The 142,155-nt window shown below is 46.7% G+C and overlaps 2 protein-coding genes and 1 long non-coding RNA gene across 12 annotated transcripts; all 3 read left to right on the forward strand.

Annotated features, from left to right (window-relative positions):
• Positions 1 to 10,616: 10,616 nt before the first annotated feature.
• Positions 10,617 to 24,413, forward strand: RBM17 (RNA binding motif protein 17). Of its 4 annotated transcripts, none has more exons than XM_054845438.1 (12): positions 10,617 to 10,687; positions 12,371 to 12,511; positions 13,978 to 14,094; positions 15,015 to 15,181; positions 17,148 to 17,245; positions 18,211 to 18,267; positions 20,179 to 20,320; positions 22,254 to 22,405; positions 23,061 to 23,137; positions 23,492 to 23,590; positions 23,913 to 23,985; positions 24,133 to 24,413. In XM_054845438.1, the coding sequence occupies exons 2-12, from the start codon at positions 12,389 to 12,391 to the stop codon at positions 24,234 to 24,236; spliced, it is 1,209 nt and encodes a 402-aa protein (XP_054701413.1). In that variant the 5' UTR covers positions 10,617 to 10,687; positions 12,371 to 12,388; the 3' UTR covers positions 24,237 to 24,413. The 4 variants fall into 4 exon arrangements, with proteins under 4 accessions (XP_054701413.1, XP_054701428.1, XP_054701404.1 ...); XM_054845453.1 differs by having other exon boundaries at positions 23,064 to 23,137; XM_054845429.1 differs by lacking the exon at positions 10,617 to 10,687 and adding an exon at positions 10,734 to 11,151.
• Positions 24,414 to 37,043: 12,630 nt separating this feature from the next.
• Positions 37,044 to 78,987, forward strand: PFKFB3 (6-phosphofructo-2-kinase/fructose-2,6-biphosphatase 3). Of its 6 annotated transcripts, none has more exons than XM_054822910.1 (16): positions 57,826 to 58,486; positions 63,581 to 63,706; positions 64,035 to 64,131; positions 64,625 to 64,691; positions 64,843 to 64,917; positions 65,225 to 65,281; positions 66,789 to 66,913; positions 67,685 to 67,892; positions 68,732 to 68,878; positions 69,252 to 69,356; positions 69,805 to 69,934; positions 70,141 to 70,203; positions 70,373 to 70,437; positions 71,978 to 72,148; positions 73,285 to 73,307; positions 76,062 to 78,987. In XM_054822910.1, exons 1-16 carry the CDS (start codon positions 58,408 to 58,410, stop codon positions 76,066 to 76,068), a joined length of 1,545 nt encoding a protein of 514 aa, XP_054678885.1. In that variant the 5' UTR covers positions 57,826 to 58,407; the 3' UTR covers positions 76,069 to 78,987. The 6 variants fall into 6 exon arrangements, with proteins under 6 accessions (XP_054678900.1, XP_054678885.1, XP_054678891.1 ...); XM_054822952.1 differs by lacking the exon at positions 76,062 to 78,987 and adding an exon at positions 74,987 to 76,041 and having other exon boundaries at positions 58,219 to 58,486; XM_054822925.1 differs by lacking the exons at positions 57,826 to 58,486; positions 73,285 to 73,307 and adding an exon at positions 37,044 to 37,183.
• An 11,530-nt stretch (positions 78,988 to 90,517) lies between these two features.
• On the forward strand, positions 90,518 to 106,928 carry LOC129205430 (uncharacterized). Of its 2 annotated transcripts, none has more exons than XR_008576729.1 (3): positions 90,518 to 90,679; positions 92,502 to 92,662; positions 106,710 to 106,928. It is a non-coding gene; the product is annotated as an uncharacterized LOC129205430 (long non-coding RNA). The 2 variants fall into 2 exon arrangements; XR_008576730.1 differs by lacking the exon at positions 106,710 to 106,928 and adding an exon at positions 98,369 to 98,545.
• The last annotated feature ends 35,227 nt before the right edge of the window (positions 106,929 to 142,155 follow it).

The following is a 142,155-nucleotide window of genomic DNA, read 5'->3' on the forward strand; positions in this document are numbered from 1 at the left end:
ATTAAGAAGATTAAGAAATTAAAGATTTGCATGAAGACATTAAAATGAATGGTTTCTCTCCCAGCTCTTGGCCCAGACATTGTTATGTATAGCTTGCTCCTTTTTTTCACTTCAGTTTTGCAGTGTGACAGAGTCTTGGATTATTTCTGCTGTGTCTTCAATACTCACTGCCCTAGAGCTTTGGTAAATCAGCCATACAGGGAGGGGAGAGAAGAAAACATGGTGAAACCAGACAAGTACCAAGGATACAGCTTGCTTCAGCTCGGCACAAAACCAGCACTCTCTTCTCACTGTGACTTAGTGCGGCCAGCAGTGTCACTCAGCGTTAACATATGGTATATTTTTTTGCAGGAGAAACTCAGAAGAAAAAATTCTCCTTTGGCTTTCAGGAGGGAGGAGGTAACTGCACCTGCTCTAATGCAATTGGGTTTGCATCCTGGTTCCTCTGGCATCCCAAACGGCCGTGCATAGCCAAACCTCAGCGTCTCACGCTCCCCGAAAAGTGACATTGTCAGAGCAGAGCTGCTGGTACTGACTCATCACCACGAGCATTGCCACGAGCTCCACATGATGGGACATCCTGGTTTGGCCCTTGGAAGGCTCCATCCAAGCAATGTCCAGCTCCAACATGGGGCTTAAAAATGAGAAATCGTAAACAACAAATGTAACTGAGAAACCGGATGAGCTAGGAGAGGCAGAGCTTCATGATAAGGACCTGCTGCTATAGGCAACGAGCATCAGAAGGATAAGCCCAGAGGAGACAGCTAAAAGCACCTCATCCTAGTTTTGGCTCCTCCACTAACTCCAAATGTGGCCTGGGGAAGTCAGTTCACTGCCCTCCCCCCTACCAATTGTTGTTGATAACAATAAATTGTTGATAACAATCTTAATTGTAACTACAGAGATGTCTCTATATTCTCCTGCTTAATGTCATGCAGTCTTTGAGCAAAGACAGTACTTTAAAAGTCTTAATTCGGAGCATCGCCTCCTAATTATGATTAGCTAGGACACAACTGAGCAGAAGCTTAGTCGAAAAGTTTTCTACCTTATATTTAAAAAGAAAGAGAGAAAAGCTTCATTTGTTTTTGCTTCAGGAAGCTCTCTGCACCAACGGAGAAGAAAGTCCCTTTCTAAAATAACAAGAAATTCATTAGCACTTCTTGTACTTTTTTAAGGTCACCATTATAGATATTTTTGATAACACATCCTTTTACGCGCATGTGGTCTGCTCTGACAGGGGAGATAATGCTGTTTACAAGGCTGTTACCTGAAGAGCGGGTAATTTTTTTTCTGATGTCTGCCTTGTTTTTCAGGAACAGAAGGATGGACGATGTTCATACCTGGCCATTGCTCACTTATGGTTAAGGTGTTGGTTTTACGTAAAGTGAAAGAGTGTAAAAAGAAAAACAAGAGACATGGTGAACATGTTCATATTTAAAAAAGATGAAAGCTTAGTATTCAATTTCATTCATTTGCCCTCCATGATGCCAGGGGACCAGATCATCAAGGACTTCATGGTACTCTATCTCTGGCTACAGCGCTTTTTCTTAAGAAACATAGGAATTGCTAGGCTGGGCCAGATTCCCCATCAATGTAGTTCAGTGTCAGGCCATTTTCCAATAATCAGGATAATATCTCCAAAGGAAGAGGCAAGAAATCCCCCCCTAGAAAAATGCAGAATAATCTGCTCTTGTCCTTAATCTTGTCTTAATTTCCAGTCATTGGATTGTTTTATAACATGCAAGATAAAAGTTTTTCTCTCTTGTATTAGATGCCATACTTTGAATAAACACACAGCTGTTTGTTTCTTACTTCAGCAGTATGTTGTGAATTGCAGAGTTACCAAAAGCCCCAAGGCACACAAAGTTCTCTATAAAATGAAAACTATGAGCAAAAATAACCCCTGGCACATAAGGTGGAATATGGAAACTGTCCCAGTAAATTAAGAAAGTGCTGTTCCATGGACTGTCTTCTAGAGATGATTCACCACCTGGCCATAGCCTATGCTTGAAAACTTATTGAGCATCTCAGTTTTAGATAGCTAAAATTGGATGAGATGAATTATAGTATAATTGTATAAGACATCTTATATATCCGTATATCCAACATACACATTCCTACTCTGGGATGGGAAGTATCATTGCTAAACAGCTGGGAAATGCTGCCTGGGGCTTGCTGAAGGTCTGAATCCTAAAGCAGAGTCATGCCGTTTAGACCAGACTGGTCCGTTCCCAATGTCAAGGATGAGGATGTTCCAATATACCTGTCCCTGTTTGCATTTAGCACCTCTGTGGCAGAGATGATCTTGAAGGGTTGATGTGTAAGTCCTCCAGGACTCTCCAAGTCCTCTAGGACTACTCCAAACCAGCAGTCCTTCATTCAACAGATTCTGTACATCACAGCTTCATCTTAGCTTCAAAAATTCACCTCAATGCTATTTACTTGGACATACTTCTGGGCCAATGATACCGCACATTCCCCACACAGGATGAAAGCCATAGAAAAAACAGGCAAGAACGTGTCCCAGCACAAAAGGCTATATACATGAAAAAGAAGCTGAACTTCTGTTTAAAAGTTGTCCATCCCTTGCACAGCCTAGGTGAGATTTTGTGATACTCTTCAGAAAAGCAACCTTTAAATTATGTGAAATCACCAGCTTGGGTAATACATCCCATAACTGGAGACCAGCACTTCCATAAGGAGGCCTGAATCCATCCTAAAGACCATAGACATACTGGGGAGAGTCCAGCGAAGCACCATGAAGATGATGAAGGGACTGGACCATCTCATGTATAAGGAAAGGTTGAGAGAGCTGGGGATGTTCAGCCTGGAGAAGAGAAGGCTTGGGGGGGTGTTATCAATATTTATAAATACCTGAAGGGATGGTCCAAAGAGGACGGAGCCAGGCTCTGTTCAATGGTGCCCAGTGCCAGGACCAAAGGCCATGGGTACAAACTGACACACAGGAGGTTCCCTCTGAACATCAGGAAACACTTTTTTTACTGTGAGGGTGATTGAGCACCGGCACAGGTTGCCCAGGGTGGTTGTGGAGTCTCCCTCCTTGGAGATATTCAAAAGCTGTCCAGACACAGTCCTGGGCAACTGGATCTAGGTGGCCCTGCTTGAGCAGCTGGTTGGACAAGATGACCTCCAACTTTGATCATTCTGTGATTCTGTGAAATCGTAACAGTTGGGCTTGCACTAGGGTGTTGGACTGTGTAGGATCAGTATCACTATGTGGGAGGTAGGCTGAGGATCGGAAACGGGAGGACTGTTTAAGTGGCTTACCCCTTTTAGATGCCTGGGTAATATTATCTTACAGGATATTTTAGGATAGCCGTCTTAAGTGTTTGACCTCTCCATGCAGTCACTAGCAAGAATACAGAGTGTTCCTAGAGCAATTCAGAGAGTTCAAAGGAAATATCCAGCTCTCTCCATTGACCTAAGAAGTCTTATCTGGACATCTGACATGGTGCTCCTCTATGGAGAACAAGGTGTCACCTGGAACCAGGCAATAGGAAACTCACTGGGATGAGGTGAGCAGGAGGCTGATTCAAGGAACACAGCAGGTGCCTTCATCTACTTGCATTTTATACTACGCATGCCATTTCTGAGCTAAACAAGCAATGGAGGAGGAGAAGAACTCCTTTTCAACAACTTCCCAGTGGTCAGAGCACTTGGTCAGTAATCCAGAGCAAGCCTGGAGCTAAGTCTTCTCTTTTGTCTCACCTCTCTGTAGAATTATACCAAGTAACAGAGCCACAGAAATAATCACAGACTCCTAGAATAATTCAGATTGGAAAGGACTGGTCCAACCTGCTAGTGAACCTAAGGTTGGTTATCAGATCCCACCTGGCTTTATTCAGCTGGGGCTTGAAAACCTCCAAGGATGGAGACTGCACAAACCTTTTACTATCCATGAGTGTCTTAGTGCCCATCAATGTGCAACTAACACAAAATAATCCTGGTTATGCTGAGAGTGTCATGATGACCATCGACAGGAGCTCAGGGATTCTCTTTGAACCTTAAATTCTTGGATTCAGCTGTTTTGGACTGAAAACGGTTGTTCACAAGAATTTGATATAAATCTGCAGCAAGCGGAAGGGTAACCTTACCTATCTGTAAATCATCAGTACCGGTGCATTTCCAGAGTGATGTCATATCACTCAGTAACAACCCACAGTTCTTAGAATTTAATCTCAAATCCAGAATTGTATTTCAGTTCAAAAAATGTACCTGTAAATTTGGAGGGAGCTTTCATTCACATGTTTCAACTGATGTTGAAAATTGCTGCCTGAGACCCCTTCTGTTTTTGAGTACTCAACTTGAGATATTTTAATTTGCAGAGAATAGATGCCCAGAATCCTTCAAGCAGTCTCAAGTCAGGCTCTCAAACCCATAGGAAATGCATTAGCGTCACTATTAAACCTGCAGTAGATGGAAGCAATATTTTCAGGATGGAAAATCAAAGGGGCTAAATGATTCTAAAGGGGAATCAGCATTTTTGCGTGGTAAAAGGTTCAGTGAATTTAACCAATCACCTTTCCTGGCATAAAATCTTCAAACCTGGAGGCAAGTCTAACAGCAAAGGTTCTCCACTGCAGTACTTAACATCACCTGATCTTTAAAAAGGAGTGGAAGCTATTGAATTTTTTGAAAAAAATAATGGTTCAGCCAAGGTTTGGCTCTGATAGAAGACAAAACCAAAAGACAGACGGTAGCGCTAGAGAGAAAGCTTTCACCGCAGGCACGCACAGTCATGGCTGGGAAGGCAGGCAAGCCAGCTTGTAAAGCTGATTTTCTCCTTCTCTTCCAAATCCTCCCTCGCTGTTTGCCTTGGCATCCAAAATCTTTCTCAAAGCTATTTAGTTTTAAACCTGATGACCAACGCAATGGACGTTTAACTCTTCTTTTTTTTTTTTTCCCCCCTCTCTTCATTTTCCTAAAATTACAGAATCACAGAATGTCTCAAGTCAGAAGGGACTCATAAGGATCATCGAGTCCAACTCCCAGCAAACACGAAACTCCTGAAATCCCTTTGATTTTATTAATGTCCCTGTCAGTGGGATTTTAAGCATGTAAGAAACCTACATCTTTAGCCCAAAGACCCTCTTTATGGCTAATGCAGGCGGATCTGAAAAAACTTCCTACCCAAACCCTTGCTCTAGCAGAGCAGCACAACCATTTTTTTTTCTCTGAGTGACAGCAGACGTCCCATCTGTACCGAGTCTAGTCATGTGTAATATTTTCACTGTTACATTTTCAACATGTTTTCTCAGTTCTTCAAACAAGCTTGAGACAGTGACGGTAGGACAAAATGGTCATTTCCTCATTTATAGCATTTTTTTTCCCCATCGCTGGCCAAACAAAACCACTTCGCTGTGCCGTGTCAGTAGCAACGGAGCTTTCTTTAGTTGTGATCAAAAATATTGAAATATGTGTGCCGGAAACTTCATCTGTGATGAAGTATTTCTGTTCTGAGACACTTCTTAGTCATTTTCATTATGGAACTCAGCCAAAATATGAAACTAGGTAAAAATGTGGAGTAAAAACTAGGTGAAAAAAAGCCACAATTTTCTGGGGGTTTGGGTCATTCTCTACATGGCAAAAATACACTGTTTTCTTCATTGTTTTCATAGTGACATTTTCAGCTGTTCCCTTAGTAGAAGAAATAATATTTCAAATGCCTTTCTAACTATTTTCAATTCTTTCAGGTTGTTACGCCTTCAAGTTGTTTTTTTGGTTTTTTTTAAGCCAGCAAACCTAAGCCAATCTTTCCAAGCCAGCACAAATTTTCTTCTGGCACTGTCCTCTTCATATTTCATTTTGCCACACAGACGATGCTGAAGGTCATTGGGAAGACGCCAGTGATAATCAAGTAGGTATTTTTGGAAAAAAAAAAAAGGGGGGGGGGGGAAAAAGAAAAAAAGAAGTCCAAAAAGGTTTGAAGGTGCTGCCAGGGTCACCACAAAAAATGTGGTGTGCAGTGGGGTTGATTCTCTACATGAGACCTCCACCGTTGGCTGGAAACCACAACCATCTGATAGGATCTAACCACCTTTTCAACCCAATCAACACTTCTCTGAGCAGCCCTGATGTTTTGCTTTTGTGCCACGTTGTGGTGCCCACCATTTCCCACCTGCGTGGGGTGGGAACTGCCTCTCGTCTCCTGATCCCCAGCGGTTTTGGGGGAGTTGCCTGCAACAGGATTGTCACCCCAAAGATCTCCGCTTAGGTTGCGACGCACTGCCCTCTAATGCCTTTTCGGCATATTAACAACCCTCATCCTCAGCGGAAATCTGTAATACGTAGTACAAATGATCTAAATCCAGCAAAAACCGCTATCAAAGCTTAAGGGAAATTATATGAAATGAAGCATTTAAAGGTTGCTTTTTTTCTCCAGCATTGCTTCGTTTTGCACCTTCATAGAGATCACCAGGGAGAAAAATGAGAATTCCCTGTTTACCTTTTTATACCATTTTGGATGCTAGACGCTTTCAGGGTCCCCTTCAGCTGTCTCTTTTCTGTCAACACATCTGATTTCTTTAAGTTTTTGCATTGCACTGCTGCTTCTTGGAGGGGATGAGATGCCCAGGAATGCAGATTGCCACTGAAAGGTGCATGTAAATGTTGGATTTATATTTTCTGTTGGGTTTTTTTGGTTTTTTGGTTGGTTTTTTTTTTTAATTTTAATGTTTCCTAGCAGCCTGTTTGCTTTTTTGCTTCCTTCAGAGCACTGAGTAGGCATTTCTAGAAAATGATCCACAATGAATGCAGCATCTCTTTCCTTAATGGAAGCAGCTGATTTAGAGCCTGCCGCTGTGTGTGTTTTCTTAGTGCTATTTTCTCTTGTGTGCATTGCTTTGCATTCATTAACACTGGGTCCCATCTGCCATCCCATCACCCAGCCAGCGTTATGCCATCCTTCTGCAACTTCTTTGCTTTCAGCTTCTGTCTGATTACTCTGAATAATTTGGGATCGGCAGCAAATTTTATCACCTTGGCTGTTCACCGTTTCCACGTTGCTCGTCGGTGTGATGAGGGGTCCCAACCAAGGCTGGTAGCTCTTCTGACAGTGTGAAAAATCAAGAGTTTATTCACAGCCTTTCGGTCCTGCCCGTAATCCCATCTCCATAATCCCCCTCCTCTTCTCTCCCAGGAGTTCAGGAGACCCAGCTGCATCAAAACTCATCTCAAACTGCTGAGGAATTCGCTAAGTTGGGAGAAAGAGCTGCAAGAAAAGGTACAGAGCAGAGCCAGGTGAGATAAGAAAGGCAGGTACAGAGGTAGGACTGCTGAGATGGCGATCATTAGTGGGATTCAAGAGGAAAAACACCAACACGGAAAGGTTTAAAATCCTAAAAGAAAAAAAAATATAGTTGGAAGATCAGACTTCAGCATCATCGAGGGTCTGTTGGAAGGTGCAGAGCTGGCCAGTGCTTCCCCACCTTTGCAGATATGGCTGAAAGAGATTTCAGCCACAGTTGCTACCTCCCTCCAAGATGTGTAGTGCTGGGGATGACCCTGCAAATGTCTCCTCCGTTTCCATTCTGTCTGGGAATTCTAGACTTGGCTGGGTGAGATTTCTCTACCTGCCTGCAGCTGTCCTGAATTTAATAAGATGGATTTTGTTGGCTTCTTTGCTCCTATATGGGTGTGTACAAGTATATTGTGGTTTTTATTACAGTGATGGATAAATTTTGATCCACGCCTAATGCACTTTCCAGACTTAACCAAGAGCTGCTTCTCTTCTTGCGAATTATCCGATTCCTTGCTTTAATAGGTAGTTATTTATGGGTCTAATAATTTAGCCTTTGCCCTCCTTGCTGTGACTTGTTCCTAGAAGGAAATGAAATCTCCCATTATTATTGTGTTTTCCACCTTTGCAGACTCTAATCTCTTTTTGGTTTTTCCCAATGACTGTCATGCTGTGATATTGCTCTGAGACATTTCAACTCACAGTGATTTCTCTCAGTACCTTTTGATGCAATTAACTATTTTATTCCTTCCTTTAACATAGGATACCAGTTCTTTTCTCAATGGGATTCTGTCACTATAAAATTAGTATTCAAGTGTCCTGCTGATTTTCTTTCTTCCACAAAGTTACAGATATGTGAATTGTATCAAGCCTTCCTTTAAAAATGCAGGCATTGCTAGGGCAAAAAAAACCCCAAAGGAAGATACTTGGGACATCCTCCATAAATAAAGACAAGAAAATGTCTTCTTACATTTAAGAAGCTTTCGCTGTTATTACGAGAATCTGTAAATGCACTGCCTAGAAAGATTGCTTTAGTAGAAATCAGCCTAACAAGGAGCAGGAGAGTCTAGTATGGTCCAAAACTTGAAATCAGATCTTTTTTAAGTAGTAGCTTTACTTGCTAGCAACATTTTTTCAGCTAACCACGGGGAAATAAACTGCATAGTAGCACGGTCGAAAGCAATGCTGGAGATAAAGACTTTCTGATTAATATTGAGATAGTGCGTGTAGTATTTTGAGGTTGAAGTGTCAATGCTATCTGCTTTGGGGTTGGAGGTTGTGCTTTGCTTTGAAGTGTTGCATGTTTATTTGCAGCGGTTTATCATGTGGTGTGAGTGGCCATAACTCTTAGAAATCTCAGCTCACCCAATTTGACATGCTTGGTACGAGCTGGAGATACACCTGACCATTATAAGCAAAAAAAGAAAATCCATTCTTGGTGCTGTCAAAAAGAAGACTCCAAATAATTAGTGCAAGACTTTGGGGTGAGCTACCTGGAAAAGATGGGAAATTGGTGTGGTTGGGTAAAATCCAGGCTCGGACAGACACAGAATTTTAGGGAATGTTTTGGAAAACAAAAATTATTTCTGCAGCTAGATGATCACAGAAATCAAACAATCCAGCCCACTTTAGGCCCAAATGACATAATGCGATAAATACTCCTAATAGCCAAATACTTTGCAATAACACAATTACCTGGTGACCTCAGTATTAGTGGAAGTGATGGCACAGTGAAATGGTAACAAACATGCCTGAATAATAGATGGGGATGTTTGAAATACACTATAAATTTTCTTTCTTCCTAACTTTTTCACTGCAACTGTTGTCAAACTCAGAAGAGTCTCATATTATGATCTCCTTTTTTTTTTTTTTCCCCAAAATCAAGGTGTATTTGGTAAGTAATTGGAAATGCTGAATGCCCAAGGATTCAACAAGCTACCACAGATTTCTTAAGGAGTTAGAAATAGAGTCTAGAGAATTGTGGTATAACATACAGGGAGAATACAGTTTGGCATAAACACAGTCCTGCCCTCTGCCGATTGAATTCCTAAATCTGCTTCAAACTCCAGCATAACTCCAACTAAATAAGGGTCAGCGGCAGCCCATCATGGGAGGCATCTCTACACTCGACTCCATTTCCCAAAAACCTCACAATTCTGCTATAATGATCATTTCTTCTCAGCAGCAACACGGACTCCTAAACCTGAAAAACCCCGACAGCTCTTAACGATCATTCAAATTCTGAGTGCGGAACTAACGTGGGGTTTGGTATTGCCGTGCCACTGGGATTTGAAGTGGATTTCTTTGTGTGAGTTATATGGCGCATCCGATAGCATTTGCTCTTTGGTGCCAAAATAAAGTTTACTTTGTGTTTATTGTTGTTTGTCTTTACTTCCATGGTTTCGTGCACCTTCTTTAAAAGGGTTATTGCAGGGACCATCACAGAGACCCGCTGAACATCACACGCAGACCGTGAGATGAATGACTCCCATCTCATCTGGAAATTCCCCAGAGCGGGTCTGTGATCTCCCACCACCGCACAGGACTCAAAACTCCGGGGTTATCCCGATTGTGAGGGGACCCAAGACCCCGCCAGCATCGCGGTCTCGCCCCGTCGCAGGACCCCCAAGGCATGTCAGGGATCGGATTCCTGACTTGAGGGGGGAAACAAAGCTCAGAGCTTCGACGACGCTAGATGCGCACTGTGAAAACCAAAAGGAATTCGGGTTTCTCTGGGACCAAGGAAGCTGGGAGCCCAAACTTCACACCCGTGATGAAAAATCGCGTGCGCATTTAGCTGTCGTCTTTCTGCTCTTGCAGAATTCATCCCCAAATCCCACTTTGCTGCGTCCTGCCCAGTTCTGCCAGCCAAAACAACAAGCTACGAAGTCCGAGGTGTAGAAGTCCGAGGTGTAGGAAGAAGTCCGAGGTGTAGGAAGTCCGAGGTGTAGGAAGTCCGAGGTGCAGGCAGGCAGGGCTCGGCCCCGCTGCACCCGGCAGGTAAAAGGGGGCTCAGCCGTGACTCTGGCATCTTAATTAGGGCTGCAAGTGCAGCGGGAGGTCAGGAATCCGAATGGTTCCTTCATTCCCTCCTTTTCGGGATCAGAGCACCTTCCCCCAGGTCGCAGCTCCCGGCGATGGGCAGGGGGTAGGATGCGGGGCTCCCTCCCCAGTGCCATACTGGTGCGCGCTGGGCGGAGCGGGAATGGCGGGGGGGGGGAGAGGGGGTGCGGTGCTGCGCTCTCCGCCCGCCGCCAGGGGGCAGTACAATGGCGGCACTGCCGCAGCGTTCTCGGCGCCCATTGGCCGAGCGGGGCGTGCGCGGCTGCCGCGGGGAGGATGGGCGGTAGTGCGCAGGCGCGGCCGCCGTGCGAGTCGGATCTTCCCGGCTGCCTCAGCGGCCGGCTCATGGCGGCGGCGCGGTGACGGGTGAGCGGCGGGCGGTGGGCCCCGGCCGGCCGCGCCTTCCCGGAGGGGCTGCCCCGGGCTACAAGGGGGTGTGGGGAGGCAGGGCGGAGCGGGAGACGGGCGGCTGTCCCCCCTCAGCGGCCTCGGTCGTGCGGCTGCTCCCCTCGGAGGGGTCTAGGCCCCTCAGCCCCCTCCCTGCGCGGCCCATCTGCGTCCCAGGCCTCAGTCCCCTCAGCCCGCATGGGAGACGGAAATAACAGCCCGCTCTTTCTGTTGGCGTGGTAACGGCCCCTCTGCTTTAGTCCCTTGTGCCTCCCCGACTGTGGTTCCCCCTTCCCCTCCAGGCCCTGAGGCAGGAAGTCCCTTTCCCGCGATGGCAGCACCCTCCCTCTAGCCATACGCGTAGCGTAGCGTACCCCAAGTGCATCGTATCTGCCCCAGCATAGCTGTGCTCCTACTGAGCAAACTTTACTCCTCTGTGGCAGGTGGGAATTCTTGTAGTGCCTTGTCCTTGCTTGTTCCCGTATGCGTTATGGTGTTCCCCTGTATGTTCCAGCCCCTGTGCCCGTGTGTGTGATAACCCCTGATGAATGCAACCTACTCCATTTTCTTGCAGTGGACTCTGTTCTGCTGAGCCCTGGTTGTTCATATTCCACTGCAGGATTAATTGTAGGGTGTTTTTAAATTTTTGCTGAGCTTCCCACCTTTTAGAGTTGTAATACAGTTGCTGTCTGCTGCATCTGAGACTTTTTCCACAGGTTTAAATGCATATAAGTTACATCTATAGCAACAGTCATCATCTATATGTTAGGCAGATTCCTTCAAATATAAGTATCTGTCAGATCTCTGGGATCAAGATCTTGCTGATGAGTCTGTAAGCTTTCACTGCATACTGTTAATCAGTCAGGTTTGATCCTGCAGTAAATTAAGAAGTTAAAGTTTTTGGGTGGAGATAGGCCTGGATTATACTATCAGAGGCTAAATAATGAGTTTACAGGTTGCTCCACAGGTGATAGACCTCTCGTTACATTCAGATTTTCTTCTGTTTGTGTCATATGCAGTATCAAAGTGATACATTTCATGTCATGTTACTGATCTTGTTACCCAGCTAATTTTATATATATAGATGTGTGTGTGTGTTGTGTGTGTATGCATATATAAGCTCTATATATTAGAGAGGCTTTAAAATTTTGTGGAAATAGTTACTTAATAATACTCTAGCAAGTGTATTTAGTATAAGAAAGATATTCCTTTACAGTGACACAAAAAATAATGAAATTTAAGATGGTTTTAAGGTCAGAAGAGACAATTCCTTTGTGTTTGATTTGGAAGTCTTGATGTTTGTGTGGTATATAATGTTGAATTTCTTTGTGAACCTCAGAATACCAGTGTTGACTACAGTGTAACTTCTTCAAAGCCTGAAATGATTGCTATCTGATGCTACAAATGTAATTTTGGGAAGTTTCTAACACCTCTTAATGCTTGAACGGTCTTCATTACCTTTCAAACAGTTACTTTTATCCAGCCTTACTGTAGTCATGTGTATCTGCTACTGGCCGGAAAAATGTTATTACTTTGAATTTTCTCTGGCTTTGGAAAAAAGATATATAAAAATATGGTGTACAGACATATGCAAACTAGTAACAAATAAGCCCTGGGCACAGGTTTGTTATGTCATCTGGATTTTTTTCTTTTGTCTTTTAGTTTTAAATTGAAGAGAAAATGTCACTTTACGATGACTTGGGAGTTGAGACCAGCGATTCTAAAACAGAAGGCTGGTCTAAAAATTTCAAACTACTGCAGTCTCAATTGCAGGTGAAGAAAGCGGCTCTCACACAAGCAAAGGTATAGTCCCTTTGTATTTTTGCTTTCTATTATTCAAACTTTGTTTATGTTCAGAGCACTGAGGAAAGTTTGTGACCTTAGAATACCGATTTGGGGTAATTTTGCTAGGATTTGTCTATGAGTTTGTAGTGAGGAGCCTAGCAAAACTGAGGCGGGGGGAAAGGTGAGATGTATGGTAGAGGGAGTCTTGCAAAATTAAAATTGAATGAAGAACTGATGTATGTGCTGTAAACCTCAGATCTTTTAACTGGCAGAGCCAAAAGCTGATCTTCAAATCTAACTTTAAAGATAATGAGATTAAGCTTTTTTCCTTTTTTTTTTCTTAAGGGTGATACCGTGATTGATAGTTGGCAGTACTGACTGTTGGTCATTCTTAGTGTTTTACATCAGTTGTTATTTACATGTTTGCATCATTTTATGCTTGCTTTTTAAAAGGCTTTCGATGCTAAAGTGCAAATTGTTGTGCATTAGAAATTTTTGCAGAAAGTATTTCCAGTGTACATGGAAAGGAGGAGGAGCGCAGGCTAATTCCTTGAGCTTAAACTGTGACAGAGCCACTTTCTGTTCACATGTGTGTTCTTTGTGGTGTATAGGTTCTAGAGTAAGATTACTTAATTAAAAAGTAGTAGCAACATAGATACCGAAAAGTAGGCACAGCATTTTTTTTCACTGGAATCGCTCCTGATTTATGCTGCTAAAATTGAGGGCAGGATTTAGTTGATAATTGGAACAACCTGCATGAATGAAATCTAAATGGCTACTATATTAGATATATTCTATGTCTACGTAACTGATATGCCGTGTATGCATAGACTAATAGAAGAATAGAATTAGAAAATTCAAGAGTTCAGAATAGATTAATACATTTTATCAGATGATAAAATATGAAGAACAGTACATCTTTGGAAGAAGTCTGAGCCCCTTCTTAAAATGAAACATTTGCTTCAAACTCATCTGAAGAGATCATGTGAATTTTTAATGTGTTTTGTAAACCTAGGACCCGTAATGTGTGAATATAAACCTAGGACCATTCAGCTATCACTGTATGTTCTAGTGCGTGCACAAGCAAAGTCTGATCTCACTTGCTTAAAAAGCAGGAAGGTATGCACTGGTTTCACTGAAGCGTTCTTTGAAATATTGCATCAGATCTGTATATGTGTAGCAGCTCTTTAGCCATAGTTGGCAAGCATCTGTCTCAGAACTAAGCAGCCTTTGCCACCACTAAATCATGACATAAACTTCGTTATCCCTGTCAAGGTTCATTAGAAATGTTGAGAATTACTGTGTGTTGATAAACTGAAGAGAAATTATATACTGAGCTTTGCACAGTGAAGAATTTGAGACAGTGGTTTTCATTCTTTAAAAAAAAAATGGAGATACCAGCTGCAAGTATATAAAAGAAGCAGCTTTTTAGAAAACTATTTTGTTATCTTTTTTAGACATTCTGTGTTTTGGTGATTTTTCAGAGTCAGAGAACAAAACAAACAACAGTCCTTGCCCCAGTGATTGACCTGAAACGAGGTAGCTCTTCTGATGAGAGACAGATTGTGGACACACCACCTCATGTAGCAGCTGGGTTAAAGGTAAGACCAAGACAGCTAAAAACTCCAGCTGTTAACAGATGTTTTGGAATTGGAATTCTTTGACTGCAGTCTGGTTTTGGTTTTTTTCATTGTCTTTCCTAGTGGTCAAAGAAGTGATCATTTTCTGAAATTGATTTCCTTTGCTCAGAGGTTCTTTAATTAATGAACATTTCAACTTTATACAGACATCCATGTGATACAACATGGAATTACCAAGGTTAATGTGTAGTTAAAATAAAACAGTGTTTCTAGTGTATTTCTCCTGGACAGCTTCAAAGTACTTTGCAAGACAGCAATTTGGTCAGGTAAGTAATGAATGTAATTGTAATTGCACCAGTGTTGGAACGGGACCTGTGTAACAATCAACTTAAAAATAAAAGAAAAGCTACCTAACCTTTTAAAATAGATTTCTCATGGTAAGGAATCAAAAGAAACTTTCTCCCTAAAACTTTTTCAAAGGTGATGGTTCCGAAATAGTTCTTTCAGATGTGAGAACAGTATGTACACCTCTGTCGGTATTACATTAATAGCAGATGATGAAAAAGACTGATGAGATTGTGTGGGAGGACCCCTTGCCGATGGTTGCAACAGCAAGATACCTTAATACTTCTAGTAATGAATTAATGGGTTTTGAAAAATCCTTGTCCATGTTGATTTGCTGCTGCTTTGTTTTTTGGCAGGGGGAGTGCATGGGGGTGATTCTTTCTTCACGGAAAAAATTGAGATGAGTGAAACGTTAGTTTTTAAGTAAAGCAGAGATCTCTTCTAGTACCAGTGGGATTAGGGTATTGCCTGCCACTATAGAAGTTAGGAATAGAGTTTTGTGTTGTTGGGAGAGAGAAGGAAGCGTTAAATTCTTTGTATCCAACTGGATGTTGTCTTCAGATCTCAGCTGAAAAAATTCCTTTTTCTTTTTCAAGGATCCTGTACCTAGTGGTTTTTCTGCGGGAGATGTGTTGATTCCTTTGGCGGATGAGTATGATCCCATGTTCCCAAATGACTATGAAAAAGTGGTAAAACGTCAAAGAGAGGAACGACAGAGGCAACGTGAGCTGGAGAGGCAAAAAGAGATTGAAGAAAGAGAAAAGTAAGGCTTTTATTTAAACTCGTGACATATTGACAATTATGTAAAGAATAGACACATCAATTTGTTTGGGTTTATCCCTCTAAACAGTTTCAGGGAATTTCTTAAAGGTTTTGTGAAGAATACTGTTTGCTTGTAGAAACAAACACAATGTTTTAATTATTATGTTTTAATACTCTTGCTAAAATTGCCTGACAGTGCAGAAATTATAAGATTTATCATGTTTACAGCCTCTTTGGCTGAAAGACGTGTTAAGTTTTTCTACATTTACTTTATTTCAATAGTAGCAGCACTATTTGGGTACTTCATGCATTATCAGACTTCGACCTTGCAGGTATTTTAGATTATTTTTTGTCAGTGTAACCTGACTACAGAAGTACCTTTCAACACTCAATGATAAACCAGCCTTTCTGCTTTTAAATGCTGCAAACTGATACATGAATGCGTTCAGTTTTAAAGATGTAGCTAGCACAGCCTTTGAGAGGCATAGTAACATTTTCTTTTATAATATTCTGTATTCAATGTAAGTTAATTGTGTATTTATTACTCCTTTGTCTTTGGACAAAAGAAAGTACTACTTATTTTTAATTACCTTAATTCCTTTCCCTGGAATAAGAAATCTCTGTAATCATATTAAAGAAGTTTAATGCAGATTCAGTGTCCTATTGAAATAGGTGGTAAAACATCTGCCAGCCAGGCTATGAGATTACATTACCTTGTTTTAAGTGAAATTAATAAGACAGCTTCATCATGGTATGAATCTTCTAAAGTCTATGGAATTACCAGAGCGATATTCTGTTGCCCTGTTTAGATTGTGGAAATTAATATTTCTAGTCATTTGGAGTTCTCCATCCTTTCCTCGGTTATATCTTTATTGTTCTGGTGGAGGAGGAATGCCTGAGGCTCTGTCATATCAGGCAAGATCGCAGAAATCTGGGCTGTCATTTCAACAGCTTCAGCATTGATTGCTATTTAGTCACGCTCGTAGTTGTTGTATATGTGCCAAGAGGGTAGTCTTTATATATAAACATTAGAGAGAGGAAGTGAAAAATACATAATACATTCTGATTTAAAATTGGGGAAACTGTCTCAGCCAAACCTGCATCAGATGTATGCTTTGTGATAACCTGAGTGTTTGAACAGAGTGTACATTTGTTTTAAATTCACAGTGTAGATATTTAGAAATTTTGTCTGGTTCCATAGTAGTGCTGTTTTTAGCATTTTGTAGCACAGTTTTGATGGCTGTGCTGGGAATGAGATCTGATTTATGCTTCAAGCTGTGCTTTTAACTTTTTGGGAAAAATACTTTTTCTAAAGTATTAAAATGATTAATTTCGTGATCACAATAAATAACAGTTGAAGGGCAAACAATTCTTGAAGCATTTCTCAGTTAAATGTTAAAAGTTTTAATAGACTTACCTGAATCTTATTTTAGTTGCCAAGCTAGCTTCTCAATAATCTGATTATTTAAGCATGATGATTTTTTTTTTTTAATGGATTCAGTAAATGATACTACTCTGTGTAGCCTGTGATGGTGAATTTAAAATGGATTCTGTTCAAAGCAGAGCGATTGATTAATGTCTCTGTTACCTTCCTATCAATTCCATCCAACACCTCTTCCATTGTAGCCATTCGGTTGCTGTAGTCAGTTTGGAGGAGATTTATTCCGTTGCTTCCTCATTTCCATACATTCTCATTGGCTGACTTGCAAGTGGGAAATGATCTTGCTTCGGATCATCTTATATTTTACAAAAAATAGTCCATGAGGATAAAAGCAAAGAAACGAGAAGTGAAGGTATTTACTTACACCTTCATGGAAAACATCATAAAATGCCAATTAGAGTGTAACAGTATAATTCACACTGCAAAGGTGGTATCACAAAATACAGCAAAGAATTAACTCTGATGGTTTCTTATCCTAACTTACTTCTATACCTAACTTCTTATCCTAACTTACTGTGTCTCCTAGAAGACGTAAAGACAGGCATGAAGCCAGTGGGTTTTCAAGACGACCAGATCCAGATTCTGATGAAGATGAAGATTATGAAAGGGAGAGACGAAAAAGAAGTAAGGGTTCATGGTTTTGATGGGGAAAGAAGAGAAAAAGGGGGGGGAGTGTTTCACAATCCTGTTCCTGTTTCATGGATTCTATATTTCTCTGCTCTCAGCTGAGAGGTATACTGTTATTTCTGAGCCTTTAGAATAAAGCCAGCATTTTTTTACACAATAATTGTTGTAATGCAGAAAACTGTACTTTCTGTGGAGGCAGGTAGCAACTAAATTAGTTGTGGAAAGACCTCTTTTTACATTAGTTTGTAGATATCTCTGTTTTAAGTTTCTGCATGGCATAGATTCCTGGAAAGAGGTGAGGCGTGAGATAAAATCAAGCTATGAGAATCACTGTTGTCACTATTAAAGGTTACCATTCCTGCATTTGTTATTTGAATGTCCTTAGAACTAGTTAGAAGATATGGGTATGGGTGATGAGGTATGTCTTTGTATAAACAAAATTAAATGTTACTCTCTTTCAGCAACAAAGTTACAGTAAATAATTCAGGTCTGTTGTTATTTTAAAAAAGAAAATTTCTGACAAGGGACATTTAAAATACTTGCTGTGCCTTGGAAGTTTGGGACTGCATTAGACTATTGCTCATGAAAATATGGAAGGCGCTTTGTCTTTACTGTTTTGAAAGTGTAGTTAATATTGAGCAGAGTATCTTTTTCGTTTAGTTTGAGCAGTTTTAGAACTGAAGGTTTGTTTCACTGTAGTCTTTAAATTTTAAATCCTGTGAAATATGTTTATGATAGACACAATATGTAGTACGTCATTGCAGTCTGCTGTTGTCTCCCTCGATGTGCTTTTCATCGACTTCTAGTTCACCGCTGTTGAAACTTCTCAGACTGCTCTCTTGCTACTTTTCTATTGATAGAGATGTATGTTAAGAATTGGCTGGTAAGGAGCCAGCAGCTGTGTTAAGATTCAATGAAGCTATTCTGAGCAGCAGACCCTAATCATATGATTTTGCCCATAGGTATGGGAGGAGCTGCCATTGCACCACCCACTTCTCTTGTTGAGAAGGACAAAGAACGTAAGTACAGAAATCTTGTTCTCTAAAACCTAGCAGTGTTTTTTATTTCTCACTCAACCTTCTAATTGGTTAACTCCTCCTGCCACTCTTCCCATATGGCGGTAGAAGAACCTATACTAGTTCTTTGTTGATGGAGGGAAGCTGTGGGGAACCTGCGATATTACTGTGTTTCACATCTCTGTTCTAAAGGATTCTTTTTGTATTGCTAGAGAAGTGGTTTAGCAAGCTGGTCTATTATAACCATGTTCAGTTACTCATTTCTGATGTGAAAGAAGAAATGTTGCAGACAGGTTTCTCTGGGTAGACTAGAAACCTCCACAGCATGGAGAGGGAATTTTTCCATTACCCTTTGCTTTATGAGGTACTTCACAAATATGTTTTCTGAAGGGGTTGTGCACTACAGGCAGAATTTTACAAGTTTTTGAGGGATATGGTATCCGCTAAAGAGAGAGGTGTGCACTAGGGTTTCCTTCAGTGAAGATAGCTTGAAGGTTGCAGTTGTCCACTAGATGGCATAATCTTGCTATAAGTACAAAAATTCCTTTTTTTTTTTTGCATGTCTAATTGCCTTAAATTTTTAAAATAGTGAACAATATGTTGTGTACATTAAAAATATTAAGGAAGAAAAGAATCTTATGCACACAAACTTTTCTTGGGAGTCCTGGCTTTATTTTTGAGAAAATTCAAATTTAAAAAAAAAAAAAAAGAAGCTTGGAGGAGTAAGTCAATGATATAATAGTGAAAGCATTTGAAGTGTGTAAACATTAAAACCAGAAAGAGATTGTTTTGAGTAAATAATTAAGAGCAATTGAGCAGTGTCAAGGAAAAGTAAATATAGGCTGGAAATGTTAGAAATATCCTGAGGAGGAGAGCTTTCAAAATGCAACACGATCTCACAAGGAAACCTTTGTAGAGCTTGTTATTTGATGCTCAAAGCTAGGCTGGAAAAACCTGAGAAAATATTGCTGTAGCAGAAGTCCCCATGTCCAGTCCCTTTGCTGCTTAAATAGGGATTCTTTTTTTCCCTCGTACGACAAAAAAAAAAGAAAAAACTTCTCCCCAAACTTCACATATGACATTTTATTTGGTAAGATACGAGCACTGGTTCACAAGAAAATAATCTAAAAAGTCCTTAAGGACATTCAAAAGTGTGTTCTGCCTATTTCCTTTAGTGTTCAGCAGGCTTTTTTTTTTTAAATGTTGCCATTTGAGGTGTCAGTGGAAGGTAGTTTAATAATCTAATCAGTATGATTGAGATACGTATGTCTATATATAGATAGAGATTTCTCAATATCTCCATCCCCCAGGAAAAGTTTCAGTTCAGAAATTATCAGTGAGATCTCTTAAAAATGTGTAAATACTTTGCTTTGAGTTGCATTCTTCCTTTTTAGTGGACTGATTTCTCTTTTGTGTAAACGTACAGTGTAATTTTTTTTACAGTCCTCAGGCCCTAAGCTGTGTGCATTGATCCATTTTTGTCATAATTCTGGCCCTGATGAATGGGGCTGTTAAGTTTGCTTGCCCTCTGTCTGGATAAACTCATTGTAGTGCTGGTGACCTCTTAACGTTTCTTTTCTCCATTTGATAAGAGGTTAATAAATGCATTATAGACCTGTGGATACAAATCCATTGTATATCCAGTGAGGAAAATCCAGAATAATTCAGATCTTGTTTCTGAGAGGGGGTGAGGTTAAAGCAGCATGTGCTAAGGAAACATTCTTCTGCTTTGGATTTATGTGGAATGCTTTTTTTTTGTAATTTGTTAGTATTAAAGCAGAAAAAAATACAATTAGCAGATGAGGAGCTGTCTGTAAATGAGTTAGATTGAAGACATAATACTCAAGTGTTCATAACAAGTAGGTAGTTCATGCAAAGTATTTTAGTGAAGAAACAAATGTCTCTCTTCTTCAGCTGTAGCATCATTTCCATTTGAAGAGGACTCAAGACCTCGGGCACCGTCTTCCAAAGCAGCTATTCCTCCTCCAGTGTATGATGAGCCAGAAAGACCTCGTTCCCCCACGGGACCTAGCAACTCTTTCCTTGCTAACATGGGGTAAATGATTGACTTATGCATGTTTTGTGGAAAAAAAGGTGGAATCCAAAAGTTAAAATAGTTTGTCAGTAGAGAAGAACACAACCCATTGCATGTATGTGGTTAGTCTGGGTGCATGTAGTTGTAACTGGCAGGATACAGAAAAAGCAGTGGATTTATTCGATCAAGAGAAATGCGTTTGAGGTGGTTGCATTCAAGGCAGAGCTTTTAAACGAGTTCTGAAGCCACATTCCGGTATAAAGTGTTTATGGCTTCTACAAGCCAAGCTAATGTAGTATGCAGGAAAACACAGATGGCATGTTAGTTCCTCTAGGTTTCTTTTCCAGTTTTGTCTTAAATTTGCTACGTACCAGTGAGCAAGTAATTTCAGCTCTGCTTTGTTTTTTCAAAATTGAAAGCATATTTGCATGAATGTGGCAGCTGTGGCTGCAAATCTGTTCATTTACTTTCCTGCCTTGGATTAGCATTGTGTGTAATGCTTGTGTCATTACTGTGGTAACAAAGTGAAGTTGAATTTATAGTTAAAAATGGCTTAGAGACCTCATTTGAAAGGTGTAGTGGTTTCTATGGCCCTCTTATCAATCACATTGGGTGTTGTGGAAATGAAGCCTCAGTGTAGTCAAAACTGGTATCCAGGAGGAGCACAGACTGAAAATGTAGTGTATTACATTATTACACTGCATTTCCACTTTGGAGACAATTTTTCATGCTTTTTTTCATAGTAATGTGGGGTTTTTTAAAAAACATTGTCAGAAAAAGGATAACCACCTCTAGTTAGCAATACGCCAGGACCTTCACTTCACTATAGAAAGTGCTAAAAATATGACCTGTGACGCACAATTGGCTACTGTTTATTCTGTGACTTAGTGTTTTAACCTTTCAGAATTACATAGCCAGACTTTTTGGCCTTTTTTAATGTATCTCTTTATATATACTAAAATTCTACTATATATTCTAAACATACTATACTTTCATATAGTATGTTTAGAAAATAGTCTTGTAGTCACTGGTCCTGCATTTTCTGTGTAGTCTTACATGCCTGTTGGTAAAATAGGGGTGACTGAGCATAGAGTATTTGCTGTGTAAACTACTATACCATGGCATGTCTTTGGTGTCTTGGTCTATCTAGCTATGGTCTCCAAAGAAATGTCAACATGTGTAGGTATATTTTGGTTCTAAATATTCATTCAGTGGGAATTTCAAAACCTGTCAGTGGAGATGTTTTTTGTAAGGTATTTATCAAAAAAAAAAGGTGCCTTTAAATAGCTTGGGAACTTTAATACCTCAATGCGTTCTTGAAAATTCAGAAAGATGAGAAATGTTTAAATTAATACTGAGGATATCCAGATTTATTATAGGAAGAGCTAGCAAAGCCATGTACTCTGGAGCTTATGCCAACTTTGACCTAATAGTGGAATGTGATCTAATGTGGAAAGTAGAGTATTCCACATCTGCCTTTTCTCTTAAGCTTTTGATATGAGCCACTGAGAAAGATAAGAATCTGGACTAAATAGACCTTGGTCTAATCTGTTTTATGATTTATCGGCAGCCTGATCTAGTGAAAGATGTCTCTGCCCATTGCAGAGGAGCTGGTCTAGCTGATCTTTAAAAGGTCTTTTCCAACCCAAAACATTCTATAGAGTGTACGATGCTGACTTGCACTGCTAATGGAAGTTGAGTGGTATTTGGAAAAGTACGAACAATTTGCAGTCAACTTCTCCAACAGCTTTTATATCTGTAATTCAGGGGTAGCACACTTCATCTTCTCTGGGTGCTGGGAAATTGCTAGGTTGTAAAGTTGTGTAGAGGCTCTTATGTTTTCAGTCTCTGTAATGACATTTTTGGAGGTAAAGTATTTGAGCACTCAAGAGAAATGCAATGTTAATCTTTTTTGTAAGAAGCCTTTACTAACTGATGCTTTTTCTCTTTGCAGAGGGACCGTAGCTCATAAAATCATGCAGAAGTATGGTTTCAGAGAGGGCCAGGGACTGGGAAAGCATGAGCAGGGGCTTAGCACAGCACTGTCAGTAGAGAAAACAAGCAAGAGGGGTGGCAAGATCATTGTTGGCGAGTCTACAGAGAAAGGTAATATCATCCTACACCAATAAGTTTGTGAAATGTGGTCAGGGAAAAATAATAGTTCAGGCTCAGTGGAAGCTCCTAGATCTTTTGTTTACCATCTGTCCTTGCAGAAAATACTAGTTAGAGTTGGAAGAATGACTTGTGTTCCTTCTTGTGGAAATTGATCTTTTTTATCTTTTTTTTGAAGTGGTCCTCTATTAATTATTTTCGCTCCTCCTTTCCCCTCATCAGTTGTCCTCCTCTCATTTCCCTGCTGTTTTCTGATCTAAGGGCAACATCTAGGCTTACCGGAACTGTACCTCTCCCTGAGCACAAGTGTTGGAAGTCAGGAAATCTGATTTTTAGTTCTTAGGGGATCTGATACAGTTATGAACTTAGGAATGATTTCCCTCAAAGAAGTAGCATGTTGTCAGTGCTCTAGCTTAATTCACGTTCTGTAGCAGTGATTTTTCTGCTGTTTGTTCTTCCAAATAGCTACAAGTTCTGATAACTATTCCTCACCAATATGATGTTATGTATATGATGTATATGTAGTTGCATTTTGTGGCTTTTATTCCATTGTTTGACAACAGTAAGATTCTGATAAAAGCCCTCATATAAAGTTTGAATGAGCTTTTATCTTAAATTATTCCATGATTCACTGTGCTATTCTTCATAGCAGAAACGGGCAAGAAAGCGGATTCTAACCCCTTGACCGAGATACTGAAATGCCCAACTAAAGTGGTCTTACTAAGGGTAAGTTGGGAATAAGGGAACATGTCTTGATATTTGCAGCATATGTGATTGTGTTCCTGTTACAATGACTCCGTACAGTTCAAACAGTTCTGGCCTGCAACTCCCTGGTGCTTTGTGTTGTGCAGGAAATATTTGTCTTCCTGAGATACAAGTTGTGACTGTGAATCAACAGTGCTTTTAGATTTTACAGTTACTTTGTCCTAGTACTAAGGAGCTGTCTCCTCCTGTGGCTCTTGACTGGTGAACAGAAGCTTAAAGTATTCATGGTCGCAGTTGCGTGCATCTGCGATTTGCCTACATAATTGTCTGTACAGACTACATCCAATGAGTTAGGTTTATTCTTTTAAATTTCAGAACATGGTAGGTGCTGGGGAAGTGGATGAAGATCTAGAAGTTGAAACTAAGGAAGAATGCGAAAAATATGGCAAGGTTGGGAAATGTGTCATCTTTGAGGTAAGAGATAATCTCTCTTCAGCTGCTCTGAAAGTAAACTGGGCACTTGTCCCTCACAACTGGCTTGTTACTGCCTTAGAGAAGGGACATAGACTAGAATATTTTGCAGGGTCCCTTGCTGTGTTGTGATTCTCTGTTTTCCGTATCTGTGAGATGCAAACTTTTAATGTCAGACACTGGGCAAAAATCTCTGGGTATTGTGCTTCTGGAACCTTTCTATTGTGTTCTCTTCACTGCTTTTGTGAAGAACAGCAATTTATAACAGTATTTTTGCTACTTGTCTATTTACTTCTGAGTTTGGGAATTTTTTGTTTTGTTTCAGATTCCTGGTGCCCCTGATGATGAAGCTGTAAGAATATTTTTAGAGTTTGAACGGGTTGAATCTGCCATCAAAGGTAGGATACTAAATTGTGTCCTGTGAACTTCAGAGTTAACTTCTGTAGAGAGAGATTAAACAGTTTCACTTACTGGACTGTTCAGCTAAAGAAGTGTTTATTTTATTGAATTGCTGCTTGCTGACCTGTTCTTGGTTTTGATTCCAGCTGTTGTGGATCTCAATGGAAGATACTTTGGAGGCAGAGTCGTGAAGGCTTGTTTCTACAACCTGGACAAGTTCAGAGTACTGGATCTGGCAGAGCAAGTTTGATTTTAAAAATCTAGCTCAAGGTGTCACTGTTTTGGCAATCATGTTTTCAGCGGTAGGCTGGGAATAAAGAAGAGAAAAGTAGCTTTCCTAGCAAACTGGAAACAAGCCTCATTGAATGGATTTTTCGCATTCGTTGTGACTTAACATTTTTTGTAATATAAAGCCCTTTGAAAGTAAGATTCACGTCTGTGTGTTTTTGAATTGCACAATTCTGCTTATTGCTCTGGGGATCCTGGTTTTTTGAGCTTTCAGATGACTTTGTTCTTTTGAAAACCCACTGCTGAGGAGATGCTTTGTTTGTATTCCTGCTTTCCTTGTTCTGATGCTTCATCATGGAGACCCTGTGCTGCATTCACAATAAGTGGGAAGCTTTGGAAAAGAACTATGTGCTATCATGCTTCTCTTCCCTAATGGTATCTCTCAGAGTTACGGCCTTGCTCTCATAAGTCCTCCGTCTGCACACCAGAGTGATTTGGGGTCGTTGGACAGTTGGCAGCTAGTTTGTTCTCCCCTGACTCCAGGACAATACTTTCCATGCCAGAATGGAGACTAAAGTAACAAGGAATGAGTCTGTCTTTCTTCCCAAATCCAAAGAAAATACACGTTTAACCCAGGGAAGTGGAAGGAGGAAAGAATTTAAAATGCTTAGCCATTTGAATGAGAATGAGTGAACTGTTAGCAGGAGCTCTGTGCTGCCAGGAAGCCTTTGCTAGAAATATCCAGGGTTAACTGATCACAGATCGTTACTGAAATGCTGTAAGTAGACCTGAGGGAAACTCATTCTTATATCTGGCCAGCTATCAGATTCTCACTTCCTTTAATGTCACATGTTGGTAATTGACTTTTTAATTGGTCCGTACCTGGCATTTGCGCGTGCTCTCTGTGTTTCTGTATTTGAAGTCAAATAACATCAGGATTGGGCTTTTTTGACAAGGTGTGCCAGTGGAAGTTTTCAAAGTAGGAGGTGATGGAATAAAATTCTTACATGAAATTCTGAAGAGTTAACAAACTAAACTACTAAACACTACAATTCTTTTTTTTTTTTTTTTTTTCCTAATCTGATGTAAAATAATACATAGCACTCTGCTCCTGATTTTATGTTTGCTTTTTGTTTGGAAACAGTATGTGACAAAAAGTTGGCAAGAGGTGGCTATGCAATGATGGCAGTTGTCTCTCTGCTCCATTGCACCTAGAATTGTACGGATATTAAAATGGAAGTGAGCTCTGAGGGTATTTTAGCTGTTTGAAAGCTGATGCTGGATGTCTTTTTCCTGTTACACACATGTATTGGGGGGAGGGGGTATAGACCTGTAGTTGATCGACGCTGTGAATATCTCCAGTTATTGCCCTTCTATTAAGTTTTGGCTGCGGATCTACATGACAAACCCTTGGTCTTGTGTTTTGCTTATTTTGTCCGCTTGTGTTCCACCAACTTCTGTACAAACGTTTGCTTGTAAAACAGAAAACAATTTTTAAAAAAAAAAACAACTTGTATTTTACCTACTGTGTGTTGGCTTCCTTACTGTCCTTTTCTGTTGCACAAGGCCTTCTCACAGAGTCAGTCACTTCTACGCCACGTGTGCTGCTGTTGGCAATCGGTGTAATCCACCATTAGAAAACCTCACTGCAGCAACGATGAAGAACCAGAGTGACTAATACTAAAACCACAGGACTTGGGGCAATAACAATCTAGATTCTGTTACTGGCTCTGCTGTTAGTTTTCTGTTTGACCTTGAGCAACACTTTAAGGACTTTGCCACTATGTAGTAAAACAAAGAAATTAGCCTAATATGAATTAGCATAGATTTGCTTGTAAGAGTCAAATAATTTGAGTGGAATGCTGTAGAATGTTAAGCACTGATAACAGATTTAGTGTGATCTGAACTTAGCTGGAAATATGACTTGGCTTTAAGCAGCGTCATTTATTTATGGCTCTTATTTAGCAAATACTGCTGTTCTGAGTCACTAGCTGTAAGCATTTCCTAAGGTATATAGATTGTTTTCTGTGTCTTCTAACTAGCTGTTCTGCTGCTTTCTCTGTAATACCAGCTTCTGAGCTTCCAGTTTGATAAATTGGAGGTCTTCATTTTCTGAGAATTGCTTTATTGGCAAGTTTTGAACCATTTAGTTCTAAAAATCCTCATTGTGGTTGAAGACTTCTGGGTAAAATTTACCCCTCGAAATGTAGGGGAGATGACTTGTTCATTTAGTGTTTTGTGTAGGAGATAAATGCTATAAATAAAGTATTTTTCTGTACCATGGGGTCACCAAGACAGCATACCTCCTTCTGAAGCGTTAGCAGACCTACGTTGCCTTAGTTTCATCTCTTTGTTGGGTGCTGTACAAATACATGGTGTTGGAGCCTGGTTTGTAAGCAGTTGTCCTTTAGGTGCTGCCACAACAAATGCAAATAAATACACAGATGTGGAAACCTGAAAAGGATCAGACATACGGACTGAGGTTCTCAGTTAGACCTTACTTAACATGGATGATGTAGTTAATAGGAAGTTGTTTTTTTTTTTTTTCCCAAATCCACATTCTTCCATTTAGCCCATGTTGATGTGTTGGCTCAGACTTTATTAGGTATGGCTGTATCTTGCATGCCTTGAAAAATTTGATTCGGAACTTACTTCTCTACTTCCTACCTCCTCTGGAAACTTTTTTTTTATTATTTCTAGTAGTTTCTCAAGTTACTCTTTATTTAACACTTCAGCTCTTCCTGCTTACACATCGATCCTTCTGTGATTCATCAGTGCCGTCTCAAAAGGCTCAGCAGCACCTAATTTGGAGTTCTTTGTTGCAGCTACAAAGTTTTATTTGTTTGTCTTTGCATACTTGAAATTGTGCACCCACCTTTTTCTGTAAGGTACATACTTGTAACTGTGGTCTGAAGCAATAATATTACTGTTTCTCTTTTTGTGTGGTGCCTTAAAAGGTTATGATTTTACAGAAAATGAAGAGGATGGTGGCCTGTTAAGATCCATTTGCCTTATTGGCTTCACCCCTGTGCCAGAGGAAAGAATTCTGGATCTGTCAGTCAGGATATTTGGCTTTGTGCTGTGCTGAGCTGCAGAAGAGGTGGGTTTTTCATAGATGGGTTTCAGAGCAGTGCCTGGACTGGGGAATCTTTTTGGTGTGTCCTATGGGCAAGACTTCTAATAAAGGACTTCCCTCTTGCCCTGTGACGCTGAAGATTTTATTCTAGCTGCATAGCAGTTAAAGAGCAATCCCAGAGCCTTTATCATCTGGTCAGTATGGGTTACGTGAAACTTTGTTTATTTTTCTCATGTCCTCAGGGCCTGCCCTCTCCTTTGAAACCCCCCCATGGGCTTTCAGAAACGTGAAGGCTTTGAGGTTAGCACTACACTAAAGCCATTGACAGCGAGGCACTGATGGGCAGCAGGTGACTGACGCTTTACAGCATTTTCCTCCAGAGTATGATGGAAACTACAAAACAGCAGAAATACAGACTAGTCCTTGTATCTGCTCTGTGAATAAAGGCTTCTGCTGTCCAAGACTCCAGCACTGGTTTCTCCTAAACTCTGTACACCAGATCCAGACCGTTTTGGGAGAGCTTATCTTAAAATGTGTTGATTCATGTTGTGGGACCAGTCATGGGCAAGCCTGGTGCTGTGTGACCACGGAAGAACAAAGCAATTCCTGCAGAACGTTGCTCTTGTTATCAGCTGGAAAAGGGACTTGTGTGAAGTCCAGCTGGAGATGGTCAGGCAGCTCCTGGCAGGATTAATAATACTTGCCAGAGTGTTTAATATGTGAACTCCCATCTCTCAAAACTGCATTTCAGGCAGGTATTTTTCATCCGTGATGTAGTTTAGTGGATAAATATGCCTACTTTTCCTTTTTCTGAATGTTGGCTTGCTGCGGTGTTCTGGAGAAACAACTGTTTGAGCTGAGGAGGTAGGAGTGCTCGTGCTCAGAGTAATGCATGAGAGATGTTTGTGGGTTTTTTGAGGTGTTGGTTGATTGAATAACTGGTCTGTGTGTGAGAGGAGACAAATCTTACGGGAAGTTTCTCATCTGTGGCTGTTACGCATTTGCAGAGTGAGCTTGAAAATGAACCTTTTCCTCAAAGGACTCTAGTGACATTTTATGCAGCATAGAGGATGATAGGATTTTTCAAGGATGCAGAAACTAGCAATTATATGAGTTGCTTATAATGTCAGCCAGCTCCAGAGCCTACGGGCCTTAACCCCTGGGCAGCTCTAGACGTAATCATAGATATTTGTCTTGTGTCAGGACTAACAAATGAGTAGCTGCTCCTTTCTCCTCCTCACTGAAGGATCTGTGAACTCTGAAACTTTCTTTACATGAGCGTTTAGGATGGTAATACCACCTTTCTGCATGCCAACGGCTTAGATGTGCTGTTTGCTTTGAACGTTCAGGGTGATTTTACTTCCTATTTACTGCAAAAAATCTTTTCTGTCACTCAATGCAACTCTGCAAGTTAGTGGTGAGGAGGAGAAAATGGAGTAAAGTCTGCAGGGCTTCTAGCTGCTGAAAAAAAGGTGGACAAACCTAAAGTCTTCCACTTCTATGTTCCTCAAGAGAGAAATGGATGACAAAGTCCCTGTCTGTATGCCCATGCTTGATAGCTTACCCTGAATTATGCAGTAGCTGTCAGTAAATACAAATGTGAGTTTGTAGTGAGCTGTGCTCCTTTAGTGATCAGGTTGGGCTGGGCGTTGCTCGTGGCTTTCTGTACACAGCAGCAACCGCACAGCTTTCGGTATCAGTAAGCAAAGTCCTGCTTGAATGGGGAGGGGAAATAGACATTTGGGTAGAAAAGCTGCAGTGGAAAACCGGAGAGGTGAAAGCCAAAGAAAACATTGCAATTAATTGGAGAAGGCATAGCGTGCATACTTATGCAGATTTTTCCTCTTATATCGGCTTTCTCTGATTTCTCATCCCTGCTGAGCGCATGATTGTGGCTTCACGGCATTTCCTTTCTTTTCCTTATCTTTTTTACCATCAGGAAATAGGGAAATCCCAAAGCACAGGGATTCATGCTGCATTTAGAATCACAGAATAGAATCATAGCATGGTTTGGGTTGGAAGGGACCTTAAAGCCCATCTAGTTCCAACCCCCTGCCATGGGCAGGGACACCCTCCACTAGACCAGGTTGCCCAAAGCCCCATCCAACCTGGCCTTGAACACTTCCAGGGATGGGGCATCCACAGCTTCTCTGGGCAACCTCTTCCAGTGCCTCACCACTGTCACAAGGAAGAATTTCTTCCTAAGATCTAATCTAAATCTCCCCTCCTTCAGCTTAAAGTCATTCCCCCTTGTCCTGTCACTCCATGCCCGTGTAAACAGTCCCTCTCCAGCTTTCCTGTAGCCCCTTTAGGGACTGGAAGGTGCTCTAAGGTCTCCCCAGAGCGTTCTCTTCTCCAGGCTGAACAACCCCAGCTCTCTCAGCCTGTCTCCATAGCAGAGGTGCTCCAGCCCTCTGATCATCTTTGTGGCCCCTGGATTCATTCCAACAGCTCCATGTCTTTCTTGTACTGGGAACCCCAGAGCTGGATGCAGTACTCCAGGGGTATCTCATGAGAGTGGAGTAGAGAGGCAGAATCCCCTCCCTCGCCCTGCTGGTCACACTGGTTTTGATGCAGCCCAGGACACCGTTGGCTTTCTGGGCTGCAAGTGCACATTGCTGGGTCATGTTAAGGTTTTCATCAACCAACACGCCCAAGTTGTCCTCCTCAGGGCTGCTCTCAATCCATTCATTTTTGTTAGCATAGAAATAAAGAGCACAGTCTTATGTCTTATATCCAAACAGCGTTAACACACCCTAAGCTTTCAGCCCCGTAAACGTGTGCAGCAGGGGATGGGGGCCCGAAGCTCTGTTCCTACCTGACCATGCCTCCTGTGTGGGACACCCTGCTGCCCTGCTTTGGCAGGCCTGAAGGCTGGTGCTTGAGTGCTCACCTCCCAGCGTTGTAGTGCGCTCTCTCCAGCACTGCATTTGGTTTACAAGATAAACCAGCTAACGTTGGGGATGGCTAAAGCAGGCGCCTGAGATTTTGCCAGGATGCTTTAAGCGGCATATGCTTAAAGTCCAAGACAACCTCAGCTATATGGAAGATGGGACCTTTCCCAGGAAGGTGACTAACCCTTTCCTTTCTTCTCTCCTGCTGCTTATTCCTCCTATAGAAAGAATGTGTTTTTTTCCAGAGCACTTTTTAAGCATCTTGCCACTTCATACCCCTTGAGTTGTTTTTCGTCTCCCAATCTCTAAGGTGTGATCGCTAGCCTCCACTTGAGAGCTTGCAGCAAGTCAACAGCTCAGGAATCCATGTGGTCCTGCCAAGACAAAGGTCTTCAACTCATCACGGATTTCTCCACCTTTTGCTGCAGGCAGAAGGCTGGATAACTTTTTTGGACTTTGCTGCTTTGAACCTGTAAAACTTGTATAGCAACTGTGAACCAAAACTGAAGTGATACTCTAGCAAAACACACAAAGCTCCTCCTGTGAGGAGGGGAAGACAAAACTGGTGGGGTTTTGTGTCATTTGAGACACTTCAGGAAAATGCTGGGACTCTGCAATTGCAGTGATGCAGAGTTGTCACTGCGAGAGGATATGGACCGGAGCAATTCCCGATGACTTGTCTTCCTTCTTCATAGGAGAGGGTGATGCAGTCACCCAGCAAAATTTAAAGACCTTTCTGGGGAAGTAATCATATAGAAATGAAGTATATTTAAACCAGGACTCAGGTATTTGCTTCAAGCACAAATTTCAGAGGAAGACCCAGGAGCCTGCAGCCCATCTCCCTGTACCGCACCAGTTAAAGCTCTGCACATCATCCCATATAACACAACACGATTGCTTCTGCAGATGCTGTCCCAGAAGTACCATGTTGACCTGCAAGGGCTCAGCTCTTCCAAGGAAGTTGGGAATTTAGGGTTAATAAAGAAATCAAGTCAGTCCTGAAAATATCTCCAGCCATCACAGTGCTATTCATGTATTTCCTCCCCCTACCTTCACGTTGCTTTCTACCTGATTATTTCAAAGTGTTTTGCTTAGTTTTATTTCTATCCAGCTGGTTGCTTTATTCTTGGGCAATGGTCTTTGTTTCTCCTGCAGCATTTTTGCAGGCAAAACTTGGGGAACATAAAAGCCTGGAAACTTGTGGCTACTATCAGGTTTTGTATTAAAAAATCATGAAGTTGGCATAATAAAATCAATACATACGGGGCGATTTTACTGTGTGGCAAGGATTTGCCTTGCAGGCTCACCAAGCCTGGAGTGTGTGAAATAGAATTGATGATTTGTTGCTCTGGATGCATCAGAAGAAGGATGGAGATGTTTCTCCAAATGTGATGTTTTCTCTTCAGTGCCAGGTGGGTGTGTGGTAGCAGTTCAAAGCCATGGAAGTCAGTGGAGAGGGGAGACTTGAGTTTCCTGCATAGGAAGAACACAATCGCATTTAGAAACCTACTCGAGCTGGCAGCTGCAGAAAAGCCACCACGGTATGTATCTGACAGCAAGTGGTGCTGCTGCAGTAATTACTGCATGCAGATCACTCCTGGGAAATGCTGTCTGGTTCCTTGCTGGGACCTTTCTCTCCAAAACCCAAAAGCTGCTGACTCTGCAAAACCGGAGACCAGGACCCAGAGCTGTGCAAGGGACAAGAGTACCTAGTCCTAAATCTTTCACCTGCATCTCTCTAATCCAATCTTATCTCGACACTTTTATAGAGCACCTAATCTTTGTGATATGAAGATGCCAGCTCTAATACCAGAGGTTAGCAAAAAGTAATCTGTCTGGGTCAGGCTGCAAGGTGCGTGGGGGTTGTCTGGAAAGTTTCCAAAAGCTCATTGTTCCCAGTCCCTGCTGCATCTTAATCCCTGATGACCTGGTTGTGCTGTCTGCTCTCCCAGCAGAAACAGCATTGCCATTGCTAGGGAGAGGGCACAAGCCTCTTTGCAACTTTCCCTTCTGCTAAATTTGCGAGGCTGAAGGGTCAGGCTGGCGATCAACACGTGGGCAGAGCTTGCCGTGCGAAAAGGAGCTGGGTACCAGGTGTCTTTGGCTGCTGGAGCATGGGAGGATTAGCAAAGGCCTTGAAAACATGGGCACGGGCTGAAAACAGAAGTCTCGGGGCTATAAACAACTTGCTGATGGTCAGCAACTGGTCACTGAAGTGCAACCTTGAGAGCTGGGAGAGATTGGCTTAGGTGTAACAGCAGCAGCTCAGCAAGCAAACAGCTGAGCACTGGGATAAGGGGCCTGATGTTGCCTGCAAAAGCAGCACCTTCAAGAAACGTGTTACCCAGGGCCTGAGGCCAGAGAGTAAGAGCCTCCTGGAGCACTCAGACATCTTATAAAAGGACAAAATGGGATTATGCAAGCCTGATCGATTGTGTAAGCGTGTCCCATGACGTACCCAGCACCAGCAATTACGAGCAGCCTCGTCTGTCTTGGGTTCGTGCCACGCAAACCATTCAAAATGTTATAAATATTTTAAACAAGCTGTTTGCATTATTATTTGCTTGTAGAGCACAACCCTCATAGTGAAGGAGATCCCTGTGACTGATTCTCAGGCTGAAACAACTGTGTGGCTCCAACCCAAGAAAAGCACCAACATCCCTTTCTCACAGAGAGCAACCACCCATTTATCTTACCGTACCACTAACTGGAAAGGGAGGTCGGTTCAATACTGATTTCCTGGCTGGGCAGTCACTGATATGAAGATCCATTCCTCCCTGTGTAGGTAAAGATGTCTCTGCTTCCCTTAGGTATGTGCAGAAACGCTGAGCAGCTTAGCCTGGTAGAGCATCCCATCTCCCGTGCCCCTTGATACAAAGCCTGGTTCAGTCCAAGACGGGAAAGGCAAGTTAAATCTCTGTCTCAGCCAAAGAGGGTTTTTCTGGGGTTAAGGATGAAGCTGAGAGCTGCAGTCACAGTATCTCAACCAAACATTGGTTTTAAACCTGGGAGAAAGGTAAAAGGACTCTTTGCTAGATTAGTTCTAACTAAAAAATCCCACTAAAATATTAATGGTCATTAAATCATGCTTTAGCTTCCTTTGGAGACAGCTTCCTACAGGACATAGCTGGGAAAGGTGCCCACGAACGTCCCTGCTGCCGGTGCCTCTCCCATGGAAACCAGCGCTTGGGAAGATCTCGAGAAGCCATCTGGACCATCCCTCAGCCCCGGGGCAGGATCAGCACTGGCGAAGACCGTTCCCAGAGCGTTTGCCCAACCTGTTTCTAAACCCTCGAGTGATGCTGAGCCACCCGCCACCCTCTCTGCCCATGCAGCCCAGCATTTGTGCTCCACCAAGAGGAGAGCCATCCTCATTTCACCATCCTGGCCCTTGTTTTGTTTAGCTTCATCTAAACCTGTTCTTGGGACCAGCTTGCTTCTCAGTGAGTTTGGTGGGGTTTTTTAATTCTTTTCACTTTTATGGTCTTTTTAGATCCCAGACAGAAATGTTGATTGAACAGTAGGGTGAAAATCCTAGTGCACCAGAAATCCCCAAAGTACATTTGAAGGCTTTCCTGATTATTTAAACTGCCTGGTACCACTTAGATGCCTGAGGTGCTTTTTGTGGGTAAAAAGCAATAGTATCTAATACAGAGAATGAGGTAACGATGCTCCAGCTCCTACGATAGCCTTGGCTGGAGCTTGGAAGCTGCTTTCTAGACATTGCCCATGAGGAAAACAGAGAGTAGACATGTGGAAACCAAGGATGGTCCCATCTGAGATCTTTCTTGTCCAATGCACAGAGCGACTGGAGCAAATCCCAGTTATCTATCAGACACTTTATTCACTAGAAGATGATTTCCTAGGGACCAGGTTCAATGGAGGATGTAACTTGTAAGCCTCTCTCCTTGAAGAGCAGCTGGGTCCCAGATGACTGACCGTGGTTGTGCTCAAGGGATACAGGGAAGAAGTAGGTGCTTCACTGCTGAACGGCCACCTCTTAAATCCCAAAATTCTCCTGGAGAGGCAGGAGCAGCCCTTCATCCACTCGCCTGCCCTGAGGCTGGATGCTTGCCCAGTTGTTATTTCAAGCTTTGCACCGTTTCAGCCAAGGGGGTGGTAAAGCCTCTCTGCCTCCCTGACCAGGTGATGGAAGCACCTTAATGGGGACCTTAACTACCAGCCTCTAATGCAGCACCTGATCGCACCTACCATGCTCCGAGAAGCTCCTACCAGGAAGTTTTTGGAGCTGAACTGACAGTGTCCAGGAAAGATCAATGTTGCAGGAAAAACAAAAAAAACAAAACAAAACAAAAAACAAACAAAAAACCAAACCAAACCAATCAACCAAACAAAAAAAAACCAAAACAACTGAGGAGTTAGATACCTTCCAAGCTCTGCAGGCACTGAGCAGGATGCTATGGACAACAAATTTGGACATGAGTGTCCAAATGTGGATTTTGATGGACATGACACCCAAGTCCATTATTGGGTCTAACCCTGAGTATATCACATTATGTTTCTTTTGCCAAGCCCTGGAATCATGTGCTGGAAATATCCTTCCAGAGGTGAACTGCTGATCTGTATTTATCCCAGGTAATAAAACTGTAAAAATATCTTTTTGTGTTTTATAGAGATTTGGAGGCTCATCACTTCAAGGAACAGCACTTGTTTGCCAGAGTACAGCACCGGGTTAGAGTCAGGCTCCCGTTCCAGCTGGGGGTGGATCAGCAGAGCCCCGGGCTGTAGACAGAGGGAACGAGGCCAACAACTGTGGGGAAGAAACAACGTTTTATTAGCAAGATGACAGCATGTCCTCCACCATGCCCTGAGGATCCAGGGTGCTTGGAGACGCAGCGTTAGGTCAAGCTGCCAACCCTCACAGGAGGTGCCAGCCCTGTGCCTGCTCCTGCCCGCCCGGGGCCAGATCCTGCACAGGGACCATCATGGGTAGATGCTGGCACTTGCACGCAGCTCTGCTCCCTTGGGCTCCCCGAGCAAGCTGGGGCAGCACCAGGCTCTCCTCCCTCTCCCTTTAGTTGCTCCCTGTTGCTCAGCCATGAGCTGGGATGGGATGGCTGCAAAGAGCAGCCAGGGCCATGCGGTACAAGAGTCTATGCATGGAACGGGGCTCAGCAGCCTCCAGCAAGGGGTGGAAGGAACCTGAAGGACATGAGAGGGGCTTGCTGAACCGCCTCCAGAAAGCACTGGCGGCTGCTGCTGGAAAACGCAATGAAAAGCAGGTTGCTGCCGTGCCACCCTGGCCTCAGGCATGGCTGGGGTGTCCTTCTCCTGCACGTGGGTCTTGGGCCACGTGGAGCGAAGGAGTACTCTACCTGCTACATCTGGCAGCGTCACGTGGATGTCTAGCCCAGCTGCCTTGGATCTTCCCATCCTGCAGCCTTTTAGGGTTGCTAAATGTCCTGGAAAATTGTATTTTTAGATTATTTTTCTCCAAGAAAATGGTTGCCCACTCAATTTGCCTGGGCAAAGACCCGGCCCCAGCATGTCCTGCCATGTTTGCTAGGGACAAGGTAGAAACCAGCTGCTGTAACTGGTTCCAGTTGTTGGAAGGAAGCCCAGCAGCCCATGCCACCAAATCTTCTATGCTTTTGTCTTTCACATGGTGGTGAGGCTCAGAGACATAGAAGCAGCCATCACTCCCAGAGCAGGGCAGAGGCAGCTATGCCATGCAAAATAGTGATGTTGCTACCGTCCTTGCTGGAGTTACAGCGCCCATAACAGAGCTGTGAGGGCATTTTTGGGAGCACTCCTCACCCACTGGCTTAAACAGGTTTCTCCAGGGGGAGTTTAAGCCAAATCTGGCAGACTCTGTGCTGGAGCGGATGAAAAGCGCTCACCTTGAGCGTCATGGTGGTCTGGATGGGGCTGGAGCCTGCAGTAGATGGGCAGAGAGGCTTTATACCACCACGGCCACTGGCGCAGGGATGGTTTGAGACAAAGGTCTTGGTGACTCCAGGAGGGAGGAGTGGTTCTGCAGGGAGCAAAGACACAGCAGAGAGCTCATGGTATTGCTGTTCACCACCACGGTGGAAGAATGGGGTCCAGTCCTGCATAGCTTAAGGAGTTTCTCTTGAACTAGCTCCAAGCCAATGCCTCTTTCTACCTCCAGGGAGGGCAGTAAAAGAACCACAGTAAAAAATAAACAACTCTCCCAGGTGGTAATGCTCCACCTTCACCTCCTGCTGCAGCCTGACCTGCAGGTTGAGTGGTAGAGTTCAAGCCATACAGACCTGGTTGTGCTCCAGAACTCTGGGCTCAGCTCAGGGCTCATCCCAGCCCCACACCGGCCGTCCCTGCTGTCATGCCACGAGAGGGGGATTTGCACATCGTCAGCATGGGGGTTAGCACAGCAGAATCTGAACCTCCAGTTGCCTTGACCTTGGATGGTCCAGCCTGTGCAAGGGCAGCCAGGAGATGCTAAGCAGGGGGATCTGAGCTTCTGGATCCCTGGTGTTGGGAGTAGTTGTGTTTTCCCAGCTTGGCCCAGCGCTACCACACAGAAGATGGGATCAGTGCTCTGCTGAGCTCAGAAGACTGGCAGAGGTGATGCGGGAGGCCAAAACCCCATTATCCCACCCACATTACACTCAGTTCTGTACTGGTCCTACCAGGGAAAAAAAACCACCACAAACCAAACAGAAAACCAGTTCCCAGTGCCTTCCATCCCTTCCTAAGGCCAACAGCTCCTTGCCCTGTCCCTGTTACCTCTCTCCTAGCCCTGCTGTCTCCGGGAAGAGAAGGGTTAAAAGCTCCGAAATGGCAAGAACTTCCTCCTTTCTGCAGTGCCTGCCTCCATATGACGCTGTTCTCTGCCAGGCTTTGCCCAAATATGTCCGTTTCCTTCTGAAAGAAGAAGGAGGAGGAAGGAAGAAAATACAAATAAAGAAGGAATATATATATATATAAAAGCAAGGCAACCGCGACCGTGGAACCCAGGCGTCCGAGTGCAGCCCTGCCTCATGCCGTTCCGCAAAGGTAGGGGCTGGATTGGGGGTGGGGGGCAGCACCCCGGGATGCTCCCCCTGCTGGGGACGACAACCGGGGGGACCAGGGATGGGGCTGGGGTCCGTGCCCCATGTGGTGCTTGCTTGCAGGGGTGTGAGATGGGAGCACCGGGCTCTCTCTGGCTTTGCTGCGCTGCTGGCTTTCGGGGGAGCATGGGGGACACCCCCCGATGCAGCCTGCAAAGGGCAACGTGTCCCCTCCACCTTCGCTTGGCCGGGGGGGGGGGGGTTGGTGGTGGTTCGTCTCTCGCTGCTCTGGGGGAATAAACCGCTCTGGGTAGTGCAAGGGCTGAGGAGGAGAAGGAAGCAAGATGTTTCTGGTCAGGGGCGTGCTGCTGGGGATTGGTTTGGGTGATGCAGGCTGAGAACTGGTAACCTGTATGCATTTGTAGTGGTCCCTGGGAGATGCTCAGCTGGAGGAGGCAGGGAGGAGAGACCGGGCAGGTAAATGGCTTTTGAGGGGGGTACCCCACCTGGGCAGCTCTCTTTCACACTGTGATGCCCTCCAATCTGCACCCCAAAACATCTCTTCTCCCCAAAACTCCATCCCAGCAGCTGGCAGAAATCCCCCCTTGCCATCCCCTGGCTTGGCAGCGTGGGGCAGGAAGGACCCAGCTATGAGACCTAAAGCCCTGATGGCTGCTCCTGTGCTGCCCCATGGGGGGCATGGATGAGTTTTCCATCCTCTCCGGGCTGCTGTGAAGCACAGGCCCTTAATGTTACCTTCCCCTCATCCCAGAGGGGTGTCATAGTGCGGGCATGGCGGGGCACAGAGCGGGATGCTCGTGGTGGCCCCTTGTCCTAGCAGCTCTACTGGAAGGAGAAAGGGAGGGGGAAAAGTCTTCTCCAGGGGACACAAAAGCCAGGGGAGGCAGAGTTAAGTCGGGATGTGCAAGGACATGGGGAGAAGATGCTGCTCAGCATCTAACTCGGGTGCTTTGCCGAAGTGGATCTGTGTCTCTGGACTGGTGGGCAGCTGGTGCCGTACCGCAGGCTGGCAGTGCTGGGGCGCAGACAGAGGGTACCGCTGCGGAGGAGTTACACACTGAGGCTGACATGGCATGAAAGGGCAGCAGGGAGGGAATGAAAATTTGGGACAGAGGGCTGGATTTGTTTTTCTCACCTTTCCCTGCTCTGGGGAGGATGTTTTGGGTGTGCGGCAGTTTGCCCGCAGTGATGTTCACAGAGCCCAGCGATCTCAGGCACGAAGATTTATGTTGCCTTTTAAGGCTCAGTGAAGCGTGATGTGGTTTACACCCTCGCATCCTGACGGCATAGCAGACTTCAGGTCTTGATTTAATTTTAGGTGATAAACGGATTCATTTAGAGCAGAAGGAGAGATGCTGGGGGGGTGGGCGGTTGGAGGAAAGCAGAGTGTGTCAGGCTTTAAAAACGCTGAGCCCTTGGGGGTGAGCACAGAGAGCCGGGGGGGAGCTTCCCGTGCTGGAGGGCAGCTCGTGTGGCCTCGCTGCAGTCTCAGCAGGGATCCCCATGACAGAAATGACAGGCAGGTCTCCAGCACTTGGGGACACATGGTGGGTTTGCAGTAATGAGGATGCATTTCCATGTGATCCTGCCCAGCACACGTGAATTGGGGAGGACCCATTTGTTGGGGGACCATGCCGTGCTTGCCGTCGCCACTAGACACCTGGGGCACAGCTAACCTGCAAGTCCTTGGGACCTTGAATTCAGTTCTGCAACCATTGCGTCACCTTCGAAGCCATATCTCACCTACCAGCTTCCTCTACAGGTTAACTTTGAAATGCCAGAGCAGCGACGAGCAGCTCCCTGCAGCAGCTTGCAGCTCCACCTTGGGAAGGTCCAACATGACACAAAGGCCAGCGTGGATGGGTTTTGTCCATCGCTTGTGCACATGCATGCTCAGCTCATGCTGGAGCCCCCCCCCCCCCCGCCAAGGACCCCTTCTTCTTGCACATTGAGACTGTAAGACTCACTTAGACTAGAACAGACTTGGCCATGACGATGCTTGTAGAGGTTCTCTGTAAGGCCTGGCTGCAGTCTGTGTAGACGCGACCCCAACTGAGAGCATCCCATTGGGTTGGTGGGACTCCATGTCACCAGCCGTGCCTAGAGCACTTGCTCGGTGGCTGCAGCTGGGCTGCGTGGGCTTCCCATGGGCATATCTATAAGCCACCAGGCAGGAGGGTTGTGGAGAGCATGGTCTTCTGGCTGCTCTTCAAAGCTGCGCAGAGCGAGCTGTGCATATCCTTAGTTTGCAGGAGTGTTGGGCATGAAGATATTTTCACTGTAGTTCAACTTGGTGCATTAAAAAATCCTTTCTGAAGGTGGTGGCCTCAGCCTGATTGGAGTCAGGATGCCTGCCTGATCCTCCCAGAGGGAAACTGGGACTCCAGCCAGCTCAGCAAGGAGGCTGAGCCTTTCCTTCGGAAGCCTTCTGGGAGCAGTGTCTCCTCCCAGGGCTTGCTCACCACCACCCAGATCTGGGGTGCAAAGAGGAGGCTCTGCCTAAAGGCTGCTGCTCTGCAAACCCCAGGTACCTTGAGGCACAGGGAGACTTTGAGATGTGCGTTTTGGAGGCCCTGAGCTGTCTTTGCACACCCCTGTGTGTGGAAACGGAGTATCCTGTGGAGTAAAATGCAAACTCCACCCCTAGCTCTGCCAGTTTCTCACCGCTTGCAGCTTTGGCATCGCTTTCCCAGGTCTCCACGACAAGCCTGTGCTAAATCCTCATTGCCTTGGCTCTGTTCTGCCTCCTTTCTCTCTGGGCATCGAAAAGCCAGTGGCATTGCCCCGGGATCTGCGCTCCATGTCGTATTACACAACAGTTGCCATTGAGCCGACATCAAGGCATTTGGCAGTTTTGGGTATTACAGAAAGGTCTTTCTAGCAGGGGTGCCCAAGGATAGGTAGAAGGAACGGACTTAGGGCAGGAATTAATTTCTTACAGCATCGCTGCATCAGCTGGGAGTGCTGGAGAAAGTCCTGATGCCCAAGCGGTGACGTTACCTTGGGAAAGCTGCCCCCCATGGCTACAGCTCTGCCGGCAGGAGGTGTTGGGAGCTTTCACCTAAAATGCCCTTCGCCCCGCCTGAAAAATATGATTTAATTACTGCGGCTGACGCGAGGAAGCCTGGGAGCGTGGAGGTGATAAGCAGCCAGGATATTGCCAGAGAGCGAGACGTTTGTCATTTGTCAAAGGACAAATGAAATCCCGGTGGTGTTGCTGGCAGGGAAGGAGCTGGAGATAAGGCTGAAAGCCAGCGAGCAGAGATCGAACACATGATGCTGGGAGTGACTGGCTCCCCAGGGTATGGGTACAGCCGTTAGCAAGTTGGCAAGGGCATGATGCATGCATGGTGCAACGTGCTTCCCAGCTGAAAAAAAATGCGTGACACCATGAATATATTATTTATGGGTATATATAAAGGTATAGGTTGGCTTCGAGCTTTTGGACGAGGGACCCACTGGGTGCTGTTTGGATCATGGGTCATCAGGACGTGTTACTGCTGGGCTGGTGTGAGCACAGGATCCTGCGTGGTGATGCATGGCTTGAGTCAGACAAGAAAGAGGTCTTGGGGCCCTGCTTGATGAGGGGGCAGATTCTGGAGTGGTTGGTGTTGATTTTGTCTGTTGATTATCTTCTCTGAGACCGCCAAGGAGGATCATGCTGGTGGCAGAGGTGGGCCTGGATGGATGTAGGCTGTGGTTTGCAGAGGCGATGGTGGACGTCACGTCCCTGCAAAGGGGCTCTGCTGACAGGGACATTGGCCACAATTGTGCAACACAAGTGCAAGCCCAGGCAGAGGCAGAGCTTGGACAACTGCAGCCAACTGTGCTGAACGTGCTGTCTCTGCAGGAATAGATGAGAAGAGCTCATAGATTAGAAGAGCCATGGGCATGATGGACCAGCATTGGGTCCTGTGCAGCATGTGGAAGAGCAGCTGCAGGTTGCAGAGGCAAGAGGAGGGACACTGGAAAAAGCACAAGCAGGGGCATCAGGGAGGTCCTGAGGGGTCTGCGGCTGGAACCTGGGGTCTGCAGCTGGAACGTGAGCTCTGTCCTTCATCTGTGAGGCTGGCAGTGGGAAAGCAAGCGGTGCCTCCTGGTTGCTGGACACATAAGTTGGATTAAACATCAGTTCCCAGGCTGAGGGCGATCTAGTGGGCGTCCTTGCATATATCTCATGGGGTGAGATGGCTTTCACCTTCCTTAGCCCTCTGGAGTGAGGTGTACAGCATAAGCCAGACCTCCAGGTCCTGGCCCAGTGGCAACCTCTCCATCGCCATTGACCACACGGAGAGCCAGACACTTGGCTCCAAGCTGGCACCACACAGGTGAGATGAATACAGTCTCAGGGCTAGCAAGGGACTGGAGGAGCTGAGACCTACCAAGCAGGGGGGATCAGCAGGTTTGAAAAACCAGCCCTAATCTTCCCAGGGTCTTTCCTCCCCACATCACACCTACCTCCACAAGGACCTATTCTCTCACCTTCAGCCAAGTTGTTTGGAGATCTTGGAGACTCCATAATAGCAGCCCCCAAATCCAGCCCTCAGGAGGCTGGCAGGGCACAGAGCTGCTCTGCAAAGAGACCTCACTGTGTGTTGCATCTACTGACCCCACTGCAGATGTGTTGGATGTCCCTCAACCATCACGTCCCAGCCACCATGGGGTGTTTGCATGGAGGTCTCGAGCATCCCATGATGCTGGGTGGAGAAGAGCACCTGGTAGACCTGCACAAAGCCCTTCTGACATCCACGCTCCCTTGGCTCCCCTCTGCCGGTGGCCATCAGAGCAATCTCCTGCAAGCAGCTCCTATCTAAAGGTGGCAGAAGTTATCACGCAGCAGGGAAAGTGATAACAGGAATTGTTCTGGCAGGAGAAATGCCTTGGTGGGGATGACGTTGTGGAGGTGATTTCTGCCACCAAGCACTGCAATTTCCAGCCGCGTGGTAGGAGGAGCGGGTAAACAGCCCTGCCGCTGTAACAATACTGCTCTTTATTAAGCCTTTTCCCTCTCTGTTAGCAGAAGTTGTGACATCTCCTGGTCTCGTTTCTGCTTGCTGAGATCAAGGAGGCTCTTGTTAGCAGGAGCAGAGGTGCCTTTTGCACGTGAGCATGAAGGGAAAGGGCAGGACAGCGTCATGTTCCGGCATTATTATTTCTGCTGCATGTCCCCTTCTCTGTCGAGCACTTCCTTGATATCTCAGCTCCCGCAGGCAGGCAGATTGTAACACCCTCTGATGGGAAACTATCTGCTTGTGCAGAGTGATTACAGCTAAGGGGGGAGATTTACCTTTCTGCAGATTTTTGGTATTACAAGGGGTAATTTTGTCACTTTGGGCTGCTTTCTGGTTTGCTGGCAATGCCCTGCAAATCCATGTGCTGCTGCGTTTGCTGGTCGTGTCACCCATCGCTCCTCGATGTCGTGTTTTCCTGGCAGCCTTGGAAAACTTTTTCTCTAGCGCTTCCCATCAAATGCGCCGAGGAGGATTTATGAGCACTGGTGAGCAACGCATTTGATGAAGAGAAGCCGAGCGGCAGTCGGGAGCTGCATGGGGGGGGGGGGTCCTGCCCGCCGCAGCTCCCCATGGGGGCTGTCCCAGTGACGGCGTGGGCGTTTGCTCGCAGCCATCTGCTCAAAGGGCAGGGAGGAAACGTGTGGCAGAGCTGGCCCCAGCTCTCCTGACTCACCAGCTCATGCCTGAGTCAAACTATTGCCTTATTTTCAATGAACACCTTTCCTGGAAGGAAACCCCCTCGTGTCCTGCTTTGCTCCCTGGCCGGTGTTTCTTGCCAGGGTATTTTCCTTCTGGCTCTTGGTTTCGTTTCATCCCCTTTCGCTTCACTGGCCTGCTGAGCGAAACAGGAGTAAATGACCCAAAGGAGCAGGTGTCTGTCCCCCCCATCACACCCGTCCTGGCACGTCCCTGCTTCCTGCACCTCCAAGAAAGCAACTTGGTGAGCACGACCTCTCCACTGCCTCTTTGACATTATGCTTTCTTTAGCATTTATGACCACTCATGGAGAGTTTTTAATGGGTTTAAGGAGTCACTGTGCCTAGCGGTCACGTTGTCGCTGGTGCTCATGGGGTTGTGCAAGCAAAGCGAAGCGAGCAAAGCCCACCACGTCTCGTGGCTTTGGTGCAGGGGAGGATGTGCCAGGCTGTGGTGGGGGGGGTGGGATGTCCTTCGCTGCCCCGGCCAGAGGTGGGACCATCACCCAACTTGAAACTGGGGTAGGAGGCTTGGAAAGGGATATGTGCTGCTATGGGGGAGGTGTAAGGTCCAGTGGGGGTTTTGGGGACCTACTCTGCACCCCGATTGCTCCATAGAAACCAGCCAGTGGGAAGAGATGGGGTGCTACAGCCTCTCAGACTTCCTCCGTCAGGGAATTGAAACCATGTAAAGATGCAGTTGCTGATAGCATCTCCTCATCTCCTAACCTGGGAGCAGGCAGATATGCCTGTAACCTGCCTTCCCAGGCCCAGCAACCCACCGAGTAACTTGAGATGCTGGAAAAACCCACCTTTTGGGGTCCTGCCTTCCTCCTGCATGGATGGAGAAGGACTCCGCTGCATTTACATGGTGAACAGGCATTGGCATGACCCCAGTGCTTTCTATCCATGCCACCAGCTGAAGACCAGGCTAGGTGGCCATGTTACATAGGGAAAGCCCATCTGGCTGGGCTTTGCTGGACTTGGCCCATGAAGAAGGGTCCAACCCCTCCATAGGAAGCCCAGTGTGGGCTTCAGCTTCACCCCAGTGCTCAGGTCACACCCTCCCCACCTCCCTGGGCCACTTCTCCATGGGGCATCCCACCATCTCTGACATTCCCTTTGCCATCAGGAGCCCGTGCCGGCAGGGCGGCTGGCATGCCGAACCCTTCCCTAACACACCCTCAACGATGGAGAAATTCATCTCGGCATAAAATGACTCCCAAGGCTTTAAATCAGATGACCACGGTTTTTTCGTGGAGGGACGTGGGAGGATTTCAAAACCAGCAGTCGACGAGGCGTGATCCCTGTTTGCCTGGTGCGTGTGTGCACACACGCACATGCAGGCGTGCACGTCTCTGCAGGACACCCCGCTTTTTTTTTCCCCCTGCATAACCACATTTTAAGGCTGAAAAGAAAGAAGATGGGGAACGGGCCCCAGTTGGGAGTCAAGATCAAACCTACACGAGCAGTTTTATCTTTCCATCGTGCTTTTCCCTGGGGGATTCCTTGTCCTCTGCAGAGGTATTAGGCTTCCACTAATACTTGGGCAACTTTTGCTATATCTACCTTAAACATTCCTTGCTATCGAGGACAGCTATCATTTTCTTTATGACATCCTTTTTCAGAATGAAAGCTGCTCCCGTGGTTTTTCCACCATGTTTCTCCTTCCTGGAGCGCAAAAACCACTCTCACTTTATGCTCTTCCATCTATCCTGGTCTGGAAACATCTGCTTGGTGTTTTCTATCCCTGATTAAACCTCTTCCCAAAAGTCTAGGGCCCAGAGTGAGACATGGCCTTCCTGGGCCAGAAAACCCAACCTTCTGCATTTTCTACATCACCTTCTGGCTAAAAGACCCTGGAATTGGGCTTTCCCTTTGGTTTTTGTTTGTTTTGTTAGGTTTTTTTCTAAATCTCCAGAGGCATTGTGCTTTGGTTTTACAGTTGGCTGCTGAGATTTTTTTTTATTCCCTTCTCCCTCGTCCTTCAGTCCTCGTTGGATGATTTCTAGCTTTATCACTTGAGGCAGGGGAAACTGAGGCACGGGAAGGTACAGGCTGGAGGCCGCTGTGATTGTGGCTTTAGCTGCTCTTATCTGCAGATCCAGCACCGTCTGCATCAAACCTGGCCGTGCCGGAGCATCCTGCAGCGTGTCCCCCATGTTGGTACGTTTTGGTGTGCATCGCTGGTCCGAACCTTACCATAGTGCAACGCGGAGCTTCAAAATCCACCTGTGTGGTTGGAGCAGGGTGTTAAAACCCCACCCGGAGAGATCTGGGTGGGAAATCAGGGAAAGCGTTGCTCAGCCGTGGAACAGGTTATTTGAGGACAGGGTGGGGAGGCTGAGACGGACAAATATCTCCCTATGAAATGGCTTGGGGAGAAACGACGTTGCTTCGGGGCTGGGGAAGGGGTGATGATAAATCCGTCGGGAAAAGGAGGTGCTGCTGTGTTCCTGCACGGCCCCAGCCCTGCTTTGGGCTCTCCTGGTGGGGCCGGTAGCCCTCGGCAGCCGGCATTTGGGCAGGGACGCGGCACGGCTGGTGTTAAACGGCTGCAACCCTTCAGACAACCTGATTTATTCTCCTCCCCGACGCCTTGGCAGTCAGCTCTGGTGCTTGTTTGCTTGTTTGACGCGGGGGGACAGCCTTTTGCAGGGCGGCGAGGTGAACTTGTTTACCGATTTATTTATTATTTTCTGGCTGTACATGGCCTGCTGGCACGCGGCTGCCGGCGGGAGCCCACGCTTGGCCACCCGAGAGGGACAGCGGGAAGGAGGGTTGCCGGAGCACGTGCCGGCCCCGGGAAGCCACACAGGCTGTGCATGCCCCGTTCACATGCACGCAGGGAGGAACCGCTGCCGGGATCTGCTTTCCTGACCTCACCGTCACCCAGCACTGCCACCATCCCTCCCAACAGCTGCAGCCTCCTCCGGAGACATGCGAAAGGGGCATGAGCAGCTATCGCCAGTGCCGGAGGGCTGTCGGGCTTTCCTGCTATTTCCAGGAAACCTGGAGAACAGCTGAGCTTGGTAAACAACGGGGGGGTAATACGCTGGGACAGGAGGAGTTTTTCCCCCAGCGGTACTGGGAGAAAAATTGGGTGTCTTGCCTCCTGCATGCAGCCCCAAGGAGGGATGGGACTTCCCAGTTTCGGTCTCTCTGGAGCCAGGATGCTCCCGCTGCTTCTGCCGGGGGATAAGCAGGAGGACGGGTTGCACTGCGTGTGTCTTGCTCGTGGGTTTGAAGGCAGGGACTGAGCGACTGGTGCTGAGCCACGGCGCTTGATTTCTGTGCCTGGGAGGCTGAATTATTCTGCCCCTAAAAATGCAAACGGGCACTGCCAGGTTACCCTGCACAAGTGGAGAATAAAGGCTCCTTAGGCACCAATATAAATTTATTTGGAGGAATCTTGTCCCTGCATCCCAGGTATGACCCAGGCAAGAAACCCACCTTGATGCCAACAGGAGACTCTAGCATGTGTGGTGCAGAAATAGGAGGTTTCGACTTGTTTTTTCTCCTGCTCACTGATTTTCTTCGAAATCCTCCTAATTAGCAAGGGACTGCTAACAGGAAGAGTGGGACACAGCTGAAGCTGTGATTTGGGCTTGGGCAGCTCGACGAAGCCCTTCCACCCCTTGCACCGCCTCATGCCAACACCACTGCTTTGGGGATGGATCCACGCTCACAAAACAAAACAACACTACCTTTGCAAAAAAAAAAAAAAGAAAAAAAAGCTGTTTTGTTTTTTTTTTCCAGCCTGGGTCCATTTCCCAGCTGAAGCGCTGGATCCCATTCACAGCTGAGGATGAGGTTTTGGGGTGGGAAAAGGGACTCAGAAGTGGCTTTGCCTCCAAAATCTCTGTGTTGTTGAACCGACCTGAGCAGGACGGGTTGAGACAGAAGAGGCACCTGCCAACAGTGATTTTTGTGTTTGTTTATTTCTCCAAGGTTCATTTGCCAAAGGCAGAGAATGGAGTTCCACCTCATGGCAGCTGTGAAGAACATGTATGTGGGGGAATGTCAAAGGGAGGAACCCGTCAGCGAAGCCTTTGGTCCTCTTAAACATGAAATCACTGCTGGCTGCTGCCATGTTTCCCCTCTCCTTTTTTTTTTTTTTCATAATTTTTGGGGGAAAATTATGAAACTCAGAAACTAACCCAAGTCAAACACATTGGCACCGTAAACAGGAGCGCAATTTAATAAACCATTAAATGGTTTATGGCTGTTGCAACGGCAGCAATTTGGGCAAGCTCTTGGTGGAGGACATGTGGGTGGGAAGAGGTCTTTTTTTTGGGTATGGCTTTACCAGTCCAAATTTTGGAAACCCTATGGCTGCCTTTTCTGTCTTGGCTTTCCATGTCCTGCCACGCCATGCTTGCAGTGGTGGGGTTGGGTGGCCTTGGCGGCTAACGGCCTGGCTGCAAACAAGACAAGGCAATGTGGGATGAGGCTGGCGTGCGCCAGCGCTGAGTCTTAGTCACCCCGTTTCGTCGATGACTGACTCTGTCTGAATGCAAAAGGACCAGATTTTTGAGTAGCATCCAAAGGCAGCAGCGGTTTGAGGTGGTTGCGTGTGCTCCTGCACGTGTCCGAGGGAGTTGTGCTTGTCCGGGCATGGAGGGCTGGATTGGACCCTGCATGAGATGAGTTTTCAAGGTTATTTAGCTGGCCAGCTCTGGAATGAGCATCTGTGTTTAAGGCAGGACGGGGAGGGGACACACAATGCATCCATGCTCAGATCATGTCCTGCAGATATGGGGGACTGCAGGTATGTGACCCTCTGATCACCCTTGCCTTCAGCTCAAACCCATGATGGTGGGATCCCCGTTAGCCACAACTGCAGAAAGATCTTGCTTTTGCATAGCTGGCAGGTTTGGGAAGTGCTCTGGGCTCTGCCCATGCAAATCTCCGTGGCTCTCAGCACCCCGGTGGGTGCAGACTGCAGCTCCCGTTGGCTTAACGCACGGGTCGGGAGACACAAGCATCCGTCTGATCCACGAGGCATCACAAGCAGCTTCACCCAGCAGTGGGAACGAGGTGCCCATCATTTTGGTGCCTGGGACTATCCAAGCCCGGGTGATAAATGCACAACATGAAGCGAAGGAAGGTCGTGCCTTGAGCCCGAGCCCGGCTCTCTTTCTTTATTGGGAAGTTGGCAGGACAGCCTGCCTGGGAGTCGGGTGGCCGTCAGATCTCTTGTTGACTCAGGTCACTCTCTAGCAGTTGTTTTAATTCAGCCCGAGCGCTGGGTAAACAGCCAGGCTGGGAAATGTGAAACCCTCGCTCTGACCTTGCCATCACCACAGGCATCAGCCCCGGGAGGTGCAAGTGGAGATGCACGGACCCGCCGGCGTGGTGCAGAGAAGCACGTGGGCACGGTGGGGTGAACACGTGGGGTGAGCCTGTGTCTCCTGGAGTCATTTATTTGGCTTTTCAAGGAGTGAGAAGAAAAAAATGAACCCTACTTGGGAAACAGAGTTTGTGCTGTGATTCTCTGATGAGTGGCGTTGCCAGAAACTCTGAAGCAGATGCAATAAAAGTGGTTTTTTTTTTCCCCCTTCTCCATTGTACGCAGTGGGGACAACTCATGGTCAATGGCCAACGTCTGCTTCCATCTGTGCCATCCCCTCATGGCTCTGGCTCTCAGCTCAAGTGACAGCAGTTGTTCGGGGAGGAAGCTGGGGCAATCCCCAGTGCTATGAAGCACAGCATCTTCCCTCGTGATCCCTGCCAAACTGCCAGGTACCCAAATGCCGGTTTGCTATTCTATGTGAAACTCCAGGGCAGAAATTTAAACATTCAGCTGAATTTTCTCTCTTTTTTTTTTTTTTCCCCAAGAAGTTGTTAACAACTTGTCATTGCGAGTTGGAAAATGTAAATTCATTTCAGAAAATATGTTGGCAGCAAGCTCCCCATATTGTTTCAGCTTGTCCCAAAATTCCAGAGAAATTTCCCGTTAATCTTTTTCATGTCTGATTGGAAAATATCAGGGAAAGAAGAAACAAATTCAGTAGATATTTTTGGACAATTTTAGCATTTTTTTTTTCCCCAGCCAGGCCTCCATGGCATGCAAAAGATTAAATTAAATGCAGAAATTAAAAACATCTGCTAGGAATTAAACAAATGGAAATATTTGCCCTATAAGCAGAAAAAATTTAAGAAACCCCTGATAAGGAAAACTTCTGCATTCCAGCAATCTGTGTGATCTGATTCCAGTGATTTGGCACCAAAAATCGGTTAAGAGAGTCGTTAGGAAATCAGAGATCTGAAACACTAGCTGGGGGAGGCTTTGACTGTAGAGACCTCCAGAAAGAGGTATGGAAACTCCTGCAGCTGAAAAAAAAAACCCTAGAGATGTCTGCTGTGTGAGGGGCAGATCCTCAATCACCCTTTCATCTCTTGATCGTTTTTGTTGCTGGTGCAGAGAATTCAGAAATCTTTGATGGCTTTTTGGTTGGTTGATCCTTGGGCATTTTTCAAGGTAGTTGTGGACCTTTCTATTCTAAATTTCAACCTATTGACCATACGCTTTCCCTCTCAGTTGCCTTTCACAGACCTCCTAAAAGCAGTTCCTGCAGGTCTTAGGTTTAAAAGCACATGGTAACAGTCTGGAGAAGTGGGACACTTAGACCTCACCTCTTGATGCCTTATGGTTTCCATCAGTTGAATGGAGAGGTGAACCCTTAGGGAGGCTGATCCAGGGAACAGCTCAACCCGAGGAGTGGTGTTGGTCCCAAGAGTGGTTCTTCTTGGAGGGGGTTGAGGTGCATAGGACACTGTTGGGCAACCATCCCTTGCCATTGCCTATATTATCCCAGCCCTGCAAGGAAGCAGGGACAAGCGGGTTGTCCATATGGCAGACGTGCTCACAAGGGTGTGGGTGGAAAGATCTTCAGCACGTACGCGGTTTCGAAATGCATCTCTTCATCACAGCTTTATTCTTCCTCCCTACGTGGGACTTTGGATTGAACAAGGAATTGTGTTTTGGGTCACCTCGTGCTGGAGCGCACTGAGATGTGCGTCAGATGGCTTTGGACGTAGACAGCACTGATGTCTCCCTCCGTGCTCATAGGCTACAAACACCTCCATGACACATCCTGTCCTGGTTCACAATCAATATCCACAAGCAGGACAAGTGAATTACTCTGGGAGTGCCCATTTCTCTCCGTGGATGGTAGAAGCGGTTGAAGGTGACCAACGCTTTGTAGACACCCAAAATGACATAAATCCTTTCCAAATACTACCCGCAGCTTTGCTGTGGATGGAGGCAGACACAGCAGGAACGCTGCAGGGCTGCAACTCCTCCTCCCTGCTCAGCATCCCCCAGGGAACGTTTCCATCTGAGCCTCCCGGCCCTGTGCAGATCCCCCCAGGACGCTGCTTCATAGGACGGCATTTTATCACCCCTTGATCAAAAGCCCCTGTATCAGGAGCCAAACTGGTATTAGCAGGAGTTGACAGCAGGGATTAAAAAAAAAAAAAAATATCCTTTTTCCGAGGCTATGATTAATCCGGCGTATGCTGTTGCCTACAGCACCTCCTCCTTGATCAGCAGGAAGGCAAACCACTTTGTGTCGTAGCTTTTTGCATTACTTTGAAGAGATTCCCCAGCATCTCCCAGGTATCTGGCTTTGTGACATCATTGCCTACAACTCTTTAGAAGCCTCTTGGTCACCATGGCAATGCTGAGGTTGACACTGGCCTGGGCTTGTTACATCATAAGGTGAGTCAGCCCCGGAATGAAAGGCCACAGCCTTTGCCATTGTTTGATTTAATAACCTGCAATGATGAGATAACAATCCAGGCCCTTAATGAAAGGTGGCTGTTAATAAGACGTTAGGAAATAGTTCAATAGCAAAGTCCATGGGATAATGACAGGCTGTGATTTCCGGAGGGTGACCATCTTCCACCTTAAATGGGTTGAATAGACTTATCCATAGGGGGTTTCATATCCATCACTGGAGCCCTGCAGGCAGGAGACCTGGAGATCTGCATCCCAAATGCACCACTGGGCTAGGAATTAAGCTTTTCACGAACACCACCGACTTCAACCATCGGGCACCTCCATGGAAATGGCTCCTATAACAATCTGTGCTCAGAGAAGGGTTGGCATTTTAGCTCCTTCCCGCTGAACCTCCGCCTTGCCGCATCGCTTTCCAGCACAGATTAGGTCTGGATCAGGTGTGAGCACCTGGCTGTACTTCTGCTGATTTATCCAGAGAAGGCACTACGGTAACATATACCAGGTTTATGCTGGCAGCAGCAGGACGGGTAATATTTGATCTGGCAACTGGGACAGAGTAACCCTGTAAACACACTTTTCTTTTAAACCAGCAGGATTTTTGTGCTAGGTCGGTGCCTCGTAGCAGGTGGTTGTGGCATCTTGCTGAGGGATGAGGTAACCTAAAGTCAGGTTTAACGTATTGTGGATTTACACCCTAAATCAATCCCAGGACTTACCGTGGGGAATTTCACACCCTAAAATCCCAGGGCAAACGGGGAGGTGTTCCTTTGGTGTAACTAACCGTACCTGGGAGTAGGAGGCACAACCCAGTGTCAGGCTAATACGAATATTGGCTTCTTGGAGTCGCTGACAGCGCCAAACCCTGAATTTTGGCGCTCTGACTGATCCGCACCCTTCAACCCTTTCTGTTGGGACCAAGCCTAAAATTTGGTAGCCAGATTTCATTTCAAGGAGAACCAGTATTAGATTCCCGAGGCTGGAATATCCCCAACCTTTTGCCATCTAATTGCCCTCTAACCACTTTTAAAAACCTGTATTTGTCTCTGCAACCTATGGAGTCAATTATCTTTATGATTTAACCCATTTATGAGGTGAGTTTTGTTTTGTACTAGCCTTGTAAGGTCAGGAACTTTCACAGGACATTGCTCAATCCTCCTGGACCAATTTCTGAGCAGGCCTGCCAGCGTTGAGAAATGTCCCTGCTCCAATGGATGTTGCAGGTTCAGAACGTTATTTCCAACTTTATTTTTTTCTGAGAATTACATTCTCAAAATTACAGATGTAACCCCTGGGATTTTAAATAAGAATGTTGGTCCGGGAGGCTTCTTTGGGGTCATCAGTCCTGGGAAGCTCCTTTGGGGTCATCAAACCTGGCTACGGGACACCCATCTTACCCCTCCCCATCTCTGGCCTTCAGCTTTATTGCATCTTCCCAAGGACCCTCCAAGACCTGAGCGTGGTTGGGAGCACCCACTTCTCTCTGGAGATGATGGAGGGATCCTTGGATGACTTTGTGTCTGACTTGGGGAACTGAGGTTAATTCCAGACTCCCTTCCTTCCTTCCTTCCTTCCTTCCTTCCTTCCTTCCTTCCTTCCTTCCTTCCTTCCTTCCCCGTATTCATCACGGCCAGGCAATGCGTTTGCAGCTCTTCCGATTCCTTTCCTATCTACCTTTAACTCACTCGATTACAACCAAACTCCTCTAGTAAGGGCACAAATCCGCCAGCTCGAAAGAAACTAGGTTTGAACCCTCATCCTCCTGCTCGAAGGACTCCTAAATTAAAAGGAATTAAAAAAAAAAGTAAATTGATTTTAGCGAGGCTGACGGCATAGCACGACAGAGGGTTGACTTCAGGAAGGATTTACTGTCCCTGAAATAGTTTCTGCGTTGCACCGACTGCGATGGTGACAGCACGCAGAAGAGCTCAGAGCAGAGGGCTGAGCAAAAGCAACCAGTTTTCTGCACGGGCCATTGGTTGAATATGTCTGAAAAAGCACTTAAAAAAAGCTATAGGGAACCTCTTTTTTTGCCGGTGGATGGTGAAATTTTTTTTTTTTTTTTTTTTTTTTTAAACCGCCTGAATAGTACCCACTGTTGCAAGAGAGGTCATGTGCACAAAGAGCTGATTTTTGCTGCTTGTTGCTTGAGTGTTGGGAACAGTGTCCCTGTGAATTTCTGCAACCCCTTCATGGCTTTTCCTGCCTCTTGGCTGCCAGGAAAGGCAAGATCAGCTCCCGGCACGGTGTTTGACTGAGGCTGATACAGCGGAGCTGAGCAATGCCCTGTGCCTCTGCGGGGATTTCCCCCTCCCGAGCTCAGCGCTATTTTTCTCAACGTCAGAGACTGAACCCCTTTGAATTTTCCCCTTCTCTGCTTGCAGCTGTTTTTAAGAAAAGCTGCACCCGAAGGCGTGCGTTTGGCAGCCCCCAGTGCTTGCTCGGCTGGTATTTCAGTGCTCGGCTGTTGTTACCAACCAGCTGAATTTCTTACGGTCGGGGACGGATGACGTTTCCTGAGCACGTCAGGTCCAGTTACAGTATGCAATAGTCTCATAAACTGGACGGCTTGTCCCCGGCCGGGGGAATGGGTGTATTTCTCTGGTGTTTGGAGGATGGCTCAGGGGCAGCCCCGAGCACTCGATGTTCCCTGCCTTGCCCTGATCCTGCACCCTGGGCAAAGTTCAACCCTCCCAGTTGCAGAGCCGAGAGGTGCCATTCGGGAGCACTCCTCTGATTTCAGGGTAGGGGACCGCAAGTCCCGTGCTGAGCAGCATCCCGTAATCACTGCAGGAAACCCTGCCTTGAAATAATACCGTGAAGAAAACAATTTTGCCCAATTTCTGTTCCTCTTTGGTCAGCAGCGGGGTTGATGCTGCAGGTTGGATGCTGTTGAGGAGGAAAGGGAGCGTGTGATTGCAAGGGCAGGGGGGGGTGAAAGGCAAGAAATGAGGAAGGAAAAAACACAGGGTAACTATCTGGTTAAAAGGAGAGAGAAAAAGCTCTTTTCCATGGCAGAAACGCCCCGATGCGTTACGGGAGCTCATCTCGGTGCCCGCAGCAGCAGGATGAGGGAGAGGGTGAGATGAGAGAGGGAGTGGTGATATCCCGATGATACAGGTACAGTTCACACTTCACTCCTGGTTTATTCAGTCTTGTAATTGAAATATCTGTGAGATGTGAGGAGGAGGAAGGTGATTGAATCGTGCAGACATAAAGGACCATGAACTTCAGCTGCCTTTCCAAACCAAAACATATTTTATCAATTTTTGCAAAACCCCCTTCTCCATAAGCCTGACCCTCAGCAGCTTTTGCAAACTTCCAAGTCCCTGCAAAGAAAGTGCCGTCAGCAGCGAAAACAGCTCGGCATCCAGCAGGTGAGAGGAGGGGGCAACCACTTGGTTTCTTCCCTGACCTTTTTGAAAGCCCCCAATTCCTCTAGTACATCGAAGACAATTTTCTTGGCTTCTCCAGGATCCCACTGATTTTTTTCAGAAGTGCAAAGTTTAGCATTTTGTTTTTGGTTTTGGTTGTTTTGGTTTTTTTTTAAAATAAGTGTATAAATGCCCCTCGGTGAGCCCAGAGGAATAATTTTCTCTGTTGCAAGAGGATGTCGTTAATGCACGAACGGGAATTTGGGCAGCTGCTGCCTGACTTTTGCAACCTCCCTCCCAGGGTAGAGAGAACTATTTGTGCCCATGTCCCAGGCTGGTAAACCGAGGCCGTGCCGGAAATTGCTGCGGGTCAGCTCCTGTGCCTGCCGTTAACTGAGCACATGTATGGTTGCATCTATATGGGGATGGATGCACAGCTCCCAGCCACCGTCTCCCAGTTTTAACCATGCAAAGAGTTGCTGGGTGCAGGGTTGGACCGCACGACTCAGATCCCACCGGACATCACGCACGCTGCACACCGTCCCCTCCATGCCACATCCTCAGGAGATGCTCCGTGTTGCACTGAACGTAGGCATGAATGTGACTTGTTCTTTTCTTCCAAGTTTCCTTTAGAAGGGGGGGAAAAAAAAAGAAAAAGAAAAAAAGGGGAGGATGAATCATGGCTTAGTCAGCGTTGGGGCTCGCAGGAGCAATCGCTGCCATTGCCTGCATTTTGATGCTGGGGAAGGGTGCCAGGGGAGGCTGGCTGGTGGCCCCTTGGTACCGATAGGTTCTTCCAAAGGGGATGGGGAATTTAGTCAGAGACTGTGATTTTGGGCTTCATCCAGAGCCTAATTCCACCATTTGGGGCAGGTTGCTAGGTCAGTTCAGTGTTTGAGCGGCAGGGGAACAAAAGCGGGAATTGAGGGGTTTTGGCTTTCGTGTTTTGGAGAAGTCGGCAGCCTGTAAACCCCGTAAGAGACGGGTGTCCCATTCTTGCAGAAACGGGTTTTTTCACCCTTTTCCACAAGACTCCCCTCCTTTGCGCTGCCCTCCCCTCTCCCACCCCTCTGGACCTGCCACCTCCATCCCTCGGATATTCGAGGTCTTTTTGTTTTCTCTATCTACCACCACGACCTTGAGATTTCGAGCCCTGGCATTGCATTTATGCCCCTATCCCTTTGCATTTATTAAATTTCTGCAGGTTCCTGCGATGGGGTAGGTAAGGCAGCATCTCCAGCGAACACTGGGTGATTTATTCCTCCCTCTGCACCTTTCATCACCCAGCGAAGCAGAGGATGCGGGACAGCATCGCTGGCCATCCCGTGGCACGCCATGCCCATGGTGGTTCTCAGCAAGCCAATGCACCTCTTAGTAACAGCAGTTGGCCACATTGGTGAGTTGGTTTCTCGAAAAATCGCTGAGCTAAGCACCCCGTGGGCTCCTTTCACAGCAACTGTGAGCAACAACTTATTTACCGGTCCAGGCTGTATTTTTAGGGAGCTGTGCTTTTACACAGCACAACTCAAGAAGGGAAAAAAATAAATCCTCTCGGTGCACCTAGTGCTGTCCTGCACGCCACCCTCTCCCGGCAATGAAAGTGCCTTATAAATAGTAATGATGCTTCTTCCAGCTGACCTCGCTTCGAGCAGCTGGGTGCTCGTGCCTTTGAAAACCAGGCCATTTATTTAGGAGTTAAAGCTTTCCGCTCCAGTTATTTAGGAGTTTTTAAGCCAAGAATTACTAGGTGGATCTAATTTGAAGTGACTGTGATTTTAATTCAGGCGGGGTTTCGCTTTCGGGCTACTTTCAATATTGTGGGGGTGGTGATTTTCAAAGCGAAGAGCTGCGGGGAGCAGGGCTGAGCTGCTGGAGGAAGGGGGATGCCCAAACTCCTCGGTCCTGCAACATCACGTCAATTTTCTTCCTTCTTCTGACTCATGTTTTAGCCAGGAATCAAATTTTCATTGCCCTCCATGGGAAAAGGTCCAGGATTTTGGAAAAAAACCTCCTGCCTTTTCCTCAGGATGGATTTTGTGCATGGTGGTCCAGCGAGCACCATTGTGTCTGACCACCATCCCCACCCTCACCATCCTGAGCACTCACTGCTCTCACCCATCATCCTTCCCACATCCCAAATCTCCAGCTCTTTTCCAACTCCCTCATAGCGAACTTTTTTTTTTTCCCCCCGTGAATATCTTTTTCCTGCGTAGGAGAGGGAAGGATTGTGCATTTTTTACTCCATCCATCTTGGCTCCATATAAGGAGATAGCCAAAAATATATTCTTTCTAGATCCGTTATAAAAATATAAGCCTTTGCTTCCAGAGAAGGAAAATGCCCTATAAAAAGGCTATTGAACACTTTAAGTATCTGAGATGCTACGTATCGAGCCTTAAATTTAAAAGCAAAATTTGCTTCATTAAACCTACCAAAGCAGATGCTCCCACCATGGCTCTTCCACGTTTCCCCACCCAGCACCCTGCCAAAGGGACCCCCTCCCTACCCCATGCCAAGCGGGATCCACCCCATTGGTGGGGCTGCGGTGTCGGGGTGTGAGCATCTGCATGCTTGGGGCTTCGGCACCTCCAAAGGAGTTTTCTGGGTGGCCCCTGGATGGTGTCCCCAACCCCTCTGTGCTGCAAATATCGACTGCTTCGGGTTGTGGTTATCGCTCTGCTGCTGTTCACAGCCTAATTTAAGGTGGAAAGGTCACCTGCAGGAACCCGGCCACTGGCTTAAGAATAATAAATTAATTAAATAATGAAATCGATAAAATAATGAAAAGAATAAAATTAATAAAAAATAGGAATACGAATTAAAAGAATCAAATAATGGGATCGTGCCCATCTGAGAGCGAAGCTTCCCGGGGAGCATCCCCAGAGCTGCCGCCGCTTCACCCCCCCCCCCTCCCCGAGAGCCGCTTTTTGCGGGGACACCCCCCCCCACACACACACCCCCCCACACACAGCGGGGGGGTCTGAACCGCCGCCCAGGCGCCCGCCCGGGCGTTTTGCGCGTCCGCGGAGCGGGGCGGAGCGGTGGCGGTCGCCGGGGGCGGAGGCGGAGCCGCCGCCGCAGCCAGGGCATCCCCGCCGGGGGAGGCGGCCCGCCCCAGCCCGGCACAGCCATGTGCGACGTGAGCGACGTGCCGAAGCGCAGACCCCGGCCCTCCACCGCCCCCCGCCGCCCCCCCGCCCCCCCCCGGCCCGGGGACAGCCGCTGCGAGTGCCCCCCTACAGCGGAGGGGGCGAGGGGAGCGCTTGCAGATCCCCCGTGCCATTGCAGTGTAGTGAATTTTTAGGGTTATTTTATTTTAATGTATTTTTTATGTTTGGCTTTTTGTTTTCATTTTTTGTCTTGTTTTTATTTTACTTATTTGATTTTTTCATGTTTTTATTATTTTATTATTTTTATTTCATTATTTTGATTTTATCCTTTTATGAATTTATTTTTTTTCTATTTTACTTTTCTATATTTTCATTTTTTATTCTATTTTCTTTATTTTTAGCGTCCTGCACACACACACTCCCCCCCCCCCCAGGCACAACGCCGAAGGCACGGTGAGGGCCGGTTCTCCCCAGCAGAACAAAGACTCCCCGGGCGCAGCGGCGCCTCCTTTGTCCCCGCTGCAGTGCGGGGGGCCGGCGGCAGGCGGCAGCGCGGGCCGAGCCCCGCCGAGCCGCACCCCCCTCCCCCTTCCTCCTCCTCCTCCGCGGCGCGTAGCGGCCGTCCCCCCCCCGCCGCCTCCCCCGCCCCGGAGGGCGGGAGCCGCCGGGCGCCGGCCGGCCTGTCGGGCTAGAAATAGGCGGCCGCCGCCGCTGTCGCCTCATCGCGAGCGGAGCGACAGCAGCGAGAGCACTGAGAGCAGCGAGAGCAGCAGCAGCAGCAGCAGCAGCGCCGCTTCCCTGCAGCAGCCAGGAGCCAGGCAGGGCCAGCCCTTTCCCGGTTGCCTCGCCTTGAGATTTTCCTCCTTTTTGTTTTTAATTTTTTTTTTTCAAAATAAAAGGGAATATTTTTTTAATTTTTTTTTTTTTTTTGCATCCAGATTTCTAGCAAAATTTAGCGGCAGAGCTCGCTCTCGCTCCCTCCAAGCACGCAGCGGCGGTATTTGTGCCGTTCCTGCCGGCTTTGTGCCCTGAAGCCCCGTCCCTCCTCTTCCTCCTCCTCCCCCTCCGCCGTATAGCCTTAACGCGACTCCGAGAAGCACCCGAAAGCGCCGCAGCCGCTTGTTCAAACCACCCCCAAAGCGACGACTGCAACGAAAAGCCTTTTTTTTTTATCATATTTTCCCCCCCCCCTTTTATTTTTTTCCCCCCTCCTCCCTCTCCCCCGCAAACACACCAAGGTGGACGCGGAGCGCAAAAAGACCTTTGTTTTAAAAATGCCCATGGAGCTGACGCAAAGCCGCATCCAGAAGATTTGGCTTCCCAATGACAACCGCCCGGCTCTGCCCCGCCGCTGTGAGTACGGGCACCGCAGCATCCCCGCGGGATGGGGTGGGGTGGGGTGGGAAGCAAGCTCCCCCCCCCGCTGCGCACCCCGAGGGGGCTCTTTGCAACGCCCTATTCCCCCCTCCCCGCCCCGTTCCCCTGCAGCATCCCGCCCCCCTCTTTTCCTCCTCCAGCATCATCCCGCTGTCCGCATCCCACCCGCGGCCATCCCGTGACTCACTTCCAGCCCTGGGAGCTGGAGGAAGGTGCAACCATCACATGGCAGCTCCCCGGCCCCGCGGAGCGGAGGATGCGGAGAGGCGCTGAGACACGCGTGTCCCAATTTCCACCCATCCACCCCCCTCCCGCCTCCAGCCCTGGGATTAAAAGGGAAGGGAGCAGGTTGCTAACCTCGGCACCTGGGGATTTCGGGTAGGATTTCCAGGTTGTCTGGCACCTTGCTCTGAGATTTATTAATTTTTTTTTTTTTTGGGGGGGGAGGCAGGATTAGGCCAACGGATTTGGGGAAAAAAAAAAATCACTAACCGTTTGCATTTTATCACTTTACCCTGTGCTGTGTTTGGGATGAGATAGGAGGCAGGTGGAGGGGAGGGCAAAAATGAATGCTGAAACTTCTGCAGTGGTTTTCCCTTCTTTTCAAAGCTCAGAAAGCATCTTAAGTGTTTAAAGCCAAACTCTGCGCTTAAAAAAAAAAAAGCAAACACTTGGGTCATCCCGGTGTTACTATAAAACAAATCATGAATCATAATACAATACTAAAGCTCAAGAGGCAGCTCTTTTAACTCGCCCAACAGCTAAACTGACAACCTGCCAGTTGTGCAACTCCGCGTAACTCTAAATAAGCGTCGCAGGAATCCGCAGATCCGGGGCTGCGGAGGGCCAGGACGGAGGAGGTGGCACTTTGCAGCCTGGCGAAGGATGGAAGTGGCTTGGGCAGTTGGGTGAATCAGTCTTTCCAATGCTTTTCTTGAGCAGGCGTTTTTTAAAGTCGCTTCGGACATTTATTTCCCTTGGCCGGAAAGTTCCCCCTTTTAAATAATAATAATAAAAAAATAATCCTATGAGTTTACCACACGTCGTTGCCCCATGGCTGTGGGTCAGGCACGCAGTAAGGGACGGCTGAGCCCTAGAGCAGATGTTTGCACATGCAGGCTGTGCTTGGCAAGGGCAGCTCTGCACCAGAAGCTGCTGAGGAAATGGCTTTCAGCAACAGGCTGAACATCTGGGTTGCCACGGGGCTTTGCTTTTAGCGGGGTAAAAAATGTCTCCTGGCTTAATGCTTTGCAGATGTACCTGTTTAATTTGATTTTTCTCAAGGACTGACACCTTTGAAAGAAATCCCTCGTGTACGTGGAGCCGCCCTGTGTTTTTTGCCGCTTTATTCACCTGGTTTCTCAGAGGAGAGAATTTCCCCTTGGCAGAGGAGAAACCTAACATACTTTAATATATTAAGGCACCAAGGGGCTCGTTAATACCATAATGTGGCTTCTAATTATTTTCTCTCGGGGTGGGAGCAAACCACGCTGGGCACTGTTCACTGTGCTCTATGTGAAGAGCATTATTCGGCTTAATTTATTTTTTTTAACTCCAAAGTGGCTATTTTGAACTCGAGGTGCTATTAATTCCTCGGCAGCAACAAAGAGCAGCAACAAAGCCGGGTGGGAATGGAGGTACAAGGGAGACACGAGGCCGATCTGGTCCGCAGAGGGGAGGAGGGAATGGGAGCATCCTCGGAAAGCTCCCGCCTGGCTGTTCCCTGCGCGTGAAATAATTAGTCCGATTGTCCGCTTCCTCATCAATGGGAGGCTGGAATGGATGCGAAGTGATGCCTTCATCTGGCCTTTTGACGGCGATCCATTAAATTGCTGTCAAGCTGCACGTCTCTCACGTAGGGGCTGGGAAAGTCAAGTCGTCGCAGGCGGCTGGATGGGCAGAGCCAGGCGAGGGGAGGAGGCTCGGGTGGGGGATGCTGGAGGAGGAAAGGGGCTGCTGCTGCCTTTCTCTCTCCCACCGCTCCGGCTCGGCGGACGAGGGCACGTGAAAATACGTCGGTGACGTGCACGCAAAACCACAGCTCGCACGTCGGTAGGGTGATATCGGTTACACACACGCGTGTTTGTGCGATACGCGGTGCAGAAAGGCGTTCGTGGTGCATCCGTGAAGGTGTCAGGGAATTGCAATGGGAAGAAGCTGGAAAAGGGGAATGTAAGGCTAACGTAGAACATGTGGCGTGGGCTTGCGGGAGCGGGAAGCGCGTGGGAACGCTTCTTCAGAGGAGACAGTAAAAATGCCTGAGGTGGGGAGGTGGCTATTTTATCTAACCTTTTATAGAAGCAAATTTCCTTCCCTTTTTTTTTTCTTCCTTCCACTCCGGTGAAGCATGAGAGCGCATCCGCGCTGACTTTCTAGCAGACAGAAGGCACAAGTGACACAAGCTGCTTCTAAATATCCTGATTGAGCCTTTCAAAAGTCATCCCTGACCTTGACTTACCTGGATAGATGCTGATAACGAGTAATGAATATGCATTGCAATCCCTGATAGCTTTCCAGCAGCGGTGAAAAGAAGTGATGAATTAGGTCTTTGTGAAGCACCGGGGAGCAAAACACTGGGTTTTGTTTCATCCCCGATGCAAAGTTTCCTGGAGGCTTTTGTGATTTAGCTTGGTTTGGGCTCAGGTTCCTGACAAACAGTTGCAGGCTTGATGCCCTGATGTTTTGGGAAGTGCTTCTCAGGTGCCTAAACAGATGCTTTTTCAGGGTCCAAGGGGAACCTCGAGCTTTCCTTTGGCGGCAAACTGAATTGGGGAGAGATTCCTCAAATACAGGTGTTTTAACTCCTGCAGCACTCTTTGGAGGTGGCATGTTTGTGCCAGTTCTGGGGCTGTCTGGAGCCAAAGGGACAGTGAACAGTACCCAGCACTGTCCCTGTCCTCTCGAGTGCTATTATTTTAATGGGCCCAAATCCTCTTGGCTCTGCTCTTTGAGATCCTTTGTCCGCTGGCAGGTAGGGAAAGGAGGAGTTTCTCTACTCAGGTGTTATTGCTTCCCTCCTTCCCTTTATTTAGTATGTGGTTGGGTTTTGTGCAAAAAAAAGGCTTGCACCCACATGGATTGGTTGAGGATGTGAGACTGTTAGAGAGGAAAAAAATATTTTTCTGGATACGTTGCACAGCTCCCAAACCCCAGCGTGCAAAATCAGCACTTGCTGCTGAAATTAATGGGAACTGGCCCGGGCTTTTGAAAAGTGCCAAAGGGAGCAAGCGTGAGGGCAGCTCCAGCCTGAGGAATGTGGATTTTTTTTTTTTAAATCTCTTTTAGATAGTTTTCTCATCTCTTATCTGCTGAGTTTGCTATGGTGAGACAGCCGGGCAGATGATGGGTGGCTCTTCTCTGCCCTTCTGGGCACCAGCGCTGTAACTCTTCCTCGTGGCCTTAATTCAGTCTCTTTAGCTGTTGGATTTTTTTTTTTTTTTATTAGCAGGGGAAGGAAATGGCACATGCTTTGCATGCTTTCTGGATACCTTCCCATTTGTACGTCCTTCCCAAATTTCTGCTGAGAAAAATCTACCCTAACCCACCACCCTGTCTGCATCCCCGGGGAGCCCCTTACAACCCCAAATTGCTCTGCCGCCATCCCCTGGTCCCACCTGCGGGCAGCTGGGATGGGCAGGCAGAGCTCTCCGCCCAGACCATAATTAAGCTGCATTTTTATGGCTCTGCCACCAGCCACTCACTCCCTGCATTCCTTTCCTGTGAGGTCTGTGGCCTCACCGGGCTGATTGAAGGGTGGGTGAGAAATCCCCCGGAGGGTCGGAGGGCTCTTGGCTTGTCATGCTGGGGGCTGGCTAATCCAAATTCCATTAGGCATCGTTAAGATCTTCCTTTCCCCGTATTTAAAGTGCTTGGCTTTGTGCCTCAGCCTTTCCCGTGTGCAGCACCATGTGAGAAGCAATTTCGCAGGGCAAACCCTGGAGAGGAGCGGGGGTGAGACATGGGAGAGGGACGCTGCCACATTACGTGGTCCATGGGGCATGTGGTCCAGATGCATCCCGTGGCGCTGGGGCTGGGCTGTGGAGGACTAAAAAAAAAATCCCAAACTGCATTCCCAGTCCTATAACCTCAGCAATTTCCTCCAAATTGAACCAGGAATTTACTTTCTAAAGGACTAACGGGGGAAAAAGCGATTCACCTGGGCAACCCGGCAGCTGATTTGTCTGCATTTTGGCTATGACATTCAGGTGAATTGGAGAGGAGTCACTAAGTGATGCCTCTGGATTTGTTTCCAGCTGTTTGACATGGACCCTCTTGACAACAATAAAAAAACCCAGCTTAAAACAGGTTTATGAGGAAAAAGGGATAAGTCGGTCATATATCTGCTTTTAAATGCCGGGTGTTCACGTGTATCAGCGAAAAAGTTAGCAGAAGTTTTTGGAAGGTGCTCTCTGTGGGTGTAGATCTCGGTGCAGACCTGGTATTTCAGCACAGCAGCCACATCTGAAGTGCACTGCTGTGAGGACTGGACCAAAGTCCTTGGTCATCCTCTAGGTCTTCACAGGATTGACCAAACCACAGGAATAGGGGTTTGTGTTTGCCTTGATTTTTTTTTTCTTTGCAAATGGGGAAACTGAGGCACAGAGGTCCTACAGGGAGCCTGGGGCAGCTGCTGGTTCCTTGTCCACTTCGCAGCCATCAGGATGTTCTCCTCTTGCTGTGGCTGTCAAGCTGTGACTCCTGTCGCCTGTTTGGGTGGCACCAGGGTCAATTTGGGTCAGCATGGCTTAGCTGGGGCTCACCTGTGGGCAGCTGTGGAGCTGTCCACCATGCCTCCTGTTCTGACATGTGCTCGTTCAGCAGATCCCATTGCAAAAATGAGTCAGTGGATTTGCCTGATCAAGGTTTTGGTTGTCCAGGCTCATTGGAGGGAAGTGCAGGGGAGATGCCACAGAGATGGTGGTGCACGAGGAGCAGAGGTGTTGGGTTTCCTCCAGCTGCTGAAGGACTTGGGGGAAGGTTGGGTCAAGAGCAAGTGCTTTGTAGGGTTGCTACAAGATGAGCTGGGGGATTAACAGCTGCTCATGCTGTGTTTTCTTCTCCTCCTTGTAGCCTGTGGGCCGCAGCTTGCCAATTCCCCCACCGTGATAGTGATGGTTGGCCTCCCAGCCCGTGGGAAGACCTACATCTCCAAGAAGCTGACTCGCTACCTCAACTGGATTGGTGTCCCAACAAAAGGTGAGGCTTTCACTGGCTGCCTGGGGAAAGCATGGGGTCTGGGGTCCTCAGGAGTTGCTCTAGGAGCTCAGTGCCTTGGGGGGGTGGGAGGTAGTGGGGGATCTTTCCAAGATCCCATGTGCCAAATATTCACATCCTCCTGTGGCTTCTGCTGCAGCCCAGGTTCTCCTTCACTTTGAAGACCAAGGGATGTCCCTGAGCCTTTTGCTCCAAGGATGTCGTAGCTTGGCCCATTGCTAGAAAGCATTGTCTGTAGGAGCTGCACAGCTGAGTCAAGCTGTGCTGATGCCCGCTCCTGGTTTTGATGGTCTTTGCCTTTCCCACACAGTTTTCAACGTGGGGGAATATCGCCGTGAGGCGGTGAAGCATTATAGCTCCTATGACTTCTTCCGCCCCGACAACGAGGAGGCCATGAAAGTCAGGAGGTAAGTGTGGGCACCGCATCTGTGCTCATACCCAGGTCTCAAATGGGTGGTGGAGCCTATGGCTGCCAGTGGAGTTGCCCAGCTTGTTTTGGGGGGGTGATGGACAGAAAATCTGGGCTCTAACTTGAGGTTTCCCTACCTGGCTAAGGAGGGCCTGACTTGGGTGCCAAGAGCTAAAACTGAAGTTGTCAGGGTTTGGTAGCTTCAGGGTCACCAACGCATCACCTTCAGGCTCAGTGATGTAGGGTATGAGGTTTGCCATGAGGTTTGGCCTTTGCTTCTTCATCTACCATTGCCTCTGCCATGAAGACCAGCGTACTGCTTAGCACGCGTGGCTCTTGTATTTTTGGCAGACTGAAGGTATCTTTCCTAAATGTCCATGGGAAAACGGATGAGGTGGCAAGGAGGAGCTGCAAAGCCTGTCCTCCTTTGCGGGGCTGCTGCACACATCTCTGAGGACATCGGGACCATGCGTCTCTCACCTCTTTTGCAGGCAATGTGCCCTGGCCGCCTTGAGGGATGTCAAGCTGTATCTGACGGAGGAGGCTGGCCAGATTGCGGTAAGCTCAGAGATGTGATCCATGGGGTTTGGCAGCAGTCCTGGTCCCGAACAGCGATGCTTGCAGGAAAAGGGACCACTTGCTCACAGCATCGCTGGCCCCGCTCTCACGAGGAAGCTCTTGGTGCTAATCAAAATCTTTGCTTTTAAAGGTTTTTGATGCCACAAATACCACGCGGGAGAGGAGAGGGATGATCCTAAACTTTGCCAAAGAAAATGGGTTCAAGGTTGGTACCATTGGGCTGCTGCTCGTGTTGCATAGTCCACATCAGTGTATTGTTGGTGTATCTTCTTTCACTAACATGTTAACCTCATGATGCTCCTGTGTAAGGGAGAGTCACTGATGGGTTTGTTTAAAACTATGAATCTCCTCCGTCATTCCCAATCCCGAGCCCCAGAGAAGGAAAGGATGGGAGTGGGGCAGAGGGAGAGCTCTCCTGTCAAGGAGGGAGGAGGTTGGGTTGAGCAAGGAGGTGGCTGAATGCTACAAACCTTATTGCTGGCCTTCAGGTGAACTTTGTTTTTGCTTTGCAGGTGTTCTTCATTGAATCTGTCTGCAATGATCCCACGGTAGTTGCCACCAATGTTATGGTAAGTGTGGAAATGTCTTGCTTTTGTTTTCCCTCATGTAGGATTTTTCACCTGCAACTGGCTGGTTTCTTATCAGAACATCTTGCCAGAGCTGATTGAGGATTAGGAGGTTTTTATCTTTTTATGATGTATTTGTCCTGGGATGAGAAAGGAGCTTTTATCTCCCAGGACCCAGGGCCACCTGGAAGTAATGAAAATAAAAGTAGTTGTAGCCTTTCCCAGCTCCTTCTATGCTCTCTGCTTATCTGTTGATCTGTAACTTGATATTAAGGACAGAAAGCATTCAGGATGCTTTGGTGATCCCCCCAAAGTCCCACTTTTTGGAAGCGATGGATGTGGTTAGGGGTTTAAATCCCATCGGAGAGCAGTCAGGCTTGGTGTCTTCAGCCACATGCAGCTTCCCAAAATCTACTGGGGTTTGCTTTGAGAAGAACAGAAGCTCACCTTAGAGGTTTCTTGCCACCAGCTGCAGTCTTGGCTGGGATAGCAGCATAAAACATTGCTTTTCAACTCCTTTGAGGGCTGCTGGATCTTTGATTTCCCACCAGCAGAAGAGCTCCTTTGCCTGTTAGGCTTGGCTAGGGCAGGGAGATGTTAATTGGTCTACCTAGGCATGATTAACTTGAATGAAAGTGTCCTTTCCTCCACTCGGCTTTGCTCCAGCCTCATCTCCAGTTCTACATCTGAACTTTGCTATTTTATGGTGTCTGGGAATTTGTCACAGGATACCCAAAGTCTGTGAGACGGGTTTTGTTCTGCCCCCAGGATGGGCTCTACAAAGGGTGCTGCGGAGGGGGCTCTGCTCCTGCTGAGAGCTGGTGTCCCATGGCCAGCGATCAGGTTTTTTTGGGGTTGCACGTGTTGCTCGGTTGCATTATGCTGTTCATTTCAGGATTGCTTGTGAAGTTACTAATGTGTAACGGTGCTGCTCAACTCCAAATCTTCAGGAAAAATGGCCTGTTAGAGTTGTTCAGGCAGAACTTAGTCCGTGAGAGCTCTAGATATTCATGTTGCCCATTTCTAGCATCTTTCAGCCCCGTAGCTTGTAGCAAATAATCCACAGAAAGGGATTGAATGTCGTTATCCTGCTGCCTCTGGTCGGGGACAGACAGGTTAGGAGCTTTATTCACTCAAAAGGTCTGGGATCAGCATCTTGCCTAAGCTCATGAACTTTCCATTCTCAGCTTGAATTGTTTAAACCTGATGCTTTTCTTTAGCCATAAGAAAGCTCAGTTTTCCCACTGCGTTGGGTGGTGAGGTGCTACCCCAACTCTTGGGAGAATGGGAGTGGACTGATGTGCATCTATACTGCTCATGCTATGGTTTATACCAGATTTTCTCACCTTGTGCTTAGTTTTGGGTCTAGTTTGCTTCTTTTGTGTCCTGCGATAATTGACTATAAAGTGGCTCAGCTGTATTTTGGCAGGACTTTGAAATTTGAGATTAGCGTGGTCTGGCTTGGAAAGCTTCCTAACCTCTCCTTGTGGTGTGTTTTTTCCCATCGCAGGAAGTAAAATTGTCCAGCCCTGATTACCGGGACTGTAATTCGACCGATGCCATGGAGGACTTCATGAAGAGGATCAATTGTTACCAGGCCAGCTACCAGCCACTCGACCCTGATGACTATGACCGGTAAGAAGCTTTTTGCTGATTTCTGAACTGGCTTGAATGCCTTTCTCTTCCCAGGAGAGGAGTAACGAAGTATGGAGCTGTATTTCACTTTATGTTCAAATACGTGACTGTGCTAGAATAATGTATGGCCAAGGCTCACTGTGAATTCAGGCTTCTTCCTTGCAAATGCTGGTTTTCCTCAGCCCTGTGCCAGGGAGCCAGGCACTGAAACCTTCCCAGGCTCTTCTGGGCTCAGACATACTGGTTTTCACCTTGTTCCGTAGGTCTAAATACAAAGCAGTTGGGATCGAGTGTTTCTGAGATGCTTTTGTCACAGTCCCATTTAAAGGAAGAGACTGCTTGAACAAGCTCAAACCACAAGGTTGAGCAAGCCCTGTGGTTTCCACCTCGTTGTGTGCCCTCAGAAGACCTTTGCAGTCCTGCATGACTGGCACCTCCCAGCCTTTCCATTGCTTACAAATACGTCCGTGTGCCCTGTGCAGATTATCCTGGTCCTGCTGAGCCGTTCTGGAGAGGAACGTGCTCCCTGTTAGTCTTGTTTAATCCTCTTTACTGCTGCAAGGAGGAATGGTGATTACACTGGTGTTACTTAGCTCTCCATGAATTGCCGTTACCTGTTGGCTTCCTGTTGAAAATAGCCTGCAGGAAATCCTTTTAGCTTGGTGATTATGTTGACTGAGATACCTCACAAGGCTGTTTTTCAAGGATGGTGTTTCTTTCTTTCTGCTTTCCCCACTGGCAACCCCCTCATCCTTGCTGTGCTTTTCCTAGGGAGCTTTCTCTCATCAAAGTCATCGATGTTGGCCGGCGGTTCCTGGTCAACAGGGTTCAGGATCACATCCAGAGCAGGATTGTTTACTACCTGATGAACATCCATGTCCAGCCCCGCACCATTTATCTCTGTCGGCATGGTGAGAGCGAGTTCAACCTCAAGGGGAAGATTGGAGGTGACTCAGGCCTTTCCAACAGGGGCAAGAAGGTAAGAGGGAAGGGAATATTCCCTGTGGCTTCTAGGAGTGATTTGGCTGCAATAGATGCCATGCCTTGGGTTGTGTGTATTCGATGACAGCTGGAGTGCTCAGAGGATCCATCTATGGGGCTGGTTAAATTTGGGCTCGGGCATGGCCTCTAAGCAAGACTTTCCAGCCATCCATGTTGCATGTAGGCTTGCATGTAGTTAGGAGTTAATGGAGGTTGGACTGCAGAAGTCTCTAGGAGAGAAAGGTCTGAGTATCTTCATTGAGTTGGTTCAGACCTTGCCCAGGCAGGGCGAGATGTAAAAGGACTGCTGCCACCCTTTGGTAGGGATAGCCAACTCTGAGGGTGCTTTCAGATTGCTCACTGCTTGATTCTTCAAAGACATGGACAAACACGCTGCTTCAGGGAGGGTTAATAGCTATTTTCGCTTGCCAGACCATTTTGAAGTCCAGATGGAGTCATCTGAGGTGTGACTATTGTCAAGAACTACAGCATACATCAATTTAGTTCTATGACAAATAAACAGAGCTCCAGGGATCTTCCACAGCGTTGTAGCAGAGCCCATGTTGTGGTTGCTGTTTCTTGGATGCTGATGTTGTTCCTTGATGACATCAGGTTGCTGATTTCTCCTCTGCTTTCTCTCTGTTCTCATACCGCTCATAGCTTTTGGGCATCAATGCATGTGTGGCTGCTCTTCAACCTCAGAGCAGAAGGCTAATACAACTGCTTATGGAAGGCAAAAGAGGTCCTGGAGAAGGCAACGTTTACCAGGAAGGAGAGAATAAGGCCCATTGGGAAGTTGTGGATCAGGAATCAACCTCTTTTTTTTATGTCTCACAGTTTGCACTGGCTCTGAACAAGTTTGTTGAGGAGCAGAACATGAAGGACCTCAAAGTCTGGACCAGCCAACTAAAGAGGACCATCCAAACAGCAGAAGCTCTACAGCTGCCCTACGAGCAGTGGAAGGCACTCAATGAAATAGATGCTGTAAGTATCTTTGATTGCAGTAGGAACAGCTGGATCGTGCTGGTTGCTGCTTGGCAGAGGGTGATTGCACCAGCCTTTTCACTTTTGCCTAAGTCTCACCTTTTGTGCGGAGATTTTCCTTCTGTGGGAAAGGGTGGAACTTCTGCAGTATTCACAATTTGGCTTCTGATGTTAGCTCTACCTTGTGCTGATGATGCTTCAAGATGTTGGCTTGAATGAGCAGATTAAAATATTTTTTGCTTGGAACTGCTCTGTAGCTGACCACTCAGAGGGTTATAGACAATTGCTTTGGAGAAGGTTGTTGGGTGTTGCTGTGCTGATGCTTTTTGACTTGAGCATGTCCAGTAACCTCGTGGATGTCCTCTTCTGGCAGGGTGTGTGTGAAGAAATGACATATGAAGAAATCAGGGAGCAGCATCCAGAGGAATTTGCTTTACGTGATCAGGATAAATATTACTACCGCTATCCTTCTGGGGAGGTAGGTCTGCGAGGAGACCTTCGGAGATGTGACTCTTACTTTAAACCTGGCCTTCTTGTCTCCATGCTGTCCTCTATGCTTGGAGCAGAGGAGCAAGTGCTCCAAGAAATTAGAATCAAGAAGGGTCAGGGCTCCCTTTTACCTTTTGCACTGAGCTTTTGTGAAATCGTGGTACTTGAACATCTGATTAAGAAATGTATCACTTAATATCACTTGATAGCAAACTAGTAGGATGCCTTCTTTCTCCTCTGACTAGAAGTAGCAGCTACATTCTAGAGTAGCCTGAAGATGAGGCTCTGTTGAACTTGTTTTTAGCAGTAATTATGTTGGTTTAGTTTAGTCAAGGGCATGAAATCAATAGCTGGGCCAAGACAAGGACCATTGTTTCTTCTGAGGAGTTCCGTTTCTTGATTCTATGCCATATCTCCCTTTCCTTCTTCTGTCTCAGTCCTACCAAGATCTGGTGCAGCGCCTAGAGCCAGTCATCATGGAGCTGGAGAGACAGGAGAACGTCCTTGTGATCTGTCACCAGGCTGTCATGCGCTGTCTCCTGGCATACTTTCTGGACAAGAGTGCAGGTGAGCTTCCTGTCCCTGGGAAGGGGATTGATCCTGCTGGAGGAGGGATGATATAGCTCTGAGGAGATGAGAGGTGTCTTCAGGTCCATGCAGGGCCTGGAGCATGCGTCTCTCTGGTGTGGGATGGCCTTAGCTGTTGCTGAAGATGTCTAAGTCTGCTTTAGGAGAGGGAGTGGGATAACCCTCCTGCTTTGTGTTCTCTGCAGATGAAATGCCCTACCTGAAGTGTCCCCTTCACACAGTGTTGAAGCTGACCCCAGTGGCCTATGGTAAGTGGAGTCTTTCTACTAAACATGCCAAGGGGTTAGACTTGAACCTCCTCCTGAATCCAAGCTGCCTCTGGGAGAAGAGCAGGGGGTCTGGGGTGGAGCACTTCAGCATCCCGTGCCCATTGAGTTTGCTGATGGCCTCTCTGTCTCCTTGTGCTCCCTTCTGCAGGCTGCCGGGTGGAGTCCATCTCGCTGAACATCGAAGCTGTCAACACCCACAGGGAACGGCCAGAGGTGAGTGTTGCTTTTCCTCAGAGCCATCCCTTGGTGTCCCTCTCCTTTCCCCTATGGTCAGTTGGCAGCGAGGACCCCAGGGGGGTGGGCATGGGGAGATTGTTCCGCTGGATGCTCGGAAGTGCTGCTGGAGCGTCAGATGGGTTCTTGCTCTGCAAAGACATGGCCGGTCAAGGGTTTTTGAAGGGAAAAGGACTGTCGCATGTGCCTGCTTCCCAGTGTGTTTGTCCAGATTAAAGCTGGCCCAGGGAAACCTCCTCCCTGGTCTTTGACTTTCGCCTGTGCAGTCATCCGCTCACCTGAGCGGGGAACGGAGCCATGGATGGAGAAGGTGACTTCTCCCAGGTCTCCCAGCTGGCTGGCAGAGCCCAGGCTCAACGCCTTGCCCAACATCTCCTGCCTTTGTTTTTTTTCCTGGCGTGCCCACAGCTCCGTGGGGCTAGCAGAGTGCTGTTCTGTAGGGTGGGAGGTGGCTGCGCTGGGTTGGGGATGCTGTGGGGAGGAGACTCCTCGCATGGAGGAAAACCACCGTAAGGTCAGGTCTATCTGCCCTGTGCTCCACTTGGAGCTCGAAGGCGAGAGCAGGGGGATGTCAGCTTGGTGTCAGGGCTGGATGGCCACCCAAGGGGGACCCCAGGGACCCTGGCAGTGCCCATGTCCCAGCCGCTGGGACCTTTCCAACTTGCGCGTAGCGGTGATGAAGCCCGTCTGGATGTCGGACGGTCAGAGCCGTCCCCTTTTGGCCCACATCTCCCTTCCTTTGCTTCCCAACCTCAGCGGGCAGCAGCATTCTGAGCCGCCTCCCCCCTCCCCATGGCTGCAGGTGGGGAAGCCGGTCCTTCCCCCCACTGCGGGGACCATCCCCTTGCTGGAGATGGCCGGAGAGCCGTGGGCTGTGGGCAGGATAAGAGCAAGAGATGTGCGAAGCGCTTGGGTCCCTCTGCTCGGCTGCGTTGCCCCTCCGTCCCACCTCGCTTGAGTTGGAGCTTGGCGCGGTGCCGACCCTCGCTGGCTGCTCTGCCCCCACTTCCCAAATCTTCCTTATCAGCCCTGGGCTGGCTCGTCTTTCCTCTTCTTGCTTTCACATCCCTCCCTGGGTCAGAGGGACCGGCTTCGAGGAGGAGACCGATGGGCGCCTCTTTCTGTCGTGCAAAGTCATGGCTTTTGATTACTACTGGGGTTTGGTTTGGGTTTTTTTTTTAGCGATCAATATTTACTTTTTTGTGAGCAGAGGCTCAGGTGAGGAGGAAGTCTGTCTCGTTTCTGAGTGCAGAGCCTTTTTGGGATTTTCCTCCCTTTTTCGGGAAGTCACGCTGTGTTCTTGAACGTTTTGCATTAGGGGTTTTTTTTCGGTATCCAGAGCCTTTCAATTTATCCTTTGCACATTGACAGCGATTGTGGGGAAAAGCAGAGGCCAATTTAAGAAAAAAACCCAAAACAACCTGCTTCTTTTTTTTTTTCCTTTATAACTGTCGCCTTCTTCCCTTTATTTTATTTTTTTTATTTACTTTTTTTTTTTCTTTGTCTCACTCTAATTTAGGAAGCAAAGAAGGGACCTAACCCGCTCATGAGACGTAATAGCGTTACCCCTCTAGCAAGCCCAGAGCCCACCAAAAAACCTCGCATCAACAGCTTTGAGGAGCATGTGGCTGTTTCTTCCGCCCTGCCAGGCTGTGTTCCTCAGGAAGTGCCCACGCAGCTGCCTGGACAAGTTAGTTGAACTCTTTTTTTTTTTTTTTTTTTTCTTTTTTGTTGTTATTCTTATTGTTTTATTGTTTGTTGTCCTCCTGTCGCTCCTGAAGCTGGGGAACAGCTTGCACTTGTCGCAACCCGTGCTGTTGTCTCTGAGATGCATCTTTGTCCCACGGCTGCTGTCCCTCCCTGCCTTGGGTTGGTTTTGGGAGCACCCAGAGAAGGGTCGCTGTCGATCCTCTCTTGGGTTTTGAGAGCATCGTGAACTCTCCCCAAAGCTCTAGGCTGCATTACTTTAGTGCCTTCACCATCTGGCATCGTGGTGTCAACCTCCTGAGGAGCTGCATCTCTAGAGCGGGCAGGACCGAAGGGCTTGTGCCTTCCCCCCCGGATGTGCTCGGCTCCGGTGTAGACTTGGGCATTGTAATAAAGCAAACGTTCTTGTGCTTCCCTCCAGAAGGAGCTGCCAGGACCCATCTTTGACTTGAGGGGTCTCCTCCATCCCGGAGGAATAGGCAAAATGGACCAAAAATGAGTAGAAGCCTTTTGGCATGGTGAACCTGGTTGCCTTCTGTAGCCCTGGGTGAAACCCTGTGGGTAGCTGCCGTGTTGCTCATGTGTCCTCTCCGCTTTCACCCACCCATGAAGGGATGTAGAAAGGGAGACCTTGCTACATGCTTCTCCAGGAACAAAACTCCCCTCCCTGTGCTCATTAAGGAGCTGGGCTGCTACTGGAGAAGCACCATAGATACATAGGAGCCCCTTCACCGTGCTGCCCTTCCCACCAACTGCTTGTTGGATCTCGCTGTCTTGCCCAGCCCCTCTTGGCATTGTTTGTGTTGTCTGGTGTCCTCTCACCCCTCCTCAGCCAGATCCCGGGCAGGTTAGGAAGGGTGCCGTGCTCCTCCAGCTGCTCTGCTTGGTGGTCACTTCGCATGAGCCTTCCCAGCAAGCACCAAGCGTGGCAACTCGGTCTGTCTCTCAGCTTTTGGGGCTCCGCTTGGGCTGGTTGAGTCTTGCCACAAACCCTCTGCCAGCTTTCGGGTTTGGAAGCTCTCGCTGTTCGCGTGCCCCTCGCTGCCGTCCGGTGTCCTTCGCCCGGTCTCGCGCGGCGTTACTGACACCTCTCTCTCCGTTCTCTCTGTCTCTCTGCAGCCTTTACTAGGGAAGGCATGCCTGTAAGTACCTTATTGCGCCTTATTCCCCCCTCTTGCCCTCTTTCCATGTCTCTTGCCATCCCACCGGTTGTTTTGTTGTTGCTGTGAAACCCGGCCGGGGTGCGGACTTGCTGGAGTTAATATTTCTGTGTGTGTGTGGGATTCGCATACGTCTTAGGAAAGGTCAAGAAGAGACTACGGGTGCAGCTTTGTCCAACCCCCAAGTATCCTAGTTTGATTCAATGTCCCAATTTTGTTGAGAAATGAAGCAAATTACCACTTGCCCTCTATTGATGATGTCTAAATTCCCTGCCTCCTCCTTGGACAGTCACGGGATGGGAGATGCTGTTGGGTTTTCCTGGGGGTTACCTCCTCTGCGACAGCACGTTGTACTGTAAGTGATAGATCAGGAGGTCTGTCCTTCCCAGGGGTTCTGAGTTGTGTCTGTGAGTGGTGGCACCAGACTGATCTCTGGGTTTTATCGCCTGCGTGGGAGCAGGAGTGTGTTTCCTGGAGCTGGACTGATCCCGAGTCCTGGCATCTGCAGTTCTGCAAACCTGGATCTTGGGAACAGTCTGTCTAGGTGTCTTGGGCAGAGTAGATGCAAGGATATTGTCTTCTAGCTCTAGTAAGAAAGCAAGATGCCCTGAGCATTTAATGCACTAATTATAAACAATCAGGGCTTTGACCGGTTGGCTCAGGGCTGTTAGATCCTTGTGTAAAAGGGACAGGACAGCTTCTGGATAAATTTGAAGCCTTTGGACTTAAATCATGCTGCACCACTGAGTTGAAAGCAGCAGTTGTTGGAAGCTGTGCTCAAATGTCTTCTCAAAGTCCAGGGAGACTTGGAGGCTGAGCTGAGGCTGGGGTAGTGCCCAGGGGTCTTTTTGTCCCCTGTACACCAGTTGAATCGGCCTACGTGCATCCCTGTCCTGGTTCATTTTGTGGGTGAAGATGGAGGAATCTGCTGTAACATGGCCAGGCCTCAGCCCTGCGTGCACTTAACAGCTGGTTAAGCAAAGCCAAGTGTGATCTTCCTAACTTCCGGGTTTTTTTCAAAAACATTGACTCTAAAAGGGGAAGAAATATGAGGTTCACCAGCTGTTAAGTGCATCATGCTCCTGGGTGAACGTAGAGGTCAAGTTGCTCAGCATGACCTGCATGTCTATGCTCCTTCCCTTGCTGCTCCTGAGCACAAAAGCCCCTAATGAAGTGCCTGGTCATCTTGGGTAATTTTGAAACCATTTCTGTTTCTTTTGTCCATCCTTCCATCCACCTTTTTCCCACCCATGTGGTAATAAAAAGCACTGCATGGCTCAGTGCTGGCTGGGACACTGAAAACATGCTCCGATGTTGAGTTTGGGAGATGGCTGCATCAGGTTCTGCTAGACCAGGAGCTCTGCTGGAGCAGGCAGTGATGGTACCCATCCCAGCTGTAGGCTGGCAGCAGCAAGTTTAAAATCTCCAGCTGCTGGGACCCTGCTTCTACCTCCTAGTGCAGGACTTAAAGCCTGCTTTTGAGGGAGCAAAGATGACACCCCAAACCAAAGGCTGACTGTGGGGTCAAGCCAGTTTGGGGTCACGGGACTACCTGGTGTGATGATTTCTTTTTCTTTTGCTTGGTTTGTGATCCAAAGTGCACTTTTTAACAACGACCTGATCCCCTCCCTTCTTCTCCCCTTCACTTTTCATGCTTAAAGACGACCCGTTTGTCACTTTCTCAAAGTTTTCTCTTTACTAATATTTCCAAGGTAAATGGCTGCGGTGCATGTGGCTTCTCCTAACCCTCCTCCTGTCTCCTTAGATAACAGAGAACAGCTCAGCCCGCTCTGCCTCATGGCTGCCTGGGATTCCTGGTGCTTGTAAGAGGCAGTTTAGGTAGTAAAAGCAAAAAAAAAAAAAGCAAAAAAAAATGTTGAGAAACCTTCCTAGCTGTTTCCTAGTCCTTTTTTTTCCCCCACCCCGTTTCGTGTAGTTTTGTGAACCGGGAAATGTCCTTGTTGTGATAATCTCCCCTTGGGTTTCTCCTCTAGCAGATGCTCTCCTCCAGCCACCACTCTTGGGGCTGGTCCTGCTTGTGTTTAGCTGGTTGTCTCTGGTGTTGTGGTCCTCACCGCGTGCTGGTGGGTGCCCGTTGTTGCCACCCCGCACCAGGGCTGTGTCCGAAGCAGCTCTACGGCCCATGAAACCTCATGGGGCATCATCGGGGGAGCAGGTGCTCCTGCTGTACCGCTGGTGGTGGCTGGTCCCCATGCCGGCTCCTCAGCATGGCCAGTGGAAGTTGCCTCTTCTTGTCAGTGCCAAGGATGGACAAACAGTGACCTCCTCCTTGGTAGGCAGGGGGACACTGCCCACCCTCAGGGGAAGCAAGAGAGAGATGTTTAATTGGGCTCCTTGAATGAACACCATGGTCCTCTGTCACCTTGCCTTGCACGGACCAAAGAGCAGCTTCAGAAGTGCAGACCAGGTGGGGTGGGAGGGTTGTCTTGGTTTTAGCTCAGTTTTCAGGGTTATCTCTGCCAAATTCCCACCCTGTAGTTAAAGCCACGCGATGCTTGAGGAGAAGGGTATGGGTAGCAAGTCAGCGCATCCTCCCCCACCTCTCTCCTTGGGTGGACAGTGTCCTCTCCTCTGTGGTGGATGCTTTTTGTAGTGACCTGTGCTGTGGCTTTCTGTTACTCCCCTGTCCCCTTGATGTGCACGTAGAAGATGCTGCTGGGATAGGGTCCGACCTGAGCGTGACCCCCAACCCCGGTCCTTCCTCTCTCGTTGCAGAACATGAACAACTCACAGAAGCCGTCATGACTCTGTTGGCGCTGTCGCGAGGCCACCGGCGACGCCAGCTTCCCATCCCATCGCCATTTCTGAAGCTTGCTTATAAACCGATCTCCTCCGTCTGCAGCGAGGTCGACCCTCGGCTGTTTCTACCCACGCCCGTTCATCTGCAAACCGCTCTGCTGAAAGGGGGGAGAGATGCAGGAGAGCGGAGGAGAGGAGCCGAGCTCCCCGGGGTCACCACCCCATCTTTAGGCTGCAGCGTTCGCTCTCCTCTCCGGCGTCCCGTTAGATCGTAGCAAGCTGTAAAGTGCTTCTAGCGCACAGGAGTTTCATTTTCCTCTGTAAGCGGTTTTGATCTGCTTTTGTATAGGTGATTGGTACCCATCCGCCTCTGGGTGGGGTGTATATATGTGGATGGTGCGGGGTTAGCAAAGAAATAGGGGGAAGGGGGGGGAGCGAAGGGGTTTTGCTTTTTTTTTTTAATTATTATTATTAGTAATATCAATTACTTTACAAGAAAGCCCCTAACGTGCTGTGCTGCAGTCCTTTAGCCATGCTACAGCCTGTCGAACGCGCGAGCCTGGCTTACCCAGGCCGGCGAGCACCAGGAAAGCAGTTGTGTGAAGTCCTTCACAGTGAGTACTGCTGGCTTTAACAAAAAAAAAAAACAAACACCCAAACCCCCCCAAACTCACCAAAACATTCTTTTTTTTGTTTCGTTTTAATCAGTACACCTTAAAGGGGTTTGCAGACAATGTAGACCTGCTTCTAAAACTGGTCCTGATGATCTGAGTTCAGGTGTGTTTTGATTTTTGGGGGGGGCTGAGCACCAGTTGAGGTGCTGTGCCAGTACTTCATCTACCCTTTCCTCTGCCTTGGAGGGAAGCTGATATTTTTTTGGGGGGGTTTGAATCCCTGCATCTTTGCAGGACTTAGCAGGTGGCCAGGCTGAGCTGGATGCATTTTGCAGACACACAGGTCTCGTGCAGGTGGTCTGGCTGGGATGCAGGAGTCCCTGTGTGGCTGCAAAAAGCGACAAGAAGGGACAGTTTTGTCTGTGTTCTCTCTTTTTTTTTTTTTTTTTATTTAATAGATATACATGCACACACACGTGTGTGTGTGTATATATGTGTATAACTAGAAACCGCTTGGTTTTTGCACTTTATTTGTTGCAGGAGCATAACTATTTGATTTTTTTTTTTTTCAAATCGTGCCCCTTAACAGGGGAGGCCTGAATATAAGCAACTTTTTTTTTTATTATTTGATTTTATTTTATTTTATTTTGCATGCTGGAAAGCTGGGACTACAAAAACCAAGTAGTTACGGCATTCAAGGTGTGGGGGGGGGGAGGGAAAGGGGGCGAGGTTGTGACTGAAACTCCATCAGCCAACTCCCAGTGGTTTGATACGCGAGATCCCTTCTTGGCAGCCTGCTCCGGGCTGCGAGACCGTGATTAAAAATGACAATTAACCACTATTGCTTTGTGCAACAGTCTGTGGATTTTGAAATTTCTTTTTTCTTTTTTTTTTTTTTTAAACAGTTTTGAGTTGGCTTTTTTTCCCCGCTCCGATGTGCAGCATCTTCTCCATCCCCATCTCGTGCTTTTTGCCTGCACGGCTGAGCTGGAGGCAGGAGGTGACAGCAGCCAAGCCCTTCTGCAGCGCAGAGAGAGTTTTGGGGAGAAATTATGATTTTTTTTTAAATTTTTTTTTTCACATGTATGTTTTTTGGGGGCGGGGGGGGGTTGGTCTGTTTTTCCTTTGGGAAAAGGCGAACCACAGTGCCTAGCGCTTCAGCCTCGTGCACCCGAAGCACGTGCTCGGAGCGGCACCGACGGTGGGAGGGGGCCGGGACCACGCTCGGTCCGTATCCGACCAGGGGAGATGGTCTCGGCAGTGCCCTGCCTGTGTGAGCTTGTGCATACGTGTATTATATTCCTGTACAGATGAAACAAAGAACTTCCCCCCCCCCCCCCATTTCTTTTTTTAATAACTGCATTAAAAGCAGACATCTCCCTGTGTGCGCGGTTGACATCTGCCCTTTCGGTTTCTCTCTGACTTTGAGAAAAACTAATGTTTTGGGAAGGCGAGTCACTTGTCTTTGCAGCCTACTTCCTGGGGAGTTTTATCTTTCTCCTCCTGCTACGAAAAGATAAGCCGGCAAATGCAAATGTGACGTCTGGCTGCACCATGATCAATCCTGTACACATGTAATTCTGCAGATGTTTTGACGTGTATTTGTGTGTGTGTATATACATATATATATATATATAAAAAAGATATATATATATATAAAAAAAAACAGCAAAAAAAAAAATTACCCTAAACTTTCTTCCTTTGGAAATAATAGAAGTCTCAATATGTCCTATAAAAAGATGAAACATAAACCTGGCGTTTTTTCCAGCAAGGAGAAAATCGGTCTCTGAGCAGCAGAGGAGAGGTCCTCCCGTGCTGGGGGGGGTTGGCGGTAGGTGGGATGATGTCAGCCCCGTGCCATCACACTGCCCCAAAAATTTGCTGCCCATTGGTTTTGGTTAACGGAGCCAAGGATGGGGCAGCGATGCTGCAGCCAAGGCAGGTGGGGAGAGGAGACTTGGCAAACCACACCAATGATTTCCCCCCCCCCCCCCCCCCCTTATTTTTTCTTCCTGGATTTGTTTTCCTTTGTGATACTTGAATTTATTTTTTTATTATTGTTTTGATAGCAAAGCGCTCTTTATTTATTTAATGTATACTGCAAAGCTTGGAGAGAAGGGTAGTTACTTGGGATTTTTTTTTTTTTTTGATTTCTGGTATGTTACCTGTTCTGTATATATGTCTGGAATAATTGCCTGATACAAAGCTGTGCCAGCTTAAAAACAGGGTATGCCTTTCAGAAATTTGTATATTTTGCAGTTGCTGGACCAATAAAATATCTTGTTGAAATATAAATGTGACCTGATTCTTCCTTGCATTAGGGATTCTGCTCTCAGACCCATCTCTCGTGTGGCTTGGTGGCCCCAAGGGTGACCACGTGCCATGCAGTGCCTCGTACATACGTTCCTGTGCCTTATAAATCCCTCCCGACCCTGGAGTGCATTTTCTGGGGATCATCTCCAGGGGAAACCATTTGGATCCCATGGTTTGATCTTTTTTTTTTTTTTTTCTGACCATGTTACAGAGTTCATCAGTGTTGAAGGTGGGATTCCCACAACCAAGTGTTGACACCTACTTAGGGCAAGCAAATACCCCCCAAGCTCTACCCACTGCATCACTGTTGAGTGTAAAGGTGATGTGCTGGAGTATGTCCTGCCTAGATCTTCATCTAGGCTGCAAGTTAGGCAGGACTAGCCCTTGCTTCAAACCTGGTACAGTTCTTGAAACCAAATACATGCTTAAAATGATTTGGTGCTAAATGAAGCTGAAGGGCTGGACAAGAGCTGTCCTCTGAGATCACGGCTGTCTTGGCCCTGAAGGCAAGGAAAACAGCAGATGTCACATGCAAGCAAAGTTGTAAAATTCCCCGCAAAGTCATCTTTTTTTTTTTTTTTTTTTTTCCCTTCCTTTCCTTCTTTTCCTGACTCCAAAGAAGTAGTGGGGGAGAGGAGGCAGGGAAAGGTGTAATTCAGACACAACGCTCCAGAGCACATCTTGGGTGGACGCTCCCCACGTGGTTGGAGGCTCGTTCCCCTCGAACAGTGGTGCTTCTGAAAGCTTGTTAGAAGCAAAAGGGGGAAAAAAGGTTGGACCGCTGTGTGTTCTAGCTCAGCTCCGTGGTTAGCTACTGCTGGCTGATGGGCAACCCTCGCTCCGATCTTCCCTGGCATTTCAGAGCAGGTTGAGCCTTGCTTTGGGCTGGGGCTTGCTGCGATGCTGCTGGGATGCACCGGGGCCATCTGCCTTCTCCCTTCTGATTGCTCTGTGCGACAGGACCCCTCGCTGGGGAGAGTGGGCTCTGATTTTAAGCTCGATCAAGGCATCTGCAATAAGTTTTTTCTAGGCGTGCATGCAGACATGCAAGGCTTTAGGGCGATGCTCATTGCTCATCCCTGCTAGTGTCCTGGGGGCAGAGATGACCCGTGCTCTCTGGAAAAGCCAGAAACCACAAGATTTATTTAATTATTTATTTTTAATTTCCAGCCACCTGGCTGTCTCCTTGACCCAAGCAGAGACAAAATGCTCCTGCCTTATTTTAGGGCAGGGAGTACAGCCTTGCAGAGTGTCCTGCAAGGATGCAGGGGCTTCAGTAAGGCTGCTGGCCATGGCGGGCTGAGATTACACGTAGCCACAACAGCAGCTTTGCTCCTCCGCCTTCCCCGGGTGGGCAGGGGCTGTTTTGAAGCCGTGATAACCTTGTCCTTGCGGGGGGGGAGCGCGGGGCAGGGGGGGGGAGGCTTTGCCTCCTGGAGCGTGGCTGCAGGCAGCACTTTCAAGGCTGCTTTGCAAGAAAACGTGCCCTCTGAAAAGCCTTTTCTCCTCTTCCTGCGTGCAGGGGGCACGATGGGGCTTGTATCGTGCCATCCGTGCAGGAGAACCATGCAAGGGAGGGGGTTCATGGGCCAACGCCATCCCAGGCAGCATCCTTCCACGTGATGTGTTTTGTAGCATCGCAGAGAGGAGACGTTCCTCGAGGCAGGGCGGCTTTAAAGGTTATACTTGACAGCAGGAACACTTCCCTGCTCTTAGTCAAGTCCCATTTTCATTAAAAAAAAATAAATAAAAGCCCAGCTCACTGCCGGCAAACAAGGCTAGAGAACTTGTGATTGCTAAAAAAAATAAAAAAAGGACAGACCAGTCACGCTGGCTGACTCAGCTCTGATTGATGGCTCAGGAATGTGTCTGATACATGCAAGGGATTAAATAAACCATGGGCAAACCTTTACAATGCAACATGTTGGATGAAGCACAGCCAGCACCCCGCTCACCTGCCTGCGGCTGGGGAGTGACTGCCATCACATCATGGGATTGGAGGGGTTTTTCTTTTTTTTTTTTTTTCCCTACTTGTGAGAAAAAAAATAAAAAGAAATGGATATTTTGGGGTGTTGCTTTGCAAGGGGAAACAACTTGCTGCTTGTGGCTCTAATGGGAATTATTTGCCACTGCTCGAGGTATCTAAATGCATTTGTGCACTTTTTCTACAACAAACACATCCTGGGAAGGTATATATTTCTACTGAAATATGGAAAATTTATTTTGCAGGTGTGCACAGACCTGTATAAATCACAGTCTCGCTGCTCCGTGCCTAAAAGCTGCTCAGTGCCAGGGTCCCTTCCCTGTCCCCAGAGCGAGCTCAGGACCAAGCAAAGGCTGAGCGGATCTGAATATTTGACCCTTGCATTTCCCTTGCTCGTGTGTCCATCTGTGTCCTCCCTCCTCGCCGAGGCTGAGGGGGTGTGATGGGGCAGCACCAGGCTCCTCTCTGCGAGCTGCCCCCTCCCTGGGTGTGAAACAGCCCCTTCCCACGAGCGGTCAGGCTCAGTGTGGGTTTGGGGGGTGCAAACTCACTCCCAGAAATGTCATGCCCCCAGTAAAAACCTATCCTGCTGTGGAGCCTAAGCCCTTCTCCTCCCACCTCACCCCTGTCCATTGAGGGGTCCCTTGGCTCTGGCATCGCACATCTCTGCCGGCCTCCCCAGTCAAGTGGGCAAGGGTCCCACACTGGTCCCATCCTTCAGCTCATCTGCCTTCAAGGGAGTCACCTCCAGCTGCTGGCTCCTCTTCTTCCCACCTGCCCCTCGTGGCACTGAGAGTCTCTTCCACTCCTGGCCACGCACGCTTTGGCTTCCCACCAGGCAATGTCCCACTAGCAGTAGGTGGGAAGACCTATCACGCTGAAGTCCTGCTCTTTCCAAAATCCACACAGACTTAAGAGTGTTTTTTGAAAACCTCTCTTGGAATTTAAAAGGTCGAGTAAAAGAGGGCTCATCTAGAAGGAAAGAAAGGGGATAGCAGAGCTGTGCCGCCAGCAACAACCATCCAGTCTGCAGCTGGACCTGCTCAGGTGCTCCCTAGTCCCATGAGTTGGTCCTGCTGGAGAAACCTGCCTCTGCAGCCCCTCTGCTACCCTCCTGACTGCTTCAGCGCATCCTCCCAGCCCTGCTTCCCACCCTGCACAGCAATGGCAAGCAGCCATCGGAGCCGTTTGCCAGCACTTCTGCCTTTCAGCTGCTGCTTAGCAATAGCTGACCAGTGACATACACCTTGTGACAGCCCCTTACAACTTCCTGGATAAATACACAGAGGGTTGGGTTTGGTTTGGTTTTTTTTCCCCAGACAAAGGTCACTTGAAAAATGAGAGTCTGTCATTTCCCCAGCCATGTGCTTTTCCTTTCTAATCTCTTTCCTTTTGGGGTCTGACCTGTTCCTGGCAGGACTCAGGGAAGACCTTAAAGGTTTGGTCACATGGCTTCTGCTGGCCGGGCTTCTGGGAAGGAACTCGTTAGAAAAAGTGAATTGAAACTGTATATAATTGTCGGCAATGCTAGAAGAAATTACATCATGTGGACAGAAGAATAGTGGTAAGAGTCGATAGCAAAATGGTTGACATCCCCATGAAATTCATGGACAGTGCCTACATCCACAAAGTTGCCTTCATGTCTCATGTTCCCCCCAAAAGTGTCCTGCTGCATCCTGCTGATCCTCTGTCCTGCCCTGTGGTCCACCCCAGGACCTGTGGTGACCCATCCCTGCCTACGCCTGGTCTGGGAAGGCCATGAGGGGACCTGTCCTTGCTGCTGCTGGGGCCAGACTGGGCTCTGTGCCCTGGGGAACATTCATTGCAAGGTTTGCTCTGTGCTTTCCTCGTGGTCTGATGCACCAGCCAAAATGTGTCAACATGAGACAGTCCACAGAGCAATAGAACACAAAAAAATTGGTCACTGGTGTGCTGACTGTTGCCAGGCCTCAGATCTCTTGGTAGTTTCTTCCTTCATGAGCCGCCACCATCCCTTGAGGACCCAGCAGCTCCAACTCAACTGACAATGGGCTAAATGCCTTGAGAGGTCTTCTTGAATGTTATCTTCCACGATCCTAAGGGCAATCTAATTTGCAGCATGATAAGAACATGACAAGGTTACTGACTCTGGTCAGCTTCGTGACAAGCCAGACAAAACCCAACTGATGTATCTGTCCACTCAACTTGTTGGCAAAGTAAGAAGATAATTTCTTGCTGATCTAAGAAGACTCTGAGCTAACGTGATCTGAAGGGATGGTGATGAGATAACGTTCAGGATCACTCAGGCTTTGTGAATTGCTTCTCCCTCTGGTACACGGTACAGCCTCTTATATTGCATCCACTCCTAGTCAGACACTCAGCAAACATTATTTGGTCTTTATTGCCACAAGGGGTGTCTGAGTGCTCTTTGTACTGAAATAAATGTTGGCAAAAATTTGTACCAACCAGTGGCCTGGTGCAGGAGTTAGAAAAGTGGATGGCAGCAGAGGTTGTGACTGAAAAGCATGGCTGAATTGGAGTTACGAAGAGAAACAGTAATTAAGACCTAACGAATAATTACCTTGGTGGAGGGCAGCTCAAGAATGAGCACAGCCCCAAATCCAGATATTTCTAGCTGCAGCTCAAACCCCACAATTAAGCTGTGATTTTGGTCATTATGAGGAGGTATTTCCAGAGCTGGGTCTTGCCTTTCGCTGCCTTTATCCACCAAAACAACTGACTCAGCATCAGCAGAAAGAAAACCCAGCATTTTGATAAATGTCATCCAAACCAGACTGGAGAGCCTACGTTAGCCTGCGTTGGATGCCTCCACCAAAGCTGGATGCCAACCTGTGGGCAGAGCTGCCTTTTCCTGATGAGAGAGGAAAAGGCTTTCTGGCTAGCGGGGGATGTGTTGGTTTAGGGGAGGTGGAGGGTACCTAAAAATACTGATGTCCTCCCTTGGGAGCAGGAGTTCCACCATATGGCAGAATGGAGAAGCAAATGTCACCATGCATTTCTCTGGTTCTTGGTCCGTCTCTACCCACTCATTACTCCAGGGCACTGGTGCACCAGTGAGAAAGGAAGGGAAGGAAGCTGTAGCTCTCCTACAGGTACCTGGTCGCCCCATCCAGTCCGTGCTGCAAGCACGCTGTCCTCAGGGGTGTCTCTACAGGCAAATCACACCATCGACCTAGATTTCAGGGAGATGGTACAAGTGTTAATGGCTGATTTCCTTCCTGGCTCTCCCACTGGTGATGCTGCAAGGACTGTGACTTACTCTGGGTGTTCCAGGGCTGCTCTTTTACCGTCCAGACAGTATTAATGTCACCCACTCTGATGGGTGACACCACCCTACCAACCAGGAGCCCTGACTCACTTTTCCTTCTGCCCAGCCTTGATTCATCTGTGACAAGTGGCAGACGTGCTCTCCTGCCATGCATCCACCTTACTCTAATTGCTCCATCCTTTAGCATTCACCAGGCATTTGCCGTGCCACGCGTTCGCTTCTTGCTCTGTATTTTCTGTGCAATGTGTAGGCATCTCCCAAGCCTGTTCTCCTTGTACCATACCCCAAAGCCACCTTTTATCCTTTGACAGACTACAGACATCCTGCTTATTAACCCACTCGCTAATTGCTCAACCACCACCAGCAGCTCCCCATGCCCAGTTTCTGCTGTATGGGTACAAGGGTTAGATGTCAGGGGTTTTTTGGGTCTGCACTGGTGGCTTTAACCTACTGGAGAAAGGTGAGAGAAAAGCCATGCGAGTCATCCCCAGGGCAGGTTCTTGGAGGAGGATGTTGCCCTTTCTACTTGAGATGTACCCATCTACAGTGTCGGAGTCATTGCCACAAAATCCCAATGCCTTTCCAGCCACCACTTTGATTTATCTTTTTAATATTTTATCCAAGTTTTTCTTAAGAGGATATGATCTATTTGGGCACATTCTCAGTGACATTTTTGCACCATTACAGGCTTTCTTGGTGTGGGTGAGCCCACTTTTTAGAAGCTACTCAGGGCAGGGAAGTTATTTACTTATTTGGCTATAAATTACCCAGCAGGGACTGGGTGCTGTATAAGCAAGGCATAATAAAATAATAAAGCACTAATATTTACCATAATTAATTTGTAATAATGACTGGGATGCCTTTCCAGACTTGCTAAACCGGCGTGCAGGCTTATAGTGAGTATTTCTGAGCGTGGTCATTGTAAAGAGACTAATTTCAATCCTCTTCTTCTGGCAACGTTTTGCCCATGACTGGGTCTGTTGCAGAGGTGAGAGAAGTCCATCTGCACCCCTCACATAAATCGCTTGCAAGAATCAGCAAACCCTAGAGAGAGATGGGACTGGGAAGAAAGTAGGTTAAGTCAGAAGAGTTGTAATAAAGGGTTTGCAAGATTCATGGTTAAAGCTGGCTGAAAACCGAGGCTTTCAGTTCACCAGGCATCTTCTCTTTTAAATGTAAATAAAAATATCTTCCTGTCCAAATGGGATGGAAACCGATATTTTTCAAAATTTCCAAAGCTCCTTTCGACCCCATGACCTGACATATCATTTTCCCTGTTTTGCTGAAGATATTTTAAACAAAGTGTTACCTTTTTTTTTTTTTTTTTTTTTGACAAAACATTCCTTTGTTGGAAAACACCACACTGGATTAACTTGCAGTAACACTGGGGGAAGGAGAGAATGGGAGATGGCCCTTCATCACTCATGAAAGGTGAAATGGGGGTTTCATTACCCTTATCTCACGTGGGGCTGGATGCCCACCTCGCCCACACAACGGGTCACCTCCAGGCACCTCCTGGGAGACCCAGCAGAGAGGAGCTATGGGCTCAGCGTGGTGTCTCTGGCATCTCAATTTCATCCCTTGAAATGCTCTTGGAAGCTACGTGAGCTGGATGGCCAGCAATGCCCCAGACAGGGAGAAAGGTGGGAAGATGTAGGCTCAAACAAAAAGTCCACCTTTGTGTCCTCAGTGGTTTTAACTCAGTATTAATTACAGTCCTGTCTGCTAAGCTGATCTGATCATGTCTGCGGCTGGCTGCTTCCATCTGAAGCTGCTCCTAGCAAAGCTGCTGCTGTCTGTGCACTTGCACGGCTGTTCCGAGGGCCGGGAAGGACGGGACTTGTGCTGATTAAGGGCTGCAAGGATGTCAGCCAGCCCGGGAAGACTCTGCCTTGGCTGTGAAGCCGATTTGCCCGCAGAGAGGCTGACTCAGCAGTACTGTGAGGGTTAAGCTAAGCCTGGCAATCACATGCCTGCCACGGGGTGAGACCACGCACGTGTTGGGCAGCCGGGATTTGGCTGACAGGCTGCCGTAGCTCGGTTGTGTGTCTGAGCCTGTAATGTGAGTTTTGCAGCTTCTTTGGGAAGCTTTATTATTATTTTTTTTTTCTCTCCACACAGGTAACCTGGGAATCTGAAACCCTCTGGTATTTCCAAATGGCAGTGCAATGCATTGAGGAATATTTCCCTTTCTGGTTGTGCTGATGGGTTTTTGTGCTGGTCTGGGAGGGAGGATTGGGCTTCATGGTTTGTCTTTGGTGGCACAGCCAGGGTTTTTGCAAAGCCTGTTGTTTACCAGGAGCAGGGAGGACCCCACACAATCATAACGTCCAGCCTATCCACTGGCTGTGGGATTACAGGACTTCTCACGTCTGTGCAACTCTTGCAGGTTATGGATCAAAGTCAGTACAAAAAGAAATACAAGCAATAACCAATAAATACTGTGCAGGAACTGGGTATTTCAAGTGCTAATGAGCACACACAAATTAGCTATCTACTTCAAAAGGGGCTGCATTTGACTCTGTGCTAAGGTCAGATGAAATTTTAAGCAGCTGTTACATCCCTCTATTGTTTTGAAGAGCTGATTTGAGATAAACAGCTGTGGGACCCATTGCTGGACGCAGTCTGGGTCATTCTGTAGGAGGGTATTCAAAGACAGGCTTTGTGGGAGATCCACACTAACACAATTAAATTGCATGCTTCAGTACACAAACGCCGGAGGTCAAGATACCTCTGGATGAATAAACATTTGCTGCAAGGGCTTCGGAATAAATCCACTGAAGGAAAGGGGCCTAATAGCTATTGCAGAATCAGACCTTGTCTCCTCTGTTGAACCGGATATATTTTAGATAGATCCCATTAGCTGCAACCAAGCCGCTCTGGGTTATCATCACCTCGGCTTGTGGCAGATGAGACAAAGCACAACACTGAAGCATTCAATTGCAAAACAGATATATTCCAGGGTGGAAATCCAGTAGCACCTTCTTTCAAGTAATTAACCAAGGGACCAAAGCAAATATGCACAAAAAGCAAATTAAATCACTGTGGATTGGTCATGCCTGCAGAAAATAAAACTGTCAAGGAGGTTGTTTCTTATGCTGGCTGGGATTATTTATAGCCGCGCTGTCTGTAGGAGTCCATCTGAGCAGGCAGGGAGCATGGCAAGGGCTGTGGCTGCCGGGAGAAATCAGCTGTGTTTAAAGAAGGCTGGGAGTGCAGGCAAAGCCAGGCAGGATTCTTCTGGGTGAGCTTTTTTCAAGCTGAAAATGTTGGTTTGCCAAAAATTGAAGCTTTCTGCAGCAACATAGAATCATAGAATCATAGAATGATAGAATCATAGAATTAGAGAATCATAGAAACATAGAATCACAGAATCACAGGCTGGTTTGGGTTGGAAGGGACCTTAAAGACCATCTAGTTCCAACCCCCCTGCCAGGGGCAGGGACACCCTCCACTAGACCAGGTTGCCCAAAGCCCCATCCAGCCTGGCCTTGAACACTGCCAGAGAGCCAGGGGCAGCCACAGCTTCTCTGGGCAACCTGTGCCAGGGCCTCACCACCCTCACAGGGAAGAATTTCTTCCTAATATCTAACCTAAATCTACCCTTCTTCAGTTTAAAGCCATTACCCCTTGTCCTGTCACTCCATGCCCTTGTAAACAGTCCCTCTCCCGCTTTCCTGTAGGCCCCTTTAGGTACTGGAAGGTGCTTTAAGGTCTCCCCAGAGCGTTCTCTTCTCCAGGCTGAACAACCCCAACTCTCTCAGCCTGTCTCCATAGCAGAGGTGCTCCAGCCCTCTGATCAGCTGTGTGGCCTCCTCTGGACTCACTCCAACAGCTCGATGTCTCTCCTGTACTGGGAACCCCAGAGCTGGATGCAGTACTCCAGGGGTATCTCACGAGAGCAGAGTAGAGGAGCAGAATCCCCTCCCTCAATCTGCTGGTGACACTGGTTTTGATGCAGCCCAGGACACGATTGGCTTTCTGGGCTGCAAGTGCACATTGCTGGGTCATGCTGAGCTTCTCATCTACCAACGTCCCCAAGTCCTTCTCTTCAGGGCTACTCCAATGGCAAACCAACAGTCAGGACATGGGCTGGAGCCAGGGCTGTGGCTGTTCACGGTGCTTTGGTGTGTTCTCTGGTGTGGTGTTGATCTGGGCTACCTAGGACCTGTGGTTGATGGGTGCAGGGGATGGCATGGCTCAGCGATGGTTCCTGGATGAGCCACTCTATACCCGCCACCCAGGCTGGGTACCTGCATCAGCTGAGGGATTCTCCTGTCCAAAGGGACTCTCCTAAAATAAATCAGAGTGCCCAAATTAGCTCTTTATTTGAGGCACACTGAGCAAGACCTTGACTTCAGATGCAGGCTGTGGACTGCAGGATTATGTGGATTATACCTATGGAGTCTGTGAGGATTATACATACCGGGTCTGTGAACACAGCTGAGGGCAGCAGCCTGATGTCAGGAGGCCAGTGTCCCTCCATGATGGATGAACTGGATAAGACTGGGAGTGGTCGGGCGAGGAGCAGAGAGGGGGCCATGTGAGTGTGATGCACACCATGGCCACGCCATGCACAGCCCCGGGAAAGTCCCAACACTCAGATCAAAACTTCATCCCAACGGCTGTGTCCCCACCACTTGCTGTGGGAAACCACCTGTTTCAATGGGTTTGAGGGGCAGGCAGAAAACGGTTTTACCTCCCAACTCTGGTTAGCTGGGAGGGCAGGCGAGCAGCATTGTGTCCTGGCTGGCATTTTGCACAGCTCCATGGGGGACCTCGCCGTTGGAGGGCATCACCCTGTGGAGCAAAGCTGGCAAATCTCTGCACTGCCCCTGCCTCTGTGGTAACCTCTGTGCTTGAAGAGCAGCCCCCAGCTAAAAGGCATGGCTGGGGTCGCTGGACCTGAAAGTTGCCTATTGTGCTGGTCTCTGAGCCTGTGTGTGTGTAAATCACCCCAAGACAGGTCTGTCCCTTGATGGATGGAAAAGCTGCATTATTATTATTTTTACTGTTACTATTCTTGTCATTGTTACTATTACTATTATTATGTCTGGGAGTGGCATATGCTCATCCAAGCATCTCTGGAGCCAGGAGGTCAAAGAGGGAGCCAGGCTGCACAGTGGATTCAGTATAGCTCTGCTGGAGCCCAAAGCCTTTATTTGGTTTCTTTGTCTGGGAAAGGAAGAAGTAAATTGTCTCTTTTCTCATCCTCTGGGATCCCCAGACACACTTTGCTGATCCCTGGAGGGATAAATTCCTGTTGTAGCCTCTAGCAAGAGTCACATACCTGTCTGGATCTCCAGCAGTTTGAGTGACCAATGAACCTGTATGGGGAAGACATCAAAACCCAGGTTTAGATGTGAAGTCCGTCCCCAGGGCATCTCCCAAAAGACAGCCAAGATTGAAACACAACTTCTCTGCCTTCCAGAGCCAACATCCCCCTTCCACCCCAAGGTCCTAGTTATAGATTTTGTGCAATCCTGAAACCTGGCATTAAGCAATCCTGAGCAAACAGTGTTCCCACGGGGCTCATCAACCTTGTGCTCTCACCTCGCTCTGGTCACTACTTTCCAGTTTAGGATTTCCTGGGGATGGGGGATTGCAGCAGAAGTCATGTCATCTAATGGAGCAGATGATGGCCCAGCGGACTCACAAAACACAGGGGAAGCTGTAACTGGTGTCCAAACTGGATATTTACCCTGCCTTTAACTTCTCAACATTGCATTCATTAGTGCCAATGTGTTAATTTACAACCTGTGCCTTACCCAGCAGATGCTGTGGCTGGCAAAAGTTTGCAGCTTCTTTTGCAGCTGGTGACCAGGGTTTAATTGTTGCATTACCTAACTCTCCACCGGATTGGAAAAAATTAGCAGCAGCCAGCCTAAGCAATAAGACAATTTGACTTCAGGTGCATTTTGTCCATCTGTTTCTAATAAAGCCTGTGGAAAGCATGTGGGGTTGGCTCCTCCCTTGAAGGAGAAACTCTGAAGGCAGACGGAGGCTTTGAATACAGTGGTATTTAAAGCTGTGGGTAGTTTGCTTCCGCCAGTAAATGCAGTCCTCTCACATGTGGTGAGTGGAAGAAGTGACTGAGATTTGCATCTTTGCCTGGTACTGGCTCGGAGGAGAGAAGCACCACAGCTGCTCAAAATGAGCAGAGCTGTGGCTGCAAGCAGAGGGGAAGCGAGGGGGAGGATGTCACTGCGTGTTGCTGATAGCCATTTCCAGTAATCAGTGCGAGCTGCACAGCTTAGGCAAAACGCATGTTTAATTTACCACCAGGCAGATGTTGGATAGCTCTCACATTACATGGTCACAGGGCTTGAAGTCTCCTTTTTCTTCTCTGCTGTTGACTCAACAGAGGCAACCAGCAACACTGATCTTATGATCCATCTCTACATGTGATCTCCTGGTGAGAAGGTTTCTTCCAGTTAATTCAATTGCTGCTTTGGCAGAACTGCTCTCTTGGCTCTGGATGGCTGAGGACAGGCATTGCTGGACCTGGATCTGGCCCTACTAGTGAGCCACGTCTAAATTGCGTGAGATGGGGGGTCAGGTGCTTTGGGTTACCTGCAACTCAGCTCCTTCTGGCTTTGCTCAGCAGGTGGGTCTCAGTGCCTAAAGGATGGTCAAGATGCAACCCATATTGCATTTGGCCTTTCATGGATGTGGAGCTGTAGACAGCGCCTTGCCAGGCTGAATTAGCAATCCAGAAGGTTTTATGCAGGGCCCAGAGGCTGTGCACTGAGAAGGCAGTGTGGGTGGGAGCGGAGCATATGAGGAACCAAACCATGCCCGTTGTTTAGGTGCATAAATGGAGCAAATACCTTGCCAGCTAGCGCTTGCTTTACAGAACATGCTGGGAACAGTGTTCATTAGTTATGCAAAGCTGTGTGATTATGAAAATAAAGTCTCAGATAAGCCAAAGTAGCCTGTTATGAGGTCCACAAAAAACAGAGAGTGTTTAGAGAGATGCAAAACCCGCCTTCTACTTGGAGCACTGAAGCTGGGAGAAATGGCCTGGGTCCTAGTCCACAACTGTACATCCAGTCCTATCTGATCTCCCAGACAATGCACCAGCTCCTTGTCTCCTCCTTCTCTTGCCCAAGGGATGTTTTGACTCCGGCACTGAGCAAAGAGAAAGGCATATGTGACCTAAATCAGGTTTTACTTCTGCTCACATCCCTCCAGCTTGAGTAAACAGCAGAGGATGTGACTGAGAGCACATACGGCGCCTCATCAACGCCTCTTCTCTGCTTCAGGTTTTCTTGTCCCTTCCCCAGAGGTGAGTTTGACTCATTCTGTATTTAGAGAGATGCTTCCCCTTTTCCCCACACTGCTCATTAAACCTCCCTGATCAGCCGGTCCCCAGCCCACCTCTGCAGCTTTTCTTGTTACAGGGAGTAGCTTTATCCGACAGGGCCAACCTCTCAAGCCAAACCCCACCGGAGGGCTGGGAAAGGACGGGAAAAACCCTGGAGACTGACAAAACAAACACAAAAAAAAAAAGCTCACTTGATCAGTCTGAGTGCCAGCCCCACCCTGGGGTGTGGAATAAACACTGGCAAAGATTTATTCATCGCCACTCAGCATCCAAATATTTGTTTCTCTTTTTCACGCGGGCACACACTCACATTCACGCAGCCTGCCAGATGCCTTTGTTTGCAGCGAACCTGGGCACACTTCTGTCCGCTAAGGCAAGGGAGGAAAGAGATCCTGCCTGCAAGATTTGTTAAAAATATGCAAGGATTTCTAGCGATTTGATATCTAGATGCACAGGGGTATCTGAACTTCCACCTAAACACTCTTTTGCACCACAAATTTGTCTATCCATTTATATTCATGCACTCACAAATTTTTACATATATATGTGTGTCTATGCATATGTATTTAGCATATATGGATATCTATCCACCCACATTCACCTACATACGAATACACAGTGCTGGAAATGATAATCTGGATGCCTTGGCATCAATAATGCATAAATCCAATGTTTGCAGAAGTGAATACGTGGCACATAATGCCATTTTAACCTTTGCATACACACATATACATCTTTTCTCCATCTGTCTAGTTACAAATATGCCAGTATATAGGTGTGCCTAACACCAGTATGTTCTTATATGGGAATGTGGATGAATTAAGTTAGCACACAGCACTGCTTATCTCAGCCAGAGCAAACGTCAGCAGAACCATTTAATTAAAAATCATATGCCTGCTGTATTTGACAGAATCGATACGAATCCCATGCATACATCAATGTCCTGATCATCCTGATGCAACTACCAAGAGAAGAATGAAATGTCCTTATATGACTAAAGAGGAAAAGTTCCCGGTTGATCCCATGACCACTAAAGCGCTTCATCTACTGATACACTGAATTAGGCTGCAGGTAAGATGCGGAGGTGTGGCACCTGGGAGAAAAGCTTTCCGTAATGGTAAGCACACTCAACGCGTGATAACTACCCTTTGATCTGTCCCAGCTTTATGGATATTTGGGGAAATGTCTTTAGGGCAACTGAGTTCGAAATGTTGACCATGTCGATTAGATAAGGGTGTTTAGTGAGAAACTTAATTTCCTGCCTAAAATGGTCATGATGACCTGCGATGTGATGAATAACGATGGGCTGCAAGAGGTCAGGGAACAGGCCCCAGGGGAAGGTTTTTTTGAATGTCTTCAAAGATGTAAAAGGGAGGGGATTTCTCAGCTAATCTGAGTACTTTGTGGAGCTGGGATTTCATCCAGAAGTGATCCTTGGGGCGATTCTCCATTGCCCTGGTGAGAATTTGAACTGGTAACTCAGAGAAGTGTTAAAGGCAACTCTTGTTCTGGTCCAAGTCTGGCTGCCTCTGTACCCACAGGTAATGAAGAACATGTTCTATCCTTATCAGTGACAATCTATTTTTATAGTTTTTATGATGGCAATTTGCTAAGAAGACACAAGAATTTACTGAGATATGCCACTGCAGCACCTGCAAAATGCTTCAGTGCCCACACTGCAGTTTAACATCAAGAGAAAGGTGGGTGATGCCCGACTCCCGGTGAAAGCAGTGGGTGTGATGCCCAGTTTAGACATAGGTGACATAAATGCCCATGTGCTGTTGACTCCATTGACTGGATAGGGAGCTGGTGTCAGGCAGCTCTGGAGATCTGTTCTGGTCTCTGTGTTTTTAAGATGAATAGAAAGCACATCTCAGTCACACCAGGAAATAGTTCAGTATGACACACAGAATCATAGAATGCTTTGGGTTGGAAGGGACCTTAAAGATCATCTCGTTCCAACCCCCTGCCGTGGGTAGGGACACCCTCCACTAGGTTGCCCAAAGCCCCATCCAACCTGGCCTTAAACAATTCCAGGGATGGGACATCCACAACCTCTCTGGGCATGCTCCACCTAAAGTCATCCTTCCACTGCTTATTGCTGTGGGTGCCTGTAAATGTGCTTTTCTTCCACAGGCATACATATCCACCAGTGGAATATATATAAGTTTACATTTTCCAGCTAAGAAACCTTTGTGGTCCCAGAGCCAAACCACCATAGTGTATGGCGCTTCTCCAGCGATACCAAGTGTACCTGACCTATTACATAACAGGCCAAAGGAGTACCTTACTCTGCTTTTTTCCCTGAAACCATCAGAAGAACAGGCAGGGAAGCCTGGGAGGTCAAGGTAGTTTTTTCAGTCAGATGTGTCAAGTTCCACTTAAGATACAGCATGTTCTATCAGATAAGAGGAGGTATGATGGCTCCTGACCTGAAATCCCAAGGCACAGGCTGTCACAAGTTCCCAGCGGTCTCATGGTAACAGTGGCAGACAGTGGCTTGGAGCTGAGTTGCAGCACTTCTATAATTGAAGACACACCTGTGAAGCTATAAATGTAATTGCATCTCGAGAGATTACTGAGATCAGAGAAAGAAGGTCATCAGCTGCTTTGTGACCACGCTGAACCCTCCAGATAGACTGGTAGTGAAGTCTATTGAGAAGGCATTATACATGGCTGCTGTCCAGAAACAGAGCTTTTCTGTGGTCCATGGCTTGCTGCCATTTTCATACTTCCAGTTAGACCCTCTAACCATCAGTTAGACCCTCTAACCATCACCCACTCTGTGTGATCCCACTTCTGATAAGAGTATCTCTGAACTTTGCATATGTCAACTCCTGCTCTGCACTGAACTCAAAGTGGCCCAGGTTTCAGTGACAAGGTCTCGCTGTATTCCTCTGTAGTGGTTTCACTGTAGGAGGGGAACAGAGCAGGAGAAGGCTTTTTGGGAAGCCCTACAAGGTGGGTGTGGGTTGACCAAGGCTCCTTGATGGGCTCCAAGGTCTTCAGCGCCATCTACTGCCATGTTAAGTCTTGGCTCCCTTGTCATCTCTCCAGGAGTGGGTTTAGAGGATACTTTCAGGCTCATAGGATGGGGATAATTAGTAGCTACATCTATTGCTTTGCTGTTCCTATGGGCTGAGTACAAATTAAAAAACATGCTAGTGTCTGGAGACAAAGCCTGGTGCTATTTCCCGTAAAAATTCATACAAAGTGCAAGAAAAAGCAAATACTTGAGGACTGTTCTCTGGCAATGAGCAAAAGCTAGGCAAAGGATAATAATTGGGAGCTACGGTGCTGTTCTTTCTGATCTGCTTCTGCCTATAGCATGTTCTCCACTGTCAGCATAAAGTTACAAAGTGAAAGTTGAGTAGACCATTCAGTGAAGGTCAGAGGGAAACAGAGATAGAGTGGTTATCACTATGGGTCATTGATTCACCTGTGATCAGATATAAAACATCCCTCACATTAAGCAGTGGAGAAATGTTCGATGAACATATGATAGGATAGGCGTGGCTGAAGCAATGTATCTGTCTGTACGTCATGTTCTAATCTCAATCAACTTGAAGGAAAACAGCTGAAATACAGTCACTGTATTAAGTGCAGAACTTGGTTCTCCGTGCTCTTCCCAGGTAGAAGAACATAGGGGTTAACAGCTCTGCCAGGCCTAGGAAAGATCTAACTTACGGAGCAGGACAGCAAGTCATCTCTAATGTGTCTCAGGATTTCATCCATGTGAGAAAAGCCTTGACAACCAGCCACAAAACTCATCTCTTCAGCCATTTAGGAGCTGGTGTCATTCTAAGGCATTTTGTGGGGTATGTTCCTCCCCTGCACTCTTGGGTGGTAGCAATGGTTTGAAATACACCTCTCTACCTGCCCAAGAACCTGATTTTTAATTTGATAAGATGAAGACCTGAAATTGAGTCTGTTCAACTTTGCTTCTTCTGTAGCAAACCAAAGGCCATGCAGAAGCTTCAGCATCTTCCAGTCCTCAGCAGTCTCCACTCTAGGCAAGGGGGAAGATGAGCTGCAAAGTTTAAGTGTTTCACATCATCTGTAAAGCTAAATGGGGAGGACTTGGGTATCTTCTGTATGGTCTCTGGTGTGAGCAAAGGTGTCTGGGGCTCCAGAAAAACCCATTAATCATCTTTTAGTAGAACTTGCCCTTATTTAGGGACTACAAAGCCTTTTAGATACCTAAGTGACTGATCCCAGCTCAGCAATGTTTTTTGCTCCTGTGTTTGCCAGTGGCTAAGAAGCTAACATACATTTGTTTGCATTTAATTCTTCTGGTTAGTGAAACCATTATTGGGAACTGGGATCAGTTTGGGTAATGAGAGGGGCTGTGGGATCGTTCCAAGTCACAATTTTGGCAAAATGTGCACATTTAACTTTAACTACCTCTCCTGTGATCCTTGAACAGGGCAGGGAATCCTACAGGTGGCCTGGACTTCACGTAACTTCTTGATTGAGGAATTTGGGAACTGATCTCAGCATGTTCCCACTCTAAACACTTTGCCTTCCCCAAGGTCTGATATGCTGTCAGATCCTCTGGGACCTGGAAAATAGAAGGAAGCAGCTTTTGAAGAACTTGTAAGCCAAAAGCAGGGGAGATTTTGGAGGAGAAACTGAAAACTGGAGATTGAGCTCATAAGAAACAGTTTGCTGAGTGCCACCAACAGTCATCTAGGAGTGCTTGTGGTCTGGGAGTTAAATACAACCTCAGGACCTCTTTCAAGCCCTTCTGGTGAGGATTTCATCAGCCTGATTCAGCAGGAAAACAGTAGATATTAGAAACAATTGGGAGGTTCCCATTAATGAAGGTTCAGAACATAGCCTAGCATATGCTTCTGCTAAGTTCCAGCTGGTGTTGATTCGTCACCAGCCTTCTGCTGCAGATGGTTGGGTAAATTAGGAGTCTTCTGTATAGCAACCTGTAGGCTTTTTCCAAGAAAAACAAACAAAAAACCTCAGTGTGGTTTCTGCAGGAATGAAACTCCAGTTGAAACACTGACCTTGTCCCTCTACTGAAGAGCAGTCCCATTGACCACATCTACAAAGGGCACGAGTAATACAGACTTCACTCAACCACAGATAACCTCCCGAAAAACTATGATTTTCACCAAATTCTTAGCAGCATCTCTTCTAGCTAGTGCTTGTGTTGCTCCTCCTGGCATGCTGAATGGCAGGAGAAGGGTACCTTTGTGCAAACACACCCAAATTCCTAGTGGGCATCGCCCAGGTCTCCAGCTGGGAAATTTGACATGCAAAATGTGACCTTGTTCACCTGCTGAATGCTCCAGGGATGACGTGTTGCAATCAGACTTCCGGGACAGCTCGTAGGCATGTGATAAGATTAACACGTGTTCTCACCCACCTTTGGTGTCTCAGTGTTGCCAAACACTACATCTCTCTTTGGCAGTCCTGCACCTTGGCATGTAGAGAGCTGGATTTCAGGAGTTTACAATGACCTTACCGAGTCTCTCTGACCCCAGACATACCTGTGACTGAAAAGGACAGGTCTGGGGTTGAATGATTTGACTTTCCAGTGCTTCCATTTACTTAGATGCAAAATAGCAATAAGGAGTTCTTGGAGATCTTTGCAAACTGCATCATGTCTTGCTTATGTTGGAGTTAATTATTCTAATTAACACTTCCCATCCTTGGAAGTGTTTAAGACCAGGTTGGATGGGGCTTTGGGCAACCTGGTCTAGTGGAGGGTGTCTCTGCCCACAGCAGGGGGGTTGGAACTAGATGGTCTTTGAGGTCCCTTCCAACCCAAACCATTCTATGATTCTATGATTCTATGATTCTAATTATCATACCCTTTTTACTACCAGTGCTTTAGCACAAAGGAACCTACCTGAGGTGATGGGACAAGAACCTTTTTATAGTGCTCATTCAGCAGGACTTGGAGAGGAGATATCCCAGCTCTGTTCCTGAATCGGTGACCATGACTCCTCCAAGACCTTGGCCAGGACACTTAAACATCTCTGTGGCTCACATTAGCCATATGCAAAACAGAGAGAATAATACTGAGCACTCTGCAGAGAGGATTAATTCCTCACTGTCTGTAAGATGACTAGAGAAGTCTTGAGTGCCAGGGAATGCAAAAATGCTTGTTTTTCTCCTTGCGGCTTCAATTTGTGGTCTCAGTCTCCATGCTGTGCTCTGGAGGGGCCTGTGATAGCAAGTTTGTATTTGGCTTACAACAACAACCAACACGAGCAAAAGGGATCCATGCCTCTGGTAGAAAATGCTCCAAAGTCAGGAAAAAAAAAAAAAAAAGAAAAAGCTTGGACCACTCTGCCATATTTTAAACAGATGGTAATGGAGATTTTTAACCATACGTGCATTAATAGGCTCTAACTTGCTGGACAATTGACTCTTTCCTCATGGATAGTCATGGAAATCAAGTTCAGCGGATGAGGTCTCCAGGCCTGAGCTAAGAGTGCCTGTCAGGTCGACTCCACCCACGGGTGGTTTCCAGAGGGCATTTCTCCACATGGAAGTTGCTTCTCTTGAACACAATTGAGTTAGTCAGACTGCAGCTTCTGACCACCTTGCCAGAGACATGGCTATTTTCAGACTTATGGAGATAAGTATTTCCAAGCAATGAGTTAAAACAGCTAAAATTTCCCCTGTGGGAGAAAAGGGACACGTTCAATCCATCCTCATCCACCACAGGTTCATCTCTTACACCTGTCCTTTATCCTTTGCTGTCAGTAATGCTTTAGCAAGTTTCTTTATTTCATTTTCTTTTTCTTTCTTCAGCTTGTCTGTTCTGAGTTGATGTGTGGAAGAACTGCAGAAGTAACAAAAGAACCTGAAGGACATGACTTTGACTCAGTTTGCATGTGTCTTTCACCCTGGCTTCAACAATGAGTAGAGGCAGAATTGCCTTTTCAGTCCCACTTACACGTGAAATCACGGGGAATAAAGACAAGTCGCATGCATGGTTACAAAGTCATGTAGCACAGAGAGTTTCCATTTTTCTCACCACTCACTGATGTTTAGAGCGTGCTAACGTGGTGATGCTTGAAACAATAGTGAATAAAAACAATTCAGGGAGAGGTGTGATGTTTAAATTGGCCAGAGCCTCCCAGGATTTCTAAAGTTAAGATCCTTGGATGATAGACAGATTGTAAGGGCAAGAATATCATTATTATCAGTTTAAATTCTGCTTTCCAGGCACATGAAGTAACAAGATCCCAAGGTCAGGGCAAAAGAGAGATACAGACCACATGCAGTGTGGAATTCGATCCTTGCTGCAGGGTGAGCTGCTAATTAGAGACAGGACTTTGTACTGCCTCTGACATTTCCAGTCATAAGTTGCTTACAATAGTTGAAAATGGAGTTTTAAAGCAAGCAGATAATTTCTCAGCCTGGGACAAAAAAATCTGAGATTTAATTTCAAGAAGTTCTCAAAGAAACAAGGCAGAATAACACTGTTCTTAGAAAATTAATCTCTTGGTGTGGGAGCTGACCTGGACTTAGGCTGCTGCTGGAATACTGGAAATTTTTATTCTCACCTTTCAAATGTTAACAGCAAAATACTGTTGGGTTTTTTCCTTTTTTTTAAAATTTTTTTTACTTTCTTTTCCTTCCACACTGGAAATTTAAAGAAATAAAACCGGAAGTAAAACCACATTTGACAAATGATAAGGTAAATATATTCAAGTCCTGAGTCATGGTCATGGAGCAAGGGTTCAGTCTGGGATGCATGTGACAGCTCATTGCGCAGGCTCAAGGACTACTGGAGCACTGATTTAGGGATGCTCTTAGCCACGAAGTGCTCCAGTCCCACACTGCTGTTTCCTCTGGCTGCAACATTAACCAATAAAAGAGAAAAAAAGCTACCTTATTATGGCAAGGAGCACCACAGGGTCCTTTCCAGTAGGTGCAGAGGTGTTGCAAAATTCACCAGTGCAGCATTTCTGCATGTGTATTCACCTGCTAAGTGAGGCCCAGGGCTTCCAGGTGCTGGTCATTGTCCCACACCAGTTCTGCACGCTGAGCACTGTGGAGAGCACTGGGGGAGCTGGCGTTGCGTAGTTATTGCAAAATGCTGTGCCTTGTGGTAAAATGGTCAGTGTGACATTCCCAGGACAAATAGAAAGGGAAAAAGGAAAGGCAGCCCCTGCTTACGCTAGGTCTTTCTTGATCCCATGATCACAGGACTCATCAGACTCATTGACTAGAAATGCTTAACCTTCCATGGGAATGGTGATGTGAAATGAAATGACTGTTTGTGTCTGGCTCTTCCCCTTGAGCATTGCACAAGACCCTACAGATGGCGGTGAATGCACCATCAACCTGAGCTGAAAAGTGAAAGGTTGCAAAGCCTAAAGCTCTTTTCTCCTCTGCATTGTCCCCCATTGGTGCTCTGGAGTTGGTCCAGCTCCCCATGCTTTGTGAAATCTTCTGGGGCTAAAGTTCAAGGTGGCAGGCAGAGACAGCTCCTCCCCTGGAGATAACCAACACGTGGAAGGATGATGCCTTTACCTGGACCTTGCGCACCTTGTGTCTGCTACAAGAAGTCTTCTGTGAACCCCTGAGAGATAAAACCCTGGTGTGACTGTACAGAAATAGCAGGATGCTCCTCCCATGGGCCTGCCAATCCATTGGGCCCAGCAGAGCTCAGGAAGGAGGCTTTCCCTTTCCAATAGCTCCCTTCATCTTGGTGAGAACAGCACTGGGAACAGAGCAGATCCTGACCTTGTAAACCATTCAGCATCCCTCCCCTGAGACCTCCATAGGAGCCCACCTAGGTTGGCACATTGCTGGGGGAAGCCCACAGTCCTCCTGAGGAGGAGTAAACCTTCCACCTAGAGCAATTCAGTTCAAGTGGGACACCTCTTCAAGGATCAACCATGCTGGGTCATTAGGACTTCCAGTCCTGCAAAGTAGGAGGAAGACTGGAGAAGGCAAGTGAGACATGCATCCAATGTGGATGCTGCAGCCTGATGGTCTGAAGTTATTTCTACATGGCTGCCTTAGGCTGTCCAAGGGCTATAGGTTATTTTGCATATGAAAGGAGACAACATAAATGAGAGTCAGTGTTCTCTTTTTAGTTAGTGTCATCCCAAGAGCCAGGCTGGACTCTTCTCAACTGTCATTTAGAACATTGTGTGATGCAAATTCTTTTGGGACCATGTTGCCACTAAGCAGCTGACAAGGAAAACACGGTGCAAGACAAACGACAAGACTCATTTTCTCATGTAATTGTGTGCTGTTTCCATCCAAAAGAGAGGGAGATGATAATATTACCTGCTGTAGTTCTATCCTTAATGAGGCCTGGAAGGAGGAGTTGATAATTAGGCCCATGATTCATGCGCTGGGCACGAGCTTCTGTTTGAATGTTCTGCCAATTAGTGCACACTTCCTGATCAATAGCAGGGTAATTATGAGATTAGGGTTAATGGGTCAGACTCTTTGAAGGCTTCCTCTTCTATGCTCATGTCAGATTAGCTGAGTCCTGCTGTCGTTAGTTTTACCTTTCCAGGTTGCTGGCTGTAAAGGAACAGGGGGCAGAAATGGGTTTTAATTACATTTGGTTCGCACAGGAAGACTCCTACACCGAGGTTTTTAGATGTGAGATGGGTGTCTAAGTTCCCATCAGCCGAGATCTAACTAACAGAGCCAATGGTGTCTACAGAGAGATTCATCTTCACCTGAAGGGCACATCTGGGGTGGGATTCATTTGTCTAAATACAGCTGTGAACTGCAAGGGTTGCCCTGGACATTCACACGGAGTTGGCTGATACACACAGGGAGAGCCATTCCCCCTGGATGGAGGACAGATGAGAGTCCCTGAGACACCTCAACTGTGGACAACAAGGCATGGACAACTTTAAGCACCTGGTATATCCAACCAAGTGAGCCAAGAGGGTTTCAAACTAGCTCTTAGATCAAGGCAGTCAGCTCCAAGGAGAGAAGCAGGGGTAAAACTGAAGGTAGACACCCACACAAGGGCTTGCAGCCCTGTCTCCAGGCCAGAGAGACTTCTAAGCCTTATCACATTCTGGAGCTCTGCTCCTTCCCAAGCCTGCAGGTTTTATTCCCAGCTAGGAGAAAGTCCTCTGTGGATGCCATCTTCTACTTTGACGACATTACTCAGGGAACCAAGCAAAGCCAGGTGCTGAGGCTGGAGCTGAGTTGTGAATGCTTGCCTGCCTTAGCAGAAATGAGGAAAATAAAAATGTAAGGAATTTTCATTACAGAGGAAAGGTAGGGCTCTTACGAACAGAAAGGTCTCCCTGAGCTGTTGGCTGAGTAAAACTATGAAAGAAGACCCCATATGGGAAAACCAGCACTTGAATGAGTTGAATGGGAACAAAAATCCCTGTGACACTCATGGAGGGTACCAAACAGAAATACTGCCTAACTGATGATGCCAATCCCTGATCACCTGGAGAGAAACACCTCCCAACACCAGGAATAAGATGAGAAGCCGGTTCTTCTTGGTATTTACAGGCTAGTTTTGCTGATTCCAGAAAGAGGGAAGCACTCACAGGGACACTGATGAGTCTCCAGGGACCAAGTCGTGGCCAAGACAGTTTTGCTTCCATGACTATGGCTTGGCCCAAACTTCAGGCCTACTAAGATCTTGTCAGTGACACTTTTCTTATATCATAGAATAACAGAATCACAGAATGGTAGGGGTTGGAAGAGACCTCTGGAGATCATCTAGTCCAACCCCCCTGTTAAAGCAGGCTCACTTAAAGCAGGTTACACAGGATCACGTCCAGGTTGTTTTTGAATCTCTCCAGAGACGGAGACTCCACAACCTCTCTGGGCAGCCTGTTCCAGTGCTCGGTCACCCTCAAAGTGAAAAAGTTTTTCCTCATATGCAGATGGAACTTCCTGTGTTCCAGTTTGTGCCCATTGCCCCTTTTCCTGTCACTGAGCACCACTGAAAAGAGTCTGGCCCCTTCCTCTTGACACCCACCCTTTAGATATTGATAAGCATTAATAAGATCCCCTATCAGCCTTCTCTTCTCCAGGCTAAACAGACCCAGCTCTCTCAGCCTTTCCTCATACGAGAGATGCTCCAGTCCCCTCATCAACCTCGTAGCCCTCGGCTGGAATCTCTCCAGTAGTTCCCTGTCTTTCTGGGACTGGGGAGCCCAGCACTGGACACAGAACTCCAGATGTGCCGTCACCAGGGCAGAGTAGAGGAGGAGGATAACCTCCCTCGACCTGCTAGCCATGCTCTTCTTAATGCACCCCAGGATACCATTGGCCTTCTTGGCCATGAGGGCACACTGCTGGCTCTTGGAGAAGTTGTTGTCCACCAGGACTCCCAGGTCCTCGTCTGCACTGCTGCTTCCCAGCGAGTCAACCCTTAACCTCTACTGGTGATTGGGGTTATTCCTCACTAGGTGCAGGACCCTACGCTTGCCCTTATTGAATTTCATCAGGTTCCTCTTTGCCCAACTCTTTGGTCTGTCCAGATCTCGCTGAATGGCAGTGCAGCCTTCTGGTGTATCGCCCGCTCCTCCCAGTTTTGTATCACTCTGTCCCCTCATCCAGGTCATTGATAAATACGTTGAACAAGACCGGACCCATTCAATGTACATTGACTCCTTCACTTCTCTACTACATGGCAGGCAAAAATGGCTCCTCTGCAGGATTATCCAGTGAGGTGGTGTGAGGGGACTTATTTTGCTACAGCAAGCTCTGTTCAAGTAGCAGCTTGGCTGAGAACATTACACAGGTTTGCAATGTTCCCTTGCAATGGGACCTGAACAAAACCTTGACATTTCTGTTCAGACAATGCCCTGACAGTTTCAGTCATTTTAAGCAATTTTTCCAGTAGTTTTTAAGGTTTAAATTCTGAAATGATTTGGTTGTCCTTAGCAGCTCAGACCTTTCTTCAAAAGACACAGCCACGTTGCAGCCTCTCTTCTGGGATATTTGCAGCCAAACGCTAAAAGAACCAACACACCCTGCAGCAAAATCTAACACCTGCCCACGAAGACATACAACACAGACGTGACTACTTTTGGGGACACAAAGAGTTTCTTTTCCAGCACATCAAACAGTTGGATTCACCCTACGTTGCTCATGCTTTAGTGCAGCAGGACTGTCTTTAACAGAGTTACTCCAGATAGCACAACACAGGCAAAATCCTATTTATTTGACAGCAAAATCCTAGTTATACCCCATCATCCCCAAATAACTAAAATCTGACCACGGAAAAGGCATGGTTTTAACATCCGAGGTTTTCCTGCGTTGTGTGCTGCTGTCCTGTTTCCCTGGGACCTTCACCCCTACCCTGGGAGAGTGCTGCTCTCAGAGCTGCAGTGACTTTGACTCAGCCTCTTTAAAGCACATGGGATGAAAAGCAAAACTGTGCGTATCCACGGATATTTTCCATCACCAAATATGCCACAGACAGAGTCCTGCTGCTTTCAGGGTTTTGAAAGTTATTTGGACAAATTGACTGGGAGAGCATTCAGGAAAAATGTGACTGTATGTTTATCTTGTCATATTTTCCCTTAGGTCACTGCTGTCAACCGTAATACCGGGCTAGATGGCCATAGCATGGTCATTTTTATGTTGTTTTGAACAAATAAATACAACACATGTTTACACTCTCTGGTTCCTGCCCATAGCGCACAAGATGGGCACAAGAGCGGGATGAGAGAGGGTCGATCCAATGCCATCTCTGAAATTAGGGGAGATGGGTGTGTAAGAACATGATGAGCATGAAAGCAGATGTACAGGATCAGACTGACAGTCCACCTAGACCCTTGCCAGCAGTGACTGTCCAGAGTCTTCTCCCAGGATACCCTTCCGATGATCTGTGGCTCTGAGCTTGGCGGTCACAGACAAACATTGCCGATGACAAGCACAGCGAGAGCCCATCCTGGGTCCTGGTGTTTGCTAGCTCATGTTGAAGTCTGATGCAGCACCCTTGTTGCATTTTGACTCAAACTGATGTATCCAGAGGCTCAGATACATCAGTCGCTGCTGCAGCCTCCTGCCCAGTTGGTAATGGGTGGTGAGACCAAGACACACACAAAAACACACGTGGGAAGGGCTGAAGTTAGTGGGAAAGTGGGTTAATTCTGCCCTGTGTCTTTGGCTTGGTCTGAGCTGCTTGGAAAGTGGGGTTGGATGGCTCTGGACGTAGCTGTTGGATGTTTTGAATCCTGTTGCTTTCACACTGGGTCTCAGCTGTTCAGTGTAAAGCACTGTACTTAAATATCAGCAAGGAAGCCGTGCAGAAATTCATGAGGACCTGTGGTACGATGAGTGATTGGTGCCGAGGAGGTTGTATCCATGTTAGGTGCTGGAGAGGATAAATCAGGAGAGCTGAGAAAGCTCAGGGCAGAGAGCAGGTTTACAGTTGCACACCTTGAAGAGGTGCTTTCATTGCCTTCAAACCCAGACCCAGAAATGTGGGGAGCATTGGGAAGAGGTGCTCCAACCTCCATCCATGAGCAGAACAGCATTGCCTAAGCAGGGACAGAGGGGCAGCGAGCATTGCCAACCCATGGCCAGACCTGGTCAATAAACCTGTCCAGAGCAGCACCAACCCTGGAGGCAAAGCCAGAAAACTCCCTGGCCTGAAAGATCAATATTGGCCAAGATCTCCCCTCCAAACACTAGGCAGGATTTCCCCACCTGGGCCTGCCTGCTTTGATCACTCAACCCCAAAATCCCCTGTATTTAAAAAAAAAAAAAAAAAAAAATTAAAAAAGTGTCCCTTTGTGTTTGCATAAGAGCATTATTTCTACCTTTTGTGAGTAGGGCGGCAGTTTTCACAGAGAAATAACTCCAGAGTTATTAAAAGATTAAAAAACACACCCAAAAAAAAAAAAAAAAAGACATCCAGGCTGAAAAAAACAAATATCCTCACCAGAACTCAGAGGCGTTTCTCATAACATCTTGCTTATGTTATGAAGTCTGATTTTTTAATTTTTTTTTTTTAAAAGGATGAGGTAGACTCAATTACTTCACTGAAATTCATATGATCTGCTGATAAACCAGATTAAAAGCCTCCTGCCGTAGCATTGTATAGCGCCGCAAGAATCTCTCCAGCTCTGTAATCTCGTTGGTTCCTGTACCAACGGGATAGGCATTGCCTTGCTTGCATTTTCAACGGGCTCATGCCTCATTGCCGTGACAGCTCATAATTCACCCTCCGTGTGGGTGTGAGCACCTACGGCACGGCAGGTCCCCGGGGCTTGTGACTCCTGGTGACACTGTGTCATGGCTCCAGGTAGCACTTGCAATGAGCAGGTGATCACCTTGTCCTGGAAAGAAAAGGTGTTGTGGTTACAAGTGGCTCTACTGAAATCTGGACAAAGAACTGAGATTTCAGGGTGGTGAACCTGAGAACCATGGGGAGAAAAAATATCTTGAAAAAATATTTTGAAAAAATATTTTAAAAAAAAATCTTAAAAACTATAGAAAAGCTGTGATTTCAAGCAAATCTCGGTGAAAACTGAGAATCTGTAAAAGGATGAAGGATTTTTGGATGACTTATGTTTGGGCTGGTGCAAAATTTGCCACGCTGAAACCCACTATAAACAGCACCGATACCAATGCGCTGCATCAGTGCTGCAGCTTCTGCAGGATAAGACAAATGCTTCTTTTTAAAGGAAAAAGCGTATGTACAACATCAAGCCGGGAAAGCAGATATATTTATACAGTTACTAATGTTTGCCTGAGCCGGCAGATGCTAGGCATGTCTCAAATACCTTTACTGTTTCTTGTTTCTTTTTTTTTTTTTTTTTAAAGTTGCCAAGTCTCATGGAGATGAAGTCACTCTCAGAGGTGACTTCAGGACACGCAAATCACCTCGAAGCTCTGCTGGACTTTTGCCTTATGTCTATACCAGGTGTTTCGTGGCACAGTTTGCTTTATACATACTTCTTGTCCATCCCTTGAGATACCAGGGACCAAAATAAATCAGGGTGTTCTACTTTCTCTCCTTTGGTCATTAAAATGGTACCAATTTTTTATAGCAGGCGTGCTGCAGCTCAGGTCCAAATATGGATTTAGAGGAAACTCAACGTCTTTTCTCTAAAAAAAGCCAAACAACCTTCCCCACCTCCCCTGTAATTTGACATAATGAGTAACTGGTGTTTATTAATTTCAGGTCTTGGAACTGATGTCACCACAGAGTCGGGGTCCGGGAAATCTCTGAGTCACGTGCAAATGCAGAGCCAGGAAATATCAGCAGAAGAAGTAAATATTAAGGCAAAAGATGTTGGAAGCTGGTGACGGCTTCCTGAAAGAAGCCATGAGAAGCTGGTCAGTGCTAAGAGCAAACCATGGCCTTGGATTAAATCCAATATTCGGCTTGGATGACAAATTAAGGCAGAACACCTCCTTGTTGCGATTGCCTAACAATGTAAAAGAGGAGGGAGGCGACACACTCAAATATGACCCAGGCTCTGGGAATGTAAACTGTTGTCTTCTTCCACAGCTTCAGCTAAATGTAAAAGCAATCGGTGCCTCCGTGGGGGGTTGGGGGGGGGGGTGCAACCCATTTCCATCTCTGTTAATTCTACCAGACCCAATCTTGCAATATATGGATTAGGGATGGATGATGCTGAGGGCTTTGAACTCCCAGTGACTTCAAAGGCTCAGGACCTGGGCTGAGAGGGTGCTCTTGGTCTATGAAGCACAGCTTCGGATGAGCAGAAATTCGTTGTGGATCCTGCCTGAATTCAGCCAGTGGTTGCAGATAAAAAAATTTGGAAACATCATTTTTTAAGCTAGGATTCAGTCATGTTTAAGTAGTCACTGCCTGCTAAAATTCGTGCAGTTTTTTTATTTTTCTTCCTTGTTTTTACCCACTTCATTGGTGGGAGGCTTTTTGTCACTAGATAAGTAGAAGAAAGGGGAAAACCTTACGGGGAGAAGAGAAACCAAGGACACATGAGGCCCTGCTGCTCTGCATTGAGTATAAATTCAGGCTGAGCTGCCTGTGCTCCAGGTGTCTTGGTGGGGTGTCTGAAACCACATGGGGCTAAGGCCAACAACAAAACCCCAAAATTGTTTTTTTTTTTAAACTTTTCTTCTGTTTTAAATTCCAGGTTTTCCTCATGAGATCATCTTAGTTACAGTGATGCAGGGCTTTGTATAGACAAGCAGAGGGCTGCGTAAACAGAAGATTTCTCCTCTGCTGCGTCAGTGAAGATAAAAAGTGTGTCTGATGACTTCAACTGAAGCTGGCATGTTTTTGTCCAATCTGCTAAAGACATTCAAGTTTCACTTCACTGTGGGAACTTTGCCTGTGGTCCAAGTTTGCTGTCACTTGCAACATCACGCGTGTTTTGATACAAAGCTTTTGCTTGCCTGTGCTGAAGCATAGCAAAATTTAATTTGTTTTTTCTTCTGCAGCTGCAGCCCTGGCTGGGGAAATGGAGGGCGTGAGTACTGGGGGAGCCCAGGACTTTGGTTTTGACACAGGATGTGCCTGGCCATGGAGCAGAAAGGACACATTCTCACTTTGCTCTCTCAACTCCTTGTACGCACAGCACATTGCAGCCTGCAGCAAGGAGGAAGCTGGTTTTTTAGTTTTCCTTTCAGGTGCGTCCTTTCGCAGCATGACTCATTTTGTGTTCATCTTTGTCGTGTGATTTTTTTTTTTTTTTTAACCTCTCTTTGGTCTGAAATAAAAAACTCTTTAGCCTTACCGCTGTGATACGTGTGTGAAACATACAGAGAGATGGCGGGGAGGTGTGTGAACAAATTTAAGAGGAATGTCCCAAGGAGATGGTCCTGTGCCAGAAATCATGAGCCTTTTCTCCAGTTTCTGAACATCATTGAGAAAAGCTTTTCATAATCTTCAGCCTCTCAGAAATCCCAAACTTGGTGCTGTGGTTTGGTAAAAATCTTGGTTGCATTTCTTCTCAACTGAACTTTCTGGTGGGTAGAGTACAACTCTATTGAGATGCTCAGTGACGGCATCTTTCCTACTGTAATTATTAGTGTTATTTTACAGAGCCTGGAGGTAAGCATTTACCTCTAAAGACAGGAATGGCCTTAAGAAAGACGTGGTGCCCATGCCAAAGACCCTGAGACCACATTCATGGGGGCACCTAGGCCCTGGTGATGCTGTGGGCATGTGCTCCTCACTGCAACGGGAAGAAGGCCAGAAAGAGGTCATGCCAAGGAGAACAGTGCTCCATCCTCTCTTGCTCTTGGCTTCAGACCCCACCAGCACTTCCTGAAATTAGGTGTTTATGTTGTTCCTTGGGTGAAGTCACCAAACACTCCTAGCCTTCCAGAAACAGAGGTGCCCTGACTGTTGTTTTAGCAGTGCAGGGATTGGAGAAATGGGAGATCTTCAGTTTGAGGGCTACAGACTTACCTCTGCCCTCTCCTCCCCCTTCTCATGGCAGAAACCACATCCCAGTGGACTCGGGCTGTGGGTCCCTCTCTGACCTTCTTAGTGAAGCTGTGGGACCTGATGACAATTGCAAAACCTGTCCAAGAAGCTGAGGAAATGCTTGGTTAATGTGCTGTGAGCTCTACAGAGCCACAGCTACCCTGAGCCAGTGGTGCCTAAGCCATGCATTAAATCCTTATTCCCAGTTAGCATGGTTATGCCCAAGCTGTATGTCACCTAGACCGAAGGCACGACTGATACTGCACATGCCGGCCAGAGCCACAGAAACATTTGGCAATGAATTGCAGGATTACGAAATGCAGATATTGGGATTTTGGTGCATCCATAGCATGGTATCTTCTGTGTCCCCTGGTAGTCACAGGACTAGGGGCCTTCTGGCAAAGGGACCACTTCACTGTTTGACATCCCACTGGACAGATTAAGAAGGAACCCTCATCCCAGAGAATTCAGAGTGCCAAGGGCAAGAGGCAAAGCTGTGCCCAAAGATGTAGAGGGACCCAGAAACATGGATGTAAATGGGTTTAGGCAGTCGGGAAGTCCAGTCACTGTTATCAGACCATGCTGTCTCCTTCTCTCCTGCTGCCCTTTCTCCTATCAGCTGCACGGTCTAGACAACCTACCCTTCCGCAAGGTCTAAAGTGAGTGAGTACAGCTGCGTCTCACATGCCTTTCTGTTCAGTCTCAGGCATTTGCATTTTTGTATCATATGTCCTTCTTGCCTTTTGTCCTCATTTTGCTCTTTTGAACTTTTTTGACTTCTTATGAGGCTTATCTCTGCCTCATGCCAACTTCTGATATGCTCTGGGAAGTCTTTTTCTGTAACGGCTGAATCTGGATAAGGAAGTGAAGGTTGGCATAATATCTTGTAAGCACATGTGGAAATAAAAACTTTGAATAAATAAGCAGAATTCAGGAGTTTGTAATTTCCTTTTTTTGGCTAACTCTGAAGAAATCTTTGGCCTATTTTGAAGCACTGTGAAAACAAGGGGAAGTGCTGGTTCTCTTCAATTTATCATATTTGATATAATGAAAGTGATTTTATAATCACTCCCAAAGGGCTTTGTTCCCCAAAAGGCTGGGATCAAAGCCTTTTGCAGAGTAATTCCTTCGAGACTCAGATTAATGCTATTTAGAAGATGTTTAATGATTAAAGGACAAGTTTAACATTAAGCTCTCCAGTTCATTAATGCCACATGACTTCAGATCACTCCAATAGCATGGCCATCCTGCAATTCCAGTCTTATCTTTCATTGCTGTAGCCCAGCTGAAAAAAAAAAAAAAAAAAGCCATGGGAGATAGTAGCAGCATTTCTGGTTGCTCTCTCTAAGATAGAGCCAAAACACGTGGCGCACCATGTATTGCTACATGGTGGAAAGGTGAAACCAGGACTTGACTGATCACAGCTGGTCATCTGCTAAAAGGATCAGTCACCCACAGGGGGCTTTGCAGTGGTTTTATTTAGCCCACAGGGCATGCATATTTCTCACCATGTGATTTTTAAAGTAAAATCAGCACCCATCAAGTTGTGCTCCATGCAAAAACAGAAAAAAAAGCACTGAATGCTGGACTCTCCTCCAGCTCCACCAGGTCTTCAGGCCTTCAAGTGATGGTACATCATGCAGTGATCTTCTGCAGTGATCCAAATTTAATTTCTGTTGAACTTTCCCCCTTGTTTGCTTCAATTATGGGATGTGTCAGCTACCCAATTCCAGTGGCCATTTTAAGGAGGTGTTTGAGTGAAGACATGCCAGGCAGGGAACAGAATGTCCTGAGGGAGGAATTAGGATAAGGATGGAGGTATGCAGTAGCTTTATTCTTGAAGCAAAGGCTGTGTGGATTGGAAAGGGTAAGAAATGAGAGCAGATGAGTAATTCTGCCATGACTGGAAGGGAAGGATGAGAAGTGTGAACTTGATGCAGAAGGTAAGTGGGACCCAAAGAGTCAGAAGAAAATGCATACTGTCTGCTGTGTTTTGGGTGGAGAAGTATGGGGGAACAGGCAGGAGGAGCAGTGAGGGCTCACATTTTTTTTTATTTTATTCTGATGTCTAGGACTTAGGTGTCTGCTATGGAGCTATTTATATATTTTAGGGTATGATTCTGAACTTTTACAGATATTTGTTCCAAAGTGGGATGAATTGTGTCATGAAAGAGCCTATTTTCTCCACTGGTTTCCGAAGGTGTGTAGACAGCATCTCAGGTATATATGTCTACACTCTATGGTAGAATTCAGCTCCAGAGTCAGAGACCTTCCTTTTCATACTTACAGTGTTGTGTCCTCATGTGAGTCTGATGTCTGAGCTCCTCATTGGAGATCTACGGCAGCTTTCAGCTGCCTAGGTGTGGATGCCTGTTTCCACTTTAGTCATTATGATATATCCTGTCTGGTCTTCAGTGGCGAGGTGGGTGTTGGTCTCTTGTCCCAAGTAACAAGCGATAGGGCAAGAGAAAATGGCCTCAAGTTACTCCAGGGGAGGTTTAGATTGGATATCAAGAAAAATTTATTCACCAAAAGCATTGGAACAGGCTGCCCAGGGAAGTGGTTGAGTCAACATCTCTGGAGGTATTTAAAAGACATGTAGATGTGGTGCTTAGGGACATGGTTTAGTGGTGGACTTGGCAATGCTGGGTTAACGGTTGGACTTGATGATCTTGAAGATCTTTTCCAACCTAAATGATTTTGTGATTCTATGATTCTATGTCCTCTGTGGTCTTGTGTCATATCTGTCAGTTTTAGGCAAATGTCTTGAATAACTTTGGGCATTGCAATTATTTCTAGACCCAAATGTTCTGACCCTTAGTATATTCAATGGGATCCAGAAAGCTAATTACACTCATAAATATCTAGGGCCATTGAGCTGTACCTTGTCTGGCTTCCCCCCTTCTTCAGCTTCTCCTGGCCTCCCAGAGGTGCTGTGTCACATCTGCAAGTCCTCTGCAGATGTTTCAGGCACCCAAGGGTGTCCCAAATGGCACTAGATGCCTCTATGCTATTGAAACAACCAACTGAAACAAGATCCTGAATTTGGTCCCAGTGAACTCCACAAGGCAGAGAGGCCTATAAATGGGATTTTTGTGTCTGCTTGGAAGAGCCAATTGGTGGGATCTGGAAGTGTCAAGGCAGGGAGACTCAAGGCAGCAAGGGAATGTAACTATTAGTGAGAGCAGAAATGAAGGGCAGGAGGGAAGTGCTTTGGAAGTAAAACAAGGAGGTCTCTACACTTGTCCTGTGGTTCCTTTGTCATTTGACTTGTTTCCTGTTTCAAGCACTGGTGCTGATAGCATTGTGGACCACGCAAAAAACTGGGGGCTTTGGGCATATATTTTGTGTTGCAATTACAAGCTTCCTTCATGCTAGTCTAAGAAAAAATCAGAGGAGGACACAGTGCAGAAAACAACATCAGTGCATGGACACGTTCCCCACTTACCAAAGAGTCATCCTCACTGTTTTACAGTTCTGTAAAACTCTGGAGGGCTGCACTGAAGTGTGAGTTACAGACATGATACTTAGAGACAGATACGTTATGCAATGGCTGTCATTCGAAGGCTGTGAAATAGGGCCTGCTGGGCAGAAAAGTTGAAATCTCAAGCTTGGAAGATACAGAAATGTGAAGCAAAGATGAGCCTGGGTAAGTTTATAGCTTGCAAAGCATCCCGCCCTGGCTGAGAATTGGGCTCTCCCATCACCGAGAAGTATTGTGCAGAGTCAAAATTAAATTAATATCATACGTCTTTGAGAGCACGCAGGTGAAGATGCCAGCACAGTTTGTGGGACTTGCTGCTGGCAAGGCTTTCTGCCTTACTTTTGCACCTACCAATTCCAGGTGAATTGCCCAAAGATGTTTAGGGTTGGAGGTGGCAATTGTCTCACCCCGCTTCAGGACCTCGATTCATCTGCTCAAACTTGCCCCACGTACAAGACATCCATGTGGAGCTGGCAGATATGACCCAGGATCTACAAGACAACAAAGCTGCCTTCAGGATTGGCAGCTGGAGGCCAGACAGGTTGTGTTAATTGACACTGGGTACCTCTTTCTTCAAGGGATTTCCATACCGTAAGGGTGGTAGAGTGGAAATCTAAAGGCTGGATCCACAGAGATAATGAGTTGTGGGATCTCCATTACAACTCAGCCACTCACAGGTCTTTATGGAGGATTTATATGACTCATCTCCACCCAAGGAGAAGTGGCTGCTCCAGTTAAAGCCGAGAGACTCTGTCAGAAAATAACTATGAACCTGCCCCGAAAGCCCCAGGGATGGCTAGCAGATTAGAAATGCAGTGTGAAAAGGCAACCTCTGCTCTGAGTTGCTGTGCATGGGGCTTGAACATCAGCTTTAAAGAATGAGGATCCTGACCTTTCTCTCAAGCATCCCATGAATTTTTAAAAAAGAAAGCTACAGCTGTAATTTAATAAAGATCCTTTTTTTCCTCTTTTTTTTTCCTCCTAGTTAAATTGCTTTCCTTATTCTTCTCAGTTTTCCCAGACTTTTCAATGCAGCAGCCGAGAGTCATTTTTATATTGACCTGTTTCCACCGACAGTACCTTGGCTTCCAGTAAAATCACAGGACGTTCCCTTTGTTTTCAGACTCGTAGACAATCACATTTATCTGTTCACTGCCCTTCAATAGCAGGCAGCTTCTAATGGATTTCTGTATGAGGACCGTACCCCCTACCCACTAATTGAAATTCAGTGCACAGAGTCACATCAGCGCAGTGTGATGGTGGAGAATACCAATGCACAAAGCCAGGAGGGGGAATGGGCAGAGAGAAGTTTCAAATTTTCAGAGCCTTGCAGCAAATGCGATTGGGACTTCCTTGTGCATCAAAGCGGTGTAATACGGTCATATGCTCCAAAGCTTCCTCTGAGGGTCCCAAAATATTCATGAGAAGGACATCTATCCTCCAGTAGGTTCAAGAGTGAGGATGGGCTTAGAGGCTTAGACAAATTGAATGTTGGAAACTTCACTACTTTTCAACCTACGGTTACGGGAAAAAGGGTGGCCTTCAGCCAGCAGCTGGACTCTACCAGCTCCTGCGCTGGATGTGAGGATCAGAGGTTGGGATGCACAGTTTCACCTTGTGGTTAGAGGCCTGGATTGATGGTCAAGAGAACTGGGCTTTGTTCCCAGCTATGCCTTCTGGATGACCACAGGCATCTCAGCTCACCTCTCTGTGCCATGCTTTCCTCATCCGTGAAACAGCTTGTTTTCCTTTGAAAAGTCATTGGGAGGCTGTTGAAAAGCAGTCACAAGAACAGATAAGCTCATTTATATATATTTTTTTTTAATAGCAAGACACAATGTAAGAAAGGACATGAAATATTTTTAAGACCCAACGGGGAAGAGTACACTGGATGGCTGGGATTTAGCTCAGAGGTTAGGGACATGGTTCACTTTCCCAACAGAGGTGCCTGGTGCCATACGTGAGGCCCTACAGAACCTCCCAGCCTCCAGCTGCCACTCCAGAAGGGAATAAGTTTCCTGAAGTTTTTATGTCTTATTTATTTATGCCGCTTAGATATTTCAGCTAAGCCAGAGCATTTCAACTGGCTCTAAGCACCTCCGAGTGGGCACTTTGGTAGAGGCCTTGGTCTCCATTGACTGTAACAGGAGGTCAGATGTCCACCTCACAGGCTGATGCCTGCACATAGAGAAGGATCTGTTGCTTAAACAGAGGTGTCTGTTGTCACTTGAGATGTTCCCGCGTGGGGTGGGGAGCTATGACAGAGGTCCATGCCCTTGGGGAGCAGCATCTGGAGACCTGCTGGGAAACTGTGGGGTGAAAAAAATGACACATAATGCTTATGATTAGTCACTTGAGTCCTGTCCCTGTGTCATTTTAGGCAGTCAGGGTCTCCCATACACCCTACTACTCTCATGTCTTAGAAAACAGATGCCTAGTTTAAAATCATCTCTAAAAGCACAAACCGGTCTGCGGTTTAGGGGCTATGACTGGCACGGAGTCAAGCCCCTACTCTGCTATGGGCATCCCTTAGGAGACCAAGCCAACCAGATGACCTTAGTGGGTCTTGCCTTGAAAGCTTGATTTTAAGAGATGGGTTCTCCTGGGTCAGGTAGCTCATGCACTGGCTTCTGTAATCAAACCCTGCTGCCAGCAAGCTCCAGTTTAGAACAAACTAGGTTTCTGCTCTTCTGAGCTAGGAAGGCTGAGCTTAGGGACATCTTCTTGCAGGTTTTGGAGCAAGGTGCTCCATCTCACTGTGCCTCCGAAGGGGATGGCAATACTTCACTCTTTCCACCTCTTGTCTACTAGGAGATAAAACTCCTTGATAAGAGGAAGTATATCTCAGATAGATGATTTGGGCTGCACTTAGCATAGCTTTCTTGCATACCCTGAAGTCAAGTCTGCTTGTACATGCAGGGCAACCTTGCTATTACTAAAAAGGAATATTTTTAAACAGCTTTGTTTATTTTTATCCTGGGAGAAGGGACTGTCTCTTGCAATATTTGCAGACAGCCCTTGCTAAAAGGAGGTCTGATCTCAGGCACAGTCTCCAACCAGAACTATAATTCCAGTGGTGATAACAATAATAAACATGGCAATAACCATGCCCAAATATAGCACTTGGCACTGTTTTTCCTGTTCAAATATCAGTTCCTGTGACTGTCATTCTTTGCACGCTTCCAAATGCTGGCATTTGGAAATGGCAGTCGCTTCCAACAACGCCTTTTGTCCAGAAGAGATTATTTCCAGTAGACTGCACTGCAAACTGCGATGCTGCACTTCGTCCCTCCAAGGTAGAGACGGGGACAGCGTGTGACTCATGCCTCTCATATGATCCTGAAAAGAGAATGCATTGCTGGTGCAGGCTTCAGCTGTGCGCACTAATTTCACCTTATACTTTCCCCTTTTATACAAAAAGAAACCCACTCTCATGATTTCCCCCTTTGACTTTAGAAGGTCTCCAAGGATCTTCTTTCCCCATTTTTATTGCACTCCTTCCCTCAGACTGCTTCCTTGCTCCATCTCTTGCACCCACCAGCACAGGAGCCAGCCTTCCAAAAGCCTGGGCATGGGAGAAATGCATTTCCCGTGAAAGATGTGGCTTGCTCAGTTCCCAGAAGGTGTGGAGACTGCTGGATGTGGGGCTGCACTGCAGCTAGTCGAAACAAGAACTGTGGGCCCAGAGGAATGCCATTGTTTTCTTCCCAAATAAGTCAAAACCAGACTGAAATATTAACATTTTCCAGAATAGCTATCCCTCCCCTAGAACATAGCTCTATAAAGATCTCATTTTTGGATTTCTAGTCCAAAAGAAATATTTTCAACTTCCTGAATTTTAATACATTTTCTGATTTTTTGTTTTTGGTGTGTGTTTTGGGGGGTTTTTTTGTGGGTTTTTTTTTTTGGTTTGTTTTGTTTTTAGGGAGTGGTGGTGTTTTTTCATAGGAATTAACCTGAATCTCTCTATGCTGTTACTGCCTGTGTTCTGGCTTAATTGTGTCAGGTTCCTGTCTGCCCCCGGCCAGGCACTGCACTCACTTCTCTCACTGGATGAACGTGGGCATGATGGGAATCAAGGGCGTACCATGGAAAATATCCGTACTGGGAGGCTGCCTCACAGCTAAAGAAAAAGGTCCAAGATGCTCAAAGCACTTTTAAGTAGTCCCTGTGTAATGAAAATAGGCAGAGCATGAGGTCAGCATGACCCAAGCAAAATGCTTCCTTAACAATGCCTAACAAAACAAAACAAATGGATTCAAGTGAATTTAAGCAGAAATTAAGTTGTTTGTTTTCATTTCCCCAAGGGAAAATAATAAGACTGTGTGTATGTGTGGGCATGCAAATCATAAACAAATTATGGAAACCTTCAGTTTTACAGAAACTGCATTTTCCATGAACCTAATGCACAGGGATGGATAGTCAATCCTCAAGCCGATGGAGTGATGGGATTGCTCAAACTTGCTTGATTTCATGAGCATTCAAGAGAAATTAATGAAAATTACAGAGAAACTTCAGGAAAGCCCCTTTATCTGCAAGAAGAGCAGATTCTTAGCTTCGCTTGCCAGCTGGAAGACAATAAGGAGAAATAAAACGACAACATCAACAACCTCCTAGATGGACAGGAACGTGGGAAGCTGAGAACGGCAGTGAAGAGGGAGAGTCTAAGAGAAGAGCTTGAAGGAAGAAATGGGAGGGGATGAACCCAAAGGCGATACTTCTCTCCCTGAATTGGTTCAGACAGAATTTACTGGAGAGATAAGGAGGGGTAGACAATGCTAAGGATGCTTTCACCTCTTCTTCCTGTCTGTGCTATGACTGTCTCATACTGACAGCATGGTGTGATCACACAAACCCTGGAGATACACTTGCACAGCCCTCTGACAAATGTGGAAGGCTTTCCTAAAAAGTGCAGCAACAACCATCTTCAGCCCTGTGGCTGTCGTTCACCAGCACCATCCAACCCTGGTGCCTGAAGTTTCTTAGATGTGCTCAGCAGCTGTTTGCTGGGTAGCATCCTGTCAGGATTTAGGCCTGGGCGTGCTGGTGTCGAGGGAAGCCCACATCTCAGGCTGGACCCATAGACTCCATACCCAAGACAGACCAAGGCAGGAACTGCCTTGGCCAGACTTGAAGAAGCACCCAGAAGAAGTTGTGCCTGGAAAATCCCTCCCACTGCCTGGAGTCACCTGCTCTGGGCTGGATGGAGGTGACTAATGTTCTCCCAGGAGTCACAGCCATGAATTCCCCTTCGTGTTATGACACTGGTCTGCCTTGACCTTGCCGTGAGGCAAAAGGAAAGATCAGTACTTTATCAGCCACATCCAATACACTTGTGACTGCCAGCATTTATAGCTCCCCTTATCAGTCTGAGCATTTCCCAGTGCCTAAAACTAATGGACAGGTTCTGGGCACAATGCTGTGATAACAATTATCCCATCTCTTCATCTAGTTCAAAGAAAGGCAATGGTTTCTTTTGTGTTATTATAACTGATATCCTGGATGACAGGTGGAATGGCTCAGGCTCAGACATGTCTTTGCACATCAGCACCGAGAGACAGACTGGACAATTAACAGATAACAGTGGGAGGTGTGGGCTCGCTGGCCCCCTTTGGATTGTTGTCTTTTAAATAATCACGGACAGCTTTGTAGGCCAGAGAGGAGCATCGTGATAATCTAATCTGGCCTTCATGCCTATCAGAAGCCAAGTGATTTCACCCTGTATTTTCAGTACCACAGCAAGGTCTTTGGGTCAGCTCTCCCTGGGGTTGCAGCTGAACCTATGCCCTAGAAGACAAAAGCTCTTCTGCTCTTTTCCCAGGCATGGAGGGATCATGGAAGAGATTTGAATGTATTCCCTGGCCCCTAACCTAGTATGTTCCCCTTCCCAGGAGGTGAGAAGGCACTCTGGACTATATAAACTGCTTTGAAAAAGGAATTAAAGGGACAGAGCTTTGCTTTTCCTTCTCTAGTAATCCTGCTGCATCCAAGCTGTTCATGCCCTTACCCAGGACAAGGGATCTCCACTGAAAAGCCATTGCTGACCACATCTGCCCTGGTGGTTGAACTCACCTGGGAATGTTGTTTCCCCACATGCTGTCCTTGGTGAGGGAGGCCGAGGGATGGTGGGGAGCTAGCTGGAGGCAAGGGCAGACTGGACCTGCCTTCCGAAATCTGCAGAGCCATGGAAATGCAACAGGGCAGTGCTTGATGTCCAGCTGTCCAGCTCCCAGCGAACACTTGAACCTCCTGCAATCCCCAGGAAACAACATGATTTTGGGAAATAACATATGAAACTGGAGGGACAACATTTAAGTGACTTCTCTTCCTTGGACGACAGTGTTCAGGCAGCTAAATTGCGCTCTTGATGTTTACTGCTCAGACGTCACTTCCGAGCTGACCACTGACGGTTCCCCTCTTAATCCCTGGAAAATATCAGGCACTTGCAAGTGCGATTCATTTGCCCTATTTAGGTTAAAAAAACCACAATCTGGACACGGCTGTTTCTCTGCATTGACAATAGAAACAACTAGCTCAGATGCTGATAGAGACATCTGTGTTTGATCTGCTGAGCCCCACCCCTACATCTTAAATGAAGCCCGATGTTTTCATGCAAAGTGGTCCAGCTCAATCAGGAAAGCGGGGCTGAGTCACCAGCAGTCTGACGAGATGGTCGCGATGACCCCCGCCTCAGGCTCCAACCTTTGCATCTGCGAGTAATCACTGCAGAGTGGCAAAACCACGGTCTTAAGGTCTTAATGAGATTCAGAGAGGTTTGCTTGTCTCAGATCTCAAAGGCCAGCTGTCATCGAGCATTACATCCATCCTGATTTGAAGTTAGACTCAGTAGTTGCCGAGCTGAGTGATACACACCAACGGCAGCAAGATCTCCTCATTTGTACTTGCCATGTCAGAGAGCATCTGTACATATTTATACAGGGAGGGGAGGAAACATCAGATTCTAAGATTTTTCTTTCTTTCTTTTTTTTTTTTTTATGTGTATATGTGGTTATTTCACTCCTGCTGTCAGTTTTTCTACATTGGGAATTCCTTCAACAAGCTCCTTCTTCTTGTCTTATATGTGCTGTGGGGTGTTTGATGATGATGACTGTGCTCAGAATCATGACTGGTGCACGCTCCAGCAAAGGCTGCTGGATTTATCTGCCCCTTGCAGATATCCTGCATCTGACAGTTCCTGATGTTATATACTTTAGCATATGATCAAACAAAAACCTGCCATCTCCTTTTTCCACTTATTCCCTTCTGCCCCTTTTCCCTGGCCACTCCAGATGTGTTCAGGTCCCATGTTCTGCCACAGGTGTGACTTTGTGCCATCAGATCAACTGCGTTGCCTTTAATTCCCCTAGTAAAATACAACAATTCAAATTATCCCAGCTCAAAACTTATTTATCATCACCACTGCAGCCATGTTTCCAGGCTATTATTCCCACTAATTTCGTTGTATTTTCAGGTGGTTTTTTTGTTGTTCCCCCCCCCACCCCCCCAGCAACCTTTTGAGGTGGGAATGGTTATTCCTCTGCGTAAGAAACAAGTGTCAGAAGAACAAAATCTGAAAGCTCACGAGGTATTCAAATGAATTGCTTCCCTGGATTTTAGTGAGGAAACCTGGAAGTTCTTCCTGGTAGCTGGAAGTGCTGGATGACTGGTTTGCCGAGACTCAAAAAAAAATCTCTGCTAGAGCAAGATGGGGAGCTGTTACAATGACAGGAGAGAAGACGATGATAGAAAAAACAATATTTGAAGACAGGGAAAATAGAAACACGTTTATTTCCTGCTAATTTTATTTTCCAGGCTGCTAAAGCTCCACTTTAAAATAAGTTTAACCTTAAGAGGCAGCTGAGGAAATGCGTTTTCAGTTGAAAAACAGGCAGTTGCTCTCTGAGACAGACTTCCCCTGTGGGGCTGCCAAATCTCAATACAGCTCTCAGCACTGTCCTCACTTAACCTTTCCCAGAGCCAAAAAATATCCAAATAACTGTCTGCTTCATGCACTGGTCATTAACTTGGCTAACATCGATCAAGCAAATTAATTCCACTGAATTTAAACGAAGTCTCCTGAGGCTGTCAGACATCTAGTTAAGTCTTCCAGTTCACTGGAAAGAAAGTGGAAAAGGTAAATAAGTCAAATCAAAAGTCCTCTCCAAGCGTGTGAGTGCAACTGTCCTGGTAGTCCTTTGCAGCGTGGAGGTCCCATAAGCAGACGGGACCTTGTTGCCATTGAGGAACGCACCCCAGCAGTATGTTCCCACCATGCTGACCTTACCGATGCCAAGATCAAAGAATCATAGAATCTTTAAGGTTGGAAAAGAACTCTAGGATCATCAAGTCCAACTGTCAAAGATGTCCCAGGACACGCTTGGATTTCTGTGCTATGTCCAGGAGCTCTCTCCTGAGCGCCGTAGCCAAGCACCAGTGAATTAGCATAGCGAGGAAGGCCTTTTCTCCTCAATATATCAAGGGTGGTGAGGGAAGGAGCTGTAGGTTTACACCTGATGTAAAGAGGTTCCTTCTGGAGAAGAGCAGGCCAGACTCTTCCATGGCATTTTAACAGAAATCCTAAATATCTCTTGGGGCACAGGACCTTATGAAAGCAAAAATACCAGCTGCTTCATGCCAGTTGATGGGGCATGTCTTGTCTTATGGCAGGAGACTCAGTGTCTGGTGGTTCATCGCCTTTGAATGAACAGTATGGAAGGCAGGCAGCTTGGCAGCTTGTCCCCACATTGCAACCCCAGTATCAGGCAGAAACCAGTTGGCTCCCTGATTTCAAGTACACTGATTGCAGAGGTGCTTCTTCACCTCCCTTCATCCTAAAAAGGGGATAAGAGGACGACCTTCCTTGGAAGCACTTTGCAACCTGCTGACTAATAGGGCTATGAATAAGCTAAGCTAAGTCTTCTTATCATTGCAATTACCAATGTTAATACACGTGTGATCATGACGTGAGGTTTTCAGAAAATTGCTTATCAGCACGTGGCATGGCTTTGGTAGATACAAGTGTTTAAAAGAAAAATTTTCGCTGCATCTACATGTTACACAGGGAGTGGGAATATGAATGCAGGAATCCCTCAAAGGCTAACAGGCAAGTGCTAGGGCAAATCCCAGTTAACTCTCATCTGCTTCAGATAAATAAATAAAACCTCTTGAAAAACACATAGAGGTGCATGGACAGACATACATATATATATCTCCCCCATACATATATGTATATGTGTGTATATATATATTTAATAGTGTATGGGGAAATATGGCAATATTTAACTTTTAATCTGTCTATAAGGTCTGATTCATCTTTTAAGCCTTGGTGCAGTCGATTTAGGTTCAGTGCACTGTATTCCTAATGAAACTCAGGTTTTGTGTAAGTGCCTCCTGCAGACTGATGTCTGGTGTGACTCCAGGCAGCATCCAGCACACACATCTCGTCGAGTGCCTTTTGAAGGAAGAGGAGGCACTGCACTGAGACTTAAAATGAGGACCTGCTACAGAGAAACATCAGTTCCACATTTTTCAGCAGATGCTGCAATATTGACAGCTTCCTCATCAGAGAGTGGCAAGCAAGTACAGAATGGTATGTGTGCACTCATAGTGGTCCTGGGGCAGAAAGAGCTATTTTAGACATAATAAAACGGGAGACATAAGCTATAACCAACACAGATAAAGTGGGAGGACGTTCCCAGGCCTTTGGCACTGCTCCAGCAAAAACCCACGTGCAAGCTGGGTTTGGGATCCTTCACAAGGACTGCGATTATCGCAACGGCTGAGGAAAACAGGCGCTGTTGTCACCAAGGAGCACGGATATGTTTTTGTTGTTGGTCCAGCTCCTCCAACAGCTCACCTCGAGCTGTGATTGTGGTGGCTAACTTCACCACACTTCTCCCTTGGTTTTGCTTGGTTTGCTGTCTGCTCGGAGGTCACCAACTGCCACTGGGGCAGAAGCCCTGGCAGGGTTGGGCAAGTTGCTGCATCAATCCAACATCCCTTAGTGAAATGAAGCTGTGAAACCGTACGGTGCCATCTGCAACAGATGGGCACAGACATGTTATTGCTCCTAATGCAGGCCCAGCTCCCTCCCAGAGATGGTCTATGGGAGCATCAGGCTTTGTTTGGGATGTCACCTTCTGTCCGTCCATCTGCTGGTCTAGCAATGACTGAGTTACCCCAGTTCAGAATAAACTGTGTTGTGCTTTGTCCTCTTGAGAGCCAACATTTGCACCCATAAGACTGTGGTAGAAGTTAAAGCTCCAAGCAGATGGTCTTCAAGGCTAAAGGTAGCTCTGCCTCTTCCTGCAGTTCTGCTCTAATTTGATTTCCTACTGTCTTCTCCAATCCTTCTGACTCAATTGATGCCATCACCTACAACTGGAGCCACCCTGGCTCACAGTTTCTGGACCTACCATGGCTTGGAGAAAAGAAGCAACACTGGATGTTATTCTCCATGTTCTCCACGTTGCCTTGTGCCCTGGGTAAGCCATAGGACCTTAGGGCCAAGGACATGTATCCTAATCAGCAGGGCAGGGAGTTCTGGGACAGCTTCTCAGCAAGATCTGGGAATGAGGAAATTGCCTCCTGCACACACCAGCTTTTAAAAGGATGCTGTATAAACTTAAGGTGCGGATCGGATCATGGGGTGCCTGTGGAATGGACCCTGGAAATCCTTTCTAGCCCCATGTTTCTGGAGACATTGAATTTAGGGATTTAATTGAGCAAAGGCAGGAGCTGAGTGAGTCTGAATCAGGAAAACTGGTTGTTTGGGAATGCTGGGGCCAGACTACAGCCTGAACGGGTTAAATTTGTCCATCGGGAACTGGCGGTTACTGGATGTCTTTGCTGCTGTTTCCCAGCTGCTTTCATAAAGGGTTTGTTGCTGTCTGAGTCTGCTCCAGCCCGACTGTCTGCAGCAAAGTCAACAATCCTGAGCGGGCTCCAGCCGGAGCATCTCTGCTTAGAGGAGTGACAAGCTCTGCAATACCTGCCCTGGGCAATGCAAGATGAAATCCTCTCCTGCCTTTGCACTTCAGCTCTGGACTCTGACAAGTAACCCGGAGTGGCTGTCACATAGCTATGCTAAAGTCCCCTGATAGGGTCAGGCTACAATGATATATTTTTTAATGAATGAGGGTGCTTTGAATGATCTGACAGTGTTTTGTTAATTTTATTCCCCTTCTAGCAGGCTAATAACAGAAAAAAAGGGATGAATTGTGTATTGTTGCCTAGTTCTGAATAAAACCGCTGCGAATTTCACAAGATGTACATAACATAATCAGACTCAAGGGGTCCTTTTGAGTAGATGCCTGAAGCCAAAAGCAGATAAAAATTTTTAGCAGGGTTTGATTTATAGTCTGACTTGACAAATATTCATATGGGTGTGAAAAAGCTTCTGAAGATGCGCCACAGACCATTGCATCCACTGTCATCTTCCTCACTGCTTGCTCTGTCTCAAATTAGATTTGGTATTTCGAGTGGTTTCAGCTTCAGGCTGATTTTTCTTGCTTCAGTTAAATCTCATGTTTCAAGCTGAAGATGTTTCACACATGGCAGATTGACACCTGTTATCTAAGGGTCCAACAACACTGATGGTGATCAAGTTTGAACCAAACTACGCTGGAATAAATCAGCATGATCGATTGAAAGGGTTGTTGCTGGGCTGTTTTACACCAGACCGGTTTTACTCTCAGCAGGATTAATAACGGGCAATTTTCTAATGAGCTTATAAAGATCTGCCTTGGTGTCATATGAGATCTTTGCCCTTTGCTTCCTTTAAAACCTGCAGTGTGTGTCTGTGGCTCCAAATGCCAGGGGTGACAGAAGACTATCTCGCTCAGTTTTAATTGCCTAATGTTCGTACAGAAGCCATGCAGAAGGCTGGATGCAGAGCACAGGCGTCTGAGGATGGGGGAAGAGGAGAAGGCAAAGGAAATGTACGTTTATATAGCAATATGAAGAAAGTAATGTAAAAACAAACATTTCATGTACACACACAAGGCATCTTTGCTGCCACGAGTAATATCCAAACGGATGTCAATTATTTCTGAATATTTTCTGGAGTGTTTTTGTTTTGCCTGAAACAATGAGCGTTGCACTATTTCATTATGTTTTGAAACAAATATGGAACAGGCAGCACTCTCGGTCTCTCACGCACTCACATACTCCCGTGTTTCTCTAACAGTAGCAATAGTGGCTGAAAATGTTTGCCTAAGAGAAATACATGAAACTTGGGTAGCAGGTGGAGATAAAAGAGAAAGCAAAACTCTTGTCTGGCAGCTTGTTTTCCTTGCGTGACTAACACTGTGTCTGTGCACAGACTGTTTTCCTATAGAGGTGAGGGAATGACTTAAAGCCAAATGTTGTCTTTGCAAGATGCATTTCCCCTGTTTGTGTAGGTAAATAATAACGTTGCCAAGGTTTTACCTACCATTTTCAGCCCTTGATCTCAAAGATCTCTACAAAGCAAGGGGAAGCCAGGGTGAGGAACCAGATCTTCATTTTGTAGATGGGGAAACAGAGGCATATAGAAGTAAAATGTTTTCTCAAGTTCAGCCTGAAGATCCCCTGCAGCTGATGAAACCTCAGCCTTGCTCACATGTTACCTGCTCTGGCTGGGCTGCTTCTAGCAAGGAGGAATTTTTTCAAAGCACCTGAAGAGAGCGAGTTACCCAAATCCTTCTGACCTGACTAACGCCTGATGTTTTGTATCTCACTTCTAGCCTAAATATCTGAGTTTGTTTAGGGGAGAAGAAATGTTATGCCTACTCTAGGCAGGTGTGCCTGAAGGAGCACTGACCCAATGAGAGATGTAGATTCATCTGAAAGTTTCATCCCAAAGCCACTTAGTGACACACACATTTTACCAGAAATGTCAAATGAAGATGAAGATTTTCAAATGGACAATTGCCATGAGCTTATGACAGCTCACACAGAGTTGTTTTTGGAAACTAATACAAGCAACAAGCCAAGACAGACAGTCTGCAAGAGGGAGGGCCAAGAGTGGGTCACTGGGACACCGGGTGCTAGAGCTGGAGCACAAAATGGATCAATGAATGACATCTCAGGACTTGCAGGAGGAGTGTGTGGACACAGCCACTCTCTTCAGCCACTACTCTCCATGTCCTACCAGGGAAGACCAAGACAAACCAGCAACAACAAAGAAAGCACCTCTGGACACACAAACCTTCACAGACCCCATTGACACCTATTTTTGTCTCTGTGTAGTTGTATTATGACATGGCCTGAGTTTCCCGAGAAATACTGGCTTTGTTTGAGTTTGTCTCCAGGCAGAGTTACCAATCCCCTTTGTGGTTTGGGATAGGAAGTGTTTAAAATGGACAAGGTCAAATCTCTGTGGAGCATCCACTGGCTTTGGAAATCTGACTTTCTCAAACATATCTGTTGGGTGCAGGAAACAAGGAAATTAGCAAGAAAAAGAGAAATAAGGGGCAGAAGTGCAGCCTTCTGTGTTTTCCCCTGTTGATATTTGCTCCTGTGCTTGCTGAATCAGCAATTTTCTTCTGCCAGCATATAAAGAAAAGACTAAATAAGCCGGTGACATTGGCCATATAGCCCCATTCCACTGTCCTGGAACTCCTTGGACCAAGTAGAAAGTCTTTGTCGATCTTAGGGCACAAAGCCCAGACAGTCCTCCTGAAGAGCCTAGATATTGGCAAAATGCTTTCCAAGCATGTGGAGCTAAGCCCTCTGAGTCCCTCAAGAAGGCAAGTCAAGCCAGAATTTCAACAGAAACCGTTATCCTCGGCTGTCATAGCCATCACGGCAGTAAAGACTGTAGTTCAATACAAAAGAGAAAAGAACAGGTGTAAGAGAAAAGGATGTTTCTGGACAGAGAAGGTCTCAGAGGAAAAGCTGCTTCTAAGTTCAACCCAATGTAAAATGTACCAACTTGCAGAGCTGAGACTTCTTGGTCCTCTGCCACCGAGGGCTGAAAACAACTTGTTTTCTCTGAATTCAGATGCCAAGCAGACCTGGACTTGCTCAATGCTTGCACATGAAGACATCACAAGCATAACTGAAGAAGTCAGGGGCAGGCATTCGACTCCAGAAAATGCTGAGCTAAAAAACCAAAACCCACCCAACAACAACAACATTTTTTCAGCAGCTTTGGGCTGGCAGAGGGGAAATGAGGAGAACTTTGCCGTGCTGACTCATGGGGTACAGACTGTGTGTCATTGACTTTGCTTTCTGTTTGCAGGGATTTCCCTTCTATCAGCGAAGGAGCAGCTGGGCCTTAGCGAAAAGGAGAAACAGATATTTTTGTCACATGCCGGTGGTAAAGACAGCCTGCACAATGAGCTATTTTCTTCTTGAACAAGGAGCTTCAGTCCCGGAGAGAAAACAATATAATCTGAAAAACTCTCTGTTTCCTCAGCCAGTAGAGGCTATCAAGGGTCAGGCTGGCTGGGAAATGCCTGGACAGAATTACTTGCAACTCCAAAATCTCCGATCAAATGTTTCTAGACCGTGGTGACCACGAGGTGCTGGAGGATGAAAAGGGATGTGGATTTATTATAACCTCTGTGTGACATATGGTCTTGCCATACACCACTAAATTCCCAGAGGTTTTCAAAGTGCATGGCACAGATTCACATGCCTCAGAGCAGAGGGAAAACTTGCCACACGGATGTCACTCATCAGGCACACAAGAAACGATGGGGATCTTTCTATTTCAGGAGACAGGCTGGCTGTGTGAGCTGCCCTCCAAGGGCTCCTGGAAAAGCTGACTTTCTGCAAAAATTATAAGCATCCTCAGGCACACAAGGAGGGAAGCTGCTCTGCTCTGCAGGGTCTGTCTTGCCCCCCCATGGGGTCAGGGAGCCAAGTGGCCCCCAACATTGTTTCACTGGCTCCTTTGTAACCAGCAGGATGGGTATGAAGTGGCGCCTGCTCAAGGAGCCTTTCCATGGATATGTCATCAGGACTGTACATTAGCCTTGTAAAACTTGCCTCTGTTTAACTGATGACACATCATCAGCTGAATCTGTTTCGGCCTCTTTATGTTTCTGCAAGACTGGTAACACTACGCAGGGCTAGGCATTCCCAGGAAGAGGCCAATTCCCCCTCCCTCCCTGGCTCCATTTGGAGTGGGGAATATATCTGTGTGTCTACAAAATGCAGTTCATGACAGATTTGCAGAGCTGATTCAGCCCGTTCCTCAGGCTCCAGGGCTGATGTGTTTGGCACCATCTTGAACTTGCTCCTTCACCAAGAGGGCACATAGGATATGTTGGGATCAGCAGGAGCTTTCACATGCTCGGGTCCCTCTGGGCTCCATGAAAGCTGCACTGCGTTCAATCAGAGACAATTTGTGGGATAACTTGTCAGGAGGCAGACAGCAGGGAGCACCCCACAGGCTGTTTCCAGTGATGGTTTTGAAGAGCTGAGGTCTCAAGAGAAGTGGGCAGACACCTTTTTATAGTCTGAGAGACAACTGCCTGGCTGGAAATATTGAGCAAAGCAATCTTTTGGAGCAGATCTCAAAAGCAAAGCTCTATGGCTCAGTAATGATCTCAAGTGGTAGCCACATGGGGTCTCCTACTGATGTTCATGGCCCAGCCTAAGCCCCCAAAAGTCATAATGCAGTCAAGTCTTACCCCAGTGGAGAGACTGTGAATGCCCTGATAACTTGGTCATGGATGCATACATGGTTGTGCTCTGATGAACTTGGTGGATGGCTAGCAGATCCATTTCCCTGGAGAGGCCTGGGCCATGCCAAGGGGCAGAGAAGGTTGGTGATGTGTCACCTCCTGGTGTTCATGCTCCTGGGGTCCAGCTGGGGCCCTATGGATGTGTGTGTGCTCGTGCCCCCATCTAGTGGCTGTCCCCAAGCCTGCAACATGTCCCCTCCTCTTCCTCAGGTGCCATTCAGCTCAGTGGGGAACACTTTGACTCTGCTGTTGATGTTCTTGTGGTGCTACCTGGCTTGGGACCATGCCCTTTTGCAACTGGGCTTTGTGGCACATTCCCTTGTGTAAGTTATTCATGAACAAAAATACCTGGGGAGCAGACAGTCAAAATCTGATAGCAGTCATGCAAATGCAACAGGACTGCGTCTCTTACTCCTGTCCGAGTTCCCAACACATGATCTGGCACTGAGGAATGTGTCCTTGCACGGAGCCCATCACCTCAGCTAAAGCTGCAAAGAAGGGGAAGAACATTTTGGTGATGATAAATCAGGTTTTCCCTTACCCTCATGCTTATGGCTTGCTTTTGTGCAAGCAAAATTTGTTCTGCAATATGATTACAAAAAAAAAGTCCCCCGAAACCACCACCAGCAACAAAAAAGGATGATGGGTTCAGATGTGAGCTGCTTCCCCAGGCACAAGATGAGCTTTCAGGCAGAGATGACATTGTCTGAAGTAAAAGTGGAAGCTGTGTGTAAACACTTGGCTGCTCCGTCAAAGGATGGGAAACAAGATGATGTGATTTTAGTGCTGCATGTAACTGGAATACCCCAGTGAACCTGAGACAATCCAACAGTTCTCTGCCTCTACAGAAACATGCATTACTCATCAACTCCAATGGTGATATAAAAGGCACTCTATTTTCTGTAGGTATTTTTACAGCTCCTGTTACAGCATTATCTCGACTCTTTACAACCTTTATCGTATCTCCCCTGCAACTCCTCAGGCAAGGCGTCAGAGTTATTCCCGTTTGACTGCTGGGAAAATTGAAGTGCATGGAGAGCCATACTGAAGATCCCAGAGGAAATAACCAGCAAAGAAAGTATGGAATTGAACTTAGATCTCTGCTTACAACTGAGCTGCCTTATCTTAGATAAATCCTAAACAAAAGCCACAGTATCTCTTGAATTTAACAAGACACAAATGTCAGCACAGGACTCCAAGAAACGTCCCCAGCACTGCTCAAATGCTTCCTTGAGGCTGAGGGTAACTGTGAGAGCAAAGCACTGCAACTGGTGCTCAGTGGGTTAAGAAGCACGGCTCACTTGGCACTTCAAAGATGCCCATTGCACTGGTTGGAAATCACCTCCCCAAAAGACAGTGGTAGCCACTGGGAAGAGAGAGCAAAAAGTCCCCTCTGAGCGTTACCCAAACTGAGCTGCTCCAGGCAGATTTCCTCAAGCAATTACAGAAATGGCTTCTGACAGTGACTCAAACCCACTGGAGAAAGACTAAATGAAAGGAAAAATGTTAGTTTGCCCTCTGCCCTTTTCTCCTTTGGTCACCACCCCAATCTAGCTGAACTGGACTTCCCAAGCTATAGCAAGACCAAGTTTCTAAATATCTTAATTTTGCTTAGCAAATAAATGTCCTTTAGGTACATCCCTAGGACTTTCTGGTTGCATTTGCATAGCATGCCTTGGCTACTCTTGAAGGCATAAAATTATTTTTGACAGAAAAACCATTACCTTTCTGCTACAGACCTGCTTGTGTTAGCAAGTGTAATCCTTTGTGAAGAAAGACCACTTCTCAGGACACACTGACATGAGACTGACAGCTCTGTCAGTTAAATATGGAGGCAGGGACAAGGCTAAGGATCTGAAGATGGGGTTGATGTTCCCCCTGAATTTGGGTCTAACAGCTGGCAGCAAAGCAAGCTACCAATGATCAGTGATCATCTGTGTTTTCCCAAAGCATTGCTTTTAGCTCCCTGATGTATTCTTTTGGGCTGGTTTGAAGAGATCTGCTGGGGTCTCCAGGAATTTCACCAATAGCTTCTTTGCTTTCTCTGTGTAGAAGCTGGTGGACTCTCTGTATCGAGATTGCTCCATGCAATGCCTAGCACACGTCACAACATAGTACAGGAGTGGTCATGGTACGGAGGGCCAAAGGGCCCCCATCCTTTCTCCTTCATAACAGGGCTGGAGTACCAGTGATCAGTCACTCCCTATTCACCTCTTTCAGGCCACTCATGATCTTTTAGGCATATTACTCCACTTGGAACACCCCATTTCTAGCTGAAATGCTTAATTTCTTGACGTGCTGGGTCAGATCCATATCTCAGCCCTCCTTATTGCTCTTCTTTGTATCTCTTCCAGTTTTGCTTGTCTCTTTTGGAGAACAAGAATTGTGCTTCATATTCAAGATGTGGAGAAGGGCCTGGATGACTATGGTACTCTAGCCTTTCTGGTTACATGTTGACTTTCATTCCCATTCTTGCAATGTCCTTCTTCATCACCCACTTTTGAGTTCTTCCCAGACTGCTCCCCCATCTCTCTCGACTCCCACGTACGGAAATGGAGAGGTGGGTAGTTTCTGGTATAAACCCTCCTCAGGCCTTTTTCTCTCAGAAAGGGCAGCAGCGCTGGGTGAAGTCTCCCAGAGTTAAGTCATCCAGTCAACACCTTTCTGAGGGCATGGTGGGGAGCAGGATGACCCCATGAATCTATTTTACTATCCTCTCAACCAAAGATCACTGACTGGGGAGATGTCTTGGCAAAAACTGTCCATTTCAAAGACTAATAAACAAGCACTCTTGGATGCAGGCTGTTTTACCGTTGGGCTGGAAGAGAGAAGAAGAAAGATTGCTTTCCAAGCCCTGCAGTGATCCCAGATTTGATAAACCCACTCCTTTCCTTTCCTCTCCTTCCCTCACTTCCCAGGGGTATGATTCAAGTATTTGTGAATGCAAATGTTTCTTGGGTCAAAAGCAGGTCAGAAAATGCTATGCAAGCAGGATAACGTGCCCTCTGTTCCACCAGTGCACATACTGCAACACAGAAAAAATATTTCCCGTGCCTCTTAAATGCTCTGTTCTCATCCTCCCTCCTCCTCCGACTTGACCCCTGTCTTGCCCCATGGAGAGTCTGGCTTTCTGAAGTCGCAAAGGCTGAAAGGATCAATATCAGACTGATCTGCTGAGCAGCCTTGGGTCTGTGTTTCTAAAAATAGATGGGGTTATATAATTTTTTTTTTAGGTGGGGAAGTAAAGGATGGAAAAACACCGTCAAATATTAAGGCTGCGTTCATCAGCTGCAGCTCGTGGCAAAGGCGGAGAGGTTTCTCAGGAAATACACAAACTTGAGCCCTTTGTGATAACATGCACTTGGTGCCAATGGCTTTTGGAAGAGAAAATATGATCCTCGCCTTCCCAAGGCACAGTGCAGACTGTGGGCCAGGCTGAGACCTTGCTTTGGCTCATCGTTCACCTGCCTAAAAGCCTCTTGAAATCACTGGGGATCATTTTAACCCTTATTCCCTGCCTTTGTCAACTGAGTGCAGAGGACAAAGGTCCACTGCTCCTTGGCAGGGAGCAGCCTGAGCCTCCTCTTTCCATCTCTCTTGGTTGCTGCAGCAGTCCTGGTGATTAAATGAGGTCCTTTTGCTGTGTGAATCCTGCTGTGGGCTCTAAAACACGCTGGCTCGGCTTTCGTTCAAGTGTGAACCCAGAGAAAGTCCTCCAGATCCATGCCAGCATCCCTGCCTTCATAGCACAGCCCGAGTGCATCCCTGCATGGTTTCATGTTTCCGCCTGCCTGGGGGATGATGATATCTTATCAACTAATTGGTCCTCATGACAGTCCTGTGCTGCATCTGTTCCAGGTCAGGGGGAGGGAAAAGCTGATTTCCAGCATCGCCCAGGGAGTCAATGGCAAATGGGGAGTGCAGGGCCACCCTCCTCAGCTGGCTGGCACCCAGCCCTCTCCTGTCTGTCCGTGGTGCCTTCAGAGATCCCTTGATGCTCGTAACAAGGTCATTTATGAATGCTTGTTATGCTCAGCCCTCTGCACAGATTCTCCAGGAAATACAAGTGGACTCTGAGCATGACGATAGTATATTTATACATTAGTTATTCTTTTAACCTTGGTCACCAGCAGTCTCCTGATCTGTAAGTACTGATCCTATTTATATACTGGCTGTCGTGCTAAGCAGTGTTGTACTGACCCACCTGCCCTCCTTACTGGAGATAATGACTAGTTAATCTAACTTATCATCTTGCTTCCTGTTTTTAAGACTCAGAAACGTATTTCAACACTGTCACCCTCACTGATGCTTTAAGAACCAGTTTGTAGGTAGCCCAAGAAATCCAAATCCAGTTTGTAGGTAACCCAAGAAATCCAAATCCTTCCTTCCTTCCTTCCCTGTTTGTTTTCTGCTGAGCAATAGCTGACACAGGTCACGCTGCTTTGTGAACAAAGGAGGCCACACTCAGTGGAGAAGAAAGATTACTCTTGAGATTATGTAGTCACCTTTGGACCAAATTCAACTCTTGATGTCAGTGGAAAAGCATTTCCAGCTTGGACTGCACACGACACTGTCTTGCACTAAAGTGACCCATGTGTAGAGCCTGGAATTGCACTGGTTGCTTAGAAAAAGGTGATATGGAAATAATACAGAAAACCTTGTGGACCTGATTGAAATCAGTCCCTTCAGAGGTAAGGCTAGCAAGGGAAAATCAACAAGTAGTTGTTCCTGTCAGTTTTGCTTCATTCACAGTTCTCCTTCCTTCCCCAGCAAAACATTGACCCATCCTTGAAGAGTAGCTCATCCTGTGCATGGAGAAGGAAGACATTTTGGGGGAGAAGAAACTGAAGATCTAGTCCTGGTGTGTGAGGAGGCCAAATTACAGTTCCCCAAACATCAGTCATCTGTCAGCTTCCAACACTTTACCACCACAACCTGAAAGTTCACTTATCTGATGGAAAACATAGGTAATCTGTACCTAGTTGTGCAGGCACAGATTAACTTTACTAGAGCAATCATGGCCTTTATAAAGAAAAGGATAGCCAAATGCAATTCACTGGATGTATTTCTATTAAAACTCATGTGCCTGCAACTGTCTGGGTTAGAACACGTACGGGCTCACTGTAATTCCACTCCAAATGAGATCATTTGAAATGGCACAACAAACATTACTAATGCTGCTGCATCATGCTGGACTGTCAGATAGATCCCAGGGCTTTAATGCGATGCTACATATATATTTATACAATTGCCCATACTTCTTTAATTAGGAGATGCAAATGCTAGTCAGAGACAAAGCAGAAAATGCCAACAAAGGCAGATCATGCTTCCGTTCACATCGAGGCGTTCACTGCTGACAAGATACAGCTGCATCAGCTGTTTCTTTCGGGGTTGTATTTGGCTCTGTTAAATCCTATTGATTAACAGTAAATTGTCTAGAGTGATGTCATGTTCCAGGGGAGGCAGAGGGGTAAGGTTGGAGGGTTGGGGTTATACCTACGCTGCTGGTTCTGTCAGGGGCCGTACTCAAGGCATGAGACACCACTGCCTGGACTGGAAAACCTCACAATCTCAGATGGAGGTTGGGAAAAGGTGCCTGGCACGGGACAACACAGATGTGGCTGGTTCTGCAGCTGGGGATAGATAAGGGCATGAGGGGGGTGCATGCGATGTCCTTTCCAAAGCACAGCATGGACATGTGGGATGGGGCTACAACAAGCAGCCTGTATGAAACATGTTTCAGAGCAGCTGACCCTGATCTGCCTATTGTCTCTTGGCTGGGTGTGTGCCGTCATCTGCAGCACTTAGTGGTGGGAAATGTCCAAGATTTGGGTTGGGAGGGGTTCATATTTTCGCTGTTTGCTGTGAAAATGGGAAAGAAAGGAATAGCTGAACTCAACACCTTGGTAGGACATCCAGACACCCATCTGCAGGCAGGCTCAACCCTTATCCTGATGTTGAGTATCTCTGAAGATGATTGGAATCCACCATAACTCTCCTGGCAAAATCCCTGGTGCAGAGGCAATTAGGTGAGCAGTGCTTGTGTTGGCCTAGTTATTATCATTGTAAAGAGGCGACACAATTACCTCAGCAGCTAAAAAGCCTTTGTCAGCATACGCTGCCTCTACAGGTCTGCGTTTCTGGGGTGGGTGGGAGGTGAGGATGAGGTAACGGGTGGGGAGCAGCCCTTGCTCCTCCACTGTAGAGTGGCCATCCGGGTCCCTCCCTGCAGCCCCTTGCTGTGGCTTAGACCATCACACATCATGCTCTTGTCCACAGCAGCTTGTGTCTGTCCCAGTCTGTACTGGGAGGCATCGTTCTCCCAGCAATGGCAGTGTCCTCTGGTGTACACAGGTCCTGCAGGTGCAGTGCCCAGAGGTGTAACAGTGGCATGATGGACAAGATGGAGGTTGATATAAGATGACCTGGTTAACCTTTAGGACGTTCCCAGTGCTCCCATTTACCATAGCTTTCCCTAGAAAACTGTCCTTGTGCCATTAGGAGCAGAGTGGCCAAGGGCAGAGACCAATTGCAAGGCTCTGTGCATACTTCAGACTACAGAAGTGCACTATGGGGAAAAAAAACCCATGGAAACAACCTGAAACCTCAGCTGAGTCTAGTTTCATCCCGAACAAAAAATAAAACCATTGCCTATCAAAATCCTCATTTGGCTCCGAATAAGGATCTGGAGGGAGACCTTCACAATTAAAAATATCATCCCTCCATCCCTTGGCCTAGAAGGCTAACCTATCTCACAACTGTAGAATGGTCATATGTGTATGACACTGTTCAAATTGGAAAGAATAAAGTCATGATTCTACTTTCTCAGGGCTGTGTCTTCATGGTAGTTAAAAGAAATGTTGCTGACTAGCTACAAAAGTGCTTCTTCTACCGAAACCAGGGTGCAAAGTGTGGCTGCAAGAGAACAATGTTTCAACCAGAAGTCTAGTGTAGACAAGCCCTTGGTGTGGAGTCTTAAACCAGGATTCAACCCTGGTTGAATTTCCATCCAGCCTAAGATTTTTCACACCTTTATTTTTCTTATGAAACGTGTAAACCCTGAGGTTAAGAAGTTTGCTTCTCCAGTCTCAGAGAACTTGATGTTATTCTCCTGAAATAGTCAGATCCTGAAGTGTTCATTTGTACTAAATCCCCAATGAGATTTACTTTGAAGCAGTATTGCTGGGATAACATTTGATACCCAAGAGAAGATTAGGAGAAGAGACATTCCTTTGCCAAATTTAAAGTTTATCAGAATCGCTACAATACAGATTTAGAACAGAATGAAACCTTTTGGAAGATTTTGTTATACTTAGCTTTGGCAAACCGTGCTGTTTTGAGCTGATTCCTATTCCCCAAAGAATCCTGAAAGTAAAAGAGAAAATTGTTTCCAAATAAGAATAATTATAGCTTGCATAACAGAGTCTTGCATTCAGTCACAAAGTCAAAGAAACCAATCAGGGCATCTCGCTTGTACAAACAACGTCTTAAATTGCAGGGAGGAATGTTTCATGATACCCCAAGTTTCACAAAATATCCGGCTTCATTTTGTTCTAAGTTTGAAAGTTCAAAAGACTCACAAAATCTAAATGATTCTTATACTTTCTCCCACTCCCTCTTGCCAAAGACCTGCTCTGAAAGTGAATTCTGAAAGTTTTGGGTAGAGAAAATACAGGTAAAAACATCAGAGTTTTGCCCTTGCATTTATCTGTGCTTGCTCCAAAGTCTTTACTAAGTAAATAATTTTGCACTTTTTCTGCACTTGTTTCTTTCCTCTCTTTATTTTTTGCATCTTTTTTAGGCTGCACATGCTTTGGGGCATGGGTGTCTGTGCTTAAAGCTTTTTTTTTTTTCTAAATAGTATCTAGGGAGACAGGGATCTCTGATTCTCTTGGCGCAACTGCAATACCCTCAGTAAACAAATAATAACCAATTCAGCAGTAGTTAGTTCTTTAGGGCAGGACACTATAATACAGCCCATCCTAAATAACTCTGTCTAGACATGTTTTGGGAATAGGGCCTAATATGATAATTCCGGGGAATTTTCTTTCTCGAAGCAAAGGCTTGCGGAGCAATGCCCTCCTACTCCAAAGCGTATCTGCCAACACCCTGGGACGCTGCACCGTGGTGGCAATTATTGAAGAGACAGAATAGAGTTGCAGTAGTGCCAGCAAATTCCATCCTGTTGAGAAGGAGGGGTAGCAGTCTTGGTAAGAGCTGGATGCAGATAAGCAGAACGACTGCTTTTCAGTGCAGTGCATTTCCTGGTGCCCATAGACTGGTGCACTGTTACGCTACCACTTGCACATATTAAAACCTAGCTGCCTGCAAAGATTTTTCTGATGATAGAGATCACAGAAGTCCTTGCTTGAAGTTTTTCAGTCAGGCAGACCAGGACCCCAGGGCAGTGTGTGCAGGTAGGGGTGAAATGCGTTGCAAGTCCTTCTTCTTCAGATCCGAGGTATGGTATGATGTGACAGCAGATCTGACAGCAGTTTCTGCAGTTATCCACAATCTGGGATAGCTGGAGGACGATGCCTTGTCCTCATTGCCTATTTAGAAACCAAGTCAACATTTCCAAATAACTGAACGTCCCTGGGGAAAACCATAGTTTCACCTCTCCAGACTTCACCTCCACTTATTTTCAAGTAGGAGAATATCAAGATATCATCTCAGGTGCTACCATTTCAAGGAAGAAGAAACGCTGGCTTCTTGCATAGTCATGTTGGAATCCTGTAACGCAACCTACCATAAAGATAATCTAATCTGGTTTAAAAACTATTATTTTTGCAGCGGTGATGAACCCACCTGTTGTGTCCACAGAACGAGCCCTGAGTTATCTGCAAATCCCAGGGCCGTTTGCAAGGCAGGAGAAATTTCCATTTACAGTTTTTGCTTCCTTTCTGTGAAGGTCAGAGACCGTAGGGGTCATGACCATGCTATTCCTTCCACCTTGGAAAGCCAACATAGTGATCAGATTCATCTTATGATACAGACAACCAGTGTAGGTGTCTGGACAGACCTGTCTCCATGTGATTTGGGAGCCCAATGGAGATTTAGTTAAAACAGCTAACAGAATCTAGGCAGGGATGCAGCTTGCAATATGTGGGTGCCTGATTAGAGTGAGTTATGCCACTCTCCAGACTGCTGAACACATTGACTAGATGCTTGATTCAGTTTTCTAAATACAGCTGTGTAATGGATAACTTGTGTGCTAGAAGTGTTGGCTTCACTGGCTGTGGAGGGAACCCAGCGCCGGTGGTTTTTATGCAGAAGACATCAACGGGTGGTTGGTTTGATGAGCTCCATCACAGTGAGAAGGGTGACAGCTCGGTCTCTATAGAGCAAGCAGTCTCTACTGCATTACTTTGACAAACGTACAGAAGGACAGGCAGACAGATGCTTGTCCTGCTCTTCAGATTACCATAGCAAGAAGTTCATCTTCATTCTCAGTCATTCCTTGCCAGCTCAATGTTTCTGTGTGCTACTTAGATAATTAGGGGTAAATATCTCTAGTTTTCTTGCCTGTCCCTTCTTCCTCCAAATACAAGAAAAAAATGGGGTTTGAACAGCCCCAGGGAATATATTCAAGAGACAAAGTGAGTTTGAGCAGGGAACTCTTCACTGCCAAGTGTTGTCATTTTCAGACAGTTTTATAAATTCCTGCAGTTTGTGTTTGTTTCCACAGGAAGATGTTAAGGCACTGACCTGTTCCAACATGAGTAAGACCCAGGTTCTGTAGACACAGGTGACACAGTGTGCAGTACCCTTCATGATTTGCCCTGAAGCCCTGGTCACCACCAACACACCTTGGGACATGGGGCTCCTATGTGTCCAGGAAGCTTCTGTGTGACACTGAGAGCATGGGACCATGGCCTGGACAACTGGAGGACCAGAACTGTGGAGCATGCAGCCCATCCCTACAGAATCAACACAGACAGGGATCCTTCCCAGACCTTATCATGACCATCTTAAATGACCCACAGTCCTTCCCAGCCAGAGGGAGCTTTGTGGGCATAAGCTGAATGGTTGGGGAAACTCAAAAGGGAGAATGATTGCTTGGAAGGGAACGCCTTGCTGGCTCATCTGCCACGTTTTTCGCTCTTGTTTACAAGCTGTCTTAAAACTGAAGGCAAGCCAGCAGTGTGAACCCTGCAGAAATCCCTCCCAACAAGGACTGTATTGGTGAAGACCACCGAAGGGCAGGAGAAGCCTCTGCTACAGCCAGAAGTGCCAATGATGGATGATGTGAGACAAGCCCTTGACAATCATTTTCCATCAACATTTTCTGCATTGGAAGCATTTTACACTGAAAGTGTCTTTAATTGCAGTGTACTCTGTGTTTGGAGCTGAACACGGGAATTTATTTTGCTTTGGGGCCATGGCTCAGCTTGAGAATAAATTGCCTTTGGGTGGACACAGGAAGGGAGCAGGGTACATCGTGTCCTCCTGAGTTAACCCTCAGCTTCCAGGCAAGAACAATAAACAAGATCGAGCCCCAGTGCCTCTCCTGCCTGAATTCCCATGGCACCTGATGCTCTCACGCAGCTCCTACCTGAGGCTGGAGCACTTTGGAGTGAGTTACGATAGCTTTACAGTGCCTCCCTTCTGCCCTGCACTGCTTGATCTTATCTGACTGCGAGAACGACAACGGAAAATGTTTTCTTGCAGAGGGGAAAACATCAGAGATGTTATGAAATGTGTTCCCAGTGCTCCCCCCTGCTCTGCGGTGGGTGGAGTGATTTAAAAACACAAGCGCTTTCCCTCTCTTACCTGGCTCCTCTCTTCACAAGGATCCTAAACCTCGCTGGAGGGGATTGAAAAATCTCTGAGCTGGAAATGCCTGAGTGTCTTGCAGACTCGTGGCTCCTTCAAAATTGTCTCCATGCTTGGGACCTGGCCCTACTCATCTGTCAACAGGGCAAAACACGTCTGCCAGCTTTTCCCACGAGCATAGTGAAGCTCGCTTCCCTCTGCCTGGCCCCAACTTGTTTCAGGTCAGATTAAATGCTACGTAAGCGTGATGCTGCATTTTTAATGCATAGATGTGGGTTGATTACCAGGGAGCAATCACTTTCCCTCTGCTTTCTTGGCAGGGGATAAGGAAAGAGAGGGAGGAATACACCGGAGAGGGACAATCCGCTCCGCAAGCATCTCTCTGTCCACAAATTAGGAGCATCTCAGATATGCAAGGTGAATCAGAGACTAAGGAAATAGTTGCAATTAATGTCACAGGTAATCTAACTTTTTTCCTTGACTATGTGAGGTCGATGAACCTGACACATTCATGGGAACAGCCTCATTTTTGAAGCATTCCAAAATCCCAGGTTTTGCCAGCTCCATTCCCAGTTCCTGGCTGTCAGGATGCTGGACAGCTGAGGTGAGTCCTTCCACCCCAAGAGCTTTGGGATGCTGCAGACTGTTTAATCTGAGTTTGGCAGGGAGGTAAAGGCTGCAAAAGTACTCATTCCAAGGAGTTTAATGAAAATAAGTAGACAGAATGAAGACAGAGAACGTAATAATGTCCCCATTGAGGGAAGGACTGTGCCGTGAACTCAGTCCCTGCAAGGCACTAAGGAGTTTAAATTAAAACCTGAGGTAGAGAAAAAGCCCCACTGGAGCTCACAGACACTGAAAGTCCAACCACGAGCTTTAAAACAACAAATCCGGGCAGGTTCTGTCATCCAGGAACTGCTTGTTTAGCCCTGATTAGAATAACATGGATTTAGAAATAATAAATAAACTTTCCCTCCTACCCCACCCAGCTTAGGATCTGCTAGAGGCTGAGATGATCTTACATTTTCATAGATGCTTTTCACAATAACTTAAAGGCTTGGGGCTGCAGCTGCTCAGTCTTGCGGAAACGTTGCTGGTGCATTTGTGATATTAAACACAGTATTATTAAAATGGCTTTCTGTGATTTGCCTACCCATAAATAATAAGAAGGTGTTGTGCTTACACAATGATTCATTTTCAGACCACTTCAAGGAAGTAATATTCAAAATTACAGTTTCTGCCAGCATGGGGAGATGAAGAAGTCTCTCTCTGTTCTTCTTTTGGAGGCGATGCATGAAAACTTGGTAGTAGCATGCCTGGAAGAGTATGCTGAAGGATTTTATGGAGTTCTGAAGATGGAGCAAGATCATATTCCAGAGGAGGTTTTAACCCATATAAACTAAATAGATCTGCAGGACTTTACCCGTTGCATTGGAAAGGGGAATAAGCAACAGAGCTCAGGGTCTGAGGGAGGAGAAGGAGGGTCTTCCAGATCTGGGCACTCTTGGAGAAGATGGTGGTCTCAGGACTGGTTGCAGCCAGGCTATGGAGAGGTGCAAACATTTATATGTGCAACTCGGGTCTCCGTGCTACAACAGGTGGTGTGAAAGGGGGTTAGAGCTCCCTTAGTAAACGCCTGGTAAATAAAGTCTTTGGAGAAGTAGGTAATGCTCCCAGTCTTGGCATTTATTTAATTCTTTCCACCCCTGCTTATTAATCTCCTTTGTCCACCTAGTCCTCTTATGGATTAAGTTGCCAGGAGAAGCGACCAGCACAACCATCAAACGTCTCTGGGGTCGCCTGTCTGGAAAGAGGGATTACTGAGGATGTAGCCCCATCTACTGCCGTAAAGGGAAATGTCACTCCTCCACCAGCATCTGTCTTGGGCCCTTTTGCTGATGCATTAAACAAAGTCAACTCATCATAGATCATAGAAATGACTCACTAACCCTTTTTTCTTAAAAAGAACCCCAACAACAAAACAACAACAACAAAACCAATAAGGAGCCAATTATTTCTGGCCATTCAAAATTCCAGAAATTCCAGTGAAAATATTTCTAGAAAAGTAGAAAAGTAGAAAGTAGAAAATAACAATATACAAACTTTTTTTGGTGCCCAGATCTCTAATTCACCCTAGAAAAGCCATTTACCTGCAACAATTATCCAAAATTGAAGAAAGTTCTGGAAAATCTGGCCCAAAACACTGTAGCTTAACCCTACAAAAGGAATTTAAGATACATGGTTTGGTCATGGTCGGTGGGACGGGTTAGCTTTCAGTGAGTTAGTTTTCACCTGGGTTCTGTCATTGAAAAGGTAAGGACTTAGTGTAAAATACTGGTTCGGTAGCCAATATGAAGATGACAACTCCAGAGGACAATTCATCCTCCTTCTCTTGGATACCTGGCTCAGGGTTTCATGGCTGTCCCTCTCTGAAGAGACACGGTGGGTGGAAGCAGGAGCAAGAGATATCCAGAAATGGAAACAAGACCTTTTCTTTTTAACTGTGATAGTGGAAACAACTCACACAGGAGAGTGCCATTGGAAAGGAAATATGGATTGGGTCTCCTTCCCTTAAACACACAGTCTTTCGGACCTGAATGTGAGGAAAGAGCTCTTGGCTGGACCAAGTAGAGCTATGTGGGTCTGGAGAAGGGCAAAAGCCATAGGCAATGGGCTATGGGCAATGGGGCACTGCTAGTGGGCAGAGCATGCTGGATAGGGATTGTCACAGCATTAATCTTGCCAAGAAAGCCAGCTGCTATTGTAAAGGCCCCAAATCCCCTGTGACATGTCCCTGGTAGCATAATGATGCCCTACATCTTGGTGCATGTTCTCCAACACTTGAAGGACCAGCAGATATGGACGAGTTGCAGGACTTGCAGGGTGAAGTTCTTTGGTCTTGTTTTTTTAGTTTGTTCTTCCCCACCCCCCCACCCCCAATCTGAGAATCATTCTAATCTTTATCAAGGCCTAATTAATATTAATTATGTTATTAATGATGCAAAGCCAGTGAGACCAGAGGAGTTTCCAACAGTTCAGGAGAAAAATCTTGCTCAAGGATGTAACCCAGGGGATTTTGCTTCCAATGCTAAAACAGGTTCTTTGCTGGTTTAAAACAACGGGATGATGTTTGTTTGCCTGACCCCTCATTTCCCAGCTCCTTTTTGCACTAGAAAAGGTGTTGCTATACACCAAGAGTGGTTTCACATCACACCATGAGCAGCTCCCAGGAGATGTAAGGCATGCTTTCAAAAAGGGTTATGCAGGG

Source organism: Grus americana, chromosome 1 (assembly GCF_028858705.1).
Source record: "Grus americana isolate bGruAme1 chromosome 1, bGruAme1.mat, whole genome shotgun sequence".
NCBI lineage: Eukaryota > Metazoa > Chordata > Aves > Gruiformes > Gruidae > Grus > Grus americana.

Bases quoted from the DNA above. Each gene is read 5' to 3' on its own strand.
- RBM17 (XM_054845438.1), top strand. From the start codon at position 12,389: ATGTCACTTTACGATGACTTGGGAGTTGAGACCAGCGATTCTAAAACA. The intron at 12,512-13,977 runs GTATAGTCCCTT...GTGATTTTTCAG, and splicing joins CGGCTCTCACACAAGCAAAG to AGTCAGAGAACAAAACAAAC. The intron at 22,406-23,060 runs GTAATATCATCC...TATTCTTCATAG, and splicing joins TGGCGAGTCTACAGAGAAAG to CAGAAACGGGCAAGAAAGCG.
- PFKFB3 (XM_054822952.1), top strand. From the start codon at position 58,408: ATGCCCATGGAGCTGACGCAAAGCCGCATCCAGAAGATTTGGCTTCCC. The intron at 69,935-70,140 runs GTGAGCTTCCTG...TGTTCTCTGCAG, and splicing joins CTTTCTGGACAAGAGTGCAG to ATGAAATGCCCTACCTGAAG. The intron at 73,308-74,986 runs GTAAGTACCTTA...TCATGCTTAAAG, and splicing joins TTACTAGGGAAGGCATGCCT to ACGACCCGTTTGTCACTTTC.